Here is a 141,822-nt window from a genome sequence, read left to right as displayed (position 1 = left end):
TATGTTGTTGTTCCTGTCCCGCTCACTTCCCCCTGACGTCTCACCAGCTGTCTCCCCGCTCTGCTCCCTCAGCACCGAGGCAGAGACGACAGCACAGACAGCAGCTTAGTTTACACAACCTCCGATTCCACTTTTTCCCTCTGTCGAGTTTGTTTAATTTATTTCACGCATTTCATACCCGTCAGTATGATTTCCTCACCAATACACTATCGGTCGCCGCACATTCCTCTGCGACTGCAGCCCATGCTGTGTGCCACGCCGCTCGAATGCACATAGACCTTTGTGGAGTGATAAGTATAGTCCGCTGTCCACAGCTTGTCTTGCGCTGTTCCTTTGCACCATATGTGAGGTCCTGTTGTCCTTGTACCATGTGTGTCAGACTCAGCGTGACCTTTTAAACTTGTCAGTATGACTCTGCACCAGTGTCACCAAGACAAATTCTTCTGTTGCATTTATTACACTTGATGACTGAAGTGATTTTCATTCTAATTCTGTCAGTGTTCCTAGGTGATAATAAGCTGTGTTTTTTTCTGCACAGGCCTGTGCTTTAGCTGCTAAGCCTAATTCGGCAGCATGCTTCCTCTGACTGCAGGGCATTTGGAGGTGCAAGTCAGAACACTGTGTCATCTGATGTTGCAGTTACACTGCTATCAAAGCCAGGAGGCTGCGATCGCTGCCAAGCACTTGATTCATTAAGAGCTCCCTTCCTCCAGGAGTGAAAACAAAACAGTGACGGGAGTGATTTATGCCAAGGTGTGCTTATCAGTGCGGTTGCTCCAGGAAAATAAAATGGTATTTTGAAATGTCATTCCATATGGTACTCTTGCATGTGTTATCAGGTTTTAAATCACAGTGGTTTAATTGTTAGAAATGCACAAAAAAACCCTTGAGAATGAAAAAGTTGGCATGTGTTATACAGGGAAAGCCATATATTTTGTCAAACCAGCAGCTAGCTGCAGACCTTATTTAAATTGCTGATTGTTAAGGGTCTCTTTTTGATTAATATAAACTGTAAGTGTTTCTGGCAAGGTGGCATTCATGGTAATGAGTATGAGTGAGTGGCAGATAAAGGCTCTTTTCATTGCACACTCTGGGGCGAAGGAGCGGGCCTGTCACGCCGTTGCAAGGCAGAGCTGTGCCCTTGCCTGAATGAAAATACAGCATGGAAAGAATTTCCTGAAATGAAACTCAATCTCATTTGCCACTAAACAGCAGAATATGCACTGGAGGAATCATCAGCAAAGTCCTGGTTTTGAGTGGCTTGTTGAAGCAGCTCTTAAATGTTGTAGAATGGTGGCCCAACAATCAAAATCAGACAAAAAAAAACCCACGCTGCAGCTCCATGAAAGGGAAAGTTCTGTGGATGGAACAATAACAACATTATATGTAATTCAAAAAACACACAGCATATTGGTTAAAGATTTTTCCCCTGTACAATTCAATTCTTTCCATCTGAGATGTTGAAATGTTCTGACGGTCGCAGGGCCCCTTTGTTGCGGAGGAGCCTTCCTCCACAGTAGAAGGGTGGACTGGCAGCCAAGGACGACAGCGGCGTTACTGAAGATGGTGTGGCAGCGGAGGCCGTAATCCATGGCTTTCCTGTGCTGACTGGTCTCACAGAGCCCAGCTGGTGTTGAGTTTCCCTCCAAGCAGCTGGGCTAGGGGGTTTTGTGGTCCCCTTCAGTCCTCTTTGAAAGAGGATAGTCGGGCTGAGTCCCTCCGTGAGGCCCTGAGGACCCTGCCACTGCAGCCGTACTGTGGAGAGCAGCGGTCCCTCGAAGACAACAGGCCTGCAGAGAGCAGCTGGAAGACTCTGGACGTTGGCAACAGGTGAACACAGCACCAGTGTGAGGGAGAATATCTGGCAAGTGACTTGGAAGGTCTTGAACCAATGTGGGAACTCAGGATGTTGCCAACATGGCTGAAATGTGTGACTGAAACAGTGGGAAGAAATAGAATGACACTGGTTAGAAACACAGTGTTTCAGCTTGAGAGGCACCAGGCTAGGTGATGCCTTTCACTTACCCTGCAGGGGAAGTGGACAACTTTAGGAAGGGCCTTGACAGTGTGTTGATTGGGCCTTTTCGTCAATCTCACTGATCTACTGTTTCTCGATCTGGGAAGGCTTCAGGGTTGAAATGGTTTCCTTGTATTTTGCCTGGCCACACAGATGGTGGAAAATAGCTCTGCAGCGGGTTTTGCTTGGCCAGGCAGCTCTGTTTTATTTGGAGTCCTCTGCTAAAGGATGAGTAGCCCAGCTCGACTGGAGCAGGCCCAAGGCCTTTGGAGATCACACAGGCACTAAAATCCATATGTGAGATGTATAAACAGCAGCCAGTGTTTATTTACAGCGTATGATCCTTCAGCATGTACCTCATGCTTGCTAGCTCCACACTCTGGAAAGAGAGGAGCTGAAGTCAAACATTCCTGTGTTGGGCAGTGGTAAGCACATACAGTAAATCAAAGCATGTTTCACAAAGGTCACTGTCTATCAGCAATGTTATTTTACTATCCTGGAAAAAAATAATTAGGCTCCATTGCAACAACGTCTTTTTATTTTTTATTCTACTGCAGATTTGGTGATCGCAGCTCCCGAGGACCTTGAGGAGGCTCGTCCTGACCCCCATCAATGCTCCTATGGGGCCGTGCGGTCAGTGGGTCCCTGGTGAACCAGTGGACTTTTCTCACCCTGCGCAGTGCAAGTGGGAGTGCTTAATGATGTGTGCGTTCAAGGCTCCCATCACTCACAGGGTTAAACTGGGCCTGCTAGGATCCCCAGCAGAAAGTATGCCAGATTCCTGCAGTCTCAGTACAGTTCTAAAGACGCAGAGTTATGCAGCACGCTCACAGCGGGGGTCCAGCAATGTAGAGCGGGTTTAAGACATTTTTCTCTGCCAATGCCGCAACACTGCATCTCCATGGAATAGCTTCCATCTCGCACAGTTCTCATGTGTATGTATGTGTTTATTTTTATGAGGACAGATACAGCCACAAGGATATTTCAATCGACTGACTGTTATGTTGTGTCGCGGTATTTCGCGAATGTTTGCTAGTTTTCCGTACCCTTTTTGAAGCATATTGGTACATATAAATGAGACTTAGGTACTCTTGGGCATGCATGTTTTGGCAGGTGAGGTTCAGCAGCCTGCCAGCCTCCCATGCATTATGCAGGGGTGTCACAACCAAGCGCTCTGCCTCTGAACACCCAGCGTTCACACTGCTGAGCGCTCATGTTTGGATACTCCAACAGTGGTTGGAGAACGGATAAAAGTGGGCAGATGAAATGGAGAAGTCAGCAGAATTCTCGTCCTTATTGTGACTAGACACGAGGATCAAATATTTCTATTGAAAACAGTGAAAACCTACAGCCTGTCTCTTATTTCTCTGGAAAAACAGAGATTCTTTGAGCTCTATCTCTGAGCAGTGATTATGGTGGTGTAGAGTGGATGGCTGAGGTGGTCGAAATAGGAGCCCGGAGGATTTTATGGCTGCTCTGAATCCAGGAAAGGCATGTCTGCTTCTGCTTCTCTCTTGGTAGCCTACCAACTTGTGATAATCTGAGAGGATTGTGTCCACCACAAACAAAGAGTTTGCACATTACCTTTCCACCCAAGTTAGCCTCAAGCACGGGTTTGTTCAGACCAGGAGTGCAGTTGAGGCACATAGAGGTATATACCCACTTTTATTCTGTCCATTTAAAGCAAACCCACCTATCAGAATCATTACATTGGAACAAATAGGAAAGGGTTATGATATAGCAATCTCCTCTTAGCTGTATACCCAGTTCATATTACCACTGCACCATTAGCTCAGACTGAAGTGCAGAGAGGACAGAGAGGAATGTGGACAGGAGATTATACAGTATGTGTTGGTGCCATAAACTATACCTTTATGAATATACAAACACCAGATAACTGAAACAATAACTGTGTATGCCACAGTGCAAAATGCAGTACATCTGTTTCAATATGAATATTCCCGATGAAGAATTGCTGACCAAAAGCTTAGCACTAGTCAATGAAATTTGATCTAAATCTCCTTCCTCTCTTCACAAACTATTTCTCACTTCCAACACTATACTGTAGCTAAATCCAGCCAGGTATGGAATATAAATGCCAGAAAATACCATGGGATCTAGCTATTTTTGGTTCAAATCATCACACTGTAAGTAGTCATTGACAGTTTGCAAGGCATCTTATTGTCTCAGCCCAAGACTGACCTATGTGGACACTGCACATCACATTGTTTGATTTTTTTTAATCCCTATTCTTTTCATTCTGTCACATGGCCAGACCCTTCTCACTGCCAAAACACAGCCACGTCCTCAAGGGTGACTTCATTCAAACATATTCTCCTCACAAACACTGCTTACATTAGCTCGTAAAATGAAAAGAGAATGGTCCTTGTCTTGACATACTCACTTGTTTCACTTCATACGTTGCCTTTGTTACACCTCCAAAATATTATTTTAGTTAGGCAAAATAGCTCGACTCTCAGACAGAATAATCTAAACCTACACTATTTCCATAATTTGCTCTCCTTTGATTTGTCCTGTGAGGCCCGCATGTTTTCTGTTTCATTTGTTCATTTCAGCTGAGTTATGTGTCTTATCATAGTGAGCCTTGTACCAGTATGTGTAGAAGGATTCATTATACAGTAACCATACCACACATTTTTCCTGCAGAGGCCGGCTGTGTGGGCACCTTGAGTTACAGCCACTTCAAAGTCTGGTGTTAGTGGTCCATTAACCACTAGTAATTAAAGTGTCACTTTAAATGGCATAGACTGCACTGCTCTCCCTGGACTGTAAAAACTGTAAAAAAAAAAATAAAAAAAAAGTTGTATAGAAAGCGCAGTTACCCTCATTACTAGAATAAAGGGCAAAGAAGTTTGGCAATGGTGGCGTATAACTCCATGACAGAGCTTTCCATGTGGGCCCTATGTAACATGTTGGCCATAATTTCCTCCCTCGTGTCACCTATGTTCTGTCAGCTAATAAATTTGTCATGAATTAATTGGAGGATACAAAACTGTGTCAGAAAAGCGGGTTGCTGTTGAAATAACCTTTACGCTAAGCACTCATTTCACACATTCAGACCTCATTTTTCAAATGTTCTTGTATGAAGTCTTTCACGCTCCCTGTGTTTTCCAGATGCTACTGGCCGACATACTGTAGCTTTCTGTAAAAGGACATGGACAAATACGTTCCATACCACACGAGCAAAGAGCAAATGCAAATACAAAAGTCTCTGGAGCCATTTACCATTTGATAGAAGGGAGATTCAAATGTCTGTTTTAGACTGAACATCTGGCTAAAACATGATGAGCAGCCTTACCAGAAGGGCTGTCCCCCCTGTGTGTATGTGTGTGTGTGTGTGTGTGTGTGGGATGATGACGGTCAGCATGAACGCAAGCAAGTCTGTACACGTAGTTTCTAGCTGATTATTAAGTCTTTTTCTGATGGCAAGTGATAGTCTTTTCAGTCCAACTGTATTTCAATATTATGATATATACAGTATTGAATATTCCATTATAAAACTGAAATAAGTTAATGTCAGTGGCTTGCTTTGAAGTTTTCACATAAATGACACATTCAGTTCAACACTGGAGTGATTATGACTGTCTTTGTATAGAAAAATAAAAAAATAAAAAAAGGTCTTGGAAAATTAAATTAGGTTTTCTGAGTTTTAGAGGCGTTTTGCTTTGCCAACCTCAATATAATAACTGTAAAACTATTACAACCTGAGAAGTGTTGGTATTGGCAGCTTGTCAGAGCAGGGGCAGTAAAACTGTGCCACATCTGAGTCCGGCTGCCATATGCTTACATTTCATTTGTAATTCAATGTATTTGACAAAGACCTGACTATATCTGTTCAGTCAGTAGGCTATCTAGCAGCTAGAAACCCACTAGCCGCATTCAAGAGTCATAAGTTCTACTTCTAAGTTTGTTTTTTGACTCTCCTGGATCTGTGACTGACGCTCAGCAGTTGCAACAAAAGCATAATAGTTCACTCTTATTACTTTCCCAGCAGTATAACTTATGACGTTTCGGGCCCGCGTCCAGCACCCTTACCACCGTCTGTAAGGCATCACTTGGAACATTTCTGAATCTAGCAGTGTCTGAAAGAATGTATTTCCTTGCCTTCTTCATAAAAAAACAGAGTATCAATCTAGAGACCCGGTGGGCAGTAAATCACCGATACATTTACGAGGCCCGCCAGCTTGTTAAAGGAAATCCCACTGTGGACACCTCAGGTGGGAGAGGAGCTTTGGTCAGCTTGTGGGAAGGGCATTTCTCAGCTGGATCCTGCCCCGCACCGGATCACCCGTAGGCAAAGGCCAAGAAAACAATGACTGTAAGCCAGTTAGAGGCACAGGAGGAGTCTGAAGTCAACCCTGCTTATTTTACTTGGTTAGTTTCTCTCCTCTCATAGAGCTGTTTTACTACCTGTTATGATATATGGAGAACTCTAGCAGTCTATAAGTAAAACAAATCACAAGGAAGGTAGGAGTCTCTGCTGGGGAATTATTTTTCACCTCACTTATGCCGGGGCAAGGGCATATCTTACCTTCCCCTCCGCTGGTTGGTCGGTCTCTTTCTCCCCCCACAATATACTGTAGGCAGCTGGGAAGCGTGCCAGAACCACTAAAAATAAAGAAATGAGAAGAATTTAATCCCCATCAAAAACACACCAAAGCCAGGGAGAGATTAAAGGCTGCTTCCGAAAAATAATATTTCTGGAGGTGGACAATAATCCCATTTATTCCATGAGATATTTTCTTCTTTTATTTGAGACTCTTTCTCAGGTTGGGTATAAAAATTGATTCTTTTGTTTTTGGTTCGTATCGTTTTACGCAGTAGCCGTGCCACTGTGGAATTCCTCTTGCCAGACATAATTTAAGGTGAAATAGTGGGCCAATATGAAAAGTCTACTGTTCTCAGACTTTTCATACTTCAGAAGAGAAAACTCAACAGAATCAACAGTGCCGTTATCAGTTAAGACAAGATAACATTTAATGAAACTTGAATGATTCCTGTGGGAAAATTGAGCTGCTGCAGCAGTAAATAGGCATAGTACAAGTTACAGCAAAGATAAATAGAATATAAACATGAATAGAGCTAATTGGGCTGTATATAGCCTACTGTAAAGATACACAACTGACAATTTCAGCATCAGTTATGTAGAAACGTTTGGATGAAAATGTGAAGATAACGGATTACAGCATGCTGAGGATGTGCAAAATAACAACAGTAGAAGTTGTTGGAACCAAATAGAATGTGAAATATATAAAAATTATGAAAATATTCATTTATATGCAATATATAACAAATGAGGATTGATTTTCTCTGTAGTTGGGGGATACTTGAGAAGGCAACTGACTGGAAAGAGGTGTGTGTGTGGGGGGGTAGTGAGTGTGTGAATGAGTGAACACAGTAGGCTGTTGATTCAAACGGCCATTGAAGCGCAACACTCCCCTCTACTGTCCACTGTCAGCTGAGCTTTGTCAGACCATGTTAATCCATTTTCATTTTAAATGTTTTACTTCACATCACCAATTTGGCACATGGGGAACGTTAGACTTGACACCTAATTAGAGTAACCTTAAAACAATTCTCAAACATCTTACCAATTGTATTCGTGGGCTATCGCTAGATGGCGTGAATGTATCACTAATGAACAGGTGACAGATTCTGTTGCTATGGTGATGACGCTGGTAACGACTGGGCTGTGGCACGTCCCTGACAACATACTTCAACATTTCTCATCTCATATAACGTTATCTTACGGTGAAATGCGCTTCTTTGAATACAGCGTGTAGTTCTTGGTGCTTATGGTGAATTAAGTATTTAAAAATACTCCTGCTTGAATTTCATTATCATTTTTCTCTGATTTCCCATGATGCATCGCTTTATTTTGTCTAGTAGCTCAGGGAGATGAGAAGAAACTGACACAGCCGCCCTCCGCTCTCACCCAACCAAGGCGAGCCCTTGACAGCATCACCGACATGCCCAGCAAGGTGGAACGGACTTAGCCGGTGTGGCTAGCCTCTTCAGCGACATTTTACAACTGTTTACAAGATATTCGACGGCCGTGTGTTTTTAGTGAGAAGGTAAGTTGGGCACCCCGCACGGCAAGGTGCTATTCTAGGCTCGTTAGCTATTCAGCTAGCTAGCTTCCTTGTAGCCCCGATACGTACTTCTCCTCTATGGAGAGAACCTCACGCCAAATGCCATTCAAAAAATTTGGTAATTTAATGTTGCCTTGCTTATCGGAAAACGTAGATACGGGTTAGAACATAACTTCAGATCTTTTAGATATTTTTAGGAGCCATTCTTCAATTCGGCATACATCCAATACACCAAACAAAATTAATATCAATAATATTTATACTTTCATATTGGGTTATTGCCTTTTATAATGTTATTGGCACTGTCTTCTTCCACAAAGTACACCGTGTAGGGCGGTAGCGAGCAATGTGAGCCCATTGTAAAAGTTGGGGTTTTATTGAAAATAAGTGCTGCTACGTGGATTGAACGTTTCCCGAATTTACCAGAACACCCTCCCGATGCCAAAAATGTCTTAACTCACATTCTATCATTTCTGTAGTTCTTCTGATGGGCAAGGAAACATTAAACTGACAGATTTTTCGAGGGAGTTTGGCGTGCGTTTTCTCCATACAATTGAGAACTGCACGTATCGGGCTAGCTTACTTGCAGCTTCTGACATTGGACAGCTCCTCCCTCTTCAGCAGCAGGAATCCATAACGTTAGCTACTAGGTTAGCCTCTGTGTTGACCATACGCAGTTCAGTGATGGTATTTCCTATATCAAGGTATAAAACAACAAGGAAAGTGGTCTATGTTGAACACGATAACGCTTTGACTTCAAGGATTTGAGTCAAGGATAACGTTATAAGCACTGTTCGCCAGGCCCCTTGTTTACGACCATACATGTTTGATTTGAAATGATAAAGAAGGTCATGTCCTGAATGATCTCGCTGGCTGAAGCTTGACAATAACATTTGTATGAAGTGATGTTGCCTCTCGCAGCAACTGCCAGTGCCAGCAATGGTTTACTGTGAAAAGTGGATACGGGGTGCTGTCCGCAATGCAGGTGCTGAAATTGAAAGTGCCGTGGAAAGTATCAAGCCTCTCTGCTGCCATATAGCTTTCGATCTTGTTATAACTGTAGCCAGTGTTTGTAAGGGTTGTTTTGGTTCGTCCTCAGTTGTTTATCTGAGTTTGACTGTCATTATTATTGACATGTCAGACGCTTAGACATTTAAATTTCCTGAAGCCTTAGCGTTTGGGATTAGTAGGTTCATTATTGCAATGTGCAGACATGAGTACATAGGTCTTAAATACATATTTCCCCATAATACTAGCAACAAAATGAAGTGAAGAAATGCAAAGACAAGCTATAGTTGTCATGGTCAAATCCAAAGATGAAGTTTGTGCGATTTGTTTGCAAAGAACCTGCTTCTCCGCTTTTATTACAGGAGGGGCATTGACTGTTAAGCTCTTGTTGTGGCTGAGGATGGTAGCTAGTGTGTCATGCTGCTGCAGTTCATTGATTATTTATGTACTCTGTGTGGGGAAATGCTGGTTTGTGTATTGGGAAATGGAAGACACAGAAAGCATGTGAAGGCTTTGAAAAAGTAGGAGGACGTATCACCCTGGTTCCACAGTAAGCTTTATATGAAGAATCAGACATAGTAACCAATACATTTGTGTTAGCCCTCACATCGTGTCTTAAGGGAGACAGTCATAATTATTCTCTCTTTCTATTTCATTAGAAAAGTTTTGTACTTGGGTTATGCTGTAGTACCATTGTCACCTCCATGGCGTAGCCTCAGCCATGTTGATGGTGATGGTTGATGGTTTGCTGTGGTCATGTTTTTCCAAATGGAAAGCTTTCTAAGCTATTCTAGGAAAGGGCTGGGATGAGAGATATGCTTCTCATGCAGGGTTTACCGGAAGGGCTCCAGATTACTCATCAATTATAGATTATCTCTCTAGCCGTTATGACACACCACCGGCTGGGTTTGTGATTACCCAGCTGTGTTTAGGTCATCACACAGTGTTTTTTTTCTCTGTACTGTACACAATAAGAAAATTTCACTTACGCAACTGCTCAAACTGGGGAGCATGTCCGGAGAGGTGCCATGGAATATATTATTTATGTTAGCAAGCTGATGATGTAAGAGTGAGAAGCTCTGGGATGTTTTATTGAAGCACACTAATGTATGCAGGGGGGAGGCTTTCTCTGCACTCAGGATGTGTGGCGCAGGGATCAATGTGCTCTCAACTCTCAGCCCAGTACAGTTGTCTGGAGAGGGTGGAGACGCTGGGGCTGAGTGATGGTCTCTCTATCTGGCTCGGCTCTGGAGACAAGGGCATCCAGTGAGGGGAGGAGGGAGGGAAACGGGGCGAGGCAGGAAAGGAGGGGGGCTGCTGGAGACTGGCTGCCGTCATGCCACACCCTGTGTCACTGTGATGTGTATCAGATTGTGTTTGTTTTTTTGTTTTTTCTTTTAGATTGTTCATTTTTCATCATCCTCAATATGCTATGGGCACTGAAACAGATAATGCTTTTCTAGCATACTGTTTACATGGGCTTTGTTTTTGTCGTCTGTTGTTTTAGTAGCCTACCAGTTGAGAAGATGCTATGCTACAGGATATCCGAACAGTTTAATTCAGAAATGACAGTCAGACATATTTTTCTTATCTTTTCTTATTTGCCATTTGAATACCTGCCAATGTAAGAATTTAATTTTAATTTCTCATTTTAACTTCCATGATGAAGAGCACTATTTTTATGTCCTAATAAAAGAAATACAGCAAGATGTTGATAAATTATAGTATTACCCCTGAGAAGTGTTTTCTTTGAAGGCCCAGACTGCCTACTCTGTGATGCTAAATCAATAACTCGACATCAGCGATTGTTTACCAATTACAGTGAGCAACAAAGGAGCGGGCCTATTTATGGCCCCTCTGCCTCTCTCTGACCAAGCCTGATTAATGATGATAGCCCTACATCACTACCCTGCATATTAATTAGGCTGCATCTTGACTTTTTCTACAGCATGCCTGCCATTCTTTTTGTCTTTTTTTTATCAAGGTTACAATTTTAACACTTTTGGTTTGGTCACTTGAAGTGGCAAATGGCCTCCATTGTGGACGGATTTGATGGTATTATCTAATAGTGATTATTTCAGTCTGTCATCTAAAGCAGATTATCTTAGCCAGTTTCACTCGCAGACACAGCAAAGCTGGAGCACATCCCAAACCCGAATGTTTATGGGTGAAAGGGTGAGAATTAACGGCCTGATTTCCAGATGGGATTGCTTTTGTTTATACTCTCTGTCTCTATCTCTCTTCCCTCTGTCTCTCCTTCTCCCTTTCTGTCATCTCTGTTTGCAGAAGACCGGTCGTAAAGGCCGGTGTGTGTCTGAACATAGCCAGCCATGGCATCAGCCAACGTTACCCTGGAGAATCAGCTGCACAGTGCCCAGAAAAACCTGCTCTTCCTCCAGCAGGACCATGCCAGCACACTGAAAGGGCTACATGCAGAGATCCGCAGATTACAACAGCATTGCACAGGTGAAGATGCCCCGAAGTAGCTTCCCCTCATCTCTTCATGCTGTTGCACAAAACTGGAACATAAAAGAAATATCGTAGAGGATATATCATGAAAACACATAGAACATCTGAAAACACCAGTGCACTATGCTATGATGATAAATGATATCAAATAATACTCCAACTGCAGTGTTTCCTCTCTCTTCAATCAGCAGTGATGCGCCTACACAGCAAAAAATTACCTCAAATGCCAGAGAAAATGCGGCATTAAATTAGCAGCACAATTTAGCAAAAATTCTCTCTTAAAACACCAAGAAGTATAATCCTTGCGTCTAGAGTTCATGTTTTTAGTATGATAAAGTATACTAAGAAAAATGTATTTTCATATAATTACAGAGGGAATTTGTCCTGGAGCGATCCACTGATTGGATATTTCACAAGGTGGGACCACAAATTGGCAAGTTGGTGTGGTGCTACTGTTACACCTTTTAGGGAGAATATGATGGCTTATGGGAAATGCACTCAACCATCAGTGGCTCACATCCTGCACTGTGGTGAGGGAAGAAAGCAGAACCATGATCGATCTTTCCCACCAGTAATAGATATGCTCTACCATACAGGGAAGCACAGAGGGGTGGCTACCCAACTCTAAGAAATATATAATACTCTATGCTTTAGCCCTGATTTTCCTCTATCCTTGGCTAACCTGCCACTAAGCTGAGCTGGAACTCTCACTAATCTTGTTTAGAGAGTAGCCCGCCAGATGGAAAGACCAGCACTGACACTGTTGTCCCTAAACAAGCGTTGCTGCTTGCTAGGCTGTCTGAGGAGCATGCTGTTTGATAGCCAAGCCCCTGTGGCACCCTCATCTGACATGTGACCCTCTCCTCTTTTCACAGACCTGACATATGAGCTGACTGTGAGAAGCTCTGATCCCTCAGGTAAGACCTGCCATAGGCCTGCTTCACATACAGTAACTCACATACCTCAGTTTTAACTTTAGGATTCACAGTCTAGAGTGATTAGCCGATAACGACATTAATCTACGGCAGAAATTGAATTACTGTTAACCATGCTTAACTCTGGTTCTGTCAGAGTGTGATCCCTCTCTCTGTGGTTTCATCCGGAAATCACTGTTGTATAAAGTGCTCCTCTTATTAGATTGATATAACAATTTCGACAGCATCATTCTATGCATGCTCCAATACTGATGAGAAAGCTGTTGTGCTGCGGTAAATTAGCCTAGATCGATAGAGGCATGCTTCATTTGCTTCTACAAACTCTTTCATTTTGGCATTTCCACCCACTTTGTTAATGATATGCATATACAGTAGTAACAACTCAGAATATGGTTTTGTCTTCTTTTACACAACCAGTTAAAAACAGTGAAAGTGCACAAGGGCAGCCACAACCCTAAAACAGTCAAGGCTATAAATAAGTGTCTCTGCAGAAACGGAGGGCTGTGTCAGTGCCCAGGACTCAGAGCAGAGGCTGTATCCTGGAAGCACAGTCCCACCCAGGAAGCATTGTGGGACTCCCTGTTGTTCAGGGGACTTAGCTCCTACTGCTCATTGCCAGTTGCGAGCACAGCCCCCTCCCCCCACGTTACCATGGCATTGACATGCAGCCACAACACTGGTCTGATTCAGACCCAGCTCTACTGTCCATGGTCTGGCTGGTACAGTACACTCAGGAAGGCCCCTGGCAGGCTGCATACTCAAACTAGAGCAAAAGACAATGGATAGAAAACTAGAAAGACTGCCGGCATAGGTCTAATTTAATCAGCGGTTTCTGATGACCCACATCCTCTGTATAATTGAACAGGACACATGTCCCGTCTCGGCGGGGTCACAGTAGCATGCAGGCTCTGCTGTGTAACATGTCTTTTTGAATGTGCTCCGGCCGGCCCGGGTCTGAGCAATATCGTCAGGGACTCCAGAGGCACTATCAGGTTAGTGTGGGACAACTCAGAGATTGCAGTGCAGGAAATGAGATTATGTGTCACAGCACTAATGCACAGACTGCAACCTGCTTAGTGCAGCAGGGCTCAGCTGCTCGAGCTACGACAGCACCCCCCTCCCCTCAACTGGTAGGTAGCAATAATCATCTCCCTGGCCATCCCTTTCTTTGACAGGAGACAGTCAGAACCAAGGAAATGGTGCTGTTGACCAGACAAGGTCGAAAACCTAGTCTGTTTACACCAACAGGGCTCACAACAACAGAATACAGCCCTAAGCCTGTACATGTAGTCATTAGTTTTAGATAGATGGTATGACTCAGATTAGTGATTGCATTGCTCTCTAACATTGTGATATACGGTAGATAATTGTATTTTGTTCCAGGGTTAGGGTGGCACATATACAGAGACAGCTGTATAGGCTATAACTGGGTGGGGTGGGGCAGGGTGGGGGCAGCATTAAGCAAACAGTGATGAAGGTCAGAGGAGAGCTGTGCCCTTGCTGTCTACCAGAGCTGAAATATGAGAGTGGAGCTCTCTGCCCACTGCAGATGAGTCTCCATAGGATCACAGCATCTCTCTCCCCCACTCACATCAGCTGACAGACTGCCATGGTCAGTGTCTGCACTTAATGTACTAATGGCCTGCTGGTCTGGTTTAGGGATATGTGTGTGTCTGGGTCTGCATCTTTGCCCAATTATTGTGTGTCTGTGGGTGTGTATTTCGCTGTGCATGCTGTGTGTGTGTGTGTGTGCACATTTGTTTTAACTGCTTGGTGTTGTGTGTGCAGACAGCAGCGAGGCGCGTTGCAGGGAGCTGCAAAGGAGATGTGAGGAGCTGGAGGCCCAGCTGAAGAAGAAGGAGGAGGAGAACACTGAGCTGCTGAGGGACCTGGAGCAGAAGAACGCTATGATCTCCGTCCTGGAAAACACCATCAAGGAGAGGGAGAAGAAGTACCTGGAGGAGCTCAAGATGAAGAGCCACAAGCTGGCCATTCTGTCCGGGGAGCTGGAGCAGAGGGCGAGCACCATCGCTTACCTCACCTCGCAGCTCCACGCCACCAAGAAGAAGCTGTTAGCCGGCAGCTCCTCCGAGGCCAGCCCCAACGTCAGCCCCGTCACCTCCTACAAACCCACCCCGCCGCCGGCCAAGGACAGGCAGCCTGAGACGCCCCGTCGCCGCATGAAGAAGAGCCTCTCCCAGCCTCTTCACCCGGAGTTGACGGAGGTGTACCGGCTCGGTCCGGACGGCAGGCGGCTGGTTCTCCGGGAGACGGTAGACGCCATGCCCGACCCCACGCCCTTCCTGCAGGCCGGGAGAGAGTCTCCCGAACCGCAGGTGATGCGAGAGCGGCCCGCCGTTATCCCCCCTATCGCCTCCGAGCGCTCCCCCGTCCCTCCCCTAGGTGCCTCTTCCAGTCCCCGCCACAGCCCCGCTCGGGACCGTCAGCACAGGGCTCATGTGGGCGTGGCGCACCGCATCCCCCACGGCACCCCCCCTCTGGCCCCGCCGCAGGCAGAGCTGGAGACGCTGGCAGTGGACCAGGTCAACGGGGGGAAGGTGGTGCGGAAGCGCTCGGGGGCCGACAGGACAGTTTAACACTGTATTGCTGACACACAAACACACACACACACACACACACAGATATATACACAAACACACACTGCAAGAGCAGGAAGGAGCCTGACCCACTGTGTAGCCTGCTTTTTATGCAACACTGCAATTTAAAAAAGGAAAAAAAAATCACTTTGTTTATGGTACTCCATAACAAATTTTTGTTTTTCTTAACGTACAGTAGAAAAGGACTACTATAAAGCATGCCAAATGTTTCTGTTTTGAACCCCATGTGACTTACTATTATACACACATCTTGTCTTTTTGCTTTGACTGTCACCTCACTCTGTCTTACATGGTGCATAAAAACAAATTCTCAGCCAAATATCTGCATCAGTGCCTGCTGGATCGGTTCATACACATATACTGTAGTCATGGCTAATAGTTAACTCTTATCTCTGTCTGCTCCATCTTCTCAGCAACACACTCTGGTCATATCAACAACCTATATTAAGATGTTTGCAGCTGCATACATAGGATAGACTTATTAAACTAATACTCCCCGAATGTCTTTCATCTTCTTGTCATATGAGTATAATAATATTACCGTAGGAAAGAGCTGCATAATGTGCAATTGTAATTTGCTGGTTCTCAAGGTGAAAGAGCTGTAATTTCACCTTGCTTTTGCTGACTGGCAAAAACAGCAATGGTATATATGTTTAAATGCAGTATGAAATGATGTTGAACAGGGCGTGGTTTTGTGTGTGTGTGCGTGTGTCTGTGAGAGAGAAAGAGAGTGAGTGAGTGTTTCAGAGAGAGACGGAGGAGGCTGGTGAGAGAACATAAAGTTTTGGCTTAAACAGTATCCATTGATATTTGTGATATAAGGGCATTTTTGAAAACACTGCTGTCACAGGACTTTGTGATATTATTAACTGTTCTTTATAAAGCTTGTACATTTGTAATGAATTCTTTTTTTTATTTATTGTTTGTTTAATATAGAACACAAGAACACCTCAGACACTGAAAATAGTAATTACACCTCAAACATGAAGATAATTATAATCACTTAATGTCCTGCTTTTCACGTTAGAATCACTGGTCCTTGAAGTATATGAATCAATACAATAAAGCAAGCTTTTTTGGTTACTTTGTCCTGTGTTGAGTTGAATATGAGCCACTGTATTGCTTGTATTGGAGGCCAACTGGCAACCGTGTAACTGTGCTGCTGCCTGTCTTGGCCAGGACACTCTTGAAAAAGAGATTTTTAATCTCAATGAGACTCCACTCCTGGTTAAATAAAGGTTAAATAAAATAAATAATAGATGTTGGGTGTGAAAACAAAATCAACAAAATCACTCATTCTACCATCAGGACAAAATGCATAGACACATTTGCACTGAAAAAAATACACATCACATATCTGTTTTGTCGATTAGTATGGAAAAAGTATTTAATTCAAGCCTATAATTAACATGGACATGACAGCAAATATCGACATTCTCAAAAAGTCAAATCTCTTGCCATTTGACAAAACAAATGATAGATCTCGGAATGAGTGCCAGGAACTATGCATGTCATGCTCTTAGCACGGCCTTAAACTCATCTTTGCCTATGCAGGTTTGAAATAAAACATCCCATTGCAGTTAAATAGGATGTTTGGGGGTTTTTTTACCCAGGAAAGGTTTGCTGAGCAGAGGGTTCCTACACAGCTCTGGAAAGTCTGGAAAACTATGAACAATTATTTTGGCCATTTCCAGGTCTTCAAAGGGGAACGGAAAATTATTACAGTTTGGTAAAGACACATATGAAACCAGCTTTTGTGCAGCTGCAATTTCCCCTTTTGTCATATCAGTTGTAGTCAAGAAGATTTTTCAGCTACGGTGTGATAAGACTTGTTGACATTCATCTTGCCCATCCACTGTCAGCAGACATATAATATAATATATATCATATTTAACACAAGCAAAATCTTCTAATGCGGTCAAGAAAGTAAGATCTGAAATAAGTAACATGGCAGAACACTTTACTTTCTCTCTGCAGAAGTATTCCCACTACTTTGATTTTATCAAGCTAAAGTGTGACAAGTCTACTGGACATCAACGCTGTTTGATGTCCCTGATCATTCACAGAAGAGGGAGTTGTCATAATTTCTGAAGAGAACAGAGGATACAATCACCAATACTGGGGGTGTAACAGTTAGGTAATATAAAAAAATAATGTAATGAATTGCTCATCCCAGGGAGTCATAAGTAGCCTACAATCATGACATTAACTTTAAAATGAGTAATGAGTATTTTTTTTTGAGTAATGAGGCCGCTGAGCTGATCCACTGGATGAGCTGGGAGTTTAGTGCACTGCAGCAATAGTTACTGAGGGAGGGAACAGCGACTTGTCTTAATAAGAGACGACATTAGGTCTGTCTGTGATCTGCTCTGAGGATCAGCTGTCTTTCCCCAACAACATACACAATATCTCTATCTCAGACCGACTCTCTGAATACTAGCGCACTTAATGAAAAGGGAACGTGAATCACATAGGCAAAGCAAATTGAATAGAATACCGCTTTAATACAAATATGTATGAAGTTCAATCAAACAGCCACTAGGTGTCCACCTCGGACTGCATATCTTTTGTGAGACCCGTGTGAGAAATAACCACAAACAGTTACTAAAGCAGTAAAAGCAGTGTAATATGGGAAAAAAACACAAATTACTAATAATTAAAAAATTGTTTTATATAACTGAATTACTACAAAATAGAGTTTTGGTTTCTTTTTTCTGAACTGAAAACACACTCAAAGCTCCTCAAATTGCCTTTGACTGTATTTGACTAGTTAGGCACTTTTTTCTCCCAATCAGACTCTTTCTGTGACAAGTAAAGGATCACCTCCCTTGTCACACACGTTTCTTACTACTCAGGCATACAAAATATATTTACTGTACCAGCCAGGGTTGAGGGGGATTAGAGCAATCTGATTACAAAAACAAGTTAACTGTAACCCTTAACATGCAAATATAAATACAGAAATAAAATTACACATAGGCTACTTTAGCAAATACTTGTAGAATTGAAGAAACAGGTTTGAAGGGGAAAGTGCATTTACATCATTAAATAATAATTTACTGTGTGTAGATGATGAGATTGACTGATGAATGTCTAAATTGAAATAAATTGTTTCTGTAGCCTACAGGAAATGGCGTATTATGTGAGTTTAGGAGGCTGTGTAATCCAAGAGTAATTACGGTACTTTTTTTAAATACTTTTCTTTGCTGAGTTTCTCTATTCCAATGCAATACCATACTGATAACTATATTCAGTGAGTTACATTAATGCGTAGATTAATCCGCAAAGGATTACACTGTAAAAGTAATCTTATCGACCAGGCCAACCTATAGATTGTTGATCCTTAACATGGACATGGTTGAACATGGCCTATATTTCATCCCTCAAGTCTTCTACTGTTGAAAGTCTGTATCTTAATGAACATTTTCCTTTCATAAATGTGTATGATATAGAACAGAGTGGAGCACATGTCATCTAGGCTATATTTATCTATAGTCCCGTTCAAGATGTTCCTTATCAGCTATAGGGCACTGCTGCTTTACATTCTAAATAAATAGATGGATAAATTAATGGATTTAATTTCTAACAAAAATGAAAATATGTTTAATAGACTGCAGAGATAGGTGAGACAACATGAGCATCAACAAGCCTGGTTCAGAATAATCTGGTGTGAAATCCATTTCCAATCATGAGGTAATGAGAGAGATGTTGAGGCAAGTACAGTGAGGCCACCAGCGACAGCAGACCTCATCTGGGACTGAACTGGAGCAATACGCTACTGCCCCGAATAAATTCACCATCAGGCACACATCAAAACCACCACGACATGAAAACGACATGAAACGCAGTAGGCTGTTCTCATTCATGTAGCCTCTCGGGTTGTATTTGCTTTTCTGGTAAACGTGTCTTATTGTACTGATGGATGGTACCCCGTCTTCTCTTCTTTTCACTCAGCGACGCAACATCCTTTGGTTTTTTCTCAGTGCGTCAAGCCACCAGAGTTAGTCAGAATCATACCGGAAGTACGCAGTTTTTACCTTCAAAATAAAAACGCAAAATGTGTCAGTTGTGGGGAAAAAAACAATAATTTGTTCCATTCAAAGTCGGAAGTGGGGAATTCCCAGCTGGAAGGTCTTTCATTTGCCCAATGTAACATACTGTTCCCCATGCAACACCTATTGTTATAGCTAAATGCTATTTGACCAAATTCGCTAGCTAGTTAGCATAGCATGTTAGCAACTGTAAGTGCAACTTGTTTCACATTTATATATGTTAACTATTTATCATACAGGCGTTTTTAATCAGTTTAAGGTCATGCAATGCTGAAACAGTAATGCTGTGTAGCATATGGGCTTTGGGCTACAGTGTATATGCCACCATGTTGATGAGGAAGTTAGAATTGTCAGCTTTCCGAAATGGAAACACAGCATTAAATATGTTAAAATATAATAGGCTACATGAAATATTTTCATAAACAAGGGTGCTAGCCCAGCCCATTCACTACATTTGGCGATGCATTATGGGTAGGCCTATATTTAAGTGGACTATATAGTTCTCCGAATTTTAATAGAAAACATTCGGACAGCACTGCAAAATGGCAGAATCTCTATAAAGTGCACTTTATAGAAGATAGAAGTTGAATCCAGAGAGAGCCATAGAGAGCTTTCAGGTGATGCACTGTGCCCACTGGCGGCCATATTGGAGGTCCAGAGAGCAACTGGTTGCATGGGTGTCAATTAATCATGGCAAGTGGTGGCACTTAATGCCATACCATAGCTTAATTGAGTCCAAATGTGATCTTCTTTTTATTAGTATAATGGAGAGCAAATCAGCAAAGAAGAAATATATTGGTAAGCCATATCTAAAAAAAAAAAAAAAAAAAGTTTCATAGGGGGATGTTCATGCGGGATGTTCCCTGTAAGATGACAGTTTGGTGACCTACGTCCAATAATTTAGCACACTGACCAAATAATAACATAGATAACCTCTCAGTCATCAGTCATTGCTCCACTCTGTCCCTTGATATTTGGTCGATGTAAGTGGGTTTGGAAGTTTTGTTGGCATGCCATTTGCAAATGAGATTGGATGCAGGGACTTTGCCATAGGATTTAGTGAATTGACGCCCCTGGCTGGTTACATTCCTAGCATTGGTACCGATTGGTACAAAATTCTTAGATTAGGTTGTATAAAGGTCAGTGAAATAATAACCAGCGGAAAACCATGGACTAGCGTTACATAAATGTTCTGAGCTAGCTGGGTTATGACTGCTTTCTAACAGCATCAAGTAAATAATTTCTGGGCTGTTTTTGGCAAGGAAATTATCATATCACTGATACGTCTGACAGATTTTGTGTTAAAATAATGTTAGCTTGTTAGCCAACTAGCCTAACCATAGTAGCCTATAGTCAGCTTATTATCATTGTCTTGCTAACACATCTGATTAGCACAATAGCCTATATGTTACATCTCTAGTAGCTAGTAGTGGCTACTAGCTGCATGTTAACATTATGCTTTGCTATGTTAGCTTGCTGACTACTGACAATGGGTTAAGCTGACTCTTCTCAAGCTACAACTAGAAACAAGACAGTTTGTTACAGTAACCTAAATTTGTAAACAAGTCTTATCAGACCATTCACTTTTATCTATTATGTGTGGATCTGCTGAAGGGATTCAAATTTCGACATGTTTTGTATTCATTTGTGTCTCTCAGTCTTAGTCATGAGGCCATACAGTCATCAGCTATTTTTACTATTCTTCTCAGCACTGTACCCACACACTGCACTAATACGTCATAAATGATCAGATCAGGAGAACACCAACATCTGCTCTCTCCTGTCAGCAGATGACTCAGTCAGCTGCTCTTGTTCATTCCTGTATTCTGGTTTAGAGAACAGACACTGCAAACTTACAACCGTTTATCTTCGCCATGATGTTCTCAGGTAGTCAGCATTAGTCAGAACTACAGTTATATCAAAATAGACTCTAATTGCTATGATGTAATGACAACAGAAAAAGTAACTTCCTGGTAAAGCGACTATAATGATGCAACTGATCAAAATGACTAATGGAGCACATGTTAGCCATGGACGGGACTATGTAGGCTACAGGGGGTCAATCAGAATGCATTCATTGACCAATGAGCATTGAGTATTCAACAAATCTGTATAATAATCAATGGTGATAATAAAAGTAATAATTAAATAAGTCTGATGTTTATAGTGCTGCTATAAATTCTGGGCTCTCCACCGTCTCTCTCTGAAGGGCCCCACAGTGCCCCGTTTTCCCCCACTAGCAGCGCCCCTGACTAATGAACACAAGTTTTCAGTATTTTCTTGTCTTTCTTGCCTCTATTTGAGTGCTAAGTTCGTTACTGCCACAGATACCGTGTCAGAGAGGATGCATGCTTTCTATGTACAAGTTTTTGTAAAACATTGTGATTCTGTCTGTACTCAGTGGAATCATTAGGACTACAATGAAAGTTTATATAGACCTATATGTATGACAAGATATGCCTTATGACATTTTGGGGAAAAAACAGCAATTGGATGTTAATTTAGTACAGACTACTCCTTAATTATATTCCTTTCACTTTGGTACTTTGTACTACACAAAAAAAACAATTCCTTACCGTTCGGGTTTTATTTTGAAAGCTGAGACCGGAAGTTGTATTTTTTTCTTCTGTCTTACTTGACTCATGGTAGATTTTATTTTCAGTGGTTAACCATACAGGTGCGCCCGGACCTTTGTGCGTAATTTTGGACCAGCTGGGAAATGCGTGATCACTGTGTGAATGCATGACATTTGGCAGTATAGAGGAAAATACGCGTGTACAGCGGGATGGCTCTGCACCTCACACACTAGGAAGATTGTAACTGGGGCATGCATTCACTTTAACACAGCGGACTAACAAACCGAGTAACACTGGTGTAGTCTGTGGCAGATACATGGGAATAAAACGACGGTGTTGATCTTCTGCAATAACACTGCATCTATCAGACTACTGGATCTGTAAGAGGTGGGTTTTTTAAAAAAACAAAAAAAAACAAGATTTCAGTTTTGAGGATTGGGGAAAATGCAGAAACCAGTGATGTGAATGCCTACCTGCCTTTCGAGATTTGCACCTCGTTTTTTTTTTCTTTTGGAATATGATTCTCGGCCGGAGCCTGGGACATGCTGCCTTTACCTGACAGATCTGTGGCACCACAACCGCAGCCTACAGGTCTGTATGCCCATAATCAATACAGGCTTGTACATGCCATGGAGAAAACATTCAATGTGTTTATTAAGGTGAAAGGCTATTCATCAATCATAGAGACAACAAATAGAATATCCCTTCCTTTGTATTCAGTATTCCTGAAATGCTTGCTATGTGAATAATATCTGGGTGATCTCCTGTCTACCAGGACTGTAATATTATCTGGCTGTTTATGTCCACTGCTGTTTATGTCCCTTCATACAAATCGCATGGCAATTACTGTTATTTTGCTGCTGAAACAGCACACTGGCTGATACCCTTTTTATCACAGATACTTGGTGTCACCACACTTAAAGTAAACAGTACAATTGCCAAGAGGCATACTTATGGGATCATAGAACAACACTGATGGTTGGGGTTGTGTTTTGTTATTTTCTCCTCTGGAATAGAGGCACACTGTACTTCATGGGATTTCTGTTCAGCAATAACTCATGGGACACATCACAGCATTTCCTGACCAGAGTGTTTTGTTATGTGCTCCTCTCATGTTTTGTTTAGAGAGAGTACCCAGTGTACCTGCTGCTTATCTGCTGTGGTTTGCTTTGGAGGTCTGAGGTTGCTACAGCTGCAAATCTCATCATCATCAACATCAACATCATCTGCCACTTCAGACACGACGAGCCACAAGAGGACAGAGGCTGCTTTTGGCTGATCAAAGAGCCGGCAGTCAGAAAGTACCTGTAGACGATGACTCCAGCAGAGCTGCTGGCCTGAAGCAGCAGCACACGACTGAGGACTGCCACACTGATTGCTGATTCGAGCTTTTATGGTTGGCGTCGTTGGAAATGTTTCAGTGTGTCAGTTGACTGACTGGGTCGTAGTACTGCTCTAGCCCGGGACGTAGCCAACAGCTGAACCGCAGGAGGGAGATGGCTCGTCCGGGCTCTGGGGTGCTGGTGTCGGTCAACGGGCTGGGCTACCCCCCCCAGAACCTGGCCAGGGTGGTGGTCTGGGAGTGGCTGAACGAACACGGCCGCTGGAGGCCCTACAGCGCGGCCGTTTGCCACCATATTGAGAACGTACTGAAGGGGGATGCCCGGGGAACCGTGGTTCTGGGCCAGGTGGATGCCCAGCTCGCTCCTTACATCATCGACCTGCAGTCCATGCACCAGTTCAGACAGGACACAGGTAAGAGACACAGCAGTTTCCTATAGTTCACCGTCTGTGTTCACAATACTGTGGTTGGGATGCATTTCTTGCCTGTGGGAATGTCAAGGAAGGAATGCATTATGATAATGGATATATACACAACAGTCATAAATTCTGAAATATGTAAACAAGGGAAACGTGTTTAGCTGTCATAACTTAAACAATGCCATACATTACTGTATCTCCCAGGGCGTCCAATTAAAACAGAGCAGCCCTTTATGTGGTTGCTACACAAATCTTATGTAACTTCCAAAGGAATAAGTGAGAACATGTCCAATCTAGCTTGGGACTTGCGTCAATGAGCCACAGGTTGAGCTGAGAGGCGTTGCTACAACAGGAGACAAAGCACTCAGAGGACTGTCTGTGCTTACAGATGAAAAACAAGTGTAGCAGCAGTTTAATCATTCAGGAGTGTCTTTATGCTGCTGCTGGAATGCCACGACCTTGCCAAAGGTCGCCATGTTGGAGGGGCTGTGCATTTATCAAGCAAATGAGTGCTATAGGTTAGTCAAATGCTCCTCACTCTTCTCAGCTTATTGTATTCATGAAATGTATTATTCATCAAATTGTTAGGATGGGAATGATAATTGTGGCTGACATTTACTTATGAGGCATTCTTATATTATAAAGGATCCCACTCCTAATTTCTGCCACATTACTTCCATTTATGTCATTTATTGTGCGTAAAAACAGCATTTCACTCTATAGGATGGAGAAAATATGCGGTAAAAGGAAAATCATGTTATGCATTAGATATACAATGAACTTCCCAACACATTGAATGATAATAATCCAAAAGCTGTGGGCCAAGTTTAGTCTTCAGTCTTCAGTTAGGCTTCAGTTTTGTGTTTTCTCGGGGTCCTGTAGCACAGTGGGAAGAGCATGGCACTAACAGTACCGTGGTTAGGGGATTGGATCCAACTGGGCCACCCATGCTAACAATGAACGCTCTCATAAAAATGTCCACCACATTGTATATGTTTGTTTAGAGTGGAGTCCACCTGGTGCAGCCGTTGTTTGTTTGAGTCTAATTCTCTCCCATGACAGCTAGCTTCTTAAATATGACCAGATGTTTTTGCCTTACTTCACCAAAGCTCAACAGTCGCTCTCTCTGTCTCTCTCTCACTGTGCACTGAGCGTGGATGTACCTTCCTGCTGTCCCAGTGTTTGAAGGAAAGATGTGGGGGAGGGTTTAGACATCTGTTAGAGCCAGCCTTGGACAAATCTCAGCTGCCTGAATTATTCTTCACGTCTCATTCAGCTACACAACTAATACATCACTGTGCTAGAGTAATTTATAAATCAAGTGACTGATTAACCTTTTGTTGTGTTAGATCCTCCAGGCTCTCCAGGGACAGGGCATGTCTACTGTGTAAAACAGTGTTTCATCACCTTATCCAGCGGGTGAAGGATGAACAGCAACCTTCTCACTTTGCTATGATTCAGAGTTAACTCTCCAATTTGAAGGCATTAGAAAACATCAAAGAGTCACAGGAGATACAGGGAGACGCATATGGGATATAGGTGGCCTCACTGCGCATGGATTTGTGTTACATCACCTTTCATTAATTTTTAATGGGTCGTTTACCATGCATTTACATTTGTGCATTTAGTTGACACTTGTATTCAGACTTGTACTAAGTGTAGCATTAAAACAAGCTTACATTCCTAAAGGGCCTTGTAGCAACTGATAATATAACTGCCTGATAATGTAACAACGGCATGATAATGTAATAACTGCCCAATGATGTAATAACTTCCAAATCCAAACAACATCCAAATGTATGAAATGAAATGTTCCTCAAAATGGGTTGAAAATGTAATAAAAACTGTTAATATAATAAATAGTCAGATAATGTAATAACATCACATTATTACATTAACCGGCAATTATTGCTTCATAATCAGTAAACATTTTTAACTGATGATGTATCAGTAATAATTACTCAAGTTATTAGTGAATATTATTGCATCACTAGTAAATATAATGTAATATTATAATATAATAATTATTATGACATTATCCAGGAATTTATTACATGAACAGGTTTTATTACGTTTTTGACCCATTAAGTGGGACATTTTGTTACATTTTGACAGGTTATTACATTATCAGGCAGTCAGCTGCTACAGGCCTATAGAAGCAGCCAGAAGTAGTGAAAACACCTGTGTCTAGACAACAGAAGTAACAAATATTCCTGGTCCCCTGGAGTATTCATGTATAATAGAGAAGTGCTAGGTAAAGAAACAAGGCTGTTGGGTCCCTTACAGAAAGTAGATACAGAATGATAGCCCTTTATATATTGACTCTGTTTTCCTGTCTCCCACCAGCCCTTTATGGTGAAAATGTTTTATTCCGGATTGAATACAGGGGCGGCAGTGCCTTTGCATGGCTGTCAGTTGGGCTGCAGCATAAGGAGCTGCCTGGCTTGATTTCTCCCATTCCTGTCGTCGTCTCCCCCCTCTGATGGAACATAACACAGAGCAGCACATGTGTCTGGGGTTGACTGGCTGTGAGATGAGCCACTGAGCCGTTTGTCAGCCATTACCACGGCGCTGGGGCTAGGCCTGACGTTTATCGCTCCTCATTGTGCCGTTCGGTGTGTTACCTTCCCCCTCGGCTGGGATAAAACTGTCACAACAGGGCCTGACGAACGGCAGCCCGGACACCCGCTGTCTCTCCTCCTCCTCCTTTTTCCTCCTCCGCAGGCTTTGTTCCTGTCCCCAAAACGCGGGCGAGCCTCAGCCAGGCCACAGGCATCGATCCGAGCTCCCGCGAGGCACCCAGGCAGCCGTGATGTTGCTGCATCGCCGCTCGCATCAAGGGCCTTAGCGAGCTCTGTTTAATGTGGATTGTGATGCATCTGTTTCGCAGTGGATGTTTGCTATTTGTAGGACAGCTGGTCAACCACAACCACTTGCTCTGCTGCAGGCTTATGGAGTGTCCCTTTGGGGAAACCCCATTTTGTCTCCAAGCCAGTGACCTCGTCCTCTGAGGCTGTGCGTTGGCAAGAGTTGGAAAAAGAGTGGTGCTGCGCTTGAGTATGCTTGGTGTCCCCTGTGTGTGTGTGTGTGTGTGTGTGTGTGTGTGTGTGTGTGTGTGCGCGCATTTGCCCTTGTGTCTGTGCATGTGTGTGAGCTTGCATATGTGTGTGTGTGAAGGTGCACTCTGCCAGCTGTGGTAGCTGTGGCGTTTGTGTCCTCTCCCTGCAGGCATTGTGGGAGTGCCATGCTCTCCTGTGGGTTTGGGAGGAGCTCCCGTGGGTGGGAACCAGGCCCAAACAGAGCAGGGCCACTCTGACTAATGAGACAGCGGCTCTAGTTTAACTCCACAGCTCCCTCTAATCAGTGCATCATGACGACAACACACGCACCACAGCCCATGCAGCGGGGCCCTTCTCTGTGGAAAGTAGCCCAGACACATCTGTGGTTTGTTGCCATTCAAAACACAGGCCACCGAGTTCATCTCAACACAACTTCTGGTGAAGAATGCTAGTCTGAGATAAGAACTGAATCTGGTGTGGAGGTGCTTTATGTGTGTGTGAGTGAAGGCTTAGAGGTATATATAGTGTGGACGAATATCTGGCTACAGGCAGGGGAAGGATTGGCTCCTGGCCAAGGAGGATCGACCCATTCTCCTCCCCAGAGGGGTGTTTGAACCTCTAAACACTGCTGTGGACTGATCCCCTTTCACTCCACCCACTCCCATAGCAAAACGCATGGGCTTATCTGCCATCTCCATCATACACCAACACTTGCGGCCTGTCTGATGGATTTCACACTGCAGCTATTGCTTCTGCTTCCTGGCTTTTCAGTGTTTACCTCTTCCACATTGTCCCGATGATGGAGAGGGTCCGCACAGCATAAAGGCTAGTAAGAGCTGCACACTCATGAAAGATTGCTAAATCACTGTTGCGCATGCTGCTGAACATCAGCACCATTCAAAGCTGAAACATTTTTCTGAAACGGTTATGACAGATTCTGTTCAACGTGGATAAATCCCTTATTATTTACTCACGGTGTTGCAGTACTGTTGCCATATTAGAGTAGAGTAAGAGCAATTTGCTTTACAGCTAGTAGTCATTGAAGCAGAGTAAAAAGGCCGTAACAGATACAATACACACAGACACTTGAAACAAAGCAGCCAGCATGTACGGTGCATTGAGTGTCAGAGTCTGTGCTGCATCTCTTCCCCTATAGAGTTGTAAGGGCCATTAGAGTTGCTGGGGCGCTCAGTGCTGTGAAGGGCTGGTGTGACTGCAGAGATAAACTCTATCAGCTGCTGTTGCCAGAGCAGTGCTTTGTTTTTCCTCTGTTTTGTTTTGGTTGTACAGACGTGAGAACCTCCTCTCCTCTGGCCTGCTGAAAGACCCTTTCTGACTAATTGCGGTAGGAAAAGTCTGAAGGGAAAGAGAAGACGGTCGTGGCCTCATGTCTGTTTCGTGTTTAGTTGACAAACAGCAGTAGCGGTGGTTGTGGTCTGGATGCTGCCTGTAACTTGCTGAGTGTGTATAGTGCTGCAGATATGTTGGGGGAGCGCAGTGCAGGTTTTTGTTTTTGTAGTTTATTGTATGTATACGTAGTAAGTGTGTGTGGGAACTGTTTTGGTGGTCTGTGGGAGGAAGCTCTAGCAAGGATTCCCGCTATGTACGTGCAAAGGTTCAGGTACGCATGGGTACGCATCCAGCCTGTGAAATCCCACTTGCGTCAGAACAGAATAGAAAAGGTATCACTTCATTTTGATAGCCACTGTTGACTCTCAACAGTGTATCAGCTGACTGTCAACAAGAATTGTTTCAACAGACTATCTGCTAGGTACTTTCGGTTGACTATCAACAAATGTTCAACAAACTATGTTGATTGTCAAGTCCACCTGCTCAAATTACTATCTTACAAATTACTGTTGGTAGACTGTCTACAGCTTCGGTTAAGGTTAAGTTTATGCACATAAAAGAAATGGATTAGGGTTAAGGTTAGGCACATAAAAGAACTTGTTTAGGATTCGGTTTAGGTTTAAGTTTAATCACATAAAAAACATGTTTAGTTAGGGTTATAAGACAGTAAGGCTATTGACTCCTAAAACAATTCCATATGTAGGAATGTGTTTCTTTCTAGCTGATAGTCAGCAAATACTCAGTTGATGAAGTGTGTTGATTAGCACTTGAGATGCCCCTTACAGTCTACTGGTGGTTGGTTGAATACAGGTTGCTTGTGTATTGAGACAAATCTTGTTGACAGTCAACTGGCATGTTGTTGAAAGTGAACGGTGGGCTATCAGAATGAAGTGTTACCATAGAAAGAGCTAAGAGTGGAGCTACAAGGCTCTAAACTACATTTGAAATAGAAACTTAGAGCCTTAGCGGTGTGTGTACACGTGTGGCAGCAAATAGGAAAAATATGTGCCATTACCATTACTATGCTTCATCAAAACCAAACTGCTTTGGCTGACACACTGGGATTATGTAGCACTGTATGGGTTTTGCATATGGGTCACATCCAGACCGCAGCCACTGTCATGTCAGCTGCAGAAAAACCAGACGTGACACAACGACCCACTTCTTTTTCCCTTCAAGCTTTTCATAAGTAGCATAATTAGTCAGAGGGGGGCTTTAGCTGAGTCAAAGGGGCCCTTCGCCGAGCCCCCACTAAGGTGCCGCTGCATTCAAAGGTCCATTATAGCCGCAGCTGGCCGAATTCCACCTGGACGTCGGCAGGAAAAGGGATCGGAGCAGCGGTGTGGAGGGGGGAGGGAGGGCTGACAGAGGTGAGGAGAGAACAGGAACAGAGGGAGAGGTGGAGCGTTTTCCTGATGGAAGGTGACAGTCAGGGAGGAGGGAGGGGGTTCGTACGGTACAGACACACTGGAGAGAGCCTGAGCTGTGCACGTTCCCCTGCTCTCTCACTCTCTCCACTCACACACATACAATTTTCTTTCCTCTTCTCTCGTTGCGGTGCTGTCTCTTTTTTTGTAAGGATTCAGCAACAAAGTGGCATGTTTCTTCTATGTCTTTGCTATATCTAAATTAGCTGCACATGTCAAATGTTTCAGTTCGAGACTCTGACTCTCTCTTAGTCAGTGTCCAGTCAGACTAGTGACCCTGTTCCCAGGGCGGTGGTGCTTTGCTCTAGATCCTTACTGCATTATAGTGATGAGCAGGCCGGGCAGCTTCTGGCAGCCTCTGGCACGGGTAGCAGGGGCATCTCTCCCCATCTCCTTTTAGCTTATAATCCAGTGAGTCACCACTTTTAACTTCGAAAGTAGATATCTCTCTCTTTCATCGAGCAAGCGGCTTTAAAGCTGCTCCCTGCGCTGCTTGCTTATCAGGGATGGTCTGGGAGGTCACTCAGATCAGAGGCTGTCTGCTGCCTCGGCCCGTCAGACTGCTGTAGGAATAGGAATGAGGCATGAGACCCCGTCTGTCTTCTTGTAAACGGCTCTCCATCTCCTAGTTACAGTTATTACCAGACCTCTCCTTGTTGTCGAGATGCCTCTTACTATCTAGTGTGGACAATCCAGGCCTCAAATCAATTATTGCTCCCATCTTTTCAGTCAAGAGTGCTGGGGTTTTCTTTGCAGACCTGAGGAACCTTGTTTTTGAACGTGTAGAACAGTAAGCTTGTCAATTAAACATAATGACCACTGCCTCCCACTAACTTGATTTATCCGAGAAAATCTGTTTATTCATAAAAATGTCACTGTCGCTTGAATCAACGGAGCGGTTACAAAATTTGATTGATGAGGTGAATATATGAATCCAGCTGTTCCATGGAAAGAGCTGACTTTACATGACTTTATAGCTTGCCGGCTCTATACTATACAAACCAGATGTTAGGTAGCTGTCATGTTGAAAAGGGACAGAGTGTTCCTGTCTTAGCAAATGGGGTGCCTTTGATCTACAAGAGCCTGTGGTCTAACATTTGCAGAAAGCATCGTTTGACTGAGACCAGAGCTGTACTGAAGGAACTCTGGCTGCGCACGGTTGCTGCAAGCCAAGCTTTGAGCTCCCTTGATCACTCTCAGCGTAGATCACAGTGCGGGGCTTTTTGTTTTGGTCTCAGCATTTTCTCTCATTTTCCAGAAATGCGCTCTTAGCCCACTTCAGTGTGCAACGGCAGCATGACAAATCTCTAAAGCCGATCCAGGGATGGCTTTTTCTCGAAAGCATCTTAGTGATAAGACAGTCATCATTGTTCCAGTGTAAGCTACTGTAATGGACAAAGAAGATCTTCATAAGATCTGAACACAGTCTGTCACAGACACAGGAGTCGTATCCCCGCCGCTGTGTCAAGCCTTTACTCAAACACTCTCTGTGAACAGCTAAGACTCTTGCTGCAGTTTCTGTTCAGTACTTACACCATCTTAACACTTTGTACCACCATACTTCACACCACAGCATGAAGCGTGTGAGAAAATACCGTAATATGTTACATGAGAATTTCCATATACTAAATTCAGATCATACTGCAAACACCGTGTTCCTGTGTTGTTGATTTTACCATAACTCATTTCACACAGCATAATGGGTAGTTTTTTACTTTTTTCTGGTTAGTATCTTTCCAATCTCTACTTAATCCAACCCACAAAATAGCAGCATTCTAATGAATGAATGGAAAAATGATCCATTTTAATGTCAGTACACTGAAACGGCTTACTGCTCTGCAGGTACTGCACAGTTTTCACACATGCCAACTGCACTACAGTCAGCGGTCCCATACTAAGTGCGACTGTAGTGCCGATAGCATTGCAGCAATAGGCAGGACGTGTGCTAATGCTCTTGGATGGTTGCAGATGGGCGATGTTGCTCTGTTCTCAAAATGAACAGACTTCTCATGTCGAGTTGCTAGCGATCTGAATGCGCGGTCACAGGCTGTCCCGGAGCAATGAAAATGAGAGGAGGAATTACCGTGACAAGGCGGGGGACGAGCACACACACACACACACACACACACACACACACACAGAGCGGGTTCACATTCCCACACTCTCCTCCTCCCCACCCATAGGACAACAATCACTTATTTTGATTGTTTGCAGCCCGGGCGCTCAGCAGAATATCAATGTGGGTCTCTCTCCCTTCCCCTCTCCTCCTTTCACTCTGTCACCTGTAAGTGCTTCTAAATCGTGGTTCTTGGTGAGAGTCCAAGTCCTGTGACTGGTCAGCATGAGGAACATCCTGCAGCAGTCTGTGAGGTGAATAATATTTACCAGGTGCTCTTTCCAGAACCCCCCACCCCACCACCCCCCTCACCTCGATGCTGTCGCCCCTCAATGGAGCAGCTCACACCTTCACTTTCCAGACATCTCATTAATAATGACAGCTCGCATACTCTTTAAGGATTTACATCACCGGCGCCTCAAGGTGAATTTTCATCAGACTCAGGAATGGCAATTGCCTCTACTCTGTTCTGTCCCTCGCATGGATGCCTTTTAGTCAGGGAGACATTTGTCAGTATGAAAGGGAATGAAAGTCACTACAACGATGTCTTTCTGGTTGAAAAGTATGTTCTTCAAGGCGGATAGTGTATTAGTTAACATGGAGGCCGGAACCGATGAATCAAGAAAATAAATGTCGCACACTCAGTATTACCAGCGCTTTTGCTATTTTGATTATGAAACTCGCTCGGTGATAAAACGAGTAAGAGTGCAAAATAAATTGAATTTCAAAGTTGACCCTCATCTGTTAAAGAATAATTAAGCCTTCCCAGAGAATCATAAATGATTTATTTATGCTGGTTCCATATAAATTATGTACATTTCTTGCAGCTATTACAGCCTCCAGAGCATGAAATCATCTGCCTATACTGATACTACAGTACACTGTAAACATTTCATTATGATATGATACCAGAGTGCCAAGAAGTATGAGTCTACCTACAGTACACAGTTTCCCATAACAACATCATTCATATTTCAGCTCCTCTCGTTCTCATTCCTTCTTCTTTACCCCAATAGGACTGACATAGAGGCTGACTTGTGAAAAGTGCTGAGACTGTTGGGCCATTTTTGGATTTGTGAAACGACTTTCTCTACAGCCTTTGATCCCCATCTCTATGTGCCACTGTTACACCTCTCCAGGCTTTGATAAAGCCCTCCGGACTTGTGTTCAGGCTTCAGGCTCGATGAAGGCTTTGAGCGCTCCAACAGCAACTTTCCAATGAGGACATGACCCCGATTTTATTCCCGCCTCTGACATTTAGCCTCGACAAGCACGAGTTGGTTCCCAAGAGAGCCGGCTGAGACTCCTCTGTCCCTCTTAACAGACTGTAAGAAGACCAGGTTCAGGCTATTTATTATTTGTCCTGGCTGGGGGAAACTTCTTCAGTCTCATTTAGAAAAAGTGTACATCATACGAATACGTCCGTAAGAATAACTGAGGGAAAATGAGCTATTAATGCTGAATAAATTTATATCTCTCCATTAATATTGTAGTATGGACGCAGAGAAAATGTGATTACAGTTGTGATTCAGCAGGGAAAAGGTCCGGGCCTAATAATATAAACTCCCTGGGAAACTCTAGTTTTCTTACTACTGTGTTTGGTAAAATCCACTATATGGATGATACATTCCCCTACCTGCTGTGTGGTCCGATGCCTTCTGACCTCCTGCACACCATGTCCATTTTACTGTTGATCAAAGCTGACCAGAGGAGGCTGACACAGTGACACTTTGCTTTTATGTAGCCAGACGTTTCCTCTGATAAGACTTGAGTGCATCTGACAGCCATGAAGTGGGTTATAAAAGCCTGTCTCAGCATACTCATTCACTGCATGCTATCCTCTACCAGTCAAAGTCCCGTTATTTGTAAACTGGAATAATCGGAGGAGTTTTTTCCCTCGCCGTTTTCCCTTTCCTATTTTTCTGTTTATTAGATGTGTGGCTCGTTTCAGCCCAGCGCAGCCTGTAATAACTCTTCTTTAATGAGCCGTTCCACATACCTTGTGTGCATTATGAGTCATTTAGAAAACCAGTTGGTTGTGTGTATATGGAAAGGCGTCACAACTTGTCTGGAGAAACGTCTTGTGACTGAAATGTTGACCACACAATAACAGATGTAGTGGCAATATGAGGAAACCATCTTCCTCTATTTAGAATATTTATATGGTACGGTCAGTTTTTTTTATTGACCATGCAGCACACATAGACCTCCAGGGTCCTGATGATTGCACTGGGTGTGACTAACACTCCATCCAGTCATGTAGGAGTCTGTGTTTCATACAGCAGCACAGGTCATCTGATGGAGAGGTGAGCGAGCCGTCCCTCAAAGTCTCCACTGACTTGGCACGCCTCTCAATCAGCTTTCTGCTGAGCCCGCCGAATGGCTGAAGCGCCGTACAGTCTCTCTTACCCGCGTGACGGCTGACATGAAATACCGCCTTGTCACAGATAAATACTGCGCAGTTGTTGGGGGTGTGGGGTGTTTGTGTGTGTTTGTCACTCTCTCCTGTTATTAAGTGGAGGGAGGAGAGACGCGGCCCGCTCAGACACAAGGTCAGCTGTCAGTGCGACAGGCCTCTGACTGAGTCCATGCAGCACCGGCCGGCTCTGCAGCTCCAGATGGCGGGCAGACAGACCTGCAGGCCGTCCAACCCCCAGCAAGGTTACTGTACTAAACTCAAACTGAGACCAAAACTAGGTGTTAAAAAGCGTTGTCATAAATTGAAATAATAATAATAATAATGAAAAAAACAAAACTGAACTTGTCTACTTGTAAAACTACCCAAAATAAAATAGAAATATACGTGAAATGTTTTTAGTGTTTATCTTTTTGTTTATGTGCAGGGTAAAAAAAGCGAGTGAATTTTTGCAGACAATTTTTGGTTATTTTTACTGAATGCTAACTACCCCCCAAAATAGGGTGCTATCCTGTAGATTGACTTGTTAGACCCTCAGGAGCACTTCTTGCTGAAGAAGCACCAGCGTTGCCAACGCCATCGCTGTTTGCACAATATTTGGGAGAACGTTTTTCCCACAATTGGGATTATTTAGCGCTAAATGGCCTGACTTTTGCTCTTGCTGTTGTGTCTACTGGCGCATTTCATTTGTGCAGCATGAAACCAAGTGGCCCCAACTTTAAACTGGTTAAGGATGTATTGAAAGATTAATGTCAATACATTTTAAAAAGAAAATACTAAAACTAGAGGTAAAACTAAACATTTTTGGAAAAAAATAAAATAAAACAAAAACAAAAAAAAAACTAAAACTACCAACCCCACACTGAAAACTAACTAAAACTAAACTGAAAATAAAAAATAGAAATAAAAACAAATGGATGCCGCCCTTCTTGTGTCTTTGTTCTTTGTCTTTGAAGCACCCTGAGGAAGGCATCTTGCCGAAACGCGTTGGTGTTATTTTAATCTCTCTGTGCCCACTAAACAAAGGCATTTTAGAAATACGCAGCACAAATCACAGTCGTGCCTGGACCTGGATTGTTGTGCTTTCACATACCATAAGTACAATTTTCCCATTTTGTACTTCAATATGTTGCATTAGTTGGCAGTACTGTCTTCAAATTGGACCGATGCCGAAGTGAGAGCGCTTCATAGCATCCAGGCATAAGAAGTAATTTGTTGGCAGCTGTCAAGGATGGCTAACGATGTGACATGTTGTAATAAAGTAACAAGCCTCTTTAGTTCACGGGGGATAAGCAGGCGAAAGTCCCAGATAATTAGCAAATGTCATACCTTTTGAACAAAATGTTGAAAGATAAATAACCACCGTGTCAAAAGCGGCAACAACCGAATAAGTGGTTCTTATTTTCAATTCTGACAGTCTGCTGTGGGTGAAGTGGCGGGGGGGGGGGGGGGGGGGGGGGGGGGCTTGACAATACGGACCCACTGTCTTTGCTGGAAAAAGTTAACGCAGCAATATTTCTTATGCCATGTGTGAAAGTGACTCGTTTCTGCTAACAAGAAACCTGCTTTACTCTAACCCTGTCACTGTCCCGTGGCCCCGTGTCATGTGGAGTGGAGACGAAGGGTGTGTGTGTATGTGTGTGTGTGTGTGTGTGTGTGTGAGTGTGTGTGGTAGCCAAGGCTGAAGCTGTGCCTCCCATTCCTGCCCTGTAGTGGCGTGACGGCACGGCACTGACACGCTAACAAGGTTCCTGCTGGACGTGATGAGGGGCTGCGGTGGTGTGAAGTGGAAGTGATCACACAAACACACACACACACACACACACCACTTACACACATAGACTCACCACTTCTGATGTGCACGCATACTCAAAAACAAACACACACACACACACACACTCACGTGCCTGACTTGATACTCGTACACTACACACACACACACTGTACACACTGTGAGTCAGCGAGCATGCTTGGCAGAGCCGAGGCTCCGGTCACGACATCCACAAAGTCAGAAGGTTGTTTCAGGGTCTGTTGCATCACTGCAGCACAGGAGCTGGCAGGTGGAGAAGACTAACTTCATTTTCTCAAGGTTTTTTTTTTTTCTTTTTTCCTGCTCGGCCTTTTTTTTGTTACCACCGTAACTGCAAACTCTGCACAAGTTCATGGTAACTGGCCAGCTCCCCGGGGCGGGGTGTGGGAGAGTTTGGAGCGTTGAAGGGGGCTGAGGATGCTTGCAGTGGGAGTTAAGCCACTTTTCCTCACCACTTTGTCTTGCTGGCAGCAAAACTGAATTAGTGGGGTCCGCTTTACTGCAGTGTTCACTTTCTCAGCTCGGGCAGGAGTGAGACATCCTCCTTTTATTGTTCTTTGGCAGGGAACCTCTGCTCATCACATGCCTCCCCCAATAGCTGCTCCCTCCCTCCTTCCTTTCTACCCTCCCTACCTACCTACCTACCTACCTACCTACCTACCTACCTTCACTCCCTCCTTCCTTCTGTCCATCCCCCTCCCTCCCTGCCTCCCCCCATCCCTTCTAGCCCCCTTCCCTCCCTCCTTCCTCCCCTGCTTCCCTCCCCTTTTCCTTCCCTCATTGCCTCCCTGACTCTTTCCCTCCCTCAATCCCTCCCTCTCTACCTCCTTCTGTCCATTCCCCTCCCTCTTTCCTATCTACTTTCCTGTCTACTTCCTTCCCTCCCTGCCTCTCTCCTTGTCCATCCCCCCCACCTCTCCTCCCTCTTTCCTTCCCTTCCTCCCACCTCCTTCCCTCCATCCTACCCCATCTCCCCTCCCCACCTCCCTCCTTATCTTCTCCCCCCCTTCCTCCTCTCCTCCCTATCTACCTCCTCCCTTCCCTGCCTCCCAACCACCGGCACCTTCTCAGCTTTTGTTCATCCATCACGTTTGGCTACAAAGAGATGAGGGCGCTTAAGGGAATCCAAGTTGCTATTCAGTACTGTGGCTCATTATAAAGAACTGCATTCTGGGAAAGCGAAAGTGTCATCTTAGTATAGAAATGAGCTTTAATGTGTGATTTGGTGGGAGAGGAGCAGGGGAGCGGCGATATTGTTACGTATAATGCTGTTAAACCAGCTTAATACCAGACTGTCATCCTCATTATTATGGTCTCTGATCTCCGGGAATTCGTTAATGAGCAGATAATGCTCTTACAGATCCGAGAAGATCTTTCCAACTTTGATGTACAGGTATGACATCGCCTTTTGAACACGCAGGAGTTGTTACATCTAAAGCCTCAATAGTACACGCATAGAAATGAAATGTTCACTTCTTATCATATTCAACAGATCTTTTTGACCCAGATGTTTTATATGATTATGATGCATTTTTCATCCCCTCTACAGTATTCTGTCTCTTCATCATCTCTAATAGCCGGGTTGGGTTTATTGTTTGTGAAGGCCCTTTTCGGGAGATGAAAGTGAAATTTTCTTTCAAGCTGTGCTCTGGGGTTTATGGAAAACATCAAACGCACTTCAATTACTTTATTGCCCCATACTGTAGCGTTTATTAGAATATTCATCATGCGTTCACTATTCATATGTAAGAGATTATGAAGGCTATATGATAATAATTCATGCACTGAATAATCTTTTGTGCCTGCACTGATGTTCTGTTGCTCACAGCTCAATGTGTTAGAACAAAAGGTGATGAACTGTAAAATGGAATGAAAAGCAGTTTCTACTGACAGCGAAACCAGAAACTAGCGTGCCATATCATGTTTTTAGAAAGGCAGGCTGGTTATGGATGCCTGTGTCTAGATATACTGTATAGTTGGGAAGCAGGATGCAGCCAAGAGTCAGTGGGTTTATAATACTAAGATGGTATATTATAACTCATATCTCAAACTGTGACGTACTGGAGTATAGCTATATCTTTTGTAATCTCATTCCCACATCGGATGCTCTCTATACTAATTTTGGTGTACCCACTTTCCCTCAACCTGTCTCGTTTACTTCTACTTCAGTTACTGATGTCCTACATTTCCCAGAATGCCTTTCGACAACCCTCCAGAGAAGGAGGATTTCTGTGCTGTATACGTCTTGGTGGAGAGAGATCAATAGTGATAGTGTATTGAGTTTTTCCAGTCAAGAAACTGAGAGTGGAGAGAGAGCAATGCTGTGATGTCTAGGTTGTTCAAATTACAAGAAAGACGTTGCAGAGCGTTGTATTTCACACGCTTTTGACGACAGATTCACGAAGATGCGAACTGTGGCTGCATTGCATTATGGTCTATTGAGGCTATTGTCAGTGGAGAAATTGATATCTCTGCCTTTTCCCAGAAATGTAAGGTACATTGCAAATATATAGTTTTATGGTGGATTTTTCCTTTAACTGCTAATAGGTCAATATCAGTGTTATGCAGGCTATTTTCCAAGACTAAAGTCACTATGAGACATTATTCCTCTGGTGGGCATGACAACCCCCCTGACATCTACAGAACAAATTGAAAATGCCATGAAAGCAGTGTTAAATTTATGGGACGTCATTCTTCTCATTGGGGTTTTTCTCTACATGTCTTTTCTGTGACAGAGGTCTGCCCGTTTGCCAGCAGAGACGTAGATTAACTGGCTTTAAATACTTCTCAGGCAGCATTGAGCAGTCTGACGCTGAACCTGTTACTGGCCTTTCTCCTTCTGTAGTTAAAAGGAAAAGCACGGCACTATGTTTTAATAGGCTCAACGTGGCTCCAGGGAAATTGGAGAGGCTTGTCAATTATCAGGATACATTATGGAGCTTGATCCGGGCGCTTCTCGCCCGCCTGCCCGCCCGCCCGCCCGCCTGCCTCCCACAGCAGCAGCGTGGGGAAGAGCATTAACTACAAGGTGATGCGGGCCCTCATTCAATGACACAGATTTCCACTCTGTGTCCAAGAGTTGGAGCGTTGTGTGAGAGCAGCATGGGGGCCGCTGAGTGACAGAGTGGAAAATGTGAAGAATGGCTCAGTTAGACGGCGTTGGTGAGGAGCCAGGGGAGACGAGGGGAAAGGGGAAAGCTGGCGTCAGCAGCCGGCGAGAGGAGCGAGCGGAGGAGGAGTGCTCAGGGAAAGGAATAGTAGGAACGTTCGCATATGGGCAACCCCCCCCCTCCCTCCCCTCCCCATCTCCCCCGAGGGACGGCTTCCATGACAACAAAACCCTTCCTCTGTGTTTCTGTGACAACAAAGCTCCGGTGCATTTTTTTCAGGGTGCAGCCAGGTATTTCCTGCGGTAGGCACATCAGGTGTACGTCACCGACAGGCCAGAACGTTCCATTATGGCTGTTTGTGTAACGCTCCCCTGGGCGACCGCAGAGGTTGTCGGTGTAAAAGGGACACACACATCAATAACCTCAACGGACAGATTTAGATAGGATTTACTGCGCACTGTGTGGTGTGACGGGGTTTTACTCCAGACGAGCGCCAGCTAGGGAACATTTCATTTTGTTTAAACTGTGGATTCAGTTCCTCAGTGTTAAAGCCACAATTTCTTTCCTTCTTTTTGAACTTTGCAAGAGCCACTAATCCAGTGTTAAGATGGTGCTCTGTTTTAATCTAAGATACAAGACATATTAGAAAGTCCAAATGTTTAGCTGTTGCATGCACTTAGTCCATAGAAACGTTGAAAATCTTTTCACAGTGCTGAGCTAATGATATAAACATGTTTTGGGTATGAGAAACACTAGGCCTATGACAAAATATGACATAATTGAATTGTAAAGCGAGTCCTGTTTAGATAAATAGGCAGAACATCGCATTAGCAGGTTAGGAATACAGCTCACATTCGGGCCATACATCCTGAAAACGCATGCAGTCACTGCAGTGTTAGACACTGTTAGACACTTCAGATGAAAGCATCCACCTAAAGGCATAGGAACTACAAAGCAGCAGTCTGATGCCAGTCTGCCTCCACTCTCGGCAGCAGGCCTCTCTGAGGGCAGTCAAGGATGTTGCAACTTAATGTTGCACGTCCTCCCATTTAGAGTGATAAAAGAGCGATTCAGACAGACCTTCCTTCAGTTCCAGAGGAAAACAAAGCTATTAAGGATGGAGACTGGCATGGCCTCATACAGAGAACAGACTGCGGGAAGGTTTCCTCCCCCGGCCGAGAGACGAGAGGGCAGCCAAGCTCACCCTGAACCCACCTGGCCCTGCGTGACATTAGGGTTAGAGTCCCACTGCGAGGCCCGACGTGGCAATACATCACACAGCCACCGCTCACCCGAGGGGAACCGGGCCGGTGTTGGGCGAGGACAGCTGGAGGACGTCGTGGGAGGGAGGGAGGGAGGGGGAGGACAAGGGATATGAGGGAGGGGGAGGCAGGAAAGATGGCTGCCAAAAGGCACACAGGGTGAGACGGGAAGCGGCCACTCTCTCTCTCGGTTTCCTGTTAGGAAGAGCGTGAAGGGTCGCAAGGAGAACATCAACAACTCTGGGCCCAGAAGCGGTTACACATACAGCAGTAAATTACAGCAGGAGACAGCAGAATGAGGAGCAGCGAGGGGGGTTTCAGCCTCTCTGTGAACAAGACTTCCCGCACAGGGCCATGTGATTCCCGTGTTGTCGTGACCTCTGCTCTATCCGCGCGGTCCCAGCTCATTAACCCCATACAATCCCTCCATAGGAATGCAAATACTTGATGGGATTTATGACGAGCTCTATCCTCTTTCTGCAGGGTTGCGTGTGAAAACTGAGTAGGAGAGGGGAATGTCCAAATAGGCAAGAGCATCTTACATTTTTACCTTTCTTTTTGGTCTGTAGCTGCTGTGGAGTGCTTGGCCCTCGCCTCACATTAATTACACTGAAGAAATTTGACTGCCAAGCACCCGTCCCTTAGAGCCCACTGAACTGTTTATAGAAAATCTTTCGGCTGAGCACATTTCATGCATCGGGCTCCATCAGAACTCTCATGAACAATTAACAGGACTAATAGGCTTTCAAAGAGAGATACTGTTTATCTTTCCTCACCAAAGTTGAGAGTTTAAATTGATGCCTGGGAATAAAACATCTCCGCATGTTCAAATATTTATAAAGCTGGTGTTAAACTCGCCGCTGAGCAAGACTGCGCTGGAGCTGTACCGCTATTGATTGAGCCAGATGCATGCAACCTCGCAGAGAGAGAGAGAGAGAGAGAGAGAGAGAGAGAGAGAGAGTGTTAAACCTAATGCATCCCACAGGAGACACAGTGATAAAGGCTTGCAATGTGTGGCTCGCCATCACAGAGCTTTCCATCGCCTCACTAAGTATGGAGGAAATCAATGGACAAGTGATTGTCAGGAAATGAAATAAAGAGTTCTTTTCCAAAATGCTAGATAGGCTATCCATTTTTTGGGGAAAAAAATCATTAACTTCATTAAATTCATCAGTTAATATGTCTAAAATATAGAGATCTTTTGAGGTGTAATTTGATTTCAAATTGTGGTGGTGATCATTTTGTAAGACAGCGCCACATTTTGTCATACTTTGGAACGAAGCTCTACAAATAGTGAATCCCTCGACTGAGCTCATCAAACTTTGAACAGATGGGAGGAATGTCTGTTAATCACTTAGAAAATAAAGCAGCAAATGAGGGAGTTTACTAAAGACAAGGGCAGTTGATGTAGAAAGTGGAGCGGTGAGTATAAATATAGAATTGAAAGCAATTCACAGGTAGCCTGCTGCACACAGCCTCAACAGACTAACAGCACAGAGGGCCTACCAACAACGAGCAAAGCGAGGTAGCTGATCTTTAACGATTGATGTTTTGGTCTGCAGACAAGACAGAAGAAAGTGGAGAAAGCTGTGAGCGGGTCTGTGGGTGAAACTGGCTGAGCAGAGAAAGTTGTGTATGGGTGACTGACTGGAGAGGTGAGCAAGGCCGGCAGCTGGCTCTCTGAGCAGTCATGTGTGTGTGTGTGTGTGAGAGAGAGAGAGAGTGTGTACGTGCGTGTGTGTCTGAGCAAAGGTTCTCAGCAGCAGCAGCAGCAGCTCCAAATGAAATTAGCCGTCAAGCCGAGTCCTTTAGCACAGTCTGCAGCAGAAACTCAAGGTCAGACCTGCCGATTCTGCTGATGCATTTTATTCTCTGGAGCCAGCGCCGGGCTGCTGGACAAGGGGGTTACCGCTGCCCACCCCCAACCCCCCGCTCGTCCCCCACACCCATTCATCCTGCACGCACGCTCACATCCCTCCATTATCACCCCGGTCCTCCCTGGCAGGGGAGTGTGCATTTACCCGTTAAATTAAGTGGGGGAAGGAGGGGGGACGGGCCTCGCCGGAGAGCCTGGATACCCTTGCTGACGTGCGGCGGGGAGATGGATGGGCTAAGGTGTCCTAATTTCCCATGTGACTACAGTAATTGTGTTATAATGGAGGTGGGAGCTGAGTGGCCATCAGCAGAGGGACAGAGGTACACAGCTCCCGGTTCCGCCTCCCCCTCCTTCTCCGTACAGACTAGTGGAGTGCAGACTGAGACAGCAATGGAAGCGCGGTTCACATGCATGTAGCCCTAGAGAGCCGTACAGTCTGATATACAGTATACAGCTTGTTGAGATGAGGATTTTACTAGCATGTCTACCTCTGCAGGTTAGGGTTTTTATATGTTTTATATGTTTCAAGCGCCTGAGACACTGAATTAAAGCTACAGTGTTGCTGTTGTCGTGTGAAAACCTCATATCTCCAATTTTGCTGATTTTCACGTTTTAATTTCACTTGAAGGAATGGATGGTCATATGGATTGAGGAAATATGACTTATGAAACCCTTTCAAAACTAAAAACTGCATGGTGGTCAATTTGAAAACAAGGCTGTTTTTCGTAGTTCCTGAAAAGTTTGGGACATTAGGGAGATGCAAGGTTTTTACCCGACAGCGACAATATGCAACATTTTGCCTTGAGGCAGGAAGTGTATTGTTAGTCCCGCCCTCCTCCACCTCAATTGGTCAAGTTCCCTCCCCAGCACCTGTCACTCATCTTGATGAGCTGTCTACCTTTAAATGACATCTAGCCTGAGGCTGAGGTAACCAGCATCTGTGAAGCCACCACAGGCACTGAAGAGGCTGAACGCAGACAATTTGTAGTAAAAAAAAAACAATGCTGATGTTCACCATGTTTTAGAACAAGACTTGTCTGACGCACATGTAGCTTCACTGTTCTTTCTTTTGGTACTGCTTTCTGCCGTTGTTATTGTTGTTGCTTTCGCTTCCTGTGCTGTGGCTGTAGCCTCACTTTGACAGCCACAACCTGCTCACCACAGCAATGGTGTACACACAATAAACACCCCCAACCTTTGTTTAAAAGCCAATGTCAGGCACATGGGGGGATTTAGGCATGTAACACAGGGTCACAGATAGATATAGACTGATAATGTATAATATAAATGTATAATATATCCCATGTATTTGTTTTAATGTAAAAAAACAGTTTTGATAGATTTTGTAGCTTTAAATAAGTTTCAATAATTTGAATCTGTCATCGTATTAACAAAAGCAGTCGGTGACTTTCATTTTATCTGAATTATGTATGTTGTGATGTTATGATTTCCATTTTTCTCTTGTCTGACCACATCTTCCCTCCCTCCTGTCCTTTCTCCTTAGGCACCATGCGGCCGGTGCAGAGGAACTTCTACGAGCCGTCGTCCGCCCCGGGGAAGGGCGTGGTGTGGGAGTGGGAGAACGACAACGGCTCCTGGACGCCCTATGACATGGAGATCTGCGTGACCATCCAGAACGCCTACGAGAAGCAGCACCCCTGGCTGGACCTGACCTCTCTGGGCTTCTGCTACCTCATCGACTTCAACAGCATGGCCCAGACCAACAGGCAGAGCCAGCGCAAGCGACGTCTGCGTCGACGGATGGACTTGGCCTACCCCCTCATCATGGGCTCCATCCCCAAGTCCCAGTCCTGGCCCGTGGGGGCCAGCTCCGGCCAGCCCTGCTCCTGCCAGCAGTGCATCCTGGTCAACAGCACGAGGGCCGCCTCCAACGCCATTCTGGCTTCACAGCGGCGTAAGCTGTACGGAGGGACGGCGGGCAACCCGGGGGCTGCGGGGACGCTGACGGTGGTGCGGCAAAGCAACACCTTCGCCGGAACCTCCCTCTGGTCCCCGTCGTCCAGCTCCGCCGGCACCAACAACAATAACATAAGCGTGGGAGGCGGACAAGCCAAAGCAGAACAGGTGCAGTCGCCGCTGTCCGGTGCCAACTTCCCCTGTTCCCCCGTGATGCCATCCCTTTCATCCGCCCATGGCCACCATGCTCTCACCATCAACGGACAGAACAACCTGAACCGTCCAGGCACCCAGCGCATTTCCATGGGCGCTGCCAGAGGGACCATCCCACCAGGGTAATGATGTTTGCAAGCACAATCGTGCATTTCCCCCATTTTCTAATTTTCGATTTTCTGGAGTCTGCAATAGCCCGTTACTTCTCATAGTGCTGGTGTAATGCTTGGATTCAGTTGAATTTGCAGTTCAGCTGAGGCAACAGTGAACAGGAATGGGAGGATATAAAAAGAAAAGAGACAATCTCCCTCTCTGCTTGTCTGCTTGCTTCACAAAGCTTCAGCCTGCATGTGTCTGGTGTATTGTATCTCTCTCTCTCCCTCTCCCTCTCCCTCTCTGTCCCTCTCTCTCTCTCTCTCTCTCAATCTGCCCTCTGCTGATTTACGACTGCTCTTGTTAACGGGTTGATCAATGGATCTGCAGAGAAAGCTCTAGGTTGACTGCTGCCCACCCTTTCTAGCAAGATTCGCCTTTTGCCTGACTTTGGCGGGGAAGAGTCCTTCTCTCCCACATGTGTGTCTGCCACGGCGTTCCTCGATAATGAGCTTACGTTGGCCCCAATACGCGTGAAATACTGCAGCTCTTCCGGTTCAATCTGGTGCTTCTGCTTTCAACTAATTCGTTACCACCAGACTACGCTGTGGCTGTCGTGTCATGATGTGAGAAAAGCGCGATGTAGAGCGGTGGAATATCTGGAAGCTGTCCGTGTGTGTTTCTGTGTATCTGTGTGCCTATGTCTTTGTTTATGTGTGTGTGTGTGTGTGTGCGTGGTCGGAGGAGTGGTACATGTGAAGGCGCGCTCTGGTGTAGCTGTGGAAACCTATTTGCCATGGAGGCAGAGCTCCACTGGGGAAGAATGAATAATGGATCAAGGAAAAATGGGAGCTTCAGCAGAGCGCTCTGACCTGAGAGCGATTCAGTGAAGGGAACCGAGGAGAAGAAGTGTGTCTAGCGCTGTAACCGATACCTCAGTCCCTATCCTGCTTTCTTTACTAAAATAAACCCTCTGCTGATCTAATTTGATTCCATTTTGCTCTCGCTGCTCATGGGGAGAGACACAGTTACTGTATGTTTGAATAATACTGTCCTTCACCCAGGCACACACGCTTTCACTTTGCCTGGCCTAATTCTGTTTTACTGTAAGGATGTGTCCCATGTATTTGCTCGTCATAGCAGGGCATGACCTTGTTTAATGCAGCGGGCAAGTGGGAAATTGTTGTGATGTGTGTGCGTGTGAATGTATGTGCGACACAGAGAGAGAGAGAGAGTAGGGAATGAGCGATTCTGGGATGTTCTGCTGTATTTTCAGTGAAATGACAGAGCGAGAGAGAAAGAGAGAGAGAGAGGAAGCGAGAGGGGGTGAGGTGAAGTACATCAGTTCCCAGGCGAGTGGCTCGACGTACAGGATGAGTGTGGTTTACACACACACACACAGCAGGACACGAAAGCTAACAAACACACGCTGAAACGTGAACTCCCTCGCACATTCCCACGAGCGCGCTGCAGACAGATAACAGAGGAACCCACACAGAATGTAAAACATCAGATCTGTTTTTTCACACGCCCACACCCTAATATTGCTTGCGTTAGGTACAAATAAGGTATTTGGCAGGCTGCAGCTTGTTTACATGAGTTTTCACTGCTGCTTTACATACACACAACACCCTGATATAGGTCTATTTCTGCTCAATTGATGTAAAAATACTTTAAAAAATCTGTCATATGATTGATTTCAGCTTTGCATAGGCGAACACACTACAGTATGTGCTTTTATCACCCATGTATCATTGACGATGAAGGCTGCAGTTCAAATATTGATCTTTTTGCCGTCTCAAGAAACCACTGGTTGTGGGCTGGGGAGGGAGGTGGGATTAGCTGCGTGCCTCTGCTCAGGCACAGTGTTACGTGGATAAATATTAGAAGTGGCACCATCTGCTGGTTTGTGTCAACACATCAGTTTATCTTATTACCGGGGCGACGCAGCCCACTATATCACCACCTGCCTTTACATTTTATCTGCTATAAACAGAAGAGGTGTGGGCTGTGAAAGGAGGTCATATATATTTACAGCAGATGCGTGCTGCGACGGATGTGCTGCTTTGAATTGTTGTGCTCGACCGATCAGACTGTTGCACATGTCAAGATCAGGATAAGGCCCTCTGTATCTTGTCTTGTTACGTTTCATCTTACTGTGTAACATGACAGGCAAACATGACAGATTCGCGGGTTGAATGAACAGAGAGGGTGTTATAAAACAAGGTCTCCATTTGGGGATTTTATAGCTCTTTCGTTGCCAATCAAACCACTTCCTCTTGTGCGCTTCCTCCATGCACTTCCGTATTAAACAGACTCTGCTGCAGACAGAGAATGATACTTTTACTTTCTGTGCATAACCAATAGACATGGAGACAAAGGAGGAAAATGAGGGGTAAGTGAAGAAGTCCTTTCTTCTTCAGACGAAAATAATGAGCTAGCGAGCGGCGCGCGTTTGCACGTGCACGCCGTTATGTTGGCCGTGTTTACGCGCTCCAGTCTCCTTGTGTTAAGACCGCGAGCCTGAGTTTTGACCGGAGGGCTGTGTGTCGGGCGCAGAGATCATTATCCCTGTGTGGGCCGCTACACTGCTCTGCTCCGGAGCTCTCCATTAGATAGAATTAATAGAGACATTAATGAATAAATCATGAGAGCTCATCTGGACCAAACTGATGCAATTTGGGGATGCTTGGTGTCATTATTGCTTATTTTGGGGGCATTTCAGGTGCGTTGTCAAGTGCGTTACCCCTGTTCTAATCCCCCTCGGTGTAGCCTGGGGTAGGGTTTGCCTCTGCCTCTCACTACCCACATCAATATGCAATTAAGCACTTCTGGAGTTCTCTCCCTCTCCCACCCCCTCTCCCTCCTCTCACTGTCTTTATGGCGCATGATAAACAGATGAGGAGATATTAGTACTCCGTCAGCACTTTTCTAACTAGGCCTAATGTGGTTTCTCTATTTGGGGAATCACATCGCTCTCAATCTGATTAAGTCCTGGAGGCAGGCTGGAGACTCCCTCCGGGATGGAGGGATGATACTGAGCAGAAGATAGAAGAGGGACGGTGGGGTGGAGGTAGAGCTCGACCTTTATGCCGTTTGGGTTAGGTATGTAGGGCTGAATTATTTCTCTCTTAATTGCATGGTTTTAGGTCGGAAATGAAATGAGCTGAACGATACTGCTATGGGCTATTCATCATCAGAAATGTATTTTCTACTTTTGGGATTCAGTCGGGTGTGCTTTCATAAAAAGCTACGCCCGTATATTCCTCGGGCTCGTTTCAGGTTTGGACACAACTTTCAAATTGTAATGCCTGTGTCCCCTAGGAGGAGGAGGGGAGATGGACAGAGGAGAGCGAAGAAGTGAACACAGGTCAGGAGGAAGAGAATAATGAGAGTTGGCAGGGCGAAAGAAATGCAGAGGTGACTAGGTCCGGTCCGGCTCGCTGAGTCGGCCCTGTCCAAATTGAAATGCTGGAACACCGCTGTTGTAACGGACAGGCAAAAGATCTGCGGTTGTTTACACAGATGATAAGGTATAATCGCCCATCAGATCGGAGCGCTGGCCGACGCAGCCTATTGTTCAGCATCATCAGATACTCTCTGCATTGATTTCTTAGCATAGCAATGACAGTTAAGTAATGGCATTGGATTTGGATGTGCTTCTCGATTTTTAACAGGGATGATGATTATGTTTGAATGATTATGCATGAGAGAGGGAGGGAGAGAGTGGATACAGTTAAAGCGTTTTTTCCATGCAAGGCATCCAGTTGTAGGGATTGTCAGTAGATCTCTGGTGTGAGGAGATGGTTTGTGGGTCAGTGGGTGTCACTAGTAGCCCGTGGCTTGAGCCCCGGACCTCAACAGGCAGCCAGGACAGGGTCAGTGCCTGCAGAGGGGGACATTTCTACAAAACAAGTCAAGAGTAAAGAGCTTGTGCAGAAGGAGAGGGAGGGCAGATGCTGCAAACAGGCTGCAGGCTGGTTAAGGAGGCAGCCTGGTAGTTTAAAGGTTTCTGGTTTAAGTGCACAGTAGTAAGATTTTATGTAGTGTAGGTACTGGAAACTAGCTACCACTAGCCACAAATACTGAGATGCAACGCAATGGGAAATTGCTTGCAAGATAGTGATCTTCCATAACTGCTGCTTCTTATTTCGGGTGGTTTTGGAATCACACAGTGTGCAGCTGTTTCATCAAGATTGCATATTTATTATGCAATACACGCTGGTATCGTAAGATGTTGTTGCTGTTGTTGAGACCTTTGCTAGAATTGAGATAAATAAACCCATAAGCAGGCCATAAATAGCAAATAAGATCAAAGCAGTCCTAATTAATGTTATTTTACAGATCCATGAGAAGATCTTCTGTACTGTATACGTGCATACGTGTGTGTAGTGTGTACAGATTGTGTACAAGGGAATAAGGCGGTGCTAAGGGCTCTTATGGTTTGTGGCCCCTTTTTTTCTCGTAATGAAAATGAGTTGTTTGATCACAACGCTCTCCATGAAAAGCCTAAATTATACATGCACTCATACAGGGAGGCAGTAAACCATCTTGCTCGCGGTGCATTTGATTTGATTTAAGTGCATGTTTAAATAAAGGGAGGAACTCTCCCAGTGGGGAGCAGCTAATTTGTTTTCGTTGAGAATACTAGATTGCCTGCTTGAGCTGATCAGTTGTTCTTCAGGAAACAACTCCAGGATGACTTCTCGCTGCTGCAACTTGGAAGCGTTCGCGTGTTTAACTTGTTGGAACTTGTAATTACGATGTGAATCGTTTTTCCCAGTTTGCAGGTTGTATTTACAGTAAATCTGACATGACGTGAATGCAACATTAGACATTTCAGTACACTAAAGTCACATAGGTCAAGCTGCTTATCATGACTGCACATCACTGTGGTCTTGCATCTCTTTTGTTCATCAATGAGCCGTTCTGACACACATCTGTCTGACACACACGTATCTGTGGTCTGCTGGTCCAAGGCCCTGTGTACCGCCAGTCCCTAAGAGAGATGTGATAAGGCACATGAACCCCAGCCAGGACTCTTGGCCTTTTGTTATTGTGCTCAGCTTACTGAAGGGCTCCCCCTGGCACAGGAACAGAAGCCCTCGCTAATATCAAAGCAGTCTCTCGGTGGGGATTTGGGAGACGCCGAGGAGCTACAGGGCCAAAGACCTCAGTCACTTCATGGTCAGAGAGCAGAGGGATTCAAGAGTGTGTGTGTGTGTGTATGTGTGTGTGTTTGAGGAGCCAAGATAATTTGTGAATGACTGAGTGAGCAAACTTGTGTCCTGAAGACTCAAAAGTCAAGATTTGACTTTGACTTGAAAATTGGATTTTTTTTGGGGTGTTCCGGCTGTTTGGCATGCAAATTGCATCTAATGTGATTTTCCTAAAGTTCCTTTGCTGGATTGTAATAATCTAAGTTAAGTTTTAATACACTCAACTTTTCTATCAGTTGACTTGACTCACTTTTCTGTTGGTAAATTGACTTGACTTGGCTTGTTACAGTGGGGCTTGAGACTTATTTGTGACTGGAAACTTGGTCCCAGTTCTGCCGCTCCGCGCTCCCTGCAGCCCCGCTGTGGGATGTTGCTTGAGTTGAGGCTCCAGTCTTCTGAAAAGGGACTTACTGACTTACATGCTCATTTTAATGACCCAAGTGCTTTTGTCCGCTCTACTCCAGAGGTCTTGAAGAGTACGCAAGTCAACTGCCTTTGTCCTCTGTGTTTGGTGTGCGTGCCAGCCTCTCCAAATGTCATTCTGAATCAGGCTCTGCTGCACTGCTTTGTACATGAGTCAAGCTGTCTCATCTCATTGCAGTTGTCTGTGTCTCTGTGGCAGAGCACACATGACAGTTTAACTTCAGCTACTGTTCTCAGTTGTCCTGTTGTGGCATAATAGGCAGTGGTTCGCATCCTGGGTCATTTGCTGTTCAGTTTGGAGGTCATGAGATGATTTAAAGAGTGTGAAAAAATATGTTTCTGTTTTACAACAACTAAAAACACCAAACATATTACCTTTTTATGATCTTTGGAATAAAAGTAATAATAATAATAATAAAAAAGAATAAGAAAAATAAGAAAAGGAAAGATAAGAAAAAATGTTTCCTCTGGACATACTCCATTACAAATAAATCAGATAAATACAAATTAAATAGCCTCCAAAGGGAAAATGAAAATCATTTTTTGGTGTCATACTTCAACATTCTGTGCCTGCACATCTGTGTTGGTGGATCACATTTGTTTTCAAGAAATTAAAATGATGAAGAAGCCGATATGTCACTTTCCAGGAGGAGAATAACTCAAAAGCACATAGAATTGTCTACTTGCGCTGACTTTCTTACAACACAACCAGGCCTGTTGTGCAGTGAGCATCTCTTTAGGCTGGTTGTGATGTGAACAATGCTGTACACCTTGAATAGACAAACAATGGCCACTTCACCTCTTTTAACTTCAATGTTTTCAATGTCTTTAATGAAATCACCAATACTTACCTTAAACAAAAGAGAATGGTGCAGCTTTTTGTTTGAGTTTTGCATGTCGATGATCTTGCTGATTTGCAGCCTCCCACCACAGATAAGATATGTGCAAAACAAATTCTTTGTAAACTTGGCAAAATTATAGTAGTCACATCGCCAACTGGTTACCTCTCATTGAAATCCACCCATTCATAAGGTAATGAATTTGAAACGATCCTGTTTATGACTCACTAATAACTTATGTATGTTTTTATATGATGTTGTTATATCCAAAGCCAAAGCATCAAAAGACAAGACCGTCTTCTCTTTCTTCCCTTAGGGTTCCAGCCCTTCCTGTAAAGAACCTGACTGGATCTGGACCAGTGCACCCAGCGCTAGCAGGTTAGACAACACCTGCTGTTCAGCAGCTGCTTGGAGCCCAGGCTTGGGTTATTATTTTGTTTAAAGGTTTCTGGACAGTAGAGCATTTCTTTGTGGTGAAATGTTACATAATATTCAAACTAGTTGTAGCCTATGGGTTTACCTGTCTCTTAGCTTGATACCCATTCATAATCATTGCTTTCCATTCTCCTGCGTGTGTGTGTGGTGTGTTTGTCTGCATGTGTGTGTATGTATGTGCCAGGTATGACAGGGATCCTGATGTGCGCGGCAGGTCTGCCAGTGTGTCTGACTCGGGCCCCCAAGCCCATACTGCACCCACCGCCCATCAACAAGAGTGACATGAAGCCTGTGCCGGGGGTCAATGGCATCCGCCGCAAGACCAAGAAGAAGAACCTCCGGAGAGGTAAGATGGAGGGGATCGAGGGGGGGGATCATGGGGATGGAGGAGGAGAGGATCATGGGGATGGAGGAGAAGGGGAGAGGAGAAGAGGGAAGGGGAGGGAAGAGTGTTTGAAATTGGCTGATGTGAAAACCAAGAAGTGGAGACACCACTACTGTATTTTTATAGCATTTTAGTGGATAAATGAAAAACGCATTGAGGAGAGAAATCGACCAGCCACCGACAGTGAACAGACTTTCTCCATCTTGCCAAGCTTTGCAAGATGTTTCAGTATGGTGTTGGCCTCACTCGTCTGCGAATCTGTTGTTTAGCACTGAGACAAAACCATTTTAGGACACAAATCGGCTAAAGCCATTTGTTGTGGTGATCAAGGGGCCTTAAGTGTTCTTTTAAATGCCTCTGTTAATCTCAAGTGCCATAAAAGTGTTGAAGTAACCCTAACCTAACCCTAACCCACTGATAACGAGTTGGGAAAGCCCTCCTGTACCTATCAAGAGAACGCTGTAAAATATAATAGTGACAGCTAGGACAGAATTATGAGTAAATGCAGTGAATGAGTGTTACTTTAACAATTTTATGGACCTTACAGTGCATGGAGATTGACAGAGGCTGTTGGAAAGAAACGTAATTAACAAGAGACTATTGTACTGAGCCGGTCTGATAGGGGATCCTGTGTTGAGTTGGATGGCTTTGGGCTTAAATAAGTGCTGGTCGATGGATGCCGTGGAAACCGCTGGCCTCCCAAGGGAGTCGTTGTCCTAATTGATCAGCGAGGCTGTTGGGTTTGCAGCCCCGCACCGCACTTGTCCTCTCAGTCGGCCCCTTCTCTCACAGCTTGCCATTATTGTACACACAAGCCTTACGGGCGAGCGTTGTGCGGAGATGACACTGTGGATTGATGAATGAGGCTGCAGCCAAACGTGCAACCTGTGTGTGCACTCTGCAGAGCGAGTCAGGGAGAGAGAGAGAGAGAGGGAGAGAGAGAGGGAGAGAGAGAGAGAGATAGCTCAGACACAGAGCTGTGAGAGGAATGGAGAAGTGGTTTGCATGTGCAGAGAGAGAGGAGAGAGAGATTTGGGCTTATCCTGTTCTGCTTTCTGCTCAGAAAAAGGCCAGAGAGGCTTTTGATCCGGCTAATGAAGCCATCAAAGAGCAACAGCGGAAAATGCATAATTGAGTCTCCTCTCTTTCTCTCTCTCTCTCTCTCTCCCTCTCTCTCTCTCTCTGTCTCCTCCTCCTCTCTCCGTTCGCTCTCCTCCTCCCTCGGTCTATCTCTTCATACCTCTCTCTCTCTCTCTCTCTCTCTCCCTACTCGCTTTCTCCTACCCTTCATTACTCTCCATTTTTTCGCTCACTTTCTATCTCTCTCTCGCCTGCCCTCCCTCCCTCTATTCTCTGGCTGCTCCTCAAATGAACAAACAAAAGCTCCGGGGGAAGAGAGGTTGCCTGTAAGCGTATTAGGGGTGTAAGCTGTGGGTGTGCTCTCAGCCATGCTAGCCTGGTTGCACACGGGGATTATCAGAGTGTGTGGGGATGACTCGTTGTTATGTGTCAGTTTGAAGGTGACCTCCTCCTCAACATCACACACTCGCATACTGTATTCACACACATAGACACGCATGCGGACACACACACACACACTCACTCAGTCTCATCAGAATCAAGTGGGGCTGCAGTCACAGCCTGGGCACTTAGAGGCCAGCAGAGTGGTTGGATGAGGCTGCTGTTGAAACTGATGGGCGTTTGTCGTCCATAGAAATCCAGTCATTATTCTGTAGTGTTCAAAGGACAAACAAGTATCATCCAAGTGCTTCGTCTTGCCTTTTTCATATTTCTTTGTTTGTGTGTGTGGTAAGTGATAAGTTTGACTTTTCTGTGACGGTCATCTCATCCATCTTATGTTTTGTTTCATCACAAGGGAAAAACCCAGAGGATGTGGTGCGGAGATACACAGAGAAGATTAAAGTTGTCCCAGATGAGGTAGGAAAAAGACACACACTCACACACAGCTAAGGCTAGTTTTGTGTCCAAAAATGCACCAATGCACACGGTCACACGCTTACAGAGAGAGAGATAGTCTGAATGCTTTGATGTCCTTACCAGGTGTTAAAGCATCTTAAATAGTCAGTCATGCAGAATGGCAGCTGAAGTGTTGTGGTACGCTCTTCCAGGACTGTACCATCTGCATGGAGAGGCTGGTCATGTCGTCAGGCTATGAAGGCGTCCTGCAGCACAAAGGCATCAAGCCAGAGCTGGTGGGCAAGCTTGGCAAGTGTGGGCACATGTACCATCTGCTGTGCCTGGTGGCCATGTACAACAATGGCAATAAGGTGGGTAAAAGCTTGTGAGCCAGACGTTGTTATGGTGTCATTCTAGGATGAAATGATACACTTGTGATGTCTTACAGCTTGACTGGATTGCACGGCACTGGCAGATGATCAGGCCTCAATATTGTTCTACATAGATGGGGATTTTATACAGTCTTACCAATCTACCTATTAGTCTTGGCAGCTATAACTTTATAGAATATTTATTAGTTCAGTTCAGTCCAATTTAATTAAATTGAGTTCAGTTCAATTCAAAGGAGTTTTTTTAGTGCCATGAAATATAAATGCACTTATTGCCAAAGCAACACTAACAAATATATTCAATTAGCAAGAATCACATGTGGCAATTACAACAATATATGGTTCAATAACATCAGATCAGTCAATTAAATCAATGGAGAAATGTATTTAAGGACCTAAGATCTGCATTCCCAACATCTCTTACTATTGTGAAACTAATTGTTAATGGTAATGTTAATATCATCTTATTGTGTTATTGATGCCACATCATACACCATATATGTTTTTATTTCTTCTTAAATCCAGGATGGCAGTCTTCAGTGCCCGACATGCAAGGCCATCTATGGGGAGAAAACGGGCACGCAGCCTCCTGGGAAGATGGAGTACCACGTCATCCCCCACTGCCTGCCTGGCTACCCAGACTCCAAGACCATCCGCATCGTCTACGACATTCCTGCCGGCATCCAGGTCAGGACCGCCTCGCTTCACAAAACCCACCATGCTGCCTTTGTCCCCTGATCCACTGTCTCTCCTCTCTAAATCGGTGCCTTTCTACCACAGTTATCTTGTTAAGTTTGACTGACAGTTATACGCACATGAAGGTGAGGTGTTGGGGCTGAGCAAGTCACTGTAAAAATAAAAACTAGAGCAGGTACAGCAGGAGCTGACAGTGTTTTGATCCGATGAGGTTGTTTGTCAGGTGAACATAGTGTAAAATGCCTCAGCTAGCTCCATGTACATAGAAAACATCTCTGTCAACAGTAACATAAACTCTGCATATCCTGCCCCAAAATGGCTGAATGCTGAACATAATGTCATCCATATTTGCCTGGCTTACTCCCTAACAACTTAAAAATGTGAAGAATTATGTCAAACATAGGGGCAAATGTCAAAATGCACTCTAATAAAGTCGAAATGGCAGAGATAGGTGAAGTCAGATGGTTGACAGCATCAACATATCAGATGTCGATACATCAACACAAATCATAGGGGTGAAAAACAGCATTGGAAGGTGGGCCAAGGCTAGAGCATTGACCACTTTTGAACACAATAAAATTCACCTTAATCCCATATCAGCCATTTTGAATTTATAGCACATGCGGGGTGGGAAACTCTACCCAGAAGATTTGCATATATATAAAGCTAGCTTTCCTTCAACACATAAGTGAGGACTTCAGATAGACCAAACAGTTGCCAAATTAGCTAGCAACCTCAGAACAGGGAACTACAACAACTCCATGAATTTAGCAGGGAATTAAGTTAGCTACTAGCTTGCTACGTTGACTAGATTCTGGTTGCTAGGTGTACTGGCCCAAATATATTACATTGAAATATGAACCTATATCACTTCAGATTCTTGAGATCAATTTGTTTCTAATGCGATTTTCAGTGGGGGAATCTGTGAAATGATGTTTGTCCGATTCACAGTGTTTGTATGTGTACATCTTGGTACACAACAGTATAGACAGAGCTGGGCTGTACTTGCTCTTAATTGGGTAGAGTTTCCCACCCCGAGTGTGGTGTAAGTTCAAAACGGCTGCGGTCTTGACCTTACTCAGGGTTTTACAGGGTCTACAGTATACCTGAAGGAAAAAGAGTAAAAAACCTGCACATCCTGCATGTAAACAGGTACCAGACAAAAAACAGAACATAGTAGATAGAGTCCACACACTGCATAGCTCCCGAAGGTGTATTTCTTTAACACCGCTAAGTGATGCTTGGAGCTGTCACGACTCTATCTACTATCTACAGTGCACCTGAGTCACAATTTCATTCTCTGAGAGAGAGCACAGCTTGCTTCCTCTCCTTACAGTCAGGAGGCAGGAAGTGGGCGGAGGAGAGGAGAGCGCCGCATATTTCATTCTGACTGCAGAGCCGAGCTTTAATAGAGTCAATAAACTGACCTTTTCCACCAGAGGAGCAGGCTTAGTCTCCCAGGGGAGAGAGACTACCGGGGCCGTCTGACCACTCAACGCTGCAGCTCAGCACAGCACAATGCAGCGATGGCCATGGGACATTTCAATGGCCCTCCTCTCACTCTTCAATCCACACCATAAACATCCTGTCTGACAGTTTTAGTCTGGTTTAGAAAGGAGGAAATGAGACTGCGCTGCGGATCAAAACACTGTGATGGACTGCAGCAGAATGATATTAGAGAAGATTAGAGTCAAAATCACCAAGTGAATGTGAATCAGAATCACAGGAATTTGATTGGGTGACATTGCTACAGAACTGACAACTTACAGAGCAAGGCATATTATAGACAGTAGACTATACACATCACTCTACATGTATACATTTAGCATTCTTCTGCTGTTTGCATTCAAGCAGCATCATATACAGTATAGCTGCAGCTGTAGAGGAAGTGTAGTGAGTAGATGAGTACAGTGCAGCCTGTTAGTAAAAAAACAAACAAAAACATAGAAAGACGTATTGAGATTTAATTAAGTCGGAGATTGTTTTTTATATTCTAGCTTTGAAAGCAAGGTTGTTGAATATTTAAAGTAGCACATCTCTCAAATGACACATGATTTTACAAAGGGCCAATGCAAGCAGCGTGAGCAATAGAAGCCGGTCCTGCGGGTGCTGTTGACATTTTCTGTGCAATTAAGTTCTAATTGAAAAAGAAGGAAGAGTTGTGACTGTGTTTGTTCTTGACATTTTCACCAGACCACTGAGCACCCGAACCCGGGGAAGAAGTTCAGCGCTCGAGGGTTCCCTCGGCACTGCTACCTCCCCGACAACGACAAAGGCAGGAAGGTAAGCTTTGATGCCGGTCCGAGAAACCGTGGTCCGACGCAGAGCGCTCAGCAAGCATTAAAAATAATGCTGGATAGTTGTTTTATGCATAGATTTCCTTTTTTTTCAGAAGGGTAAGCTTCACCACACTTTCTTCAGCCTATGCTGTAGATACTATTTGTGTTTCTATCAGTGATTCAGCTCGTGTGGTGAGGCGTGGCACCGTGCCATGGAGCGAGCTCAGGCATGCCTTCAGATTTACAGAAGTTAGCGTTAAAAAAACATATTACATTTACCTCATTAACATTCATCTTTATGAGCTTGTAATCAAACCTGTTTCTCCAAGGTAATGCAACTTGAGCTGAGTTCAGCAGCTTGTTTTGTTTGTTTGTTCTTTTATGATCACACATGGATTTATGTGTCTTATTGTTTCTCCACCAACAGTGTTGAGCTCAACAAAACAAAGTAATGTTTTACTCATTGTTTGTTACTAATTTAAAAAATATAATTTATTACTGCCTGTGAACAGTAATTTGTAACACTAAATTGTTCCACTACACAATTGGGATAATTCAGTGGCCTTTCCTGTGAATAATCAGGGTAAACAAACAGCGTTGATGTCTAATGTTTTTGTCATCCTTTGGTTCAATAAAAATCTAAGTAGTGAGAATCTTTCAGAAGGGGTCAAAACAAAAGTAACAACTTAGTTTTTGATTGGTAACAGTAATATTATTACCAAAATTGAAATTTTGTTGCACTACTCGTTACTGGGAAAAGTAATTATTTTCAAATGTTACCACCCAAACTCGGTCACCAAGGTTTGCTTCTGCACCAAGAAGGTTGAGAACCACTGGTATGTGGTTTGTTCTTTCCTGCTTGCCGTAGAGGATGGTAACTCCCTTCCTCTCCCCTCCTCTGTGTCTCCAGGTCCTGAAGCTGCTGATCATGGCCTGGGACCGACGCCTCATCTTCACCATCGGCACGTCCAGCACCACGGGCGAGTCGGACACGGTGGTGTGGAACGAGATCCACCACAAGACGGAGTTCGGCTCCAACCTGACGGGCCACGGCTACCCCGACCCCAACTACCTGGACAACGTTCTGACGGAGCTGTCGGCCCAGGGCGTGGGCGAGGACAACCTGAAGGACTGAGGGCCGGCCGAGCTGGCGAACAGGAGCACCACCCCCCACGCCCCGTCTCCCAGAGCGGGGCCACTGCATGACGGGCCAACATGCAGCCGACAACTGTCTTTTACACCCCCACACCCAAAACAGACCCTGCAGATATGTTGGCACAAGAGCAACGGAAATAAAACAAATGACATGGTTATGATCAATTTTTTGATTCAGTAATACTGTTATTTGCATTACCTAAAACCTTAAACCTAAGATTTCCCCCCTGCCGTCTATGGATCCATGCCCTGAGCATGTGTGTTGTTGCCAAATTTTCTAATAGGGTTAAGGAATGTAAAGACACAGTGAGATTTTCTATCTCGATGTCATTAGCTGCAGGTAAATGGTCTGTAAATCCCTTTTAGATTACATACTGAACCTATTCCTCTGCACTTGGGGGGGGGGGAGTGATGAGGGGTCCAAGGCATCAGAAGGGATATTTGTAAATGCTGACCTCCAAATTGCATGGCCCAGACTAACGCTGCGTAATGAATGTTGAGCGCGTAGCTGCGACTTTTGCAAGGAGAAATGGAATTTGAAGTCTATTATATTTAATGAAATATCTATGTATTAAACAATAGGGCAAGGTGTCGACGGTCTCAGTTGTTGCTGGATATTGTGTCGAGAGAAATTGAGGAGAATTTCAATATGTGGAATTTATTCAAATTTAATAATTGTCGTCCCCCCGTTTTCTCTAATTGTCTTGAAAAGCAGAGAAGTTATTATTGTTCTCATGACGCTTGGAACATGGGTTTGTGATTTTGAAGGACAGGTGGCTTTTAGTAACTAATGATCAGTAGATCTGAGTGTGATGAGACGGTGATGTGGTTGTAAGGTTGCCCTGGGCGTCTCTGATTGGCCATCGTGGCATTTTCCAGTGATACCATTGGTCTGTTTTGTAATGCATGTACTAGGTTCCAGAGAGCTAAAGGCTATGAAATATTAGTGTTTCATGATAAGTGTGTGATGTATGGCTAACCTTGTGGACTGTCTTTGAAAGGAAACATGAAATGGGTTAAACAAGCATCTTACCAGTCAGTTTGATGCTTGTTAAGAACTGGAAAGGCTGAGCTGGTGAAGCAGGATCCGCTGCCTCCCAAGGTTGAACTCATTTGTTTTGTTGACACACTGATGACGCTGACCTCTGTGAATATAAAGCCGGCGTTATTATTCTCCCGTTGGAGACCCAGGCGTCGGCACGATCCATCACGCTCACCGTACACAGGGGTGAGCGTGCGTACGCATGCTCTGAGGCATTAATATGCCGGGTTGAAGTCCTTGAACAGAAAAGCTGAACACGCTTCCCAGAGAGCAGCGTCCCTCTTTCAAAGACCAACAGTTTTCCCTCGGAGATCCATCTTAGGCAGCGCTGCCCTCGCGCCCGCCTGTGATCTACAAGCCTCTCGTGGGCTTGTTTGGCGCGGGGCGGAGCGCTGGTCTCCGCTGCTTGCTGCTGCAGCGGTGACACATCCTCTCCTCTCTCACTGAAGGCTGTTAGGTCCGGTCCTGATGTAAGGCCTCGGCCCCGCTCTCCTCCTCCTCAGCAGCAAAGCGTTTCATTCTGGGAACCGGGCGATTGTTGCTCCAGTATGTAGTTGGATGTCGATGCTTCACTGGGAATTACTCCTCCCTTTGCTCTCCTCTTTCCCCCCCAGACTTTATGCCTGTGAGCTAAAGAATTTCTGAAGGTCCTCGGTGGAAATCTGCTTTACCCTAAGATTAAAGATAACAGAGTGCTGCAAATTATCCATAAATATATCGGATGAATTTTAATGAGCTGAGATGTTGGTAATCCAAAGGATGTTGATGTTGAGGTTCATAGCGTGGGCGCCCACTTGTGGGTTTAATTTGCTGACTATTTGGGAGTGAATCATAGTCTTCCATAGCACTTTGAGGCAACAGTTTTCTTTAATCAATCCTTTCATTTTTAGGAAAATGTCTTAAATTGTATTGGCAACAATATCTGTTGTTTTTTTAAGTTGATGTTTATAAACTGGCTTGTAATGCTTTGAAAAATATATATAATCTACATTTGCAGATGTGATATACCTTTAAATTCAAGCTCAATTTGAGTCTATGGTGTAAGTTTAATTTATTTTTATACTCTTCTATATAGAAAATATAAAGACATTGAATTGCCCACATATCTATACACAGGCACATATTAACATGAATACATCAAATCTGGCAAAGATTCATTTGTCAGTATGTCAGGGACTGTTGAAATATGTATGACATGTTATGGACGTCTTATATTACCAGTAGTCTTAGCGTATGCTGCTGTCGTTACCTTAATGTAGAATCTGTGTAGTTGATCCCCTGAGGGATTCCAATAAATACAGTAAGTGTGTCTTTATTATTGGTGGGGGAGCTTTAGCAGCATGAAGATGGCCGTTCCCCCAAATGGGCCATTTATCTTTTCTACTTCTCCAGAACCCAGGAGTGGATACAGTCAGCAATCCTTGGCCTGGGTCAAATAGCACCTGCAAATAATTCTTGGGAGTTTGTTTTACCTGATTGGAGCAGCAGACGGGTGGGATTTACCTCAGCAGGAACATTCAGAGAGAGATGAGCTCTCAATCATAGATAAGTACACTGAATTTAATTATTTTAAGCGACTTTCCTATGGTTTCTGGCACTCGATGTATTGTCCTTTGTGTCAAACTCCAGCTGTCTGGCACCTACTGTACGCAGGCTAAACCAAACCATTAAAACTATTTGTAACTGCGATTTGGCCCGGGTCTGAAAAACAGTTGTCATTTATGCCTGTTCCATTTCAAGTTTTCTCCTTCACAACTTTTTGACACCCTTTATATGGGACAGCAAGACAGAATGCTTCCAACCTATCAGGGAATTTTCCATTCTAAGTGAAGTTTCATGAAATAGAGAAATACAAATGTTTGCTCCTTCAGCTTTTGCTTTCCATGTGTCAAACTAGTGGTATGAATGGTGCAGGCCCTTTAGACCTTTCAGGTGTGTACAGTTACATGGTCGGGAAAGAATGATGAACACAACATGTTTGTCTGATTTAGGAAGAGAGATGGTGTTTATGCAATTTACTATATGTAAGAACTAATATGTAATTTATGTGTAGCAAGAAGGATGCTTTTGTTTTTGTTGGGAAAATGACAATGGATGTGTTTTCTTTATGGGGCACCTACCTCCACGTTTCTAAACCAGGGGGGTGCGATCCAAGGCTGTTCAAAGGCTCTGTATTGGAAGACATATATATATTTTTGATGTCTTTTTTTGAATAATGATTGTCTTCAACTGAACTCTCACATAACATTGTTATATTCTTCTTATTAAGATACATTCCATACTATTTTCCATAGCATATTTTGATTAGAAGTGGGATATGGGATGAAATTGTCCTAACATATGAGGTATTTACTGTTGTACTCTCATAGTCTCCACTGCATACTGTACTTCTCTTTCTACAGTGATACCCTTTCATTTTGCGTGGATATACTGTGTGTTTGTATTTGTCTGTGTGTGTGTGTGAATGTGTGCCGAGTGTGTGTCCAGTACACAAATCTTAGGTTCATGTCCTTTAAAGATACAGCAATGTTCTCCTAGAGGTGCATGTTAACCAAAACGTGAGCAGGTCTATTGACAATGCATAGCTTTTGTGTATGAAAAACATCATTGCTTCTATAGAAACATCACCCAGGTCTTCTGGTTTGATTAGCACTGTGGTCTGCATCATACTCCAATTAGTTCAAAAGACTAATCTCTTTATAGGGTTTGATTTACACAGATGAGGACGAGATAGCGTTTTGCCGCTCTCCTCACTCTTTTGGCAACATGCGAAACATCTGAATGTTTTGCATTTTAAGTGCCCATTTTCATTGATGTTTTTAAGCCATGATTTTGTGGTTTAACTTTCATTTCTCTTCAGCAATGTCTACATATTGCTATTTAAAAATGGCTCACAAAGAGAAATTGAGACAAACTAAAAGCAAGACATAGAGAGACATTGATAAAACTATAAAGGGCTTCTTAATCTATCGGTCTTTATTGAATTGTGATGACCTCGTTGCATGTTTGTGTGTTTCTTGTGGAAAAATAAATGTGCCCTCGACAGGGGTAGTTTGTTTGACCTTTCGTCTCCTTGGTTCTTCCTCCTTTCTTCCCTCGGCGGCATGTCCTCCTTCATTTAGCTCCAGCGTTTCCTTCTCCCCAGGCAGCTCTGTACTCTGCACCTCGTTATATGGATATAAATGAGCTTTGCCGGAGCTGTGGAGTGCAGCAGAAACAGTTCTCACTGGCAGTAAATTTGCTTTATGGTCATTTTCTGTCACTGGCTGCTGGATGTTGGTGCTGTGTGGAGAGAGCTGTGGTTGTGGCTCCGTGCAGGCGCTCCGCTGCATACTGAAGCAGCCTGCCCAGCGTCCTCCAAGGCCTGCGGGTGAGCAGCTCGTTGGCTCGTCACGCTGCTGACCAAGTAGCTCAGGGGTCAGTCACCTCTCCCAGTACTGGCACCCAAACCCCCCTCCTGCATCCTGTCCCACCTCTCCCCTCTTGTCTCTAATGAGAGAGTTAGCAGGGGGAGTCTGCTGCATCACTGCAGGTACGTCTCATTAGCATTTAAATAAGGCCAGGAGGAGGAAGGGCCTTTCCTTAAATATGCATCTAATAAGAATGGTGCAGGCCTGTTTGTGAGCATCATGTCTGGCATGATTTAGCATGATTTTTAAAGGCTGAGTCCTGTTGGATTGTAAAATCTGTGGTTACGATGGTTAGATTAAATTATTCATTTGAAAAAAAAAGGGGCGGTGCGGTAACCATGACAGTGCAGGGCTAATAATGAGATTTCCTGTATTTCCATATGAATGTCATTGCCCACGCTGAGTCAGGCCTTCCGCTTTAACACTAGCCTGGAGGGGATTGGACAGAAAAGGACAGCAAATGTGATAGTGATACTCTTAATGAATTTCTATGTTGATTACAATCCAATTAAATGGAAGGGAATAAACTCTTTTAACACTGAATTATTTCAAAGTGGCATTTTTGTTGTTGTTCTGGGCACAAATGAACACCAGGCGAGAGTTGAAACAAGAGTTTAGTGAATAATACAGTTGTGTTCAGTTCACAGTAACAATCCACTTTGAACAAGCCGTCATTTTGTATCGGCAAAATAAAATACAGGCAATTTTTTTTTCCATAATAACAGCCCTCATTCGGGGGAATATCAAGTTCACAAGCGACAATCAATGTTCACTCTAGTTTTGAAAAGCTTGTGTGGTGGATCTGCAATGAGAAGATGGCAAATCAATGAAGCAAATTTTGGAATGCAGTGAATACAAAAAACACTTTAGAAATCAGCCTATATTAATATATTGATTGTCATATCTGGCATGTCAACTATAATATTACACCCAAGGCAGTAGGAATGTTTATTCCTCACCAATAAATATTCCATAGGTCTTCCTCTACGATGAAGACACTACAGTAGCTGTATCTGAATAAAGTCTAAACAGGAGTCTGACAGCGGCAGGCGGCCTGCTGCTGTCAGAGGCTATCAGAGAGATAACACATCTGACCGTTACAGTGAATGACCTTCTCTGTTATAGAGAGAGACACTGAACCCTAGCTGCTCTACAGCTGCCACAAATAGCTTTACAATGTGTGTATGTACAGGTCGTGTGTCTCAGGGATATGGAAAGAAAACAAATGACTAATTGTAAGTAATATGGCGGTTGACTGCTCCAAAATTCCAAATTTGAACTTTTAAAAACAAGTTTGGCATCTCTAACTTCACTCCCACACTTCTGAGCCAATTTGTAATGGCACCAAAATCAATCTCAAGATAAACAAAAATGTAAACTGTTCAAACAGCTGCATCTAATGTAATTGGTACTCTATATTTTCAGAGTTCTAAACTTGGTTGATCCTGTAAAGGTAGGAGGGGCATTATATTGGTAGCAGGTAAATATTACCCATATCACTGTTGGAATGGCTACAACAACGTATCCTCAACTGCAAGGACATTTTCAGTATGCAAATTATATCAGAACCAAAAGTCTGAGTTGAAACCCACTGGCAATAGCACCAAACAAAAGCAACACAATTTTTTGTATCCAGTGCCCATGGCAACAATTAAAAAACAGTATTCTAATAGGAACGTCAGCTTCCTGTGCAGGCAGCATTGTACTGTGGCATGTCCACCAGTGTTTTAACATGACTCAGGGTGTTACAGACAGTGGCGTGACCTACAAATGGAATGTCATTGCTACATTGCGGCTGTGGTGACAAGCTGAATTAAGAAAAATGCCATATAAATACAAAACGTTGATAAAAGCAATATCAAAACACCATACATTCAGGTACTGTAGATTACACTACAACGAGCTGATTGCATAAAAATGTGTGACCGAGGTCCCGTACAGTATCACAAAATATAAAAGCTTCTTTTTTCACATTTCACAACAAGTGGATGCAGGACATGCAACAGACTGCTGGTTATCTACATAACAATATTAATCAAGTCAGATCATGCTTTGATATCACTCAGCCCTCTTTTTACGTCAAGTAGCATCATCTGTTCCCACTGTTGAAGTTGGCGGCACTCAAAGAACACCAAAAGTTTCAAAATGGCAGAATTCCTTCATACTTTACAGCAGGGAATGTACTAACAGACTGGAAGAGGTTGCTTCCTCTGACCACTTTCCTTCCCAAGACAATCAAGACAATGGAGTGAACCCCTCAGAGGTCACCGGTGTTGATACAGGACACCGGCCCGCTTCAGGCCCCAGTGTGGATCCCCGTGCCGGGCCCAAAGCCAGGCTAGTCTAGGGGTTCAGCGGAATGAGGCCGGTGGCTTCCTCCTTTTCCCTGCACTGGAAGGAGGCATGAGCCTGCTCCAGATCCATGATCACCCCCAACAGCCGAGCAGCGACACCCCGGCTGGGCTTCACAGGCTGAACGCTGCACTCTGCACCATCTGCAAGACACAAGACCAGAACCATACCCCATGAAGACTGATTGAGTCATTGATTGACTGATTCATTCATGTCAGTGTGTCATGCATAAATGTCCCGCCCACATCGACTTGCAAGACCCTGCTTTTGTGATGCATTTGTTACATACAAAGGTGGAGCATTTAAAAACAATTATCTTTTAAATTTGTATACTAACAGCATGCATATGCATGACAAGAACATAAGCGCACGCACAACAATAACAATCCTTTCACCCTCCTCTCTCCTGACTAGCTGAATATTTACACTCCTCTTTAGACCCAGCAGCTGGAGCCTCACCTGGATGAATGGCAGAGTTGATTCGTTTTTCTTCCTCGATGGCTGCCTCACCGTCCGGCACCTCCAGATATTTTTTCCTACAGTATCAATCAATAACGTTAATCACGTGATTGCATTCTCTTGAGGCTGCTTAATCTGTGGATGGTGTGATAGTTGGACATGTGATTGTAATGTGGAGAACCAGCAGCAGCAGCAGCAGTGCGTGTCAGTGTTGCAACATAGACCTCTAGTGTCCAGTGAGTGAACTGCATCCAGACTGAGCGTGTTTACTGGGACGTTCTCCTCTCCACTGACCTGAGTTTGTCTCTGCCATGCAGGAGCTGTTTGTAGATGGTCTGAGTCTCGACGTCGGGATCCAGCGGGTCACTCCAGTCGCCCAGCGTCACAGCAGAGTGGGTTCTGCTGCAGCCTGAAACTGAGCACCGACCCGCTTTACTGAACACTGACTGAATAACCTTAACCTAGACCATTTGATGGAAGCCTCACAGTACCATGAGTGTGTACATTTTTTGTGTGGCAGTCAAAACTCCGTCCTAACCTGTGCATTACCCAGTAAGCAACTTATGCCCAACACATGTCACATAAACAATAAATAGTCAAGAGTCTGCATCTGATGTGACTCCCAGACAGTGGCAAAATGTAATTGGTCAGAGAAAATCAAATTATGATTCTCAGCACTCGTTCTCCACTGAAGCAACAAAAACATGGCAGCTACAAATAGAGAATTTGGTCATTAAATGTGCATTGTCAGGAGCGAGTGAATTAGATGAAAGCCTAAATGCAGATACAGGGAAGTGTGTGTGTGGAGGGGGTGGTTCTGGGATGCCATAACTTCTGGAGGCGTCCTGGGTCTAATTCAACATAACACTCGTGATGGGAGGTGACAACTTTGATAACCCCGATGACATATCCGCTCTCACCCACCCCCTCCTAACATCCAAGCTGGGTTGCTTCATATGTGCTCACATAAATAGCACAAGGGACAGTTACATCAGATCCTGTGCATTGGTAAAAAGATTTCAAAGTCTCATAGTTTGTGCAGTATCAGAAGTATTAAAAGCAGGGTTACCAGCACGGTCCGCCTGCAGGCAGCAGGTCCACTTGCCACTGCGATGAGCCCCCGGGTGGAAAGAGGGCAGCATGCGCTCATTGTAGATGCTGGCTTTCCTGATGGCTGACAGCCATTGGTTCAGCTCATTCACGTTCTACACACAGACACAAATATACGATGAACCAGAAATTTGGCTGTCCCTTAAAGTCAGATTGAGGTCAAAGCAAGAAAAATAGTGTTATCCACAAAAGTCACATAATGGATGCTCATAAAAGTATATTTTTTATTTGTAACAAGTACATTACATACTACCACTGAATAACTGTAAAATTTAATGTGATACTGTATAACTTGAAAATAACCTTTAGTAAATAACCTTTCAATAAGGAAGTTAAATGGCAAATTAAATCACTGTTGTTATTTCTTCTTCACATGAATATTTATGCCTAAAGACCCCCTATTAAAATAATGGATTCTGAGTGTATAAAATGCATAAATAAAACCAAATATAGCATAATTATTCTTTATTCAAATAAGAATAATGGTCATCAGAATCTAATTTCAGCCCAACACTTTAATCATGAAACAAACAGTATATCAGCAGAATACTAAAGAATCAGGGAGGAAAACTGTGGTATTTCTGTACCACATACTGTACAATGGAAAAAAACATTTCTATGGCAAAATGAGAAGGTCAGGTGTTGTGTAGGTGGCTGTCTGGTGTCAGTACCACTACCTTGCATTGGATGTACATGGTGTGCAGCTGCCCGTCGTTGTCCTGGGTGATGACCTGCATTACGTTCTGCTGCTGAAAGGCATTTTCATCCACCCTCTCCACCGCACACACACACTGAATAGGGATTGAGGAGCGCACCTGCAACAGTTCAGCCACAAACCACACCACCAATTAACACAAGTATACACTGACCGGTAATGACGGAGCGCTCTACCGCCTTAGGCCATTCAGGCAAAGGTTTAAGTGAAATAAAACTGCCATATTTTATCATAGCACTTGCCCACAGCAAATTAATGGAGCGGCCTCTGATGCTGAACGATTCTGCAAGGAACAGGTTGGAGGAACAGCGAGGGACAAGGAGGAAGCGAAGATGTGAGCAGCATGGCAGAAAAAGAGCACTTTAAAGTGTAAATCAGCCACTTCCAATGGGAACTCGCTTCACCGAGACTGGAGTGCGAGAACATGGAGGAAGGGGGCCGGGATATTGTCTGCAATCTGATTTGCAATGTTAGCATGAATATCCACAGCCTTCAATTAACCCTCGCCTTTATTCCAGTCACACAAAGCGGGAGACTGGCTCAAAGAGAGAGCTTTTTACTGGGCTAGAGAGAGAGCCTGCTTCTCTCTCTCTGTCTCTCTCTCTCTGGCTGCTGGTGAATGAGAGATCATTATCACAAGGTTGGGCACCACATGGTAATAACACTAATGATGTTCTCACAAGGGGGGAAACACAAATAAATTAAAACAAGCCGAGGATGATTAAAATGTTTCCTCTTTTTATGAGGCGAGCTGATAAATGTCCTTCAAAGGGAACACACAGCGACTAATTCATCATCACAAGACATATCACCTTCTGATAATGGATGAGTCACTTTCATGTGACTTTGAGCTGAAGATTTCTCATCCATTTGTGGCTTACATAAGAGAGAGGGAAGAAAGTAACATTTACCTGGCAGGAACTTTACTGTTGCATCCAGCAGTCACAGTAGCAAACGGATTCAAGAATACGCTATTTAACTAGGCAAATATTTAGAAAAGGGGAATGAAACTGGAATGTCTGGTTACCTGCCAAACTAGCCGGTAGAGCAGACAAAACTTCCACACACTTGTTAGCAGGGTACAAAGCGCTCACTTCATCAGAGGTCCTACCTGCCAGTCAGGGGTCTTGGCGTAGGACAGGGTCTCGCTGGTCAGCCAGAAGTAGCGCTTCTTAAAGGCAAAGCGGGACAGAAGTTGGGGTCCCTCTGCCTTGTGTTTCTGCAGGTACCCCTCCTTCACTGTGACCGAGGGCAGGAACACGGCCCTCTGCGGCACCTCGGACACTGCGGGACGGAGGGGAAAGAGCCTCATGCAGGGGATGACTGGATTTATAATGTATATGTAATGGCATGTTCATCGGTATAGACACAAGGTGGAGCTGTAACAGTACCGCAGTGAGAATAAACAAACACAGTGTATGGTATTGTTAAATTACAATGCATTTCATTATTTCCATGGTGCCTAAACCCCCTTCCTTCCTCACATGAAAGACGCCTTTAAAGAGGCAGAACAAGCGGCCACTTGTGCACAACAAATCCACCTCAAGAGCATTAAATGTCAAACTGCCCTTTAAGAGTAAACAGTAGGTGTGATGGCGGAGGGAGAAGGGAACATGATATGTCAGAAAGGGAAGATGTTTCACAACAACAGACTCACTGACACATGACAGTAAGACGGCAGCCAAGGCATGCTGGGTAACCAGTGTGGCGTGGCTGCTCCCTCCGACGCCCTGCCAGCCCGTTTACCCATGCCGTCCCTTCTCTAAGCTTCCAGCGAGTTATGAATATTTCACCACTGGGCTTTTGTTTCACTGTATCCCTATCCACTGTACTGACTGGGAGCTGCTGCGCTCGCACCTGGCCGGCAGCTCATCAGCTCTCCTTTCCCGCTGATTACCAGTTTAGCGGAGTGTCACCGTTATCGCTCTTACCGCTGTCGTGGTCCACGTCGATCAGCTTGTCCAAGAAGTCTTTGACGGACGCCACGCTGCAAAGGATGATGGGATGGAGGGGCGCCATCCACTGCTCCTTGCCGTGGCCCAGCTGCAGGCCCAGGTTCCCCACGCTTTGCAACGCCTGGCAACCATAAAGGCACAGCCACTTTCACACAGCGCTCACATCTTCAAGCACATAAAACATCCAGCGGTCGCAGGAGTAGGTGTTCGAATTCCTCGCCTGATAGTAACTGACAGAATAATTACGCCGCGTGTGTGAACTCAGTATGTGACGACCAGTAGACCGTCTGCCTTTCTCTCTCAAAGTGGGAGATCAAAAGGGTCCCTGAGGCCAGGCATGCTGTGAGGCCTTTTGTCCGGCCCACACCTGGCCTAGGGCGAGGAGGAAGTCCCTCTCTACACCCTCTCTGATGCTGGGCTTTGAACCGCAGCCCGGGCGCAGCGCACACACAGGTAAAAATAGCCCGTTCCTCGTCTCTGTAGAGGACCCATGGCAACAGGACTTCAGCACCACGGACAGCAGCCACAGGAGCAATGCATGGGCAAGGAATAAGGGTTTTCTTTTCTTGTGTGCGACCATGACACTGGACATTTTTGCTGCCATTGTTAACGTTGATGGTGATGAATTCAGGGAGGTGTTTATTTTAGAGACATTTGGTGGACACTTGTATTCAAACGCAGAGTGAACTACTAGAAGCCTTTCTTGCCAGCATTTCTTGGTGTCTAGCTTTTGTAATTCGATGTATTTCCGGGTGAAACGGGATGTGGGGGTGGGACATAATGCGAGGAGGGACTGTTCAAAACGGGGCAGGTTAGACTATAACAAACAAAGGCAGTGAAACCCATTGCATATTCTGTGTAGATGGTGAAGCAATCCACTGTGAGATGTTTTGTGCATAATCTTAAACTGTCACAAATTCCTGATTCTTCAAAAAGAACCACGAACCATGGTGTCTTAGGAAAAGGAAATAGGGTTTTCGGGGGTAAACGCCCAAAAATGAGGCGGAAGTTCAAAAATATGTGATGGTATTATTTATTGTCATTTGTATTTACGCCTACTGGTACGTCATGATATATCAACTAAAAATATGCCATTTTCCAGGATGTAAAAGTAATGGGATTTTGATATAAAAATAAAACGTTCCTAAATCTTTTGGCATTTATTGTTAATGTTATGATATGGAGAATTAGATAACGAGGGGAAACATTTTCCATTTTGTTGTGACTTTAAAACTGATCTAGCTTCTAAAATAGAGGTTAAAATGACTGTTTTTATATGGTAGCCTGACCTGAAAGCAAAGCTGTAACAGAGGACAAGCAACAAGCAACACACTGCTCAGTACTGTATCTGTTGCTATTGGCTGTCACTCCATATGGAAGCACTACTGCCTGCACACATAAGCACTGTACAGTATGTTGTGTTCATGCTTCCTAATCATTTGTGCTACAACTGCAGATGAGAAATGCTGCCAGGTGGCTCACAGCATGGAGCCTTCAAGTCCAGTGCATCCATGTCTTTACTGTTAATGTTTTTCTGCATTGATTTGTGATGTAGTGTGGTGAGAATAAATCATTCATGGTAGTGTGTGTGTATGTACTGTATGTGTGTGTGTTATGCACCATACCTTAGCCAGTAGCAACAGCGTTCTGCTTGTGCGTGTATCTGCATGCTGGTCCCTCAGGTGGAACAGTTTAGGTGTGAGGATCGCAGGGGCAAAGAAACGCAGGAAAAAGAATCCACTGATGGCCAGATACTTCACATCCTGTAGAAAGACAGTGGATTCAATAGGAAAGTAAATGATTGGCTGGCTCTTAACTCTTTACCTAGAATCTCTTTATTATTTATGAATATTCTAGGGACACAGGAATATTTGTAACATTTACTGTATTGTCTTTCCCCTGCACTCCTTACTGTGGCAGCAAACATTTTGATGTTGAATACATTTTGATATGACAGCCTGTAATGTTGACATTTAGCAAAATTGGGAAATATCTTTCGGATATCAGTTCAGAACAGTTGCCAAAGCTGTTTTGATATGAATGTTTACCATCCCATGATATATTGTGAAAATGATGAAAATGCCACATCCTGCATGTTGCCGTCGGTCAAATGCTTGCTGGGATAGGTCGCATGTGATGTTGGCCATCTAGGAATGTCTGTTACACACATTGTAAGTGTCTCAGGATAAGACCCTCAGCTAAATGTCTAAATTGTAAAGGTAAGATAAAATTAATAAGTAGAAATGACCCAAAATGTATGAAGCGCTGAAATAGAAGTATCCGCTTTCTTTCTTCACTGAGTTTGGTCTTTGTAGACCTGGCTCTGGACTGACCTCATTCTCAGGTTCAGCAAATTGCTCCTCCACCCTCTTGTGCAGCTGCTTGAAGGCCACTCTCATGGCAGGGGGACACTGATCGAATGAGCCCACGATGGACTCGATGATGCTGGACAGGTAGTCCTGCAGCATCTCCACGCTGCTGTCCCGCACCTCCGCCTCTGACACCGCACCTTTAAATGAGATCCGTCTTCAGAGACGGACAGAGGAGGAGAGAGGGCTGAATCCCTGTGTCTGGAATCTGAATCCTAACAGTGCGTACTATTCATACTAACCATACTGTGTATAGATTAGCATGCATTATGTAAAAACTATCAAGATGTGGCAATTTAACCATACTAACCAAATACTTCAGTTCAAAAACACATGGCCTTTTGCAGCATGTTATAACTGATAACTTCTCTTTTCCTGATAACGTCATTACATTCAACAGCAGAGTGTGGAGAGATGAACACAGATGTTAACTGCTGAGTTGAAGATGTCAGGGGAGACATATAGGCAGGAAGCGGAGACAACACATCAGGTGTTGGCAGGCAGATTTACTGTAGACATAGTGCATGTTAGACCCTGGATCTCCCTCCATGTCAGAGATAGACATCTCAAGGGGCTCATGGCAGTTGCCAAGCAACAGCCTTCCCCCTCTTTACATTCCTTCTTCATTTCCTCACACTGATGTCTTCCTCTCAGGGCAGAAGTGTAGAGGAAGTGGGCAGGCTCCTGTGACAGCTTTTCATTTGACCATTTTAACACGTACAGTACGAGCTGAACCTATGACCTAAAATTCCCACTTGCGGTGCAAGACAAGTGCCTGTGAAGCAGATTATAACCATCCTGTTTGATACAGCAAAACAGTCAGGGCATGATCGTGGGATTGTTCGAGGTCCTGCAGAACATTATTTTAGGTCAGTGTTACCTGGTGCGGTTCAGGTCGATCTTACATGGGTCCAGTTCGATGTATTTCTTCTCGTCAAAGATGCGGTTGATGATGGGCTTCAGCACCTCGTGCAGATACAGCATGCCGACAGCCTGACAGCAAAACAACACCATATGTTTAAGACCTGACTGTGGGACTATAGCCAGTACTCTTATCTGTATCTATGCAGAAGGGATTCTTTTCTAAACTGAAAATCCATATTCTATAAAGAGCTATAACTCACCACACATTAATAGAGAAGGGATACGTTCAGGAAGAAAATAGTGAAGATTGAGCGAGAGGGCAAACATAATGAACAGTTACGTCACGCTTTAAACCACAATAGAGACAGAAGAACAACCGACTACTTGCAACACCTGATAGAATGGAATGATAGACACACCGACGCACCTTCATAAACTGTTCCATGGCTTTGGAGGCAAGAGAGTTGGAGCGGAATAGCGTGTTTGGATCAGCTGTTAGAGACAGAACAGAGAGGGGATTGACGTATAATTCAAACAATATATTCAAAAATGATGGGGTGGTAGTAGCTTAGAGGTTAGAGAAGCAAGTTGCCAGTTTGAATCCGTGAACCAGCTGGGAAAATGCAGGTGGGGAGAGTGAATGAGTAACAACTACTTCCTCAACAACTACTGTCCAGCTGCCCTTGAGCAAGGCACTGACTAAACCCCCATCTACTCCAGTGGAGCAGCTCAGTGGCCGACAGTAGAGGACTGTGTTTGCATTGGGCAGCTGCCGGATGTGACTGTGTGTAACTGTGTGAATGTGAAGCAAGGTGTTGCTGGAAGAGAGCGAGCATGCTCAGTTGACTTTCCCTTGATGAATAAAGGTTAAAATAAAAAAATAAAAGCAGCATTCAGTTCTTTTGATGCATGTCTGTCTGCTAAGATCCAATCTGCTTTAGAAAGTCAGTTCAGTGTTACAGCAGAGGGCAGGCTGACCTTCACTGACTCAGCCTTGATGCCACATTACCTAAATCCCTCAAGGTGGAGACACTGATATATCCATGGTGATAGACCTGGTTGCCAGGTGAACTGCATTGCTTACATATTCGATACAATCTATTGAATATATACTTCTAGTACCAAATCGATCAGATACATTTCTTGTCTTTTTTCCCCTCCCTCCTGCCCCTGCGCCCCACTTTAATGTCTGGCTGCTCCCGGCATCTATTCCTGATCTTATGATCAACCAGCTACCGTTTGGATCGTGTGGAGTTGCTATGGAAACTTAGGCACTACGCTTATTATCTCAAACTACACCAACAAAATCCACAGACCACAGCACAACTCTGTGTGCGAATTAGCATGGGGATGTGGTGTGGAGGCAAAAACATGACTAACAAAGAACACACAGAAGCCATGAAATGACTGTTGAGTGAGTGAATAATTGGCACAGGGCTAGTAAATATAGTGCTGGTGGGCTCGGACTGCCCACACACAGACCGTGGCTGTGGTGTTGAGAGAGTCGGTTCAGAGTTAAATAGCAGCAACCCTTCGAGGGTCTCTGGAGAGTGGAGGAAGAGCAGCCTATAAGCAGATTGCGCCCCCCCCCCGACTAACACAATTACTGACTCACAGAGATAAAGTTAGGTCTTACGCACACTGTGTATTGTGTGATTGCAGTAGCTTTATGTAAAAAGTTAAGAGCTGAGATATCTAGGCATTCATGACGCAAATACTACAGTAAAACTTTTATCTGAAAGGTGGCTTGCAATCTCTCCAGTACGCCTAACACATACAACGTAGCAATTAAATATTCCAAATGTGTGCATAACTGTTGAGCTGCACTTCCTTGTTGACACATGACATTACAAATATCTGAACTGCAAGCAAAAGTGCACAAAATGCTTGGGAACACGTGCATAGGCATGTTTTTCCTACGGAATTCAAAAAATGTCCTAACATCTTACTCTCCTGAACAACTTCCCCTCACAAATGGTCAATGGACAATGTTGTGATGTATTTTTTTGTCTTGCGGTGTTGTTCCTGGAGTCTTACTGGTGTGGTTAACCTCCCGGGTGTTAAGGTAGTCCAGGAAGGGCACCACCAGACCCTGGCCCAGGTAGATCTTCACCAGGGTCATCGACACGTCCTGCCGGCTCTCGACCGTGGTCACCTCCTCCAGCATGGTCAGAGGGCTGCTGTCCTCCACCTGCAGGGGGGGTGAGGGTGGGGGTGGGGGGCTCAGGTCATGTGCGAAGACTCTGTCTGTCATCCAGAAATAAATAAACCTGACATACTCAAGAAGAATTGTGCATGAAGTCAAGAGCGTCAGTAAGTTTTAATTGCTTGAGACTTGACTTGATGCATGAGGAGAAGACTTGAGACTTGACTTGACTTGGGTTCTGCTGACTTGGGACTTGACTTTGACTTGTACTTTGATGACATGAAAAGGTTTCTAAAGTCTTGACAAAAGATCAAATGTTGAACTGATTATAGAAATCAAATTCATAATGCAAGTTGTTATACTGTTAAAACGATATTGCATTGAAAAGTCCTAGATATTTTGTTTTCTTTAAGATATTAAATTGATACTGGACTCTTGATTTGTTCTGACTTGACATTAATGACATGGACTTGACTTGGACTTTACTTGGTAATCTACATTTAGACTTGGGACTTGACTTGTGACTCGTGCCTCAACACTTGAGACTGACTTGGGACTCGAGCGAAGTTGACTTGGTCATCCCTCCAGTAAAAACATTTGTAACTGAAAAGATACAACATACGTACAGCGCTCTTTCGACATGATAGAGCAGCACCTGTCGTACAGTTGAGCAAATGAGCAGATCTGCATGTCGGTAGTGAGGAGGAGTGGTGGTGCTGACCTCTGCAGGGGAGATGACCGACTCCACCAGCAGGTCGATGAGGGGCTGATAGTACATGGAGGGCAGGATGCGATCCTCCACCAGACGCACCTTCAGACGCAGCGCTCCCAGCTTGCCGCTGCGTAGGGAGGAAAACACCGCAGAATTTCAGAAAAAAGAAGAGAGTTTTTCCCACCCTGCAATCTGAGATGTCACACTGATGTACAGCTCCATTAAAAATGAAGTGGGAAAGATGGAGAAAAGTGGCTGTGACAGCACCCAGGACAATTTCTCAGGAAAAGGCGGTCTCTTAGGATAGACTTGTCCCTCCAGAGTTTTTCTGTGAGATGACTGTGACCAACGGCACTTTATTTTCTCTGTCGCTTTTTTGTGAAAATTGCAATGGCATTTGAAGTGTTTTCATTGTGTACTTGTGGGAGAAGTGTGGCAACCGATGAACATGTCAAAGGCAAAGTGTGACGATCTGCATATTAATCAAGTGCCTTGATTAGAACAATGATTTTGGTCCTTGTGGGTGAAAGCAAGTGACTGGATGAAACTGGAAGCCCTGTAGGGGAAATGCAATGTGAAAACATCCTGGAGGGCCTGATGATGGTACAACTCCTGATTCACAACTATAAAACAGAGATTGCCTCATTATAAAAGCAAAAGTTAGACTCCAGTTCATTGTCTAGTCTGTACATAATGATAACATTTAACAATTGTCTTGTCTTGACCCTCTGGACCTTGGCATTTTTTATTTTAGTGTCTCATAGGCTAAAGGAAGACCTGTGTGAATTTCTAGGTTAAGAATTATTCCTTGTTAAAACTATTCCACAAGATTTGCATATTGTTGCAAGGTGAGACGTGATAATGCCAAGAGAACTGCTGAAGCAAATCCAGTATAAATGGTGAGTGCCTGGTGTAGTACAGCATGTGCAATGACATTTTCTGAGCACACTATTAAGGAGTCCTTGCAGTTAAGAAAACTGTCAAAGGTGCTTGGTCACAGTGCTTTCTCAAACCAACAGTTGCAACAGATAGTCCCAAAGGGGATATCCATTGCAATGACATTTTCTGCCTTTTACCACTGCCCAGCTATAATAGATCTCTTCACAGTTTCTGTTCCCAGTCCTATTCTCAGCATTGTGTTCCCCTCTATAAACGCCCCTAAAGCTGTGAGTCATTCACTAATGAACCTCTGAGATCAGCTTCACTTTGACACTATGCTTTTGCAGATAGCTCAGCCCGCATTTGTTCTAAAATTATCTCAACGAACAGATGTTGACGGAGACCTTGCTGTATACCTGCAAACGCTAGAAAGACGCGCAGAAAGGAAACTTGAGGAAAAACAAACACTTTCCTCGACTACATTTCAAAAGCACACCGCCAGCGCTTGCCTGTGGATTTGAGTCTTATAAGATTCCAAAAGCAATCGGCAAAATGTTTGCTCGCTCTCACACTGTCTCAATCATACAAACACCGCACAGTACAAACAAGCACACCCATAATCCTCACCCAGCATCAACCTCATGGTTTCCCAAGGGCAGCAGACGAAACCAGCCCTCTAACAGAGGTGTCTTGTGCAAGCAAGCAAAAGGGATTTCCATCTGTGGAAGGAAACAACAAACAAGCCCACAATATCAGACAATAACAATCACTGGTGGAGCAATTGTTCCAGGGGAAAATGCTCACAAATTAAGCATATTCCACACACTGGCCACTCAGAATGACATGAAATCTATGACTTGTTTAACAATAGAAAGATATACAATAACTTGATGGATCATAGTGATCATGTCAAGTCTTCACCTTTCCCAGGAAGTCATTCTTGCCCACCATGTCCCAGTCCCAGACCTCCAGAGTGACAGTTCCCTCCTCACTCAGCTCCTCTGGGTCCAGCTCCAGTTCCAGCGTCTCTCCCCAGTGGGGGAAACGGGTCTTCTTGATAATCTGAAACCCAGCAGTGGTGTGTTTTTGTTGTATGAAAGGAGACTGAGACCAGATCTCTCTTCAATAAACTTCACATCAGCTCTCTCTGATCTCACACTGCAGTAGTAGTAGTAGTAGTAGTAGCAGTAGTAATAGTAGTAATAGTAGTAGTAGTAGTAGTAGTAGTAGTAGTAGTAGTAGCAGTAGCATAAGAATATAACTACATTTGTGTAGCTCTTTTTTTTAGCAAAGTTGCAAAGTTCAGTAATATAGAAGGAACAAAAGAAGGAAAAAAGAGAAAGACAATAACATTAACATAACCATGAGTTGTAATGGAAGGACTTGAACTGGCTCCTTTAAGGCCTTACATGTACATACATGCACGCACATAGAGCTCACCGAGGTCTCTGCACTGTGGTTGTTGAAAATAACTCTGGCAAACGGATCGGAGGTTCCAGAGATGTCTCTTGGAGCCAAGTCTCTGTGGTGTCATCAGACCAAAACACAACACTGATCAATACACTCAAACGCTCAACAACCCCAAATTGCTTGCTCTGCAAATTGAATTAGTTAAGTGAGGTACAGCAAGGTGAAAAGCGAAACCACTACTTTGCACTTGACCTCATTCTTTCAAACTCAATTCACATTCATCGGAGCATGTTTGAATAACGCAGTGACAAGCCCTGATTGACATGCTCATTAGCGCCCAGCCAGAGAGAGAGAGATTGTAGCCTGGGACACACAGATGGGGCAGTGAGTGGTGTGATAGTGGTGGTATGACTCAGGAAGTGAGGGAGCGCTGAGAGTGGAGGCCCGCAGGGTGACAGTGACAAAATTTGAGCACAGAAATAGTGATGACACTGCCAGGCTCCACTGGAAGCAGCTCAGCTACAGAGATTTCACTCACGACTGATGACCAGTTGGAGAATAACTCTTTTTAGGCCAGTAAATTGTACTTAGTACATGAACAAAAAAAACACATTCATCCAGAGATGTAATTTAAACACTTGCAAGTTACATTCGTACATGCGTTTATAATGAAAGAAGTACCCCTCTTTCATATGGCCCAACACAAACAATGCTACATACTGTACTGACCAAGTCCTGATCTGATACATACTTTTTAAGTATGGAAAACACAAACTTAAACCATTGGGGTTTAAGTTTGGGGTCATTGGATAGACATGATGGAGATAAATTCAATTTCTCTCAAAATCAAGTGGCGTTGCTTTGTGTTCTGACATATTAGGCTCTTGCTATTGGATTTTAGTAATGGGGAAAAAAGTGCTATGGACTGCATTTGTCTATGTTCTCTTCATCATGTGAGACTATCTTCTTTTCAGAATTACTTTTCATAAAGCATATACGTATTATTTAAGTCAACATTAACACCACACACTATTTAACCCAGCTGAAATCCAAAAGCAGAAAAGCAGGTGAAAGAATACAACTATCCTGCAACTAAAGTTCTTTAGAACTAAGAACACGTTGATCCTCACATAGTGAAGAGGTTGACTGTCAGATGTAATTTCTTAATAAAAAAAAACCTAACTTTTTAACCTATTCATCCAGAGAAGGTTTGCTGAGCATATACACTGTGTTCCTTATTTACTTTCCCTGCCCAGATTTTCCCAGCAGATCCAAACCATTTGGTCACAAGCCTGCTACTCTAACCTTTAGCCTTTAGGCCGCTATTGACCTCTAAATATTTGTCTGTAACCCATTGCTTTCTCTAAATGAGCTCCTGTTTCTCAAATCCCCATGAACACTGATGACAGCTGCAGCATTTAAAGCTGTGTGTTACCTGGCTTCTATGACTTGGCATCGCAGGCTGATCCTTTCTGCGTCTTTCAGCAGCTCCAGACTCAGGTGGATCTCCCCCTGGACCTCCTCATCTGGGTCCACCCTCGTCAGGTTCATCCAGTTATCTAGCCCTGAACACACCACATAGACAGACATACTGCATTAACAAAATGATGAACCTGTCAGCTGTAAAGTAACAGCTGTGTGGACAGGAGGACAAACATGGACACTTAATATCCCTCCAAACACACTGAAGAAAGTGATTAGTTTAACTTGAGTTGAGTAAGGCCAGTTAAATATGGTAGGAATGAATGATATTATGTATTTAAATAAGAGTACACTTTTAAATTAGCTCGATTTTTGTAATAGAAAGACTCATGGGTTTGAGACAAGGTGAAGGCTCACACAAAGCTACAGTACAGTTTAGTAGCCTGAATAACATGTGTAACAGTGGCCTTTCAATAGAACACATTAAATTTAATACATTTGATACAGTATAAATTTCAGGCAAAAAAAACAGAACGTGTTTTGTTTTCATTTTTTTTTCATATATATCAGACAAAAGCAAGGGTACAATTTCGAGGCCAGACTGTGAGAATATTCCTGCGAGGGAGTAACTGACTCAATAGCAACATGTTGCAATGAATCACAGGAGCGAAGGCCACGCCAGGCTGCTGCCAAGAGAGAGGCATCAGTATGCAGCAAACATAATCTGATACAGTAAACACTTTGAAAAGTGTTGAAAAACTACAATATCATCATGACATCATATTTTCAATGCCACATGTCTAGACAGGACACCAAAGACATCCCTGGAGTTCAGGGAACGCTAAGTTAACATTGGGACTAATTTCTTCAGTGTAAAAGCTTCTGTAAGACAACCAGCCGTAAAATGGGTTGGGCCACTGGAAAGGTTTTGGTTGCTCTCCTCGTTCTACAATACTGTGGGCTTCCACACAAAAGGACAGCTGTACTGCACAATGAATAACCCCAGAGTTTATGCAGACAAGAACCAGGAGAGCCATCAGACAACGTGTGTGCTGGTTTCATTCCCTTTCTGTTTGAATGTGCAGAAAAGGGATTCTAAAATGAAAGTGACCGATACATCAGAGCAAATCAAACCATGGCATTAAATGTGTGAGAGTATACACTGAGAAACATTCCCAGAAGCTCAGCCTAAAAAAAGGCAACTCTCTGCAATCATGAGACCTTTGACTGGGTCGTGGGAATCCATCTTTGTTTAACCTCTGACCTCCGGTCATGCACCCGTCCCGTTACACACATACCCATGCAGCTTCCTTTGATCATACCTTTAGCTTGAGACCCGATGGCTTCTTTGCTCAGAGATATCTTTCCGATGACGTCATCATGGCTGTAGCAAAAGATAACAACAAGATTATCAGACTGAAGCTATTGAAAAAAACACTATCAAAGGTCCTTCCTGTTAAAGTTTAACGAGGTGAATCTGACAGATTGATATGGCTACTGCCGGTCATGAGAGGAGGGGAAAAACAGCCTTTAATCAGTCAATCTGGGCTGCCATCTGCCTGATGATGTTTGTTTATTCAAAGCATGGAGGCTTTTCCAAAACATTCAAACTGTACATGATGTTTTAACCCAATATATCGCTTCATGAGTAGACTATCAATCAATCAGAAAGCTCCATAACAGCTGAATATGAGATCATTTTAAGACGATTTTGGATGACAATGTTACCCGATGGTGTCTTCATCCATGACATAAAAGGAGAGTGAATGGAACCCCATGGGGAGGTGCAGTGTGTACTCTTCACCCCAGAAAGGATTGAGGTTCTTCCATACTGTAGCGGTCCTGAAAAGGAAGGTTTTACACACTAGTACCCACCAGCCCGTAACAGCCACATAGACTGAATGCACGACATTTATGAGTAGAAGAAGAAGCCAGGAAGGTAATGCGTCGAGTCAGAAATCACAGTACATGACAAAGCGTCAGCAGCATCAGCACCATGTGAAAATGAAATTTCCCTCAGCGGCCCAGTTCATTACCATACATAAGGTCACAGCCTACATCTCATATGCTTGGGGAGTAACGTGCACAATCTATTCTAAATGGGTAATGAAAAGTTCCTGTTTAATTTGTGCCATGTATCTCTCTGCTGAGCTGAAAATGCTCTGCTGTTCTCTGCTCCATGAATTCCCGACGGGGTCAACCAGCCACATCATCCATGAAAAACACACTCAGGGAGTCAGTTGGCCGGTGACACTACAAGTACAAGATAATTAGTGTCTGCAGTGAGTCATCGCTGCGTTTTGCCTTATGATGCCAGTTGTAACAATGGCCTCTGGATTTATTCCCATATTAAATCCCAATATATTGGGAAATATTCAAAGAGAAATATGGGTTCCACCTCAAAATGATATACAACTGCTATTTTTAAAAAGTGACACCTGCTTTCATCCCAACACTATAGAGGATGCAACCATCTGTATAATCATCTACACAGTTGACCACAGTTGCATTCAAAGTGGGAACACCTCCAGTCTGAAGTGGTAAACTCTCCTCCCCTCCAGCTCCCAGCATTCTCCCTGCTTACAATGGGAGCTCCCTGCAATAATTGATGCATCCTCTCCATGGTTACCTGCGGGTGTTTTAAAGGCCAGACCAGTATCAGGTTCTCTGTGCTGGGGGGGCCACGCTGCGAGCACCGCCACCCTGATCACATACACTCCACCCGGGATAACATGTGCAGAATAGCGGGGGCACAGCCCCAAAAAACAGACAAACTCAAATGTCTATAGAGTTAGTTATATCACTAACTGCTGCAGGGTATATGCAAATTTGAGGACATAAGCAGAATTGTAAACAATATTCTGCAGATCTAGCCTTGCAGACATGAAACTGCTATAATACATAATGAGATATCTTCATTTTCTTTGCATGTACAGTACGTCGATTTTTAGACATTTATAATATGAGGCAGGGTTTAAAACTCACCTGGCCACAACTTCATTGTCAACTTTTACAATGCAGTACGGATCACTGGTCCCGGAGCTTGAGAGATTAAGAAAAAGATGACAGCATGAGACATGATGTCTTAAGGCAGCATGTTAATTCAATTCGCCTGACGGCAAATTTGAGGAGCCTGTCTTGACTTTGTATTTCTCCTCCAATTCCTTCAACGACAGGAGACAACTTGCAAGAAAATCAAGGCTAAAACGTCGGCTGAACTTTTTTCTTATCTAATTAAGCTGATCAGTGGCAGCAATCCTGATCTGTTGTCTATTAGGCTGTAATGATCTAAGATTTAAGACTTCAGCACAGAAGCCCGTGGCGTTTAGAAATTACTTACACGTCTTTGGCTGGGAGGTTCCTGCCCTCGACAATTCGAAAATAAAGAGATGTATTTTTGGCCATTTTAATCAAGGAAGCTATTAATCCAATTCATCCGATGCGTCCATACACGCTCCTTAAAATAGTGCTCTTCCCCGCCGCAAGTGAGTTTTCTTCATTTCATGGCACCTTCAGTGCGTGACGGCGCACAGCCCACCAGTCGTGCGCAACACAGGCGCCTGTCCAGTCCAGTCCAGTCCAATAGCTTACAGAGAGTAGAAGTGGAGTTCTACTTGTAGCAGTCAGTCTTATTCGAGTTGTGGCTTCCACAGGAGCCAGATGTATGAACCTAAAATTTCCATTTTGAGAAAAGCACTATCGAATGAATGATCTATATCATCGATAAAGATTGCTAGATCCCTTTCTACTGTTGCATGACATCGCCGATTAAACGCAAGTCTCCTCATTCTGTGCTTAATTGCTCTAATTGCCCTTTTTAGATTTCTTACTAATGTTGCATCCGATACGGTACTGGAGAGCGGCGCTTCACTGGCAGTATGCGCCATCTGGTGGATATATTGAGCTACTGCATATTGGTGAAGCTTGCCCATGGTTGAGCTCTACAGAGACAACTCTAACAACGAAACATCGACAAAATAAATAATAAAACGTCAGAAGAGCATTTGTGAATGCCTGGATGTTGATTGCATCCCAAGATAATGTAATTGTTCGCCAAAATAAATAATCTTGTTTGGCTGGGAGAGAAAATAATTACAGGCAGGCATCAAGATAGGCAGCAATGTGGGGTCCTTCTGCCACTAGTGAAATGTTTTGTGTGGATGGATGTACAAGCTCCATGTTTAGCTAAATAAACAAAAACAATTAATTTCTTTCTTTCTAGCTGGTGTAGTAAGTGGGTAATGTTAACTCACGAGCGGCATTAGAGAACTGGCTGCCTCAACAAGGTAGGTATCTTGTTTGTGAAGAATTTACAACCAAAGCTTTGTTGGTAGCCTAGCCTGCTAGCTGAATCTGTTGTTGACTAACGTTAATGTTTACTCTTCTGTACTCTTCTCCTCTTCCCAGACAAGGAGATGGACGTTTACCCTGGAGTCATCGACGGCCCGGGCGATTCTACCAAACAACAAGAAAGACACTATTACTTATTATCTGAACTGCAAACCCTTGTCAAAGATTTGCCGAGGTAACAAGCCAATTTAGGATCTAGCAACATTAGCTACAAGAGTCTGCCTTCAGATAATTCAGTGAAGTGAACTTCAGTTTTAACGTTAGCTGCATAGCCAGTGTTTAAGATACTGTATATTTAAGTGTTTGCTTGTTTGTGCTCCATGGGCAGCTCCTTCCAGCAGCGCCTGTCCTACAACACACTGAGTGACCTGGCTCTGGCTCTCATAGACGGGACGGTGTATGAAATAGTGCAGGGGCTCCTGGACATCCAGCACCTGACAGAGAGGAATCTGTACAACCAGAGACAGAAGCTGCACTGTGAACATCAAGGTCTGTCCTCTGTCCCAACAGAAAACAGGTTATGCAGTGTGTACTGGTGTGAGGTTGTGTTTGCATAATCTCAATGTGCTGCTTGACTGATGTTTCCTCTCATCCCTGCTCTGCGTAGTGCTCAAACAGGAGTTGGCACGGAAGCACAAAGAGGCGTTGCAGTCTTGCAAGTCTCACAACCTTGCACTTCTCAAAACAAATCAACAAGGAGAGATAGAGGTAAGGCATGGGCAAATTATTGGATTTATTCCACCTTGAAACCACAGGCTGGATAGAGGCCATATTGAATTGCAATATTGACTGAAGGTTCTGTGCTTTCTGCTTCTCAAACAGTTGTGTGTTGTGTTATCAGGCTCTGGAAATCCGTGTGCGAGAGGAACAAAAGATGATGGATAAGAAGATTGTGGCTGAAATGGACCAGAAGGTGTTAGACCAACAGAACACCCTGGAGAAGGCTGGGGTCCCTGGGTTTTACATCACCACCAATCCTCAGGTTAAGATCCACACCTATCAATTTACTGCCTATTAAAATACAGTATATATACTCCACAAATCATAGCACAGAAAATGCTTTGTGATACAGGCAAATGTCCAGCAGATGGCGATGGATGCCCTAACAGTAATTGCTCTCCGTCTCATGTTCCCCTGTGTGTTATTTCAGGAGCTGACAATGCAGATGAACCTACTTGAGTTGATCCTCAAGCTTCAGCAGAAGGAGTCACAGTCCGGAAGCCTATAATGAGCAAGAGGCCTAATTGTGCCAAAAGGGAAAACAAATCCTGTAATGGCCACGGACAGCGAATGCTCAGATTCCAGTAACCGTGAGACTCTCCTGCCCACTGTGTGTCGACACGTGGTGTCGGTCCTGCTCCTGAGGAAGCAACAAGCTCAGAAAATGATCGTCGTTTGTCATTCTGAATGTTATCCTCACCTTCATAAACTCCTTTGGAGAAGGCTGGTATTTATTCAGTAGAGGACAGAAGTAAGAGGTGTCGTGATCTGGAATAGAGTTCAACAACTAGGAGGTGGTGACAGGGACAGGTGACAGGTTTTAGGAATTTAGAGCACCCAGTTGCTAGATTACATATACTGTAATTAGGAATTTGTTTCTTATACATTTCACCAGAGCGGTGAGAGCGCAGGTTCAGCCAGCAGTGGAGTCCATGGAGCGACTAGGGGTCAGTGTCTTGCTCAGGACACTTATAGACAGAGAGGGACACACTTGCTGTGATGGGGATTGATGCTGTGACCTTCCAGTAATGGGATGGTCTCTCCACCAGAAGAAAGAAGGAGTAACGCCTGCACACTTGCTCCATGCCACAAAAGTAGTGACAACGTTTCGATCCTACTTGGATCTTCGTCAGGTCAAAATGTTTGAAAAATGGAAACCACACCCATATTTATACATCATGCACACCCATAGGCTGACAAGCTCTATGATGGCAGGTGTGGTTAACCATCCAAACCGCCCAGGGTGATGAACATCCAAAAATAATTAACAATTCAATAAAGTAGATAGAAAACAGATACATAGAGAAAAAAACAGTAGTACGAAAGCCATACTTCAAAAATATCAAACGTACATGTATATCTTATATATAAGCATAAACATAATATCAGATACAACATCCCATATATCAAAATCTACATCACCTACGTTCAAAAATATTGTAATAAGTTAGAGGAAAAGAAGAAATCTTAAATTCATATAAGAAATTGGGTCTTAACACCCTTCTATAAAAAGTCAGCTAGATCAAATCACAATAAGGAAAAAATCACAATAAGGAAAGAAAGGGAAAAAAAACACACCTGTTGTATAATTGAACATTTTTACAGATATGTGTGTCAGGGTCTAGAGAAATACCTATACATGTAGGGAGAGCCATCATGATACTACCACCATTTTTATTTTTTATTTTAGAGAAAATGTTTGAACTCATACTCTTGATTCAGACCTCAGGTGTGAGAGTCTGGAGAGTGAAAATGTAAAAACGTTCTCTTTGGAGTAAGAGGGTATTTAAATCGCCTCCTCTTCTCGGAGTTGTAACGTGCTCGATGCCAACGTATCTGAGAGAGGCCACTGGGTGATTTGCCTCTCTGAAATGCACTGTCACCGGGTTACGTTGGTCCTGGGTACGGATGCAGCTCCTGTGCTCTGCTATCCTGGTTTTAGTGCTCTTTGTGTTTTTCCTACATATGCCAAACCACACAGGCATTTTATAAGGTAGATTACATTTCTTGTGGAACAAGATATAATGCCCCTTACTTTCATTGTTTTTCCTGTTGTCGGGTGGGTGTATGTGGTACATTTATATGTAAAATTGAACCAGCGTGCATGAACCACACCGATAATTCCCTGGTGGAAGATCAAAGAAAGTAGTGTTTTTAGCAGGGATGAGATCAGATTTCACCAGCGTTTGTCTCAAGTTAGGGGGACGTTTGTACACTACTTTGGGTAAATCTTTGAATTCATTTTTAAGTAGTGGATCAGAGCTCAAAATGTGCCAATGTTTTCGTATAGTTTTTTCAAAATCTTTACCCAGAGCGGAATATTTTAAAAATTTCTTTTTTGATAAGGCATGGTCTCTCCACCAGCCCAATGATGCCTTTGGAGTTGTCAGGACCATGTATGGCGAAAAAGAATACTTTATTGCTTTGATTTGTGTGCAAGTCGACCCACATCTGATTAGCAATATTGTATTGACATTTTTAGACTTTAGACTACATAGTAAAATCTATTTTCATAAATAAATGTTTCTAAAGTCTCTGAAAATGTAATTGTTTTGTAACTAATTTAGCAGAAGTTGATGTAAATGTTTTTTTCTTATTGCATATAGATGCAGACAGTACAGCCACACAGAAATCAGACACCAACATGCATGTGAGGCATAAGTGGTATAAATGCATCACAAAGAGGCAACAAACGGTGCATATTTACAGGACATGACTAACAAGGATTGTGGAATATGGATAATGGGGATTGGGCAAAATAAATGCATAAATAAAACAAACTACATAAACATGTTCTATGGGTTAATTAGGGTTGGGTAGTAGTATTAATTTCAAGCTATGAGAGGTATGAGAGATGGTTTGATCATGTGGCAGCAGGGTTGAAGGTATGAAGATGGGAGGGTTATGTATATGTGTACTGTGTATAAGCATAAGGGAATGAAAGGGAGGGGGAGAGGTGGAGATTAGTTTTGAGGCAGGGCGGGGTGTGGGGGTGGGGTGGTTGGGAGGGAGAGGGGGGAAGGGTTGACCCAGCAGTGACAGCGCGCACCCCGGCCCTGGAACCCATCGGCAAGGAGAGCCACCCCAGTGGGCCCACAGGGGGCCAGCCTCCAATCAAGAGCCAGGCACCACAGAGCGGACCAGATGTTGTCTTTTATTTTTTATTTTTTTTATTTGTGTGCAAGTGTTAGAAGCTGTTCCCATAGGGCAGCCCCCAGACCTTGATGTAAATGTTTTCAGAACAGTGATTTGTATAGAATTGGGCTGCAAATTTCACTGGAGGCCCCCGGTCTGCATAAAGTGCCCATCAGCATAATGCAGGCTAAAATATCAAGCCCAGTAAAATATGCACTTGTATATTAAACCAGCAGTTATGACACATTTTTATGTTACAGACCCCAGATAGAGACATCAGGCCACCCATTTGATTAGATTTTGTCCCAGGGACATAGGAATGGGAAAATAATTATTGATTTAGTATTGAACTGTATAACTGTCTACACTGTAGGCTAAGTGGGAAGATAATCACAATGAGAGTGAAACCTCTGATTGAAATAGTCCATCCTCCATATGCGTTCTCTAATTGGGATAATTTCCAGTGAATTTGAATGAAATTAAACTACTCTTCATACTCTTGGGGACCCCTGGGTGTCCCCGAACCCGACTTTGAGAACCACTCTATTCGGCAATAAGAAGGGCGGGGAAGCCACCTGACTCCCGACAGGATGATAAAGGTTACTGTGTCTTTAAGAAGCAGCCCAGCTCCCTATGTTGGCTTTATTCGTGGTCGCACCTTCTGCTCCATCAGACGATGCGCCCCGGACCTGAAAACACGGATGAGCGACATTGAATAACAACGGTAAAGACATTATTATATTTCTGATATTGTTACTGTAGTTTTTCCTTTTGAGGTTACATAGGGAATCAAGGGTGCGTAAGGTTGGCGAAATTCAACACCTCTGGCTCCCAGAATTAAAACTGCAGTGTAGCTCAGCATATCCAGCCACCTCCGGGATAAAAGTAATGCATTAAACTCTCCTATTTTTTTGCGTCCGTTTCCATTTTGTTGTAAATTATTAATAAGACATTAAAAACCCCGCATTCAATTCGCCTTTCCGTAGGACGGTACCGATACGGATATGGGGAGTTATGGTGAATATGTAGCGTATATGGGTCATGTTAGTTTGCAGTGGTAGTTTTATTTCTAGACGGGAATAAAGCGTTACGTAATTATAACGGAGGCATCCTGTAGGCGCCATATGCGCACCGAGCGCAGGCATCGGATGTTGCATCCAGAGGAGGAGGAGGAGGAAGACTGGGTTATTTGTCCTGCTACCTGGTAAAAGGCTTTATCATACTGTTGACAACTAAAAAAATACGTAATCTTTATTATTGTCTTTAATTGTCACTGTAGTTTAAACAGCCTTTTTTGACATTCGCGCTCCTTATAGACTATTTTGGATGACGTGTCCTGGCCTTATACTGGATGATGAGTATGCCGGAGGTTTGTATAAGGCCTTGTTGCAAAATCTAGGCTTTATATAAGATTAGTGCTAAACAGACGGTGCAGATCACATCTTGATATAGGCCTACTGACTCAATCATGTCTTGTGAATCAAGTATTGAAATATTTATTTTTATGTCTCTCATATGGCTTGTAGTAAATGTAAATATGCTGTTTTACAGCTCATAAGCAAAATGTAAAGTTCTTTTGCTATTACAATCAGATAATTTATAAACTTTTTTGTTTCAAAGAGCTCAGCATCTCCTGTTTGACCTTTATTATTTCCACTGACTATCAGTGATATTAGTCGTCACAATATTAACAAAATACTCATGAAATACTCATGAGGCTCATGATCCTTTCCACTTTAGTCTGCTAATTTCACATGCATTTGCCCTGAATAGAAGTGTTGAAAATTGTCTCAGGCAACTATTGGTCATCAAACTTTTCATTATAGCAATACAGATAATAAGGATAATTTACCTAGTGTTTAGGCAGACCATCCTGTAACCATCAGCCATACCTTAAGTTTACCTCCCCACAAAGGCCAATCTGTGTCCATCAACAGCCCTCTATCCCCTTGAAATGTATTGAGTGAGAAACTGGACCTCTGCCTGCACACGCACTTTACTTTTTCAGCTAAATGTCTAAAATATTAATGTAAAATATAATATAACTTCAACCTTCATTCAGTGGTCACAGATGGGATTTGAAAGAGGAATATATGCCAGTTAAACAACTCAGACCACATAAACCTGCAGTTGCTTTCCCCTGTTTTGGGTTGTACACTTATCAGTATCCGGCTTGTGCTCTGTCTTGCAGGTCAGCTTAATAGGAGGGGAATGGATCCAGTGTGAGTGTTGCAACACCGTCCCGCCCAGCTGCTGCATCTAACTCTGTAGCTATGGCAACTTGTGCGACTGGCTGTGCACCAGCGGTGCGCCTTTGTCAAAGGCTGAACCGCCTCAAGACGCTGGATGATGACATGATGGCCACATCGCTGAAACGCTGCCTCTCCACCCTGGACCTGACTCTGCTGGGTGTCGGGGGCATGGTGGGCTCTGGCCTGTACGTCCTGACAGGCACCGTGGCCAAAGACATGGTCGGGCCGGCTGTCGTCATATCCTTCCTTTTTGCAGGTATCGCTTCTTTACTGGCTGCCTTTTGTTACGCAGAGTTCGGAGCACGCATTCCCAAAACAGGATCTGCCTACATGTTCACCTATGTCTCTGTGGGAGAGATCTGGGCCTTTCTCATTGGCTGGAATGTGATTCTGGAGAACATGATTGGTGGGGCTGCTGTGGCACGCGCTTGGAGTGGCTACCTGGACTCCATTTTTAACCATGCCATCCAGAACTTTACCGAGACACACATCATGCAGTGGCATGTGCCCTTCCTCGCCCATTACCCCGACCTGCTCGCTGCAGGGATTCTAGTAGTTGCCTCTTTCTTCATATCCTTCGGAGTTCAAGTGTCCTCTTACCTCAACCACATCTTCTCTACCGTTAGTATGGGCGTCATAGCTTTCATCCTGGTCTTTGGCTTTGTATTGGCTGATCCAGCCAACTGGAGCCAGAAAGAAGGAGGCTTTGCCCCTTTTGGGTTATCTGGAATAATGGCAGGCTCTGCCACGTGTTTCTACGCATTTGTGGGCTTTGATGTAATTGCGTCCTCAAGTGAGGAGGCGAAGAACCCGCAGAAAGCTGTTCCCATTGCCACCGCCATCTCCCTGGGTCTGGCAACAGCGGCCTACATCCTGGTCTCCACAGTGCTCACGCTCATGGTACCCTGGCACACACTGGACCCCAACTCGGCTCTGGCAGACGCTTTCTTTCGCCGTGGTTACAGTTGGGCAGGGATTATTGTGGCGGTCGGTTCCATCTGTGGTGAGTGTCGTCTTTCTTTCGCTGATAGATAGTATCTACAAGGTTGTAATACTAAGTATAGGATAAGTAAATGTGCTATTACAGTATGGTAAGCAGAGGTATTAACTGCAGAGAGCTATATTTTGATTCATGTTTTAATAATGACTCTTTGTTCCCATCTCCAGCCATGAACACTGTGCTGCTCTGTAACCTCTTCTCGCTCCCTCGTATTGTTTACGCCATGGCAGAGGATGGGCTGTTCTTCTCCTTCTTCGCTAGGGTCAATCCCGTCACCAAAGTCCCCGTCAATGCTATTCTGGTGTTTGGTGTCCTTATGGCTACCATGGCTCTCATCTTTGACCTGGAGGCCTTGGTCCAGTTCCTGTCCATCGGCACTCTCCTGGCCTACACCTTTGTGGCGGCCAGCATCATCGTTCTGCGCTTCCAGCCTGAGAAGAGCAAGGGAACCTCTTCCACTTCTCCCAACCCTAACGCCGAGCCGTCCCCCGCTCCCTCGGAATCTCAGACCATAACCGAGGACAGCGGCGAGCTGAAGGAGTACGAGTCTTTCTCTGACAAGCTCCAGTTGGTGGAGAGGCAGAAGACGAACGAGCCGCGCGGCGTGGGGCAGCTGAAGGCCCGCTGGGAGCCATACCTGGGCCGGCTGGTGGGGGACAGTGAGCCGGGAGAGGTGGTGGCCTTCTGCGTGCTGTCTCTCATGGTGAGCTCAGTGTCCCTCTGTGCTGTGCTGGAGTTTGGAAACAACCAGCTGCAACTGCCACTCTGGAGCTTCACCATGCTACTGGTGATTTTCAGCTCAGCGTTCATCCTCAGCCTGGCGCTCATATGGTTTCATGAGCCTCAAACCAACACCAAGACCTTCCAGGTAAACTTCTTGACGATTTTACCATCTGTTAGGGGAGTGTAGAATTAATTAATTGTATGCTGCCTCTATCTTTCTTTCTCTCTCTCTCTCTCTGAGGTGTAGTCTCCTCCTCAGATAAGCTAAAAGCTGTTGCAGTGACTCATATCAGAGAATCTTTTGTGTTTGCTCAGGCACGGCGCATATTACTCTACCTGGCAGCACCATACAGTCACAGGAAATCTTGCTCAGCTAAACCATTCTGCTCAGTCATATGCCACATATTCATGTGAAGGCAAATTGTTATTGTTGTGAGAAATAAGATGAAATATGTCAGGAGTATGATTGATGTTCTCTGTGTTTTTTTTCTCCTTTTCTAGGTGCCCCTGGTCCCATTGATTCCAGGTGCCAGTATCCTCATTAATATATTCCTCATGCTGAAACTCAGCCCTCTAACCTGGGTCCGATTCACCATATGGATCGCCATAGGTAAGGAGGCACTGGAGCGGAGGCAGAACACATAGCCCCAAAAAGCTTCACTCTTCTTTTCCATAGTTTTTGAAACATGCTCCTACAAAACAAATAAGTTTGTGAAGCAAACAAACCATTTAGCTACCAAAAAAAAAAGCTACCTCTCAGGACAAACACTGTCATGCTTGTTGTTAAGCACAATTTGGTTACTTAAGGGCAAACAAACCCACAGGGCAAACATCACATGTGAAACAAATGTTATCTCCGGAAGTAGTTTGAATACTCTATCGTAAAACTTAGTCTGTGATTTACTCCTGGTGAAATTCTGTAGATAGTCCGTTTACACCATCAAGTTAAACAAGCATTGTCTCTCTCCTAAAAGGACAGAGAAAAGTTTCCCTTATTTCAGCAACACCCTGAGGATGTGGAGAGTGGTCAAACAGCGTTAATGCCCTGTCAGTAAAGGGGATCACTGGGGAAACATGATTAGCTACATTAGCTTAGAGCTCCTCTGGACCAGTAAACCATTTAAACACACCTGTCTGACTGCAGCAAGTTAACAAGCTGCGCACTCATGGAATATCACACTTGACAGGGCCTTTGGCTAAGCTCTCTCTCAGAAACCAATTCCCTAGAGAAAGCCTTGACCACAAAGCGTGGGGAATGGCCATGGCTGTCAAAAAGATTACTTTTCGGAAGTGCGGGATTCCTTTGCTGTTCGCTTTGACTCGGTGTTGTGGTCGAGTCACCGAACCTCGAGTCAGAGCCGAGTCTCAAGTCCTCAGTACTCAAGTCCAAGTCTGAGTCCAAGGAATCATTTTGAGGAATCCATGCTAGAACAAATTAAACAAAGCATCCAAATTCACATCTGTAACATGAAATGCTAGTTTATTGGTAGTAATTGTGACTCTTTCAGACCTTTCATTAAAATAAAAGTGTTTGACATATTGAGGGCTTCTGAAATAGATTTGTATTAAAAAATGACCAAGCAAATTTGACAACTATGTACTACGGGATGTTTTAATTACAAAAACTTGCATTGACAGCACTTCTTCTCTTGCATGCAGACAGTCTTTTCTGCTGCTTAACTGTATTTTACCTGCCACACCTTGCCATCACCACAGATAACCTAAGAATATTGTGGTAACACTTTACAATAAGGGTCACTAAGTTAAGGGTTAGTTAATGCTTAATAAGGGTTTGTCAATGCTTAATAAGGGGCAGTTAATGCTTAATAAGGGTTAGTTAATGCTTAATAAGCATTAACTAACCCTTAATTAACAGTTAACTAATGTGTAATTTACTAATGGTGTTCATGTTAACTAAGGTATTAATTTATACATTATTTAATAGTTTATAAAGATGACTATTAAATGTATAAATTAATACCTTAGTTAACATGAACACCATTAGTAAATGATTACCAGACACATTAGTTAACTGTTAATTAAGGGTTAGTTAATGCTTAATAAGCATTAACTAACCCTTAACTTAGTGACCCTTATTGTAAAGTGTTACCAATATTGTTAACCAACCAGATAATCAGGTACAAATGTAGGGTAACGCTGAAAAGATATGTAACCTGTGTTTAAGGTGATGGAGTCCCAAGTTGAAATCATCAATGTCCCAATCTGGGACTCGAGTCTAGGACTACAACACTGCTTTGACTACTACTAAAATGATGTGCACCCTAAGCGTTTCATATCTCCCCTAGGTCTGTTTGTGTATTTCGGCTATGGGATCTGGCACAGCAAGGAGGGCATGCGGGAGCTGCAGCCCAAAGACATGGCCGCCCGGTACGTGGTGCTACCCAGCGGCAGCCTGGTAGAGACAGTGCAGTCCGTCCAGCCCGACGGACAGGTGGACGCCTCGGCCCACCACATCACCCCCCCCGCTGCCCCGGCGGCCGAGGAGTACCCGGGGAAGAGATGATGTGTCCCCGGCCACGGTCGGCTCCCGCTCGTACGCTGTAATATTACTACTGTACTCTCTATATCTCACTCCTTCTAGCGTGTGACTGGCCCGACACTCTGTGCACTGCCACAAGTCTCTTATTTCTTGCTCTGCCTATGTAAGCACACCACAGGAGGGGATGCACGCTCTCTGTCTCGTCGTGACGCATATTTGTATATCTTGTAATACTGGAACGTAGAGAGCTTTGTTACTGTCCTTTATCTCCTAGCATCAAAGTTGTGGTATATCCTTTTCAAACCAGCGCTTTCCTTGCGTCCTTGCCAGTCATGTAACCGACTCCGGTCCCGACTCCTACAGTTTGTCAAAAATCCAAGTGTGTTTGTAAGTAATATGGTGCTTTCTTTGTGACAAACTGTACTTTTAGTCATGTGTACTCAGTGGATGATTTTTTTTTTTTTTAATTCAACAAAGGATTTGGAACTGGAATATCAACATTCACCATACATTTTATTCTAATTCCTATTTTTAACAAGGGGGAAGATATCCCACTGCATTGCTGACCAAATCATCCTGAGTAGAGTAACAGTTCATTGGTTGCATGTTTTTTAGTCAAGCAGAGGAATGCATAGACTTACACACCCATGTACAAAACGTATGCGAGTTTACATTTTTGCCTTTTTCTCCAACTCTCTTTCTCTCCAAAGCCTCAGAAGAAACTACAGGCTCTAGTCATGTGGATCCTCTTAAATCCATCTCTTTCTTTTGGTTCCCACATACTCTCCTGCCTATAGTGGCTCCTGACTAATTATTTAATCCAATATGCTAAACTATTATTTTTCTATTATTGTTATTTTGTTTTTACATTTCACAGATACCGGTAGTTTTGTGCGAGTCGTCTTGTTGCCTACCATTGGCATCTTTGTGTTCCTCAGTATCTGTGTTATATGAACGAGCACAAGGTCCTGCATGTACTTTGGCACTATAATCTCCATCAGTAATTTGGGTTCACCTTTTAATTGGGTGATCAGGCACTTCAGCCCCTCACTTAATCCCCTAACTCTCATCCCATGACCCCGTTCTCTTCTGTGTCACAGATCTTGCACTTCTGCAGGGTTTTTCCCACACGCTTCTTAGACAGCAGCCATTTTCCCCGTGTCTCCCTGTCGGTATGAGATTAGATATCAAAGCACATGGATTTTTGAGCGCTTGTTTTGTTGTCAGATCTCTATTTTCCTGCGATAACCTGAGAGATAATTAGATTGTTTGATATATAAGTCAAGCACAAGCCTACTGACTGGGTGTTTTCACAGGGTAGAATACTGGTGTGGAGGGGTCGGTTGTTTTGCTAAGAGTGGGATGTGCTTCATTCCACTGGGGGGGCCGTAATCCCACAGATTTGCAGTAGTCCCTGCCAGCAGACTGCAGTTTGACCTAGATTATAGACATGCGCACATGAGATCGCTCTCACTCAGAGTGCAGATTACTCTCACTGTTGGAGAGAGAACACTCTCATGGCCTGAATTGGTGAACGTCAGTATGAATAAGTGAGCGTGAGGCTTTTTATTACCAACTTTACCACTAATTCTACGGCTCACCTTTGTGTTTTTACTTGAAAGAAATACCCGAATACTTTACATTATATTTATTTATTCATTTCAGTCTGTGTGTTTGTATGTGACACATAAGAAACCGATGGCCTTAAAGATGTCTTATTCAATGCAGAGTGATTTCCAAAGCTTAAGTGATTTGTCTGGAGGTTTTCAGTTTGTGTTTATTTCAGTGTTTGATAAAAACTATCATACAGGACTGTATCACAAAATAGATTGAATCAATGTACAAACTTGGAACAGAATGTAGGTGGTATTTGCGGCGTAATTACAAGAATGGGTCGGATTCATGAGATTTTTGTACAACTTTGCACACTGTTTGAAAACTATTGTACGTGTCTGTAATTTTGTGTCTCCGCTATGTTTTTGATGCCGGGGCAAGTGACAGATATTGACACTGTGGTGCTTTTAGCAAGCTGAACATTCTCTCACCTCTTTAAATTACTGTCTCTGTCTTTTTGTGCCAGGAAGCACAGTTCTGTAAGTTATCCGATTCTTTTCTTACTTCTGAATAGTATTGTACTTGCACATTAAAATCTCAAATCTTTCTGTTCAAGTGTATGTCTGTATAAAGTGAAAAAGACTGTGTTATTAATGAAAAATAAATGTTTTCAAGCAGCATTTACAAGAACTTAAGTCGTGAGGTAGTCTGCCTAAAGTATCACCTCAAAGACTTATATTGTACTAAATTTGGAATACATTAGTAATCAAAGTGGTGTTGCCAAAATCACCTCCTTGAATTCTGAAATATCACATTCCCCACAGTGTCTTTTAGTCAGTGTGTTGGCACAAGGTGTTAATGTGTTGCTGCTGCCGCTGTTCAAATAGACAAATACAAAGATGCAAAGACAAATACATGCATGGACATTGTCACAGACACACAGAAACAGGCTTGGTAATATGCTCTCTTCACTAATACAACCACATTTTTCCTTGACACATCTCATATCCAGTCCTATTTAATGTCTAATCACACTGTGTGTAATTAGCTGTTGTGAGCCAACTGCACTTGATTACCATGACTAAATGCCATATTTAATACTCAATATAAATTAATCACTTTGTCAAGCGTAGCACTGATGTAACGTTTGCTGGCATTTATGGCACTGGGCGAAAGGGCTTAAGACTAATTTCAATTACATGCTCGATGACACAGCTGTATAGTTCACTCAATTGAAGGATTAACCCTCAGGTCATAAGCTGTCTTTAAATGGATGAAATGATAGATCAGGTGTTCAATCATTTAGTAATGGAGGGAGATTAGTGTATTGATACTGAAAAGATTAGTAATGCCTCGGTTAATTAGGTGTTTGCAGATATTAAGGTGTATTTACTGAATTTGCCGTCAGTCAAATTTATTTCAACACAAAGGTACATGAACAGAGATAAGAGATGTATTTGACTTGAACTGCTCTGATACAAAGGTTCAGATGACACAGCTGAGCTCATGCTATCTCAAATTACCAGTGAAGAATATGCTTCATGATGTGCAAATACAAAAGCAGCGAATAACAAGCATCACAGTGAACTATGTGTGGTCTTGATCTTGGTGCACAACTGAAGAGTCGTTGACACGTTATCTGGTGGGACTAAAACAAAGGTCTGTAGAGATTCAGAGCGTGAATCCTGTCAGCTACGTTGTCATGGAAACTCCCCTCCCTCGTCAGACGGCTCTGGAAAGCAATCAACACGCCTGCCTCCGTGGCATTGTTTGTGTGACATTCAAGGTTGTACAGACCCACCATTCACTTGGAGCCATGTGACTCACCTGCAGTGAAGACGACCTATTCACATAATGTTTGAGGTTACATATCATATATCCAGCAACCTAATATGGAATAGGAGTCATTGAATGCCCCATTTAAAGTACTTCTGTACTTTAATGTACTTTAGTACTAACCCTCTCTTCTAGATATTCTCAAATCCAGATCAGGTTTATCATACATATCATACATTACAACTTCATGTGATGAGAAGTGTAGTAGTGACAGAGGAAATCCACTGTGTGCATCGTCCAGCAGCTCCACAGGTTCTGTAAGACTCTTACACCCTCATGGATACCATTGATGAATTAAAGAATGTGAAAACTGCATAAACTGAATGCTATGGGAAGCAATGCAATACAAAATAGTGCATTCTGACCTAGGAATGTAGAATTCAGAGGGAATGGCATGTAGGAGGAGAAAAATTAAACATGAGATGCATGCAGCTGCTAGTTGTTGCAAAAATCCTCATGCATAGCTGTGTTCTTTCTCTCTCCAAATCCAAAAGTGTCTTCCACTTAAATGCAACTCTGCCGTTAGGGTTTCACTTCTTCCTCTGGTTCAAGCCTCTGGAGCGGGACCGGAGGAAGGCGTGGCGTGTTTTGGCATAGGTCTCATCAGCCCTGGAGCCCGAGTTGAGGTGCAGGGTGTGATGGTGCATTAACAGGGACGGGGGGGTGGCAGCAGCAGTGGACACACGATCCCCTGACCCAGTTGACTCAGGACCATGTTCTCCTCCATCTGCTCCCCTCCGTCTCATACCGTATTCCAACTGCGCTGCACTGCTGCTCTTCCTGTGGTACGAAGAGGAAATAAGGCAATACAGGAAACACAGTATCCTTTCACTGCAGTTCCAAACTGTGTGCTTATTACATGCTCATGTTAGATTGTGACATTTTAATCAACAAATAATCAAATGAATGAATCTGTAGACTTACAATAGACTCTTCTGTACTTGTGGCATGTGGTTGTGTTGTTTCTCTACTGGTGTGCTGGGCAGAGAGAGGCTCCGTGTCTGCTCAGGTGAGCTTTCCTGTTGATAAACATGTGCCAGTTAAGTGTTAATATAATTTTCATCTGTCAATAACCAACATGTAGTGACTGAGTGTACTATTTCAGAGTTTTTTCTATTTCTTTAATATGTGGTGCAAATGAATCCATCAAATTTTACACCTTCTGAGGACCTACATTCTAATAAAATCATCTGCCTTACCTGGGTGGCATTATGTTGCGCTCTCTCCCTCAGTCTCATGAGGCTGCTGTGCAGCGTGGCGTTCTCCTGCTCCAGGACCCTGATTCGGATGCAGTTTGCCTGCAATTGCTGCTCCATATCCAAAAGCACATTCCCTGTACCTTGTAAAGATACATAGGACAATATGTAAACATAGCACATCCAAAACTGGGAAAAAATGACTGGATACAATACTCACATTGCACTTATTTACTGAGGCACATGTATTGTAGCCAGTCATTTTTTGCATGTGCTACTTCACACTTTTTCTATGTTCAGAAAACTGAGAATATTATACTCTACACAGCAAATTTTGTGTATTCAATTCTGTGTATTCAAAAGCACAGCCTAGTTGGCTCTCTGGAAGAGACTGTAAACAACAGAGTGTTGGAGTTTTGTGTACATAAATTCAGGCAGTATCAGTGGGTTATTATGATACTGTTGAATATTAAGATATAAATCAAATAGAAAGACGAAGATAAAAAGATTCCCTACTCTGGGCCTGAGCCAGGGGGCTGAGCTCTGGGAAAGCCACCAGCAGCTTCTCCCTCCGGCTTAAATCTTGCACCTCCTCCCTCAGCTGAGCCACGCTGTTCTTCAGCTCGCCTACGTGAGTTTCTAGTCTCCGCTTCTCCCTTTGGAGCTCGGAACACAGGGCCTGGTGGAAGAAAGCACCAGAGAATGAACTATGAAGTACAATATGGCAGTCATTATGAAAACAGTGAAGCTATTGGGCACTAAAGCACTCCAATATACCTGCTGCTGGGCAGACTGTGCCAGCAGTTGTTCTTTCTCCTCTGACATGTGCTTCAGCTGATCCTGCAGGTCGCTCTGTCTCTCCTCTCTCTCTCCCAGCTGCCTCTGTAGCTCCTCACACTCTTGGTCAAGAGCGTCCACTCTCTCTAACAAAGATTTCTGCTTGGCCTGCATTGACTGGATGAAAAATGAGTGAAATAATGATGCTCCTGTAGATCCCTTTAAAGACTCTTCAAGATGACCATGCAGCTGTTCATGGCTCTGACTGTCAAGACCTTCAACTACTGAACACAACAAATAATCTGAAACTTAGTCATAACACTGACCTCTTGCTGACGACAAGCGCTGTGGTACTTGGCGCTCTCTTTGTCAAGAAGGAGTTGTGTTTCGGAGATTTGACTCCCTAACTGCTGGCTCCTTTCCTCTAGTTTATGCCGGGCTTCTTCCTCTATCTGCAGGGTCTTCACTTTCTCCTGCAGCTCGTTCTTCTCACACTCTACCATAAGATACAACATTCCGCCATACAGTATATACATGAATTTTCACATGTATAGCGTGGATAAGGATATGAATTTAATACAACTCTACAAAATACGAGTATTATAACTGCATGTCTTACAGAAGGTAAACCACAGCTAGATCTCCTTACCGAGTGCATGTAATGTTTCATGTTGTACAGCCAGTTCTTCCTTTAGTCTGGAGTTGCTCTCCTCCAAGGACAAAGTTCCTGTGACAAAAGTATTATAGAATATACAGTAACAGTCATCTCAATAAGTAAGTTCCCTTCATATAAACTTGTGAGGTCGCTGTACCTCTCTTGAGTTGCTGCTGTTCCTCTTGTAGCCTTCGCTCTGTTTCTTTTACGGACCTCTGCGCCTCCTGCAGTGCCTGCTCCAGCTGGAGAATGCCAGCTTGGTGCTTTGCCATTTCTCGCTTCAGCTCCTCCTGCGCTCTTTCCATCCGAGACCTGCATCCCTCCCGCTCTGCTTCTGCTGCCGCTAGTCTGTCTCTAAGAGGCCGCACCGTCCCACGCACCTCTTGTAGATGCTTCCCCAGCCGGCCCATGTCCCTGCGCTGCTCCCTGGCCCACTGGGCGACGTCGCCTGCTGTCAGGTGGCCCAGCTCCAGAGCATCCTCCACAGCTACTTGGAGGCGCTGCAGAGAAGAGGGCAGGCCCTCGCTCCGACACAGTTCTACCACAGCATCTCCTGTCTGTCTCAAGATGGACTGCACTTGATCACAGGCATCGCAGGGGACGAGGGACAATTCCACCGTCTGGCAACTCACATTACGGGTATCTGTGGAGACAGCTGTAGGGCAACACGGGACACTGCAGGTGGGACTGGTTGGTACAAAATTGGCATGATTCTGTGGCACAAACTTAAAGGAGCTGGTTGAAGACAAGGCAGATGGGCAATGTCTGCACAGGTCACTCCTTGAGCTCATGAGGGGGGAGGCAGATGACACTGTTGCTGTTTCATCACAGTCAAATTTCTTTGTTTTTGGCGCTTTTTGGACGTCTTTGAAGGTCTCCTGAGAGAAGAAAGAGAACATGACAATCAAGAATGAGCACTAAACTAAATGTTGATGTTTTATTTGTCAATCTTTGTTATTTTCATAATGGGAAGTATTACACCTACCTTTAGGTTGCCAAGTTGAACTAAATTACTCCAGTAGTGTCTGACCACAAGACCAATTGACACACATCCTTTCTGCTGGCTGTGCTCTCTCCTGTGCCCACTCCTCAGCCGCTCAGTATAAGCATTGAAACTTTGCATAAGAAGCAGTAGTCTTGTTCAGAGAGTGGGGGGAAGAAAAGTAACATTATAGTTTTGTAAGATGATTTCTTTGATATTTGATGTAACGTTATATATTACCTGTCAATCACCAGCTCCAGTAAGATAATGTGGGAATGCTGATTGAATTCATCCTCCCCATCCACAAAGTCATACTGTTCCAGCAGCGACACCAAGTCTAGATTACAGGAAAGCTTGTCCGGGAATTTCCAGGAGGGGAAGCGGACTGGTCCGGTTCTGGAGAACACGTCCAGAACGGCTCCTTGAAGGTCGACGAGATCTTTTCGGAGACTTTCAACACAATCCTGGCGACCTAAGAACTTACTCATTTCCGACAAGCTCGGTTATCTGTTTTCTTACTGGACCCACAGCAGTGGAAGCGAATTGATGTAGGGTTAGCTTTCTGGATGACTTGTTGACACCACATCTCCATAGCGACGGCCAGAAAGGACTGCAAGTCCCATAATGCTTAGCGAGTTGTTTCCGGAAGTAATACGTCTCCATTAAAGCGGGTCAACGAAAGCACGACGCAGTAAGTCTTCAATTTGAATAAATGTAGGCATTTATCTGCCATAAATTGTGTTCATACCACATTATTATTAAGTGTCCACTTGGAGTACAACGAGTCTTACTACTGTTTGTGTTTGTAGGTAATTTCAGGCTAGCCACAAAGACACAGCCATGCCGCCTGGGCCTGTTCAAATTGTGCAGCCGGAGTCCAATAACAAGGTAGGTGAACGTTGCAAGTTAGCTAGCGTTAGCAATGTAGCTAACATACTAACTGTTACTAGTGTAGTAGGAAAACCACTAACTAACGTTACATCATAAAATCCCCCTTATTTGGATTTGGATCATGGAGGAGCTTCTAAAATTAAGCTAATGATTTGGTAAGGGCCAACAGCCCGGCGAGGTCATAGATTAACGTTAGCATATTAGCTACTTGCCTTACTAGATCTTTATGGCCATTGCCCCCGTCCAACTTTTGTCTGCTGTAGCTAGTTTGCCTCCACTTGCCTCGGGGGTAACATTACTGAGAAAAAAATGCACAAGTTCAAAACAAGCTAGGTGTACATTCATGTAATCTAAAAGGAAAAGCTTTTCAAATATGTATGTTAACTTTGAAGCAAGTGTGCTAGCTTAACTGAAATGAGTAGAAAAGTAACGTGCATGAAACCACAGCCTTGATTGTGGGAGAGCCACTAGATATACTTTAACATTTTTGGATTAAACATGTTAATTTTAAAAGAGCTGCCTCCAGTTGATTCTTCTGTAGGCATGTTGTCTAAACCAGTGGTTCTCAACGTGGGGTCCGGGGACCACCAGGGGTCCTTGAGGGCATTCCAGGGGGTCCCCAGCAAATTGATGAATTGTTAAACTTCATTATTTTGTCATTTTAGAATGACTATTTTGATCATAGTTTCACTGTTATCTCTCTACCTACAGTACAGATAGTCATGGATTTCTGGACAAAATCATATCTGACAATAAAAATATTCTCAGATTTGGGTCCAAGAGACACAATCTCATCAAATGGGGGTCCGTGGCCCTAATGTGGACTAAATTAGGGGTCCTTGATATGAAAAAGGTTGAGAACCACTGGTCTAAACATTGGTGCTTGCTACCCTAAATCAGCTGTCTAAACGGCAAAGTTAAACACACAAGTAGTTACTTCACTTCTAAGCAGTGAATCCAAGCAATGGTTTGTGCTGATGATGAGTTTTATTTTTTTGATCCCATTCAATTTGCACTGATATTAAAATATGATGATTTTTCTATGGGTGAAATCTTACAAACTGCATCTTTAATGAATGTCAATTTTATCAACAGAACGATGAACCAGTAGAGGAAACTCCTGCCACTAAACCCATTGTTGGTATCATTTATCCACCTCCTGAGGTCCGAAACATTGTTGACAAGACAGCCAGCTTTGTGGCCAGGTTGGTTTGTCCACATGTGTTAAATGTGTTGATTTTTATGATTTTTATGTCTATGAGAATACTAACTCCCTTGTCATTTCACAGGAACGGGCCTGAGTTTGAAGCAAGAATCCGTCAGAATGAGATCAACAATCCAAAGTTTAATTTCCTCAACCCCAACGACCCCTACCATGCCTACTACCGTCACAAGGTCAATGAATTCAAGGAGGGCAAGGCACAGGAACCATCTGCAGCCGTGCCTAAGGTTATGCAGCAGCAGGCCATGCAACAGTCCCAGCAGCTTCCTCAGAAAGTATGACATTGGATTTCATTGCACACTTTTGTTTTCTAATTGGTTATTAGTTGGTGTCATTTGTTCATAGCAGCTACTTCTTCCCTCTGTCAATAGGTACAGTCACAGGTGATTCATGAGGCAGTGGTCCCCAAAGAACCACCTCCTGAGTTTGAGTTCATTGCCGATCCTCCATCAATCTCGGCATTCGATCTGGATGTTGTCAAGCTCACTGCCCAGTTTGTTGCTCGCAATGGCCGCCAGTTTCTCACCCAGCTCATGCAGAAAGAACAGAGGAACTACCAGTTTGACTTTCTGCGGCCACAACACAGCCTTTTCAACTACTTCACCAAGCTGGTGGAGCAGTACACTAAGGTAACCTGAAGAAATTCGGCCATATAATATAATGCCGTTCTTTGTTTGTGTTGTGATGCTAATCTGTGTTTTGGTCTTTTTTTGCCAAACTGTAGATTCTGATCCCCCCCAAAGGCCTGCTGCTGAAGCTGAAACGAGAGGCTGAGAATCCAAGAGAGGTGATGGACCAGGTAATCCCTCTAAACTGTGACTCTTACTCATATTAAACTATTTTTATTAACAGCAGAATGCCCATGTTAATCACCTATCTTACTGCACAACCACCAGGTGAGGTACCGTGTTGAGTGGGCAAAGTTCCAGGAGCGTGAAAGGAAGAAGGAGGAAGAGGAAAGAGAGAAAGAAAGAGTGGCATATGCCCAAATCGACTGGCATGACTTTGTAGTTGTTGAGACGGTGGATTTCCAACCCAATGAGCAAGGTAGGTGAATTCCAATAGCATAACAACAATAATTCGAATTTTTAGTTGTGCAGCAATTTACAAAGAACTCTACAGACCATGGTGATAAACATTCATATAGTAAACAATAAAAATACCAGGCAAGAAGTAAAAACAGGCTTATAGGAAAATAAAACTGACAATAAAAATATGAGAATAGAATGGGTAAAAAAATAAAAATAAAAGCTTGTCTGTAAAAAATCTGTAAAAAATCTCTTTTGGGATTGTTGTTTCCACAGGCCACTTCCCCCCACCTACCACACCAGAGGAGCTCGGCGCTCGCATCCTGATCCAAGAGCGCTACGAGAAGTTCGGAGAGAGCGAGGAGGTGGAGATGGAGGTCGAAAGTGAGGATGATGATGACGAGCGGGACGATCGCGACGATGGCCGTCCCTCACAGCCTGATCAGGACACACAGGTGCAAGACATGGATGAGGTAAGTGGACACTTAAAAGCAATCTAGTGTGTCTGTTATCAGCCATTGAATGCATTTTAATATCATCATCATCATCCTATCAGTAGTTCTGTTGTAAGACAAATTTTCATAGCCTATGTCTACATGTCGGCCTATATTGTTAATCAACTAGATGATCAGGTACAAATTTAGGGTACCACTGAAAAGATATGTAGCCTGTCGAAGGTGCCGAGTTATTAATATTCAAGTCCGAGTCGAGTCACGAGTCATCAAAATTGGGACTCCAGTACTACAACACTGGTGTATGGTAATAACAAATCATTCTTGCCTTCTTGCATTCCCCAGGGATCTGATGATGATGATGACGGTATGAAGGCTCCACTGCCGCCAGACAACCCTATGCCACCCCCACTGCCCCCCACTCCAGACCAAGTTATTATTCGCAAAGACTACGACCCCAAAGGTAAAACAAAGGCATGCTAAGTGTAACTCACTACTAGCTAATTGTACCATGTACAATGCATGTTAACCTCTTGTTCCTGAAACATGTATGCTTGATGACTGCGTTTTCCCTCAGCTTCCAAGCCTCAGCCATCAGCCGCAGCTCCGGATGAGTACCTCATCTCACCAATTACTGGTGAGAAGATCCCAGCCAGTAAGATGCAGGAGCACATGCGTATCGGTCTGCTGGACCCGCGCTGGCTGGAGCAAAGGGACCGCAGCATCAGAGAGAGGCAGATCGAGGATGAAGTTTATGCCCCTGGTCTGGATATCGAGAGCAGCCTGAAACAACTGGCTGAGAGGCGTACTGATATCTTCGGTGTGGAGGAGACAGCCATTGGTAAGAAGATCGGAGAAGAAGAAATCCAGAAGCCAGAGGAGAAGGTGAGTTCAGAGATTATTATAATTATAATTTTTGGTTAAAAGAATCCCTGAGATGAACAGAAAATGAGTGAATGCTATTTTGATCTTCAGAAGTTACACGTGACTTCATTTGGTTTCATTAACATTGTGTTTTTGTGTAATATTTGTGTTCCCCATCTCTCCCCAGGTTACCTGGGATGGCCACTCAGGAAGCATGGCACGTACCCAGCAGGCAGCACAGGCCAACATCACCCTGCAGGAGCAGATTGAGGCCATCCACAAGGCCAAAGGGCTGGTGGGAGAGGATGATACTAAGGAGAAGATTGGCCCAAGCAAGCCAAGTGAAATTCATCACCAGCCTCCCATGCCCTCCTCCTCACCCATTCTGCCTAAACCCAATCTTCCCATCACAACGGTGCCTCGTCCGCCTCCTTCTGTAAGTTACTAACTTTGAGAAAGCCGTTCATCATTTTTAAGAAAAAATTCTCTGTACATGTATATCTCATAACCCATGTGCTCTGTAAACAGATGCCACCTCCAGTGCGCACCACTCTCCTGTCTGCTGTACCTGTGATCCCGCGGCCACCCATGGCTCCTGTGGTGCGCCTTGCCCCTGGACAAGTTCTGACACCCATGCCTCCCATGCTTCATGCTCCCCGCATCAATGTGGTGCCCATGCCGCCATCAGCACCCCACATCATGGCCCCCAGACCACCTCCCATGGTGGTTCCAGCTGGTAAGAATGTTTCCAAACAACTATTGGATATCCTATTCAAGAAATGTGAATAATTGAAGACAAGAGAATGAGATGTCGTTCATTTGAAAGCACATAATTAAATCAAATGAAAACGATTTTTAAAGGATAGTAGGTAACTTAAATTCTTGGCTGTCTTTTGCCCAAGCTTTAACAGAATACATCTTCTATATTCAAGAGATGTAAAATGCCATTAACCCGCTCTCTTCTCCCAGCATTTGTTCCTGCTCCTCCAGTACCACAACCCCCAAGCTCTGCTCCTGCACCACCTTCCCACCCTCCCCCACCTCATGAGGATGAGCCGGTCAACAAGAAGATGAAGACAGAGGACAACCTCATGCCAGAGGAGGAGTTCCTTCGTAGAAACAAGGTTTGTCAGAGCATTGAAATATCATTGGCTCATTTCCAAGGTTCATCCCGTCCTGTTGCTCTAGGTTGCTCTGTGTTTTTACTTAAGCTATGAAATGTTTTTACTCTCTAGGGTCCTGTGGCAGTCAAAGTGCAGGTCCCCAACATGCAGGACAAGACCGAATGGAAGCTGAGTGGACAAGTGCTCAATTTCACTGTCCCACTTACAGATCAGGTATGCAAAGTTTGGCTTATTGCTCCACTCTTCTTGTGAATGTACTATATTGAATGAAGGCTTGTGTACCTACCACTTATGGATGTGCAAATGCAATTTCTCCACAGGTGTCTGTTATTAAAGTCAAAATCCATGAAGCCACAGGCATGCCAGCAGGGAAACAGAAGCTACAGTATGAGGTAAACTTTTTTTTTTTTTAACCTTTTTTGGAATATGGAGTGTTTTATCTGCTTTGATGAAAATGAGCATGTTTGATTAATATAATATACCTTTTCTTCATTTCTAGGGCATTTTCATCAAAGATTCCAACTCCCTGGCTTATTACAACATGAGCAATGGTTCAGTCATTCACTTGGCATTGAAAGAGAGAGGTGGAAGAAAGAAGTGAGCCATGCAACAAGAAGAAAAAATTCTCAGCAGTAAGATTTCACATGATGGGACTGTTTTGTCAGTCACCCCTAGGTCGTTTTAAGTTTGAGTATATTTTTCAGAATTATGTTTCAGTCTTTGCACAGTTGTCATTTGTATGTGTACAACTTCTGCATTCAAAAGTCTTGATAATATCTTAAACATGATTACTTTCTTTGTCAATTCTATTGTTCGGAATGCTTTATAAATTGTAGTCTGGCTGGCAGGCAGGCATGGCTTCACACTGTTTTGTTGCTGCACTCTTGATGACATGCAATATTTGATAACTTTCAAAAACATGTAAAACTCTAGTGTTTATCCATCAAATAAAGAATAATAAACATCACAATAACCTGTTTCTGTACCATTTTGTTTCTTTATCATAATGTGTGACCTTAGAAATTAGCAATGTGAATAACTCTGACACAGCAGGGTTGAATGCAGGGCCCATGCCCTGGGTCCCCAGCCCACCATTACTAGTAGGAGTATAGACTAGTTATAATAGTATATAGGTAATGCTCAATGAATTGGTAATTTAATTGTAAATTTGCCCTGTCATATACCTTTGCTTAATCTCTTGGTTGTCTTCTATAGTTGTAAATTGAGCAGAATTTTTAGTATTCTGGTCTCGTTTTTTTGTATTCTAAACCAACTGTATCCTATTATGAGTAGGGCACTTGACTGGGTAGATAGCTGATGATACAGAGTGGAAGGGTGACCACTGCCAATGCAGGAGGGGGCACAGAACATGTGTGGGCCCCTAACAGGATAATTGGGCATGGATACAGTAGAAGTAATTTGCATTACATTGTTTTATTTCCTAAAGCGGCCACAAGGGGGTAACGTAACTACAGACAGTCATCCAACCAACCGACCAACCCCAGGATGACAGACTGGTGTGCTGGTCGAGGCGAAATCTGTCCAGACTCGGAATGACATGACAACGAACCAAGCTAGCGTTAGCTAGGTAAACTGTCGTTAGCAAAGAATTGTCAAGCTAGCTTGTTAACTAGCCAGGTAATAGTGAACAGCAAGCGATTAGTAATGTGGCGTTAGCTGCAGGCAGCGTAGTAGTAGTTTTGGATTGACCAGCTAACGTTACATTAGCTGCCTAGCGTTCGGTAATGTTAACTCTGACTTGAGTTAGCTAGCTAACGAATAATCTTGTATGTCCGACCTAAGTTACCTCCTTGGTTTGGTGTGGCCTGACAGTTTTAGCGTAACGTTAGCTAACAGTCGCCAAGTTGACGCTAGTTAGCAAGTTAACTAACTTGCAGCTTAACTCACGGCGAAAGATCATGGCATCAATGCTGTTTGATCCGACAATGTTGCCAGAGAAACAGTTTTGACTTCTAGCTGTCAACAAGCTCGCTGATGTTAGCTAAGCTAGCCAGCTAACTAGCTAGCTACCATGGCCAAAATAGAGAACGGCCGTCAGTCAGCCGACACAAGGAGTATCAGGACTATTAGCAGCAGTCATATTGACGATGAGAGCTCTTTGGGATCCGACTCCGAAATCAACGGCTTCACCAGCGACAGACAAACCGATAAATATGGATTTATTGGCGGGGCTCAACAGTATTCACATGAATCGTAAGTTTGTAGCAACTCTGCAGTGTCGTGATTGATTGCCACTGAGTTCATGTATGGTCATGCCAATCTGTCAGCTACAAGTAGGTAGCAAGATTATGACCCACGTTAGCTAAAGTTGAGTGTAAATACAGAGTTTAACGTAGTTATGATAGTATTTGATTGCTGGCTGAGTTTTAGGAGCTAACATTAACTCGCTAGGCAGTCGTCTGGCTGCCTGTCAGCGGAGTTTCTTCTCCAGTTATGCCAACCAGCTGCGTGGCACATTGCGGTTTGTTTATGCCCAGTGTTTGGCCTTGCTCAATATGACACATATAAACAGTATTTAAAAATGCTGGAGAGGATCAGGGTGTGAAGATCGATAGATAACCTGTTTATCTTTGTTCTTTCCTCTGTATTCCCCGTCTGTCCTGAAGCAACATGCCAGGTGGCAACGGGGCTAGTAAATACATGAAACACTTTTCATACAGGTTTATGCTTTCTGTAACCTGGTTGTGTTTGATTTGTACAGTTGCGCAAATGTCTGCAGGTGTTTGTTAAATGTGATTTGCTTCCTTATCTACCTGTCATTTTATCCAACCTACTGTATATGCAGGCATGGGGATGAGCCAACTAGACCTATTGGGCCTGTTTTTAAATTCCCATAGACCCATGTTGCCCATTGCAGTGCACTCAAATCAACATGTTACATTGTGTTTCCTTTATTGATGCCTTCTGAGCTGTCCCTCCTGTCATGTAAACATTATTACAAATTCCTTTTCAAATTGGACAAAATGTGTCTAGGCTGAGAAACACAAGTTACATTGTCTTGTTCATTATGTACCCATTCACATAAATTTATTCATTCATAGCCTTTGAGGCAACATACAGTAAGTTTGTGAAGAAGAAGGCACCCCTTTCTTCCTTTTTTTTTTCCGGGGCCTCAAGCCTACATTATAGCACTGAAATAGTGGAAGGAATGAGTGAAAGTTGTGCCAAGCACTGGCTGGCTGGGAGCTTCCTGTTTTCTGGAGTTTTGGCAGGCCTTGGGCCACAGCTCTGGTGCCCCGTTACTAGAGGGCCTCTTCTGGCTCACAGTTTTATAGGTAGTCACAAACCCAGGGTTTAATTTACGCTGTTTGGCAGTAATTGAAAGTAACTCATCACTGCATAAGTTCTTCGAAGCTGAAGCCGGAGTCTCAGCATATTGTACAGATCCATAATATAGACTACCTCTTTTTAAAGAAAGAGGGCTGTCCCAAGTTTAAAAACCTCTCTTTGAAGACCTTTCATACCCTACAATTACAGGCTTGTGCTGATCAGATAATTACATGGCTTAGTTAAGCATCAGGCCTCAGTCGTAATGTAGGTTAGACTTGCCTATATTTTCTTTTTCTGTTTGAGAATCTTTGATGTTCAGGCTCTTTTTTTTCTTGGATGGATTTAAGTGTTCCAAACTTAAATTACATTGTGCGACAGGCCCACCCTGACTACAGCTCTTTGAGGTTAAATATGCACAGCTTTTGAATTGGCTCAGTCTGAGTTTGTATCTTTATATCCTCCTCCAAACAAGTCTAGTAATCTACTATCTCTGTTGTTTTTGAGATTGAGAACAACCCATTGCACAATTTAATTTTAAGCAGAAGATGTGACTACAGCTCAGTGGTGATACACTCGGATCTCATTGCAAATGCATAAAGTTAAAAAAAGGCCATTCTCTATCTTTTCCTGTCCTTTGTTATATCCACCCTGTATACAAGAGACTGTTTCAAACAGCCTTCTTTCATAACTTTTATCCAAATGACAGGTTGGTATCAGATGATCTTATTAGATAATAATTATTTTGGCCCCCGCTCTCTCTCTCCAAGAATAGGTCTAGATGTTGTTTAGTCTTGTCTGGTTTAATTTTGATGACACATTAGCTAACTTGTCTCTCCCCTCTCATCTCTCTTGTCTCTGCAGGGCTCAGGATGTGCCTCCAGAGGTGCTGAGGCAAAGGGAGGTGAAATGGCTGGACATGCTCAGCCACTGGGACAAGTGGATGGTCAAGAGACACAACAAGGTCTGCACAAAGTGTTAACTCACTGACACAAAAAGCCAATTGGCTTGTTTTTATGTCTTGTAAGTTGTAGCCATGAGGATAAAAGTTGAAGTTTTACATTTCTAAAAGGTTCCTGATTTTGCACAGTCTGAAATCATCTGCCCAAAGGTAACTGAGTAACTGGTATCTTGGTTGCACTAGTTTTGTCTCTGTGTTTTCAGTGTTTTTTGTAAAACCTAACAAATAACAGACAGGCAAATGGTAGTGCTCAAGGCTTCAATATTTGATTGCACAAGGAGTAGGCCTCTGTGGACACATTGTTTGCAGCTTCACTTGTCTAGCTGGTTCTTCCCGTGTGAAATGCTGTCAGCCGTTCAGCACTGAGCTGCAACTTCACCTCATTTCCATGAGTCAGCAGCAGGGCAGGACACGACCCGTCCCTTCACCAAGTCACGCCATGCACCACGTGACAAATTGTCAGTCTGAGACTTTGGGTGGGGCTGCACTGACATCACATGACCCCACTCTATAATAAAGGTACTGGAAGACATAGGCTAAAGAATTGATATCATGGGTGTAGCTTATGGGTGTCATATTTACACCACCGCTCTTCTGTTTGGAAAGTACATGATGTGAAGAAACGGTGAACTGAGTAGCAAGCGACTTTCCTCTGCCTGCTGTGCTATTACACCCAAAGGTCAGGCAGTGAAGGTCAGGGTTTCTGTTCCCTCGCTCTGCTCTGCTGGTACATGACTGTACAGCGGGCGCTGTTCTCTCCTTGGGGAAGAGTGCCAGCATCGTATCAGAAAAACAAACAAAAGTGTCCAGAAATGGCAAGCAGACATTGAGCCTCTTGAGAAACAAAAGATTTCACTGGAATTTCACAAATGATTACTTGAGCTTGAATGTACATGAATGATTCACGCAGTGTCCAGGTCCTTGGCCCAAACGATTTCCCTCTTAACCACTACAGCTCCAGTCATAGAGAATGCACCTCAGCAGTGGGGATCCTCCAGGCTAAAAGTTTTATTTGTTGTCAAGAAGGGATGTTGTATAACCTGAGGCGTAGATGATTTCTCTTCCAAGCACTGTGGTAAAGACCTATAGCTGAAATGTCATTGTGATGTGCAGTACAAGGCAAGTATCTCAAAGTTAGATTTAACAGTCCAGGAATGCTGATTGGTCACAGACTTCCCAGGCATTGCATGTAACAGATCTGTGACCAAATATTGGCCATAGTCATGTAAAATTAATTTTCATTTATTAGTACTTTATGATCAGCTACAATTTTTAGGTCTGACCCTGCTATTTCTGTAGCGTATTTCGAGGGCTTGGAGCCAAAAGGGGCGTAAGTGCGATTTTGGGCGAATATGAGTATTATATATCAATTGAAAGGTCTCAGTGAGATCTTTTCAGTGCCAAAAGGACACAACTGAAATCATGACCCATAAGTGTTAATTAAACAAAAAATGAAAGCCGTAACAGTAAAAGTGGGGTTTTGTTTGCTGCCAAAAGGGCGTAACTGCACTTACGCCCTTTTGACACCAAGCAAAACCCCACTTTTGACACTGAACAAGCATTGTGGGTAGAGGATTCTAACAGCACTTAGGTCAACTCAAAATGTATGCTGACGTAAGTAATGCTAGCATGGCAGCATGATCACATCATTTTTAGTATTCTATTCATATCCTAATTAATATTCTAGGTCAATATTAGATGAATGTAAATATGTTAATATTCCCATGAAATACTTAGGCCTATAGATTCAAAATGTTATTTTATAATGTTAGGAGTGTGAACTGGTCAAGATGAGCTCTGGTAGTAAGACTGCTGGTAGCTGAAGTTATCCCTCAGTGTTATGAGGAGTTTTACAGGTCTGTGAATGTGTCCCAGGACACATCAATAAGTGATGTGTCCTGGGACACATTCAAAAATGTATTATACTAGCAAAAGAAAAAAAAAGTAGTAGTTTAGAATCAAAAGTAGTTTCTTATGTCTATAGAGGTTTATTAAAAAGGTTTATTAAAAGTTTTTAACAGAAAAAATGTATCAGTCAATTTGATATGTTCCATGTAGCCTACACTGTTCCATGTAGCCTACGCAAGGCCTTGGTGAAAGTTATTGAGCATTACTTCAAGATAAAGATATTCATTCTGATCTTGTTTTATATTTCAGTGTTGATTGAAGTGTAATTGATAGATTTGTATTAAAATGAATGTGTTTTACAATTGTTTACTTACATACGCCCATATTCTGCATGGCTGTATTGGGACAATGTTTCTGCCAAAAAGGCGTATTTCACTCTTTTGCCATTTTTAAAAAAGTTAACAAATATAATTCAACTTAAACTGTAGCAGTATTGTTTTTATAGTAAAGTTAAAATATTGTGCTCAGTATGTGGTAACAGCAGCTGATCCAAGTTTGATCAAAATTTGTTTTGGCTCTCCTGTAAAATCTACTATAACGCACTTACTTGGCTCCAAGCCCTCGATTTGTGTACAACATGTAAGTAATCAAATAAAATATCACAATCAGTGGCTGACAGTGAGCTGTTTGCCCCACAGTCTTTTGAACAGATAATTGCATTTCACAAGTATTCAGCAAAAGTAACCAATTTCATGTGACTGGTCCAATACTTTTACCACTACACCACTGTACATACTAGCCTGCATAATGCATTCCTATCCATTTCTCAGAAGACCATTGGCTTGTGACAAGCCGTCGTCACTCATGTTCCCTTTGTCCACTGCTTTGTTTGGTGAGTTCTTGGTGTCTCTCTGTGGCTCAGGTGAGGCTGCGGTGCCAGAAGGGGATCCCTCCTGCCCTCCGAGGCCGTGCATGGCTCTACCTGTCAGGGGGGAAGGTGAAGAGAGAGCAGAACCAAGGGAAGTTTCAGGTCAGGCAGCTGCCACTTTCACTTCCTCCTCGCAGCTGTTTTTCTGCTGTATTTTGGTCTTTACATTTCATCTGAAAAAGTTATTGACACTGTTGACAGGGTCCTCCGAAGAAAATTGTAGTCACTTCTATATGATTGGAAAGTTTAAGCAGTGGCGGTGTAAATTCACAAGGTGGTGCAGCACCAGTGTTACATCCTTGGTTGAGAAGCCTCATGTGTTCTGTACAGCATTAGGGTCAATTCACTTTCAATTCAGTCAATTCCAAATGGGAAATGAACAGCTTCTCAATTATTTTATTCAAGATGAGGAATCTTGGAGAAAATCCACTTTCTGAATTGGTTGATTTGAAAGCGAGTTTTCTCCAATGCTGCTTCTGTGTGTTAAAGGGCTCTCACGGTGTTGTCCGTGTGTTTTGGCAGGAGCTGGACAGCCAGGCAGGGGACCCCAAATGGCTGGATGTGATTGAGAAGGACCTCCATCGACAGTTTCCTTTCCATGAGATGTTTGTGTCGCGGGGAGGACATGGGTGCGTTTTGGGTCTGACTGGACACGACATTATTACACACTGGAATTGATGACAAAGTCCTGTTTGACATCTCGTTTCGACTGTGTGTGTGTGTGTTTTTTGTGTGTGTGTGTTGACCGCACAGGCAGCAGGATCTGTTCCGTGTTCTCAAGGCCTACACTCTGTACAGACCAGAGGAGGGATACTGCCAGGCCCAGGCCCCCATCGCTGCTGTGTTGCTCATGCACATGCCTGCTGAGGTAGGGCTTTGCTCCGACACAACAACCACATGAACCCCACTGCTTCCCTCAATAGACACAGTGTGCACAGTATGCTTTGAGCACATGTGCTATTACCACACAGTTTGACGGCGGGTCCTGTGATACCGTGTCGACTTTCGACTAAGTTATCGTGTCTCTACGGCAGTACTGCAAAGACAAATTCCTGGACGTTTATCATCATTGGCCATTAAAGTGACTCTTGATTGTCAACATATGCTCAAGTTGTGACGTTGAGACCTGAAGGCCCTGGAAAGATCAGTGTGCAGGACTTGCAGGACAAGCTGTACAACATTTTACCGCACAAAAAGTGCCTCATCGTGAAATGGATGTCCACAGTTTTGCTCTTTTTTTCCCTAGGTCTCATTTCCTCATTTTGATTATCAATGTCCAAATTTCCGGCATTACATGTTCCTGACTTCCATGTCAACACAGAGAAATGTCCTGTCAAACGAATGGTTCCACTTAGTTTACTGACATCATCTGTATTTGTTTCCACAGGATGCCTTCTGGGGGCTGGTCCAAATCTGTGAGAAGTATCTTCCTGGATACTACAGTCCTGGACTGGTGAGACTGAAACACACACTGTACTGCAAGCATACAGGATGACATCACCTGGTGTTGGAAGTACAGAATAGAATATTACTTAATTTGTCTATGCAGTTAAGAGATTTACTCTCCTGCCTGGCTTTCACCCCCTAACACCAGAACTGCAGCTAAACTGTAATGCATGTTGCTGCAGAGTGCACGGTTGTAGGCAGGGATTCTGTGGTTGAAACCTACTGATGATAGGTGTGCTTAGACTATTCGATAAATGTGTTGTTGTTCTTGACAAACCGCAATTTAACATCGGGGTATTTATCCCAGCTGCACAAGTCACCTTAAATCAATTCTGCATATTGGCCACTATCCAGCCAACAACACCATTGCTTTGCAGTGTTACATCATTCATTTTATTTGAAAGTTAGATTTACTGATAAAATATTTTCATCATGAAAGCATCATAGGGGGAAAAAACAGGAAAACAAGATAATACAAAATCTGGTTGATAAGTTATCCATAGGCTAGATGAAACTATTGCATGAAACTGTTACACGAGCAACAATACAAAGTAGTGGTAATGGATTCTCTCATTTTAAATGAATGAACTTCCATTGGAGAGCAGTGGTTTAGGTTTCAGCCCTGACAATATGCTCTAACATGGCTTTTTGTTTTCAGTGTTAATGTTTTCCTCCCTCTGTCCCTTTCAGGAGGCTATACAGCTGGATGGAGAGATCCTGTTCGCCCTGCTGCGGCGCGTCTCCCCACTGGCCTACCGCCACCTGGAGAAGCACAAGATCGACCCCATCCTCTACATGACTGAATGGTTCATGTGTGCCTTCTCCAGAACGCTGCCCTGGGCCTCTGTGCTGCGCGTCTGGGACATGTTCCTCTGTGACGGTAACACTATTGTTGTGGTGCTACCAGATGTAGATGAGCAGTAGCTCATCATTGTAGCTTTCCTTTCATGACCCCCACACATTCAAGCTCACTGTCCTGGCTCTTCTCCCTCCCGCAGGAGTGAAGATAATCTTCCGTGTGGGTTTGGTGCTGCTAAAGTGTATGCTGGGGACCCGCGAGAAGCTGAAGGCCTGTCAGGGCCAGTATGAGACCATGGAGCTTCTCAGGGCCATAGAGCCTCGATACATGCAGGAGGGCTATCTTGTCCGAGATGTAAGAGGGGCAGCAACTATAACCCCATAAAGTACTTCATTTGCAGCTTTTTCAATAACATATATGGCAACAAGATAAACAAAAGAGTACAACTTGACAGTGGCCATCAAGATCTCTTAAAGTAGGTTTTCAGACCTATTTTAATGAATTTGGTTTCAAAAGGTAACAAGCACTGCACAGCTTCCAGTCACGAATAAAAGGAATAGTGAGACTCATAGATCTTTGAAGTAAGACTTGATCTTAAATCCCTCATTGTGGAAAAACATTGCACATCTTTAAGTTAGCCTGCTATTTTCTTGCATAACGGTTTTAGAAGATTTTTTGCAGCAGGTAATTTCATAACAAGGATTTGTCATTATGAGCAATCTATTGAAGTGGTCTGTTTCAACTGTTTTGATAGTAAACACCATTTCTAGGTTAACCATTACAGTATCCATTACCTCTTGCTAGCATTTCCATCTTTTCAGATGGACTGCTTCTCTCAAATGACTGAACTATTCTGATGCTGCCTTCAAGTGCTCCTTTTAAGCTCTTACTTCCAAAGATGGAAGTCATAGTTACGATTGGTCACACATTAAAATGCTTTTGTCTGGAAATAACAAAATTGAATTGAATGTGTGACTAAAAGTCACACATTCAACAACTAAAAGTTGAACAAAGAGTGAAATTAGAAATGTACAACAATACTAATTATTTATATAGAATGGCAAACAATAACATACAATAACTAGAAGGGCACTCGGAGAGCGCAGACCTCCGCCAAGGTTCATGCTATTATTGCTTGTTCGTGAGTCGGATCCGGATCCGCTCCAAAATTTAATGGGTTCTTCCTTGGCCCATGCTACACCCTTCCACGAAGTTTCATGAAAATCGGGCCAGTAGTTTTTCCGTAATCCTGCTAACAGACAAACAGACAGACAAACAAACAAACAAACAAACAAACGTCACCGAAAACATAACCTCCTTGGCGGAGGTAATAATAAGAAGAATGCATTACGTTTACCATCAATTGTTTGACAAGGCTACCATACTGTCACATCTCAGCAACTCAGGCATCATAGAAAATCTTCACTTTACCACTTAGGATATATCTGACGGCACTTGAATGCAGCATAGGTCGGTCCCTTTTGTTGTTCTTAAGCAACATGTTGAACCACATACTTTTAAGCTTCCCAGTGACTAGGAAAGATATGCAGTGACTTGGGTGAAAAGTTGGCTGGAAGCAGTGAATGAAAACAGCCCTAGCAAAACTTATGAATGAAAATTGCGTGGATTTTAAGGTACTTTAATATATCAGAATGTCCACAGTCTCCCTGTGATGATAAATCTTGACAGGTGATGATGCCAGATCGTTACATTGCCCCCCACCCATTAGTCACATCCTTGTAAAAGCCACACTCCATGTAGAACAGGATTATTTGGCACTGACTTAACCAGAACTAGCCTGTAGGGGAAGCACTTAGGCCTCTGTTGGTTTCATATTTAATGATGTAATGGAGCCTTGTGTCACTCATGGAGTTTACAGAGAACAATGGCTGTTCAGAAGTGCAGCAGAGGGAACAGAAGAGAGTCTCAGAGCGTGAATTAAAGTGATACAGAGACAAATTGACTAGAGTGCCGGCTGACCGATGTCTGGTTCCTGTGCCAAGCTTTGTGTGAGTGTCTGTCCAGGCTGACAATAGCCTCTCTCATTGGTATGGCCATCTTTACTGTGGGTGACCATGCATCCACACTTGCCCCAGGCCCTTTGGCATTTACTGACAACGTTGAGATTAGGAACACAATGACCAGACATGGAAGGAATTGATTTTCCAGTGAGGACGGTTCATTTTGCATTTCCTCTGAAAGCCATGTTTCCGTCCTAACTAGTGCTGACCTCTCTTCCTGTGGCAGATCCTGGAGGTGCAGGTGACGGCGCGAGAGGTGGAGAGGGAGCATCACACCCAGCTGAAGCGCTGGAAGAAGAACCGCGGCGAGCTGAACTTCAAATCCCCTCCCAGGATGCACGGCGCCCGCTTCATCATGTTGGCCGAGCCGCCCAGGCGCCAGGACCTGCAGCAGAACCCCACCATCGTGGTCGAGGTGCCCCAGCCCCCGCCGCAGCCCACGCCGCAGCTGAAGAAGAACAAGGAGGAGAAGAAGAGCAAGAAGAAGAAGAGTGTCAAGAAGTCCCCGCCCATTGACGAGATCCCCAATCCTTACCCTCTTCCCGGTGAGCCTCAGCCTCCTCCCAGCGACTCTCAGCCTCTTCCCAGCGACGCTCAGCCTCTTCCCAGTGACCCTCAGTCTCATCCCAGTGATCCCCAGCTTCTTCCCAGTGATCCCCAGCTTCTTCCCAGTGACCCCCAACCTCTTCCCAGTGACCCCCAGCTTCTTCCCAGTGACCCCCAGCTTCTTCCCAGCGACCCCCAGCTTCTTCCCAGCGACCCTCAGCCTCTTCCCAGCGACCCTCAGCCTCTTCCCAGTCACCTCCAGCCTCTTCCCAGTCACCTCCAGCCTCCGCCCATGGAGCCACCAGCCCCGCCTCCGGTCCGCAGCGAGACGCCCCCGCCCCCGCCACAGACTGCGACAGACTCGCCCCACCAGCAGCAGCAGCAGCCGCCCCCTAAAGACCTTTCTCTCGCCAAAGAGTCTCCCCTGCAGCGATCCACACAGAGCCTCAGCAGCACGGAGCAGGATACGTACCTGTAGCTCCCTCTAGGGGCCGACAGCGGCGATGCACCAGCATAGCTCACAGCAACGACCAGCCAACCATGCCACGGTCTCTCCTGTCGGACTGTGTTTTATATTCGGCATGCCGTCTCAGACACCATTTTTGCCTAGGACACTTTTGGTATACACTAAAGCACCATCGCTAAGTGTGAAACTGCTTTTGACGCCTACACCATTTCTCCATCTGATGCTGATGTTAACCTCCGCTTCATTCATTATTCAGACCATAAGTCTTGGTATTCAATTTGCATGGGAGACACGTTACTGATTTATTGGGAGTCAAGTCATTCCTTTTTCGGATGTCTTAAGAGTTTGGTTTAGAGGTTTAAGGGGGACTTAAACAATGAGGTGCCACAGGTTATTTTTCTATACATTTCCACTCAAATTCAACACTGTTGAATTCAATCAAATAATATTGTGTAGCAGTGAATGTAAACGCCTGATACAACCTTTGTGACTCATGATTCTTTTTGTATTCAAATACTGTGCAAGTTCCCAAGTCGTCTGGTTTCATGAGGTTTGAAAAGCCCTTATCAGTCACTAGAGGGCAGCCTTGCAGCCTCCCAGCTGTTCCTGTTACATTCTCTGTTTGAAGAGCCACTTACAGCAGGGTTGGGATCCATTTCATTAAGGATTCAGTCAATTTGGGAGGTAATCTCTTGAGGTCGTGCTAATCTTTTTCCAATATGGAAACATTGTATTGTCATTTTTATATTCTTACATTTGAATGGAAAAGTCTGCTTCCTGAAAAGTAATTAACCCTAACTCTAACTTAACCCTAAGTCTAACTTTAAGTGCTGTGCTGTCTAATATTGCATTGTTTCCTGGTCAGTTCTCTATCCTCTCTTTTTTTCAACAAGCATTATTTATTTACAGAACAGTATAAAACATGACATCTGTTGTGATTATGCGTGCCTTGCAAGTTCTGTGCACAAATGGTCAAAATGCTGTGGCATGTGGCATGTGGGACTGTCCATTTTCAGAGTCAATTGAATTGATGTGGCTTAAACCCCACTGCTCTCTGTGCCAGGCACTTCCAGCCTCTTTACAGCAGCGGTAACTCATGTTACTTTGGCAACAGAAGGGAGAACACTGGACATTCCTCACTGTATGACACATTCCTGCCTTCTTAAAAGCTAATCTGTCTAAAAGCTGTCTTTTTGCCAAATGCAAATCTGTATTATGTATGTATATGTACATGTAATTCCTTTGACATCTTGGAAAGTGTGTGAATGCTGGCAAATCACCTAATTGTGCTGACCTTCTGGTATTGCTCAAATATCCAGTTGGAGCCAAGTCCTTGTAGTGTGTTGGGTCATGTTTTTTTTTTTTTTGCTAGAATTTCCAAAGCAAATCATATCAATGTCATTTTGGGATGCTTCACGACCGCTACCTGTGACCACGCACACTCTCCTCTCCGTTGTTACAGCCAAGAGGGACTTAGTTATTGGATGAAGCTTTTTGGGATATCTGTAGCATTTCTATTTTGAGAATTTGGCTCATTCATTTGGGAATTAGGGGAGACCTGCTGGGATTTTGAGGCCTTCTTTTTTTCAGAACATGATGGACAATCTTTTTTTTTTCTTTTTTTTTTGACCACAGTCCATTTCGGTGTTTAATGGACAATGAGCTCCTGGGAGCCGGAGGTTTGCGAGTCTGTTTTGTAACTTTTGTCACAATGGTAAATTAACTCGGAGGGATTTTCTGACATGCATAAACACATAAGTATTATATAAAATGTGTTTGTGTACATCATTCCACTAAAAGCCTCTGCTGCAGAATGCATGTACCGGTTAGTTAACATAAAAAGCAATAAGGTTTGAAAGGATAACACATTTTTAAGTGGTCTATATCACTTACCTGTATGCAATAGTTTTTTTAGTTGCTTGTATTACACACCTCACATTTTGCTGATGTTCTATTTTAATTTAATGCTCAAGTGTAGATATGTCATGTAAAATAACAATTTCTTTTTGTAATGAAATGTATTTTTCAATTTACAATGCCATATTTTATTCAGCAGTTAAATGAGCTGCAGAGGGGGCATCTCTAAAGCATTTGCATTGTAGGCCAATATATTTTAGATGGACAATTGTTAACACTAGAAAAAAAACAGGTTTGTTCATTGGGAATATGGGGAATATGGTGGTAACCTTTTGCCAGTTCAAGTTTTTTAACTCTGGAGACAGATTGGTATTCCTTTACCATTCACACATAACACAGTAGGGTTTCAACAAAGATGCAAGGGCATAATGCATAATTATCAGTTTGACTTTTACAAATAAAATTTTGATCAAAACCAACTTAAACTGTGTCATTGCTTGTTTATTAATTACCATTTTCCCTTAATAACATCAATAATAATGATAGTATAGTGTAGGTAAATAATGATGAAGTAGTTTGAATGAGGAAGCCACCAGCAGCCTTGAGCCAAAGATTATCTCACGGAAGATAATCTTTGCTTGAGCTTTCTGCCTGTGATGACTTTGTTGTATGCAGTGACTCATTTTCAACAGCAGATGGAGCACCAGAGTCATCCCTTTCAAATCATTGATGTGCAGTAAACTAAGGCAGTGGTTCCCAAAGTGGGGTCCGGAGCCCCCTAGGGGTCCATGAAAGGGTCCTATGGGTTCCTTAGCACAGAGACAGACGGTTAAATTGCACGATCACTGTTAGTTAATCTACTGAAAGCATGACTAATTTAATCACAGCTTTCACACTCTCCACTGTTACCTCCCCACTACAACATGACAACTATAACATGACAGTTATGCGATTCTTTTCTCATATCTATCAACTCAAATCTTCTCAGATAGCAGTATGTAGGAGAAAATCTTATCAAATGGGAGTGTGGTCTGGTGTGTATCTGTGTGGGGGGTCTTTGAAATGAAAAAGTTTGGGAACCCTCTGTAGGAGTGAATCCACTCATGACAGAAATATTTGACCTCTCTCCAGAAAGGCTTTCTCTTCGACATGAACAACATCCAGCCAGAGGTCAGTCCTGGTCCTCCTGCCTTCCAGACTAATGACAGGTTGCTTTGCAGTTCTTAATTTACTGTTTGAATTGTCAAATGCCTCATTTCTCCACCTCAAGGTGTGGGATAATTGGAGCTTTGCCTTGGGCTTTAAAGAGTTCATTGCAAATTGCTACCTTGGTGACCTCAATAAGCCCGCTAACTCTTTTCTAGCAGTTCAGCAAGGTGTGAGCTGCAGCTATTGACCTCTGGTCACCAGAGGCTGAGAGGTTAGTGCTTGGCAGGTCGTCATCATCATAATGTATTTGATACATTTTATAACTGTACATATTAGTGCAGCTTGCATGTAGGTGTTTGTAGATCTGAATATTATCTTACAGTAGGCTATCTGTACCTAAGGTTAGGGTTAGGGTGTGTGTTCCTATTTGAAAAAGACAAATTGTCCATACTGTTTGCTATTACCCATTGTTCATGACTCTCATTCCACCAGGGCCATTACGGAGCTTTCTGGGCTCTGTTGATGTTTGCCCACACGAGGCACAGCAACAGTTAATGGTCTCGCTCCCTGAGGAATGCATGCACCGTCACGCTTTGCCTCTTTGCAGTGGACACCTGGCCCCCTTTCAGTGCCACCGTGCCATTTACATCTCAAAGGAGGGCTACCAAGAAGGCTCCCTCTGTGCTCCCTTCCTTACTCCAGAAATGATCTGATTTATCTCTTCATCAACGGAAATATATGCCCTTTAGAGAGCCATCCCGCCTTTCTTGTCCCCAGCTAATAGAGATGGGAGAGGGGGCAGTAAAAAAAAAGAGAGAGACTTGTGATCCTCCGTGTGATCCCCGACCCAACGGACCCCTGTCACAGTGGTTGATTCATGTGATGCGGGTGACTTTCCCTCTGCTCCCAGGCTCAGTGTGTTAAGGCATGATGGGGGGTTGGGGGCGGGGATGTGGCACAGCGCAAAGCAAAGGCGCCTGTGTTTCGGAGGTATCCGATTCCCACGTTTGATGGAGCATGACAGGTTGGCTCAGGTCAAATTAAAAGGCCGAGGTAACGAATATGAGGGCAGGCCCTGTGATCGGCTATGCAGGTGAACTATTCATGGCAGGGGGGAATAAAAAAAAAGGTTATTTATTGCACCTATGGGAAAACATTAGTCGTTGAGGGGGGATCCCTATGTCAGGGCCAGGATGGATAATTGAATCATCCTTGTGTTTTTCTTTCAGTGTGGACCTCTCATCTTCATCCGCCAAAGGGAAACCCCTCATTTTTATTCCCCTCTCTTGCCACTATGATGGACTGTATTCCTTCTCAGATTCAGACCTTTGACACCAATGAGCTTTACCTGCCCTGTAGCTCTATTCTAGTATTTAATGGATGCTAATTGTCTGCGGTTTCTCCAGTCTATTCTCTGTCCATACAGGTCTCTTCCTGAATGGAAGCATGCCAGCTCTCTCTCTTTCCAGACAGCTTGTCTCTAATGGCCTTCAAAATATTCCCCATGCTCTGGCTCATGTAAGATATTTCTAACCATCCTAAGCATAGACTACTGTTAAATAATGTTATTATTATGTCTGTTAATGTTTTCAGTCTTGAGCTGTGCCTGTAGGCTCAGCTACTCCATCATACAATATAGAAGCTTCTGTGTACCTTGGAGCTGTAATTTTGGCACCTATGCCATGTTTCCATTGTATCATTTTGCTTCCATATATGGACTAAGTATAAGGTTAATACTTAGCTGGTAAATTTAACTTAGAATAACAAGCAGGAATTCTCATGGGGGCATTTAGCAAAGTACTTTGAATGTCATCACAGTTCTCAGCCCAGTTACTCCCAGTGGACACACCACCAGATGTAAAAAAAGAAGAAAAAAAAAGAAAAGGTACAGCTATTTAGTTGTACACTGAACTCAGCTTGCCACTCTGTAGGTTCATCTCACATGAGGCGTCAAGGCTGTCTCTGTCAAGTGAGATTCAGACATGCGGGTGAATAGTGAAAAGGTAAGTGAGGCATAGTAAATGTGTCTGCTAATCACCTGCTTGCTGCTACACCTACAGGAAGATCTCAGCAGAGAGCCATGGGGCGTGTGGGGGTTATGTGGGGGTAAGTGCTGCACACCTGCGCGCCCCGCCAGCCTGTCATGCTCCTTGAGGAGTGTTCGGCATTTCATTTAATCTCCAACAGTTGTCCCCCCCGCACCCATCCTCCTGACCTCTGAACCCTCCACATCCCCTGGCTCAGCAGTGCCAGAGGCATGCGCAATTATGGCTGTGAAGCTTCGTCAAGCAAATGAACCATAAGCGACACCCACATTTTCCTGACGCTCGTGAACTCTGTTGTCTTGACTCCATCTTGATTCCCCGCTGGGTGGCAATTCAACTTGTCACGTCAGTTCATCCGTTGACTTGAATTCTGATGGGTCCACACATACTCCCTCCATAATGAGGACGGTGATCTGAAAAGATCTGAAGTCATTGTGCTCCTTTAACACATTATTCACAGCTGGCTTCTCATTATCCCCTCTCCTTAAGGGCTTACCTCATTCCATCGGCTCCTGCGTTTTAGGTGGCGCTGATAATCAGTAATTAACAGAGCCAGGTAGAGAATTAGCCATTAAATGGCTCTCTCTGGGTGTTTGTTTACTTGTGTGTGTGCCTGCGGAGGCTCCTGGCCAGTGGGTGATGAGTTACAGACACAGATGGTGGGCATCAGCGGGCCGGCCGGGGGCAGATTAGCAGCCTCCCATGTCTGAGTAGCCCCGTCCCGGCCCACTCCCACTCCCACTGAGCCCCAGAGGAGTGTCTGTCTGTAACTCTACTCGCTTTGGCAAGCCTCATGTGTTGATGGAGGCTGACCATGGGCTTATCTCGTCTCATTCCACCACCAGTGGGCCTAGCGGGCTCGGGGGGCTCCCAGAGAGAAGGGGCGGGTGTGTGTGTGTGTGTGTGTGTGTGTGTGTGTGTGGGGGGGGGGGGGGGGGGGGGGTGTCTGGTGGGGATGTCTGTGTGAAAACAGCCTTGTTTTGAAAAGGTAATGCTGTTGCCTTTTTATTGGCACAAGATCTTGCAATTAGAAGGGACTTTCCCCCACTAAATACAGCCTTATCTAAATGTAAGTCCTCCTACATTTATAGCATGTCGTCTTTTTTTAAATCTTGTTTTGTCTATTAATGTCTGAGCCTCTGTTTGTGACTTTGTGTGATTCATAATCAAAGTTCTGGGCTTTTTTGGGGGGGTGTCCTGCTGCCATGTGTGCCACCTCGACGGGGATGTGTCGGTAATTCCCTCTTCCTCTGCGTGAAAAATGCATACAGTGCAGAATTTGCCATCATGTCATATCCATGTTGCACTGGACAGGAAGTGTAGTTCAAACAGTCCAGGTCAAAGGTGAGCCAGATGCATTATAGGGGGGAGGGGGGGGGGAAACTGGGCAGCCAGTGGGTTAGCGTTCGGGGGCCTGTTTATTTTATAAACAGTGGGAGCAGATTAGTATTGGAGCCAGGCTCCCCCAGCCATATGGGGAGGATGTCCTCTGTGGTGGAGGGCTCTTAACAAACCATTGTGTTCATAGCTGCGGCCACACAGTCACTGGCATTATTTCTGGTTACCACTAATGATGAGATGATGTTGTTGCCAATACACACGTGTGGATCCAGGGATGGAGAGTCTATGCCGCTTCCATTTCGAGCATAATAGAGTATTGAATGATTGTACGAAGTCACGCCTTGCAACTTTTGAGTCATTAGTGGCGTTGGCACACGCAGGCCCAAGTCACTCCTTGGATGGGAGGTAAAAACAGGAAATGGATGACCCCCACCACCCCCCCACACCCCAACCTCAGCGCCAGTCTAATGAATCCTGCTTGAAGATGTTTGTGTGTGGCTCATCTCCTGAAGACTCGCGGCCCCTTCCTGCCATTGTTTGGGGTTTTTGTGAGATGCGGTAGCAGTAAAGTCTCTTTGATGACTCCAGCTGTCAACACGTAGGACCGATGGCTCTCTCTCGCCACTTCAGGATTTACGCAAACGCTGTTGTTTGATGGTTTAATGTGATGCGGACGCTTTCACCCAAAGCACCTTACTGTACCATGAATGCATATATTTCAGGATGGATGGCCCCAGTGGGAATCAAACCCATTGAGCCATACAGGACCGCTGCTTCCACTTAAAGTCCAAATGAAAGCATGTCTATTGAAATTCTTGTAGCGCTTCACGACTAAATGGATTTCAACACACCATTTAGATGATTAATCAACCTTCTAGCTGAGCAGCATGATGAAACCCATCTTGGCTGGCTGCTACAAAATGCTCCAGACAGAGATGCTGTCAGCCAGATAAACTATTCAACTGTGCCAGGTTGCTGTAGAGCCGCTGACAAGCCTGCTGCAGTAATGCTCTGAGACCAAGCCAAGTATGTGTGTACATAATCTACTGTAGTAGCAGCATCATTAAATCCTCTCACTGAAGCATTCAGATATATAGTCAACGCATAAAGCAACTGGTGCTCCGTTGGCGACAGATGATGACATGGATTTCTGTGGATGTGATGTGACTATTTATTTTTGCAGATAGGAAATTCTCTTCTCTCTTGCCCCTCCTCCACAGGGAGGTCAGAGGTCAGAGATCAGGGATCAGATACAGAACAGCACTATGGAGCTGGTGGGGATTCAGTGTCTTGCTCAAGGACACTTCAGCAGGGCAGTTGAAGGATAGTCTATATATGCCACCCTGCTGCCCTGCTTGGATGTTCTTTGTCTGGGATGTTAATGATTCAAGTGAGTCAGTGATCAGTGATGCTATAGCCACTGTGTTAGAGAAGTGCTGTAATAGTTCTGGAGTCTTGCAGCTGCTCCCTGGTTTCTCCTAAATCAGACAGTACAGGTTTCCCAAGTCGGAGCAGAGGATACAGAAGACCCCCTCGCCGCTCCTCCAGCCTGTCGTTATGTAGACCAGATGAGGAGAAACCTGAGCATCGCGGAGCAGGACCCATAAACCTAACCGGCCATTCTGATGTTCAGCAGTGTTGATGGGGCCCCTCTTAAAGCAGCGGCCCTGGAGTCCAGTACCGTGAGGAAGCACTGGATCAGGGTAGATGAACACGCCGAGGAACACAAAGCAGGTTTGTTTCCCATGGAAGGAGCCTGAGTTTGGCTCTTCTGTTATTTACAGTGAGCTGTGGGGATGAAACAGCGGCTCATGTATCAGCACAGAGGGTGTTGTGTCTTCAGAGCTGTGTGGACAAAGCCCCTCCATCTCCAGGCCGGGGTATGATTGAGGAGGATCAGGGCGCTGCAGTGGGACTTGTTAACACCGGTGTTATAGACTGCTGGCTGCAGGTTTCAGTTTTAGCCCACGGGCTGGATCTGGTCACAAAATATTGCTGGTTTATACTGGATTACTATTCACAAGGGTTGTGATTCTTGATTAATTCTGCTATGCCTACTCACACCGGTTGTGCTTTACCATGTGGATAAAGGCATTAACAGAGAGTTCAGCTGCAGGACATTTCTGAACTCTTTAAACTCCTAATCCTAAATATGTGCATGAATCTGACATGCAAAGGTTTATAAATTCATTCTAAAGGCAACACAGGTTTCTTTATATATCACACTTTGAAAAATGGCCTGTTGAGATGATGGTTCAGAGAAGGATGAGGTTCAGAAACAATGTTAACAGTTCCAGGGATGACCTAAATTCAGTTTACTCACCTTTTTATTTGCAGAATGTTGTAAGCTGACATAAATCTTAATGATGTAAATTCATAGCATACATCAAATTAAGGAGTATCAAAGCTATATGAGAATACAATATATAATAGTAATTTATGTCAAACTCAAGGGGTAATCACTGATTACCCCTTGAGTTTGAACTTTTCTATAATGAAAATGAACAGCCTCTCCACAGGACAAAATAACCTAAATGTAACTGGAGTCGGTGCTACAGCATTACAAGAGCACATCTGGAGTTTGAGCTTTACTTAAGGTTTTGTTCCTGCGTTTATATTAATTCATTATGCCATATCATTAATCTTGTTACGGCCCATCTGTAGCCATGATTGCATGTGTGTGCTGTTGTCACCTAAACTCAGCCACAGTCCAACATCTGGCCCCGGCCCCATCAGGCCTTAGATCATGATAGATGTAACATCATGATTGCTGCAGATGAGAGGAATGAACTAATTCTTAATCACCGATGAAGGAATGAATGAGCCGGCAGGAGATTTGTTTTATTGAGCTTGGCCTCTTCACTTAACTCTGATTAAAAGGCGAACCAACAAGTGGAGGGAGTACATTGTTTTTTTTGCTAGACAGCTAAATGGGGTAAAGTGGGATCGCACAGTTTCAGTGTGTATCAAGTCCTTCATCTCTGTTATCTTATTTGATCTGTGCGTTTGACTGAACAGTGAGGTTATATGAGGAGATTGGCCTTGGGAGTAGGTGGGTGCACGGGGGACCCGGGGCCCTGAGAAAGCCCAGTTATGTCAGGATGGCGTGCAGGCCGGGCCTGCCAAGGAGATTAGAAAGGAGACGAGAGAGCAAGCAGGCGCTGCCAGCGATAACAGCAGGAAAGATAATAAAGGAGAAGGTGTTTCCTGTGAGTGTTCCCTCAGGAAAAACCCTCCTCCATCCATTACTATAGGTTTATTGCAGACTAGATGCTGGCTCAAGGCTGTGTCGCCATCTTGAATTGATTTGTTATAGGCTTGCAAATCAAATAAAAAGTTAGTAACCTTGGCTATTACAGGAAGGGAGGGGGTTGTAGTCTAAGCCCACAGCATGTCCACTGAAGGTTGCAAAAGTTCATTTAAAGTACATACTGTAGGTACACATGGACACGCAGCCCACCCCCCACCCACCCACACACACACACACACACACACACACACACACACGTAAGTACTCAAGATCCTGTTGTGTGTGCTATCCTTCACCTCAGTCAACAGAAACAATGGTCTTGGCTCACTGCCTCAGATGGACGTCGTCCCTCTCATGCTGCTAGTAGCTATTGTACTGATGTTCCGCTCTTCTCACTCTGAGGATGGACTCACATGTGGGATTCAGCTTCAGCCTCTCCAGATGTCACAGGTGCTCTCAATTTCATCACAAATTAGATGCTCAACCAGGTTGCCGTTTTTTTTTTTTCTCTTTGAAACCCCATCTGAGGAAAACGTCCCGACCAATAGCACTTAAAATTTCAAACAAACAGCCCCAACCAAAGCACGCTGAAGAGAGCTTTGTTTGGCCGGGCCGTGTTTGCAAGCTGTTGGTTCCAGTTGAAAGAGCCGGTAGGAGCCAAAGCAGAGCCCAGCTGACTCTTAATCACAGTCACCCAGGCTCTGGCTCAGTCAAAGGGAGCAGGCCTGTAATTAGATGACAATGAGCCCCTCTCTGGCGCACATATTGGCTGACGGGTGGCCGCAGAGTTATTGATCAAAGATGTTAGAGACGAAAGACATGGGCACACAGGAAGAGGCCTGGTGTAGATGTTTGGCTGCGTGAACAACAGGTGACAGACATCCTACAGGCCAAGCTCTAATTCTGGCCTGCTGTAAATAATTATATCATAGTGAGACTTTGCCACCCAGGAGCTGCTATGCTGGAGGGGAGAAGCATAAGGGAAGAGGCTTTTTTTACATTAGATGAGGCACAACTGGTCATTATATCCCCATCAGAATGGACTTAGGTTGGACAGAGCCAATATTGAAAGTAAGCTGTTAAAGCTGGAGACTGAATAGTTTGCCTTTAGCAGGAGAGGTGAACTATTTTCAGATATGTATGCTGCAATCACTAATAATAACTTGAGTTCCTTCTTTCAGTTTGTTACAGGTGCTTGGTTTTGCTCAGAGACTCGCACAAAAGATTCAGTTCAGGGAGAGGAAAAAGCATCTATAATTATATTTAGCTGTGCTGTTATCTGATACTTGGAGGGATTTACCAAATTGGCCACAGTTAAGTATCCTTTAACCATTATAAATCTCACTTAGAGTTACATCAACATGAACTCTGACCTTTCTGGAGAAAACTCATCAGTTAGCATTAACACTTGTTCCGTAGTCATACACGGGCCGGGATGTGTGAAATACAGTAGCGTATTCAAGTATGAATAATCCAGTGTTGGTTGGATGGATGCAGGGGCGGCTGCAGCGCACGTGTGTTCAGCGCTGTGTGTCGCAGCCTGGACCCAGATGGTGCGGTGGAAGCGGTCCAGCTGGGACTCCGCCCCTCTCCACCCCCGGCCCGCCTCACATATCGCTCTGATGTCATGGGAGAGGCTGCCGCGGTCGAACCAGCAGGGCCTCCTCACCTCGGAGCGGAGGTGAAAAAGTCAAAGGTTTCGCAAGAAAAGGAGTGTTTCAAAAATCCGCTGCTCAGTGGGACAGAGAGAGCTATAGTGCTGCCGATACTTGAGAAGGGGGGAGAAAGAAGTGTGCAGGACGGCTGCTTCTCTCAGCCCCGCTCCCTTTTGTCTTACAGGCCCAAATGACAGCAAAACCACCAGTCATTCATTCAATACCATTCATAAAACTCACAGTAACGATACAAGAATCCAGGATATAAGAGTATAACATTTCTTTATTAGGTCGTACATCCTTCTGTGCATTTCTTCTGAAGATTATTGAATTCATCATCATATTCCCTCAGGCTCTGAAATAGTGTCTGCACACGAATTGCGTCACATGAGCGCTGATACTGCATGTCTGGTCCGTGCGCTTTGAGATATGGAGCCGAGCTCTCGGGGCCGAGAGTGTAATTATGAGAGGTTGTAGAGGATCTCGTCAGCCCTGCTCTGAAGACCCGGGGGCCCTCAGGAAGTCATAGGAACCAGGAATCCACTCGGTGTGACGACAGGAGCAGCCTGTCCAGCTGCTCACACTGTTGAACAGTGCACTGTATTCTGCTGATTAGTCCTCAGTTCAGAGCTTCACTTTACAGTTTTACATTACAGCGGTCTTCTGTAAGTCAGTGTTGCCCGCCCAACAATGAAAAAAACACACACACACGCAACTGAGAAAACAGTAGTTACTTTTCTCAAGGTTGAGGAAGAGACTACACGGCTCTGCTGATTCACACCATGACTAATCCAGTGTTTTTCAGAGGAGAAACTCATAACCTTTAGCAATGAGTGAGTGTTTTCCCTGAGAGGACGGCAGCGCAGAGAGGCAGCGTCTCGCAGGAAAGGCTTTTGAAGTGTTGTCCACTCTCTCTCCCTTCACTTCCCACACTGTGGCACAGGCATCCCTTATCCCTCCTCGTACACATACATGTCTTGTGGAGCCTTCCACTGCAGATGTTGATGCTAATTATGTCTGCTCGGGCTTTGTAAAAACTTTTATGTTTTGGTTGATGCTCTGTGTCTGCACGCCTCATGCCTGTGGATAAAAGCTAGCGGTTTCTCTCCCGAGCATGTTTTCTTCTGCTTGCTTTCATGTGGGAAAATTATATTCTGAGACGGCCCGACCATTGAACATACTATGTTAGGACCACGATTCAGGCACTATGCTCTGTGCTTTGCCCATGACTTGTATCACTGTAACGATACACAGTGAGATGTGGAAAAAAATAAACACAAGTGAGGTACACACTCTTGTCTTATCTCTTTTCTTATAGATTCCCATCCAAACAAGGTATTTTTAGATCACCTATAAACCAGACCTAAATATCTACTTTATATCTTTGTTGTCCATGTTTGCTTTTCATATTTGACTGTCAACACTGTAAAATGGTAAGAATTCAAAACTTAATTCATAACAAAAAGGATTGAGACCGATAAAATTGCTACAGGGTCAGCTGTACCCTGCAAGTACCTGGTTGTCCCATGTGTGTTTAAAGCACTACCTCAGTTAATAAACAGACTCAGGCCCCTCACAGGTTTCTGTCGTGGCCAGTGTGTATGGACACCTCACCCTCACCTTCACCCTGCTGTGTGTCTCCGCTCTGGGCCTCTCTGCTCCGCCTGCCGCTGCCTCTCTGCTCTCTTCCTCTCCACTGCTGCTCCTGTGTTCTCCTTATGAAAACAGGAAGAGGGTGTGTTTGGAGAACCAGAGCCTGGGGAGTCAGGCCCTCCACCACTGACTGACCGTAGTGTGTGTGTGTGTGTGTGCTGTGTGTCTTTGTCAGCATGCCAGGATAATTGCTTTCAGGGAGACTCTGAATGCCTTACCCTCTTTTCTTCAGCTCCTCTGAGCTTGCAAGTGTGCACCTTGGGCATTGTGCCCCAAAGGCAACATCTTCAGTCTTGCATACACACATGCCATTGGCTACACACATGACATGCTATCCGAAACACGCCACTACATGTTGAGCTTACACACATGACCATATTACTGACTCACATGCAAAGTGTGAATACTGTCTGCCTGCTGATATGGACAGAAACTGATATATTTTTCACTTGTTTGGGGTCATTTACCATACTATAGATGACCTCCTCCCTCTCTCTCTCCCTCTCTCTCTCTCTCTCTCTCTCTATGAGGCTCAGTGGGGGCTCTTCCTCTGGCCTAGCAGGGGCTTCTGCAGCGTCATGAAGTGCAGGAATGTGAGTGCAGCGTTGCAGGCGGGGTGCTGGCCCGGTGAAGCCGGGTCTGGTGGGGATTAGAGGCGTGTTGCCCCTCGCCGCTCCCCTCCCAGCGAGAGCTGTCATGTCGGCCCTGGCGTCCCGCCGCTGAGCTCCACTCCCATTGGGTGTGGGTCAGGGGCCAGCGTCGGGTCACCCCGCCGGCTTCCACAGCTTTCACCGAGCGTGCCCTCCTTTCACACAATGTACGGTGGCCAGCGTACATGCGATCTGACAACCCACGCCCGGGCAATAAAAGAGGAGAGGAAGGCTGAACGCCAGGCCTTTTCAAAGGCAGGCCCTTTAATTAGAAGCTGGACTTTTGTATCATTCCCTGTTTAGTGTAAATTTTCTTTCAAGAATCTGAACCAGTGAACTGTAGAAAAACTATATTGTTGTTGCACAATATTTCCACAGGGTCTGGAATGTGCATGGGATGTTTTATCACAGCAAATTAACTTTGTACCAGCAGCATTTTGTGATTAAATGACCTGAGCTTGGTAGCTAATTGCATGCTAGTGGTATTTTGTCTGATAAGATGTCCATGTGTCTCCCTCCTGCTCAGCTCCATGGTCCTCGTTAGCTGTGGAATTTGGTGAATCCGTGGACAATCAGGGTCATACAGGCAATTCTCCTCAGAGTTAAGCATGGAGTGGATGAGGAGGAGAGATGGTGAAGCAGAGAGAGTCAAAGTGCAAGATGAGGAAATGGCTGAGGTTTACTGTAACTCCATGTACATGTGCTACATACACACAAACACAGACACACACACACACACACACAGACACACGCACACACACACACAGACACACACACACACACACACACACACACACACACACACACTTTTTTACCCAGGTTGATGGATATTGCCCAGTTTTTACAGTAGTTCTCCAGCAGAGTCAGGTTTTGTTGTAAATCATATACTTTGCCACCAATGCCACTTTGGTTTTGGTTTTGAGGTGGACATAATTATTAATAAGTGTATGAAGGGTATAAATGTGATCTGAAGTTTGATGTTTGGGTAAGAAACCAATTTGACGTGTTTTGCTCGATCATATATGACAAAAATCTGGTATTTAATATTCTGCAAAAAACCTTACTATAGATGCCGATTCCCCCATAATTGCTGGGGTGACATTCATTTCCATTTTTAAATATGGGTGTGATCTGGAACAGAGGTATTATCACACCCATATTTAAAAATATGGGTATTATGGGTGTATTATCACACCCATATTTAAAAATATGGGTGTGATCTGGAACAGACGTTTTGTCACACCGTATTTAAAAATATGGGTATTATGGGTTATAATACCTCTGTTCCAGATCACAGGGAGATTTCCACTTCTTAGAACTAGGTTGAGCAGTTTAACTATAGCAACCTGGAGTTGAAGATTGCTGTTTTCCAACCATTGTTTTAATATTATCAATTCCACCGGTCTTTCCATTTATAAGAGTTTTCAGTTTTTGTTTTAGCTCTTGAATAGTGATGTGATATTAAAGAATACACTGGTAATCTTTTATGGTATTTTATGGTGTCTCTCCTGGTGTGTGTGTTTCTAGCCTGGTGTGTGTGTCTTTCTCTCACCTGGTGTGTTTCTCTCTCTCCCCTTGTGTGTGTGTGTGTGTCCCCCGTATTTTGCGCCAGTGCCATGTAATGTCAAATATGTGAACAATCTGAGAATTGTACTTTCTCCCACCAAGTCACACAGGCACAGAAACAGTGGCGGTATGGACTTGATGCTTATTGACTCACAAATTTCAATATTCAGATTGTCATTGCTTCAAAGCAAGAAATCAAGAGAGTGAAAAAACCCTAGTGCCACCATTGCACATTGTGATTTTATAACATTTTGTAACATTGCAAACATTTTTGTGCATTTTTGTGTACTCCAGTGTATCGTGTACAGATGCACAGAGGGTTAGAGTGCAAATCTAGTGTGCTGATCTGCAGGGCCAGCTGGCTGCGACTTCAGAGGCTCTCGGTAATGATGGTGGACAGACAGCAGCTGGATGGCAGAGAGGAAATCTCAGCTTCTGCCTTTGAGACTCGCTGTATCTGATCCAAAGAGGAGTCTGCCTGGCCTAGTGTCTCCCAAACAATAACAGCAGCGGTAGCCAGGCTATTAACAGAACTGTCCCCGACTGGGACCGAGCGCCGCCTGCTCCTCCTCTGTATCCCCACTTACAATGTTATGGTGTAATCCTTCCTCTGAAATTTATTATGAAGACGATAAATCTTTCCAAGCCTGCCTCTCATTTCCCCCTTCTGTTGGCGTTTCAATGCAGCTGTGAAGACCTCTGTTCCGCTTCCCCTTGTTCCTCTGCCAGACCAGCAAAATGTTTTCTCTGATGCCCACTAAGGCCTCTGTCGCTTCTCCGCTCCTCAATAACTCTGAGTCCAAGAAGCCAAGGTCCTTCAGTGTGTGGGGTCACTCTGTTGTTCTGGGTTGACGCCTGACCCATATTCAGGCCGGATCCCTGCCAAGAGGTGAACTCAAGAGGCTGAGGGTGAGGAAAGGCTGATTTTAGTCGGCAAGTAATCCAAAGGCTGGAGTCAAATAAGATGTAATCCAGTCAAAGCAGCATTTTGAGAAACAATTCTTATAAAATAGATGTTCCCTGTCTCTCATCCCTCCTCTGTCAGTTAACAGATGTTTTGACACTGTTCTATTATCTTGTCTCAGGCTCCTTTTATTGATCTTATTTAGAGACCCCTCCCCGAAAGGTCAGAGGTCAGCCCTGAGTAATGGAATGCATTGCCTGTAGTGATTGCAGTGCAGACCTGTTGACCCGGGCATTGTCTCAGTCAGCCTTAGGTTCAATAGCCTGACAGGTTGAGGTGAGTGCGGTCAGCGGTGCTCCGTCACTTACTGCTCTCCGAGGAATGTAACATCCGTACAACTGCATGCCTAGAAGGGGCCCGGAGAAGAAACTGAGGCAAAAGTCACAGTGTGGCTTTTGACCATAAATTTCTCTAAATTCCTTCTTCTGACATGTCATTTCTGTATTACACGCTTTGGTCAATTATGGAACATAGCTGCACTGCAAAAGAGTTAGTGGGATATCATGTACACAGTCAAGTGGGATCTCAGCCTCACAGAGAGTGAATGTCTGTGTTGAAAAACAATGATAAATGCTGATATAATGAATCGTGGATAGTGTTGAAGGTATAAGCTGAAAAGGAGCGCAATGGGAATAAAAAAGCAATTTATGAGTCTTTCTTTTGCGTCCAAAGACAATATACTCTTAAGGCAATTTTCAGTTATTTATCACCACTGGGATTTAGGAAGGGGGGGGCAGCACTGATGATAGCCTGATGGGCTGAAACGTTTACTGCCCTTGTCTTCACTTCTTCAATCTCTTGTACTCTGAGCGCTTTCGTACATCAAGTCAAATTAAACATTAAACGTCTATTCATGCAACATCAGCTTTCTTTTTGGTGGCTTGATGCCCTGAACGCATCAGCGTGTGATTTCCTCCCCTTTTTTTTATTAATGGAGCTCCGAGAGCGCCAAGACAGGAGCACAATTACATTCTCATGCAAGGTCACACATCTTAGACATCTATCCACAAACACAGTTTCACACAATAGACAGTAACCGCAACAGCGTTTCTCAGACTCAATAGCTCACTGCATGACCCGCCAGCTGACCAGTTGACCACAGGAGAGTTCAATCTCCAGACCCTGTGCGGTTTCCTCTGCCTGGGCAGGGAGGATACTTCACTACCTCCTGTTTACACTGCTGCTGGAGGCCAAGGAAAGTGATGGGGACTGGGGAGAAAAATGCTTTGACACTGTAGCGAGGGGCGCGCACAGGGGACTGTTTTTAGACTGTGGTCATCCTGTCATTGTGGGTGCTATACCCATGGGTGGCATACAGGCCTGCAGAGGGAGAAACCCACTGTACTGCTGCTGAGAGCAATCAGCCTCTGCCTGGCGAAGCTGATGAAGGCTCATGTCTGCAGCGGGAAGCGATGGCCACTCTGACCTCTGTGACCCCGGAGCCAGACGCTCTGCACTGTGAAAAAATATTCAGCTAACATATTCAACAACTAATGTAGTTCAGCTCAGCAGATCACCGATCAAGCTGAAATGACCATAACTTGCACAGCTGGAACATTGAAATCTATAAGCCAATACTGAGTCAATGTTCACAACCCTCAGTCATTTTCTCATCTTGCATTGACTCTTCTGCTTCACCATACATCTCTCCTCCTCATAATAAAAATAATATTTCAACAACTTCACTTATAAAATCTATTTGAGATGACCAGGGAATACAACTTGTATACCTTTATTTATCGTGACATTGACTTTATTTGGAAATTATTGTTGTAACTAAGTAAATTTTAAAAAATCTGTGTTTGTTGGCACAACCAGTTTTCTCAGCTCCTTAAATCAAATTGAATAAATTTGTAGAAATACAGCATATTTTGTATACATTACATTTTTCGGAACAATGTGAAAATGATACATTTATAATCTAACTAAATCTAATTGAATCTAATCTAATCTAAACTAATCTAATCTAATCTAATCTAATCTAATCTAATCTAATCTAATCTAATCTAATACACACTTGTTTCTGTTGTTGTTATTTAATAGTTATTTATTTTAAAAAATTAGATTATCCAATGAGTTGAAATACCCAAAGCAGCTGTATTATTTGTGATTATAGAACAAATATTTTTGCATTTGTTTGTATGTGTGTGTGTGCTTGTGTATGTGTGTGTGTGTGTGTGTGTGTGTGTGTGTGTGCGTGTGTGTGTGTGTGTGAGAGCAGAGTGTGTGTACTTGCATGCGTGAGTTTATTCAGACTATGATGCAATCCACTTTGACCAATTTAATCTCAGTCCTGAAATTGCAGACTGAGATGAGAGATGAGATATAAGCCTTATTTGGAGATCTGTCAAATGAGAGTTTGAAAATAAATCTTGGCTGAGGTTCTCACATTGTTTATTGTCTGCGCTCAGACCGACTTCCAAATTTGAATCAGTGAATCATCTCGCTCTAAATAAGCGCTAAATAAGTGGCTTGTTGGGCAGGGTGCAGATCTGATGTGACCTTGTTTCTACCAGAGGCTGGCCTGGTCTGGACTGGACTGGGAGGGGGATTTGACCAGTACCCTCCTCTGTGCTCAGAGGAGGTCTGGCTGATGGATGGGCTGTAATCAGCAGCAGACAGACCTGCCACAGGAAACATCTCCCCATCACGTCTACGGAAACCAGCACTTCTCCAGAGACCCGCTGATAGCCACAGAGGAGAGGGGGGAGGGAGGCAAAACAATCGGATTCTCCCTCATTTTCAACAAAGAAAATCAGCAGAATGTCTACTTTTCACTAACTAGAATATGATTTACAGGCCTGCCGCCAAATGACCCCCTGGAACAATACAGCAATGCAGGGCTTGATTGGCTTGGAAGCAATCTCCCAAAACTTATTTTGAGAATAAGTGACTTGTTGATTTCTCACTGCATTCTATGTAAAATGCAGTCTAAAATCTGATAGAGGCAATGCTGCAAAGATCACACAAAGCAATACAGAAACGATCCGTTGCAGATGTCCCTTTAAAAAGAAGGTAGAGTCACAGTTTTTATGCATATGCAGGGAATATTTTATGAGGTGCTGCAGGCTGTTTATCAAGGGAAGCAGTTCTATAGATATGCACAGTCCACTCGGGTACTGGTGGGGTACAGCTAACTAGTTTTTCCAGTTAATTTATGCCTATTAGTGTTACAAAATTATTAATTGTTTACCCGTCTTTTTCCAGTCTGGTGACAGCAGAAACATCCAATTATGTAAAAGTTGACATGACTACCATCAGGCCAGGCTAATAAAAATACAATATAGATGTTTAGATTTGGGTCACTAAAAATACCTGGTTTGTTTAGGAGTCTTTTAGCAGGGCTTGAGTGTGCAGCGTGTTTTTCCTGCGTAGCCCCACCTTCCACATGTATCTATAGGAAGCATCTGTCTCGTCAGATTTTGTTAGGCGCTTTGTACCCATGGCCAAAGGGCTTTTCTACCTCTGACAGGTGAGGCTCCTCTCCTGCGAGACAAATCCCCCCCGAAATCCCCCCCTGCATGTCGGGATGAGCAAGGCGATGAGCCGCCATTTGCTCTGCTTATGAATAGAACAATTCGTCTGCCATGTTGGAATGCTGAGAGCTGTTTGACTTTGGGCCGGTGAAAGCTTGTCCGTCCGTATTGTGGTAACAGAGATTATCCCTGAACAGAGCCTGGGTGTCTCTGGGGGTCTCTTCTCTCTCCTCTCTTCTCAAACTCTCTGACCTTGATCCTTACTGTCATGCAACCTCCTGCCCTCTGTCCGGACCCACAGAGTCACACTTGCACAGATGTGAGGGGGAGGATCTCCTTGTCCTTTCATCATGGAGGTTTCAGTATGGCCGCAATTGAGCGGTTTCCAGTATGTTAACTCATCAGAACTTGGACTTTGGACAGATTTCACCTTTAGCTTTTGCTCAATTTTTAGAATACTCCTGTCGTCATCCGTGGCAAAGACGGTGGTCTTTAGAGGCTCGTGAATGGAAGCAGAAGGAGAGCGAGCAGGTTTAGGCTTGCCCTCTCAGCCCTAATCCTACATGCCCCCAGGATGAAGCCACTTCAACTCTCAGCACAAAAAAACACCTCAGTTTCCATGATACTCGCAAAAACAGGTACATAAGTTCCTCCGAGTTCTGCTCAATTTGCAAATGAACTAGCTTCAACTTCAACGGGCACTCAAGATGTACAATCAAACGATCTTTCAGGAGGAACCTGTAGAGCAAGGGTCACGCACAAGGGCACCCCTGATGAGGGCGCACCACCCTAAACAAAGAGCAACAAAGGCAGGAAGGGCTGAGCTATTGAACCCTATACCCCGGCCAGAGCGTTCGCGTCCATCGCACTGAGTATCGGTGGACTATGATGGGCAACGCAGAGTGTTTTTCCTGTTTTAGCATTCTCTCCCAGAGGATTCCCCTCTGACAGCAGAGGAAGGCTCACGGGGGGTCTGCAGCAGAATGTAAACACTCTCACATCGGGCCTCTGATGTGAATATTTAGACATCAGATATATACATATGTACAGTTAGTGTGAATAAACAGTTGTGGCAGACTGCCTTTTGGGTGGAGCGCCGGGAGTCCGCTGCCAAACACTTTCTTCTTCATGGAGACAGCCGCTGGAAGGAAGAGGCTGGGCAGAGACAGGAGTGAGGTTCCTGGCTGGTGTGGGAAAGACAAAGGGTGTTAACCATCATACTGTTTAAGCATTTGTGATTCATTTTAGAGGAAGATTAATGAAACTCTAGGTAGTTGCTCAACTGTTTTGTAAAAGTGTCTCGCTGTCACAGTTGGACAGAAGAGATCGTATTTCGAGATGGTTCTTCCAGATTGCTCACTGGTATTATAGCCATATGGAAGCCATGCATAACGACTTAGCTGCAATGATATGCGAGGAGGAATGGGATCAAATGATATTTCATATCCAGGAGAGTCCAGCCAACAGGCCAGCATTAGCCACAGCTAATACGTCCAATCCATATGCCGTACTATACAGGACTAATCCATATACTGTACCGTATACTGTAGATAACACGGTCATTTTTGAGTGATGGTAAAGCTAATTTATGTGTGTGTTTTGTGGTAGTTAGCTGTAGATCAAAAGGAGGGGGTGTTGCTGTGGGTGGGGTGTGTTCTGCAGCTGTCTGGCTCAGCTAAATCATAGCTGCATGGTGGTGGGGTGCAAACATTTGGCTTCATAGGGGATCCTGCAGTGGCCCAGCCAGTCAACACGTGTGAATGTTGTGATGTTTCAAATGGAATAGAAATGCCATGCCCAAAAAGTGTGGCCGTGGCATTTCTATGGGCAAAACAAAAAATCGACATTTTCTGTGGTTGCTTTTTCTGTATTCTGATAATTTATGTGAAATGTGTATGGTGTAAATAATTACCTTTTCACGGTTATCAAAGAACTGCATTATCATTAAAATGTTTTTTTTTTGGAAGTCACAAAATGCTAACAAGCTAGCAAACTTCCGTGCAAACTTTGGTTCAAGAGAGGAGTCATGTTAGCATTTTGAGACTTCAAGAAAAAAAATGTATGATCATGTTGCTGTTTGACAACCATGAAAAGGTAACGACAAATTATTTACACCAAATACATTTCACATAAATTATAAGAACACAGAAAAAGCAACCACAGAAAATGTTGATTTATTGTTTTGCCCATAGAAATTGAATAGGGTTTTGCACTTGTACCGCACTTTGCAGGCATGGCCGTTATGCCGTGTCATCACCATTCTTATCTATCATGGGACACTGCGAAAGCCAAGAGTCTTCTCAAGAAACGCTGTTATGCTGCATCCTGGTAGCTAGGCAGATAAAGGCACATGCTACGTTGAAGTTTGAATCCAAATTTTTCTATTAGCCTCTTTTTCCTGTGTTTTATTATCTGCAGCAAACATGATGCCTTAAATGTAATGTTGTTTTTTTCAAAAAGTTGCCCTTCCCCATTCACTGATAATGCTTTATCTTCCCGATTCCCTCAGCTTTGTTTTGAAGCCCTCAATCCTCGACCTGGATGAAGTGTGACAGCATGTGCTGAGTGCAGGGTATGTGCACTCAGCCCATTTTGGAAACCGAAATAGCGCAGGGCTTTGTCCAAATATTTTCTCAGAGTCCCAGCTCCTTATTGGAGGTAGTCGGCCTTCCCACACAGCGCTCAGAAGAGTGACACATGGCTTTGACATTGACTTTAGGCCTGTTTTGGGATCGTTAAAGGCCAATTTGTCAGCATTCAGCACGAGGCAGACAGTGAGATGTGTTTCAAGGGGCCCCACATCTGGACCTTTTGTGTTTTAACAGTGTCCCGCTTCCTCTTTTAGAAACCTGAAGTACGTATATAATGGGAAGGCCACGTTCCACAGCCAGTTGGTCTCTTTTCATTAACCAGGGACTCTTACTCAAACACAAGGGCTTATCCCTACTGGCCCAACCCTAACCCTGCATGCATGCTTTCCCTCTTCCTCCACAGCCACTCAGCCAGATTCTATGATCATAATCATAAGTTGTAATGAGGTTAATGCAATCATCAGCTGTCTGTGGAGGGGAAATGAAATAGTGTTATTAAGAGGAGAGCCTCATAGAGTCTAATGTGTGTAGTACAGTAGTACAGCAGAGATGGAGAGACAGGGAAGAGAAGGCCAAGGTCTGGTCTGGCAATCAGTCAGTGTGCGGGCAGCTTGATTAAAGGAAATGGACCGAGTGGAAACTTTGTGTGTGTGTGTGTGTCTGCATGCGTGTGTGTGTGTTCATGTGCAAGCAAAACAAGTGACCGCTGTAAAAGCCGGGATGTGTGCGCACAAAAAAAAACCTTGTCTCGGTTTTGTTTTCAGCCAGTCTGGGCGACAGCAACAGCAACACAGATGCAGAAACAATTAGAGCGCGTCTGAGGATGTTTTCACCACCCCTAACCCCCCACCCCATACACACACACACACACCCCCACCTTGTGATTGCACATCAAAGTTGTCGACCGAGTGTAAAAGTGCCTGTAATTGATTTTATTGTTTGACTCTTTAAAGCAGTTGTCAGTTTTGAAAGGAGCCCGGTCCTCTGGCTGCAGACTGGGTGAGAGCGCTGACAGCCTCAGAATAGACCAGTCACTGCTGTCTGCACCAGTTACAGGCAGCGTTGTAGCACTGGCGCTGCATGCACACACACACACACACACACACACACACACACACACTAGCTCTAGCTTCATATCTTAAAGTTTTTATGTGTTTGTCCATCCTAGTTTTATTTCTATTTATGTCTTTGGTGTCCTGAAAAGCACTTTGTCCTTGACCTGTGTTTTTAAAAGCGCTTCATACAAAAATGTGACTTCACTTGACCCATGTGATAGTCACG

The 141,822-nt window shown here is 44.1% G+C and overlaps 9 protein-coding genes across 10 annotated transcripts; 6 read left to right on the top strand and 3 right to left on the bottom strand.

Annotated features, from left to right (window-relative positions):
• Positions 1 to 7,980: 7,980 nt before the first annotated feature.
• ccdc92 (coiled-coil domain containing 92) lies at positions 7,981 to 15,139 on the top strand. Its single transcript, XM_071909525.2, has 4 exons — positions 7,981 to 8,112; positions 11,425 to 11,604; positions 12,483 to 12,524; positions 14,331 to 15,139. The coding sequence occupies exons 2-4, from the start codon at positions 11,469 to 11,471 to the stop codon at positions 15,137 to 15,139; spliced, it is 987 nt and encodes a 328-aa protein (XP_071765626.1). The 5' UTR covers positions 7,981 to 8,112; positions 11,425 to 11,468.
• A 6,812-nt stretch (positions 15,140 to 21,951) lies between these two features.
• Positions 21,952 to 58,100, top strand: dtx1 (deltex 1, E3 ubiquitin ligase). The gene is made up of 10 exons (XM_071909494.2): positions 21,952 to 22,379; positions 22,914 to 23,543; positions 43,480 to 44,227; positions 50,996 to 51,057; positions 51,299 to 51,460; positions 53,376 to 53,437; positions 53,629 to 53,787; positions 54,331 to 54,492; positions 56,695 to 56,784; positions 57,691 to 58,100. Exons 2-10 carry the CDS (start codon positions 23,285 to 23,287, stop codon positions 57,913 to 57,915), a joined length of 1,929 nt encoding a protein of 642 aa, XP_071765595.1. The 5' UTR covers positions 21,952 to 22,379; positions 22,914 to 23,284; the 3' UTR covers positions 57,916 to 58,100.
• A 6,630-nt stretch (positions 58,101 to 64,730) lies between these two features.
• Positions 64,731 to 82,185, bottom strand: rasal1a (RAS protein activator like 1a (GAP1 like)). 2 transcript variants are annotated; one of them, XM_071909509.2, is made up of 22 exons: positions 82,121 to 82,185; positions 81,766 to 81,822; positions 80,509 to 80,622; positions 80,103 to 80,164; positions 78,794 to 78,923; positions 77,389 to 77,470; positions 76,870 to 77,010; positions 76,576 to 76,667; positions 75,079 to 75,196; positions 74,249 to 74,402; positions 72,639 to 72,703; positions 72,228 to 72,340; positions 71,312 to 71,504; positions 70,604 to 70,741; positions 68,955 to 69,099; positions 68,135 to 68,307; positions 66,986 to 67,123; positions 66,268 to 66,403; positions 65,493 to 65,613; positions 65,188 to 65,275; positions 64,910 to 64,939; positions 64,731 to 64,859 (listed from the first exon to the last, which is right to left on the bottom strand). In XM_071909509.2, the coding sequence occupies exons 1-22, from the start codon at positions 82,183 to 82,185 to the stop codon at positions 64,731 to 64,733; spliced, it is 2,484 nt and encodes an 827-aa protein (XP_071765610.1). The 2 variants fall into 2 exon arrangements, with proteins under 2 accessions (XP_071765610.1, XP_071765609.1); XM_071909508.2 differs by lacking the exon at positions 64,910 to 64,939 and having other exon boundaries at positions 64,731 to 64,882; positions 65,199 to 65,275.
• A 751-nt stretch (positions 82,186 to 82,936) lies between these two features.
• On the top strand, positions 82,937 to 85,187 carry dgcr6 (DiGeorge syndrome critical region gene 6). The gene is made up of 6 exons (XM_071909497.2): positions 82,937 to 83,066; positions 83,188 to 83,305; positions 83,459 to 83,619; positions 83,738 to 83,838; positions 83,972 to 84,112; positions 84,281 to 85,187. Exons 2-6 carry the CDS (start codon positions 83,196 to 83,198, stop codon positions 84,356 to 84,358), a joined length of 591 nt encoding a protein of 196 aa, XP_071765598.1. The 5' UTR covers positions 82,937 to 83,066; positions 83,188 to 83,195; the 3' UTR covers positions 84,359 to 85,187.
• Positions 85,188 to 87,657: 2,470 nt separating this feature from the next.
• On the top strand, positions 87,658 to 93,484 carry slc7a4 (solute carrier family 7 member 4). The gene is made up of 5 exons (XM_071909496.2): positions 87,658 to 87,709; positions 89,177 to 90,240; positions 90,405 to 91,105; positions 91,462 to 91,570; positions 93,267 to 93,484. The coding sequence occupies exons 2-5, from the start codon at positions 89,259 to 89,261 to the stop codon at positions 93,482 to 93,484; spliced, it is 2,010 nt and encodes a 669-aa protein (XP_071765597.1). The 5' UTR covers positions 87,658 to 87,709; positions 89,177 to 89,258.
• A 3,896-nt stretch (positions 93,485 to 97,380) lies between these two features.
• On the bottom strand, positions 97,381 to 100,377 carry LOC139919715 (coiled-coil domain-containing protein 157-like). The gene is made up of 7 exons (XM_071909529.2): positions 99,636 to 100,377; positions 99,150 to 99,319; positions 98,806 to 99,000; positions 98,563 to 98,710; positions 98,050 to 98,189; positions 97,775 to 97,869; positions 97,381 to 97,630 (listed from the first exon to the last, which is right to left on the bottom strand). The coding sequence occupies exons 1-7, from the start codon at positions 100,375 to 100,377 to the stop codon at positions 97,381 to 97,383; spliced, it is 1,740 nt and encodes a 579-aa protein (XP_071765630.2).
• Positions 100,378 to 100,696: 319 nt separating this feature from the next.
• On the bottom strand, positions 100,697 to 100,948 carry LOC139919713 (coiled-coil domain-containing protein 157-like). The gene has a single exon (XM_071909526.2). It carries the CDS (start codon positions 100,946 to 100,948, stop codon positions 100,697 to 100,699), a length of 252 nt encoding a protein of 83 aa, XP_071765627.1.
• A 139-nt stretch (positions 100,949 to 101,087) lies between these two features.
• sf3a1 (splicing factor 3a, subunit 1) lies at positions 101,088 to 107,007 on the top strand. Its single transcript, XM_071909483.2, has 16 exons — positions 101,088 to 101,151; positions 101,270 to 101,348; positions 102,447 to 102,556; positions 102,641 to 102,848; positions 102,945 to 103,202; positions 103,298 to 103,372; positions 103,470 to 103,620; positions 103,878 to 104,074; positions 104,399 to 104,516; positions 104,631 to 104,938; positions 105,105 to 105,353; positions 105,446 to 105,653; positions 105,887 to 106,041; positions 106,153 to 106,254; positions 106,362 to 106,433; positions 106,541 to 107,007. The coding sequence occupies exons 2-16, from the start codon at positions 101,301 to 101,303 to the stop codon at positions 106,640 to 106,642; spliced, it is 2,361 nt and encodes a 786-aa protein (XP_071765584.1). The 5' UTR covers positions 101,088 to 101,151; positions 101,270 to 101,300; the 3' UTR covers positions 106,643 to 107,007.
• A 594-nt stretch (positions 107,008 to 107,601) lies between these two features.
• Positions 107,602 to 120,390, top strand: LOC139919686 (TBC1 domain family member 10A). Its single transcript, XM_071909484.2, has 9 exons — positions 107,602 to 108,255; positions 110,194 to 110,293; positions 113,061 to 113,168; positions 113,589 to 113,695; positions 113,820 to 113,934; positions 114,454 to 114,519; positions 115,203 to 115,392; positions 115,511 to 115,665; positions 117,559 to 120,390. Exons 1-9 carry the CDS (start codon positions 108,074 to 108,076, stop codon positions 118,354 to 118,356), a joined length of 1,821 nt encoding a protein of 606 aa, XP_071765585.2. The 5' UTR covers positions 107,602 to 108,073; the 3' UTR covers positions 118,357 to 120,390.
• Positions 120,391 to 141,822: the final 21,432 nt, after the last annotated feature.

The sequence above is a fragment of the Centroberyx gerrardi genome, chromosome 8 (genome assembly GCF_048128805.1).
Source record: "Centroberyx gerrardi isolate f3 chromosome 8, fCenGer3.hap1.cur.20231027, whole genome shotgun sequence".
Taxonomy (NCBI): Eukaryota; Metazoa; Chordata; class Actinopteri; order Beryciformes; family Berycidae; genus Centroberyx; species Centroberyx gerrardi.
Note: the sequence above shows the minus strand (reverse complement) of the source record. Positions and strands in the feature narration are given on the sequence as shown.

Excerpts from the sequence above, each read along its gene's own strand:
- dtx1 (XM_071909494.2), top strand. The coding sequence starts at position 23,285 with ATGGCTCGTCCGGGCTCTGGGGTGCTGGTGTCGGTCAACGGGCTGGGC. Across the intron at positions 44,228-50,995 it reads AGAGGGACCATCCCACCAGG|GGTTCCAGCCCTTCCTGTAA; the intron begins GTAATGATGTTT and ends TTCTTCCCTTAG. Across the intron at positions 54,493-56,694 it reads ACATTCCTGCCGGCATCCAG|ACCACTGAGCACCCGAACCC; the intron begins GTCAGGACCGCC and ends CATTTTCACCAG.
- ccdc92 (XM_071909525.2), top strand. The coding sequence starts at position 11,469 with ATGGCATCAGCCAACGTTACCCTGGAGAATCAGCTGCACAGTGCCCAG. Across the intron at positions 11,605-12,482 it reads ATTACAACAGCATTGCACAG|ACCTGACATATGAGCTGACT; the intron begins GTGAAGATGCCC and ends CTCTTTTCACAG. Across the intron at positions 12,525-14,330 it reads GAGAAGCTCTGATCCCTCAG|ACAGCAGCGAGGCGCGTTGC; the intron begins GTAAGACCTGCC and ends TTGTGTGTGCAG.
- LOC139919715 (XM_071909529.2), bottom strand. The coding sequence starts at position 100,377 with ATGTTCTCTTTCTTCTCTCAGGAGACCTTCAAAGACGTCCAAAAAGCG. Across the intron at positions 99,001-99,149 it reads GCGCTTGTCGTCAGCAAGAG|TCAATGCAGGCCAAGCAGAA; the intron begins GTCAGTGTTATG and ends TTTTTCATCCAG. Across the intron at positions 98,190-98,562 it reads CCCCCTGGCTCAGGCCCAGA|GTACAGGGAATGTGCTTTTG; the intron begins GTAGGGAATCTT and ends TATCTTTACAAG.
- slc7a4 (XM_071909496.2), top strand. The coding sequence starts at position 89,259 with ATGGCAACTTGTGCGACTGGCTGTGCACCAGCGGTGCGCCTTTGTCAA. Across the intron at positions 90,241-90,404 it reads GGCGGTCGGTTCCATCTGTG|CCATGAACACTGTGCTGCTC; the intron begins GTGAGTGTCGTC and ends TCCCATCTCCAG. Across the intron at positions 91,571-93,266 it reads CACCATATGGATCGCCATAG|GTCTGTTTGTGTATTTCGGC; the intron begins GTAAGGAGGCAC and ends TATCTCCCCTAG.
- rasal1a (XM_071909509.2), bottom strand. The coding sequence starts at position 82,185 with ATGGCCAAAAATACATCTCTTTATTTTCGAATTGTCGAGGGCAGGAAC. Across the intron at positions 74,403-75,078 it reads CGGTCATCTCCCCTGCAGAG|GTGGAGGACAGCAGCCCTCT; the intron begins GTCAGCACCACC and ends CCCCCCCTGCAG. Across the intron at positions 72,341-72,638 it reads CCATGGAACAGTTTATGAAG|GCTGTCGGCATGCTGTATCT; the intron begins GTGCGTCGGTGT and ends TTTTGCTGTCAG.
- sf3a1 (XM_071909483.2), top strand. The coding sequence starts at position 101,301 with ATGCCGCCTGGGCCTGTTCAAATTGTGCAGCCGGAGTCCAATAACAAG. Across the intron at positions 102,557-102,640 it reads ACAGCCAGCTTTGTGGCCAG|GAACGGGCCTGAGTTTGAAG; the intron begins GTTGGTTTGTCC and ends GTCATTTCACAG. Across the intron at positions 104,075-104,398 it reads AGGTGCAAGACATGGATGAG|GGATCTGATGATGATGATGA; the intron begins GTAAGTGGACAC and ends TGCATTCCCCAG.
- dgcr6 (XM_071909497.2), top strand. The coding sequence starts at position 83,196 with ATGGACGTTTACCCTGGAGTCATCGACGGCCCGGGCGATTCTACCAAA. Across the intron at positions 83,620-83,737 it reads GCTGCACTGTGAACATCAAG|TGCTCAAACAGGAGTTGGCA; the intron begins GTCTGTCCTCTG and ends TGCTCTGCGTAG. Across the intron at positions 84,113-84,280 it reads ACATCACCACCAATCCTCAG|GAGCTGACAATGCAGATGAA; the intron begins GTTAAGATCCAC and ends GTGTTATTTCAG.
- LOC139919686 (XM_071909484.2), top strand. The coding sequence starts at position 108,074 with ATGGCCAAAATAGAGAACGGCCGTCAGTCAGCCGACACAAGGAGTATC. Across the intron at positions 110,294-113,060 it reads TGGTCAAGAGACACAACAAG|GTGAGGCTGCGGTGCCAGAA; the intron begins GTCTGCACAAAG and ends TCTGTGGCTCAG. Across the intron at positions 113,935-114,453 it reads TCATGCACATGCCTGCTGAG|GATGCCTTCTGGGGGCTGGT; the intron begins GTAGGGCTTTGC and ends TTGTTTCCACAG.
- LOC139919713 (XM_071909526.2), bottom strand. The coding sequence starts at position 100,948 with ATGAGTAAGTTCTTAGGTCGCCAGGATTGTGTTGAAAGTCTCCGAAAA.